The sequence below is a fragment of the Manacus candei genome, unplaced genomic scaffold (genome assembly GCF_025592945.1).
Source record: "Manacus candei isolate 608988 ecotype Guabito, Panama unplaced genomic scaffold, ASM2559294v1 h1tg000028l, whole genome shotgun sequence".
Lineage (NCBI taxonomy): Eukaryota > Metazoa > Chordata > Aves > Passeriformes > Pipridae > Manacus > Manacus candei.
In genome coordinates, this window is record NW_026138076.1 from 33,988,228 (window position 1) to 34,107,388 (window position 119,161).

Below are 119,161 nucleotides of genomic sequence, written 5' to 3' on the forward strand. Positions count from 1 at the left end.
AACCAAAGTCCAGCAGGTAAATCACCGCTCCTGGGGCTGCTGCTGCTGCTCTCTGGTCTCATTCACAGGACCACAATGTGTTCTGCTACTTGAAGTTATCCCCACACCAAACCTGTCACTCCAGCACCTTTCATTTAAACATCAGGTTTTCTTATCACTTTACTTTGTACTAGTCTCTCCTCATTTTTCCTTCCTCAATTCATATTTGTCCTCTGTAGACCCTTTTGCCTCCTGATCTCAGGCTTTTCTCCTGACCTAGCTTTGTTCTGGATAACAACTTCAGAGAAATTTACAGACTGGAATAAGGAAGAGAAATTACAGATGCATTTATGTCCCACCTTATGTAAATGTGGGTGCTAGAGGTACTCTACCTAGCCTTTCAGAAACTATAAAGCAAAATTGCTCCTTACATGGCAGAATTAAATTCTGTAGGAGCTAGCAGGATCACAACCAGTCTGGCAACTGAATTTCTTCTATGCACAAAATGGGTCCCTTCCAATTTGAGATATTCTAGGATTTTATCATTCTGTGATAGAATGGACTCACAATCAGCAATGGCTGTAAGAGTCCTGCTCTTTATTTAACATATTTTCCCCCTCTACCATTCTCCTTCACTAGAGTGAATGGAATCAACTGATTTTTTTAATAGACTTGGATCAATGGTTTTCTTATATCTCTTCAATGTAAAATTCGTCAGGGTGGATCCAACTCTCGCATTCCTTACCTCATTTGACTCGTCTGTCGCCGGTACAGAGAGATTTCTCTGAACAATTTTTCCTGCACTCTGTAGGCCTTGCTTGGCATGATTTTAGAAGTGACAAGTGGTGTATTGTTTATACTTATAGACTGTGTGAAAATATGCAATGTTTATACTTGTTAACTGTGTGTCTAATTATAAGGTTTGAGAACATAATATGTTTATAGTAAGAAAGCCTTGAGAAACTGGAGATAATGAAACACCTGCAGATTTCGGAAAGCCCTTAAAGGCAGATTAATTAGGAAAGGCTTTGCAAGCCAAGAATGATTTCAGGTCGCATGGACAGAACATCAGGTCCAATGAGCTGGAGATATGAGGCGTGCACAGACTGAGCTATCCAATCACCTTGTTGTGAGCATGTACCCTGAGCAAACTAAACTGTATAAAAGTTAACTGATTTAAATAATAAATGGGACATTGCTTTGATCACATTGATCGTTCTGCTATGTCTCTTCCTCCTCATCGATATCTGGTGCCCAAAACACAGGGACTTCATCGAGTTCTGAGGGACGTAAAGGCGAACAGAAAGAAGTGGGAGAAGCAGCCGCTAGAGGTGGCGTGTCTCCCAGAGCTACGAGAAAAAAGCTGCATGCAGTACAAAGAGAAATCTTGCCCTGATCAGGTGAGTCGGCTGAAGAAAGGAGACTGAGGTCTGCTCTTTCAAAAGAAGAGGCAGTGCAGAAGCTCCTTTCTATAATTCTCTCTGAGAGAGATTCTAATTATGACGAAAAAGCCCTTAAAGGGTTACTAATCCCCACAGCTCAAGCTGCCTTTGAAGTATCCATACGGGGTGCTATAAAGGAACAGTTAGGGGAAGAATTCACAAAAAGATATGACGAAGCAGCTCACTATTCTACATTGTGGCAGCTGCTGACTGAAACAGAGCAATTTCTAAGGACTGAGAGGCAAGTTACAGCTTTAGCCTATGCTGCATTAGCGAGCAGCGAAACTGAAAGCAAAGAGAGCGAGTCGTCTTATCAGCTTTTATTCATTATGTCAACGATCGTGCTGCCGGCGAATTCGAAGTGCAGGCTTCTGCCCGACCGTCAGCCAGCGGCCCCAGCAGCGGTTCATCCTTAGCCCCGGAGAATTCCAAAGGGCAGGACGCCAGGGAAGCCACTGCTAGCTGTGCCTCCCCTCGCGGCAAGCTCTACATCGCCCCCCCCCCCCCCCCCCCCCCGCTGCTTAGTCTTGGCTGGGTGTTCTGATTCAGTTTATTTCTAACTAACTTAAGTGCTTCTGCAAAGTAGTGAAGTGGACACCTTGGAAGTGGGGCTTCACTTCAGCCCCATGAGCCTGCCCCATCCCTTTTTTCTCCAGGGACTAGCCAGGTAGCTGCAGTGCCTGAATAAGTGCAGCTTTCACACCGGTTGGCTGAAGAGCGGGAGGACATGGCATCCTAACTGGTCTGGTATGTTGCTCACTGGTGCCTCAGCCCGTAGTTGGTGTTGATGCTGTTTACCTGTTCTCTGTCTGTGCTAACCTAATCAGGTCATATGAGGCTGAAGTTCATGCCTCTTGTCACAAACTGGATGCTGTCCGTGGGATGTGTTCCCTGGTGAGATGGAGCAGTAAATGAGTAGAGTGGGATTTCGATGGGCATGGCCCTCTGACTACCACTGCCATCCTCAACCTTCCATATCCTACAGTTTTTCAGCTGTCTAGAAAAGGCTGTTCTTGGCAGACCTGGACTCACACTGAAGAAGTTTCTAACCCTTTCCTAAATGCTGTAGGTGCTCAATTGTTCACTGGTGGAATCAGCAGCATTAGACACGACCATACTACAGTGGTGATTTGCTTTCAGTCAGCAGGCTGCAGCTGTGCAGAAGTCTTCTGTGGAGAAGTGATGGCTCAAGACGCCCTAAAACCTCATTCTTGCAATAAGTTCAGTATAAAGTTACTGATGAGAACAGTTGAATTAGTTGTAGCACATGGTGCTGGTTCATATTATGGTAAAGTATCCATTTACTCTGCAGGAGGTTTTAAAATAAGGTTTGAGTAAGCCCATATTCTTCTTGTCATAAGTTACTCTGAAAAGCAGAGATGGAGTTCCATGTGACTTCCACATCTAAAGCTGAATAAACTTTGGCCCATCTTTGAAATGTGTAGCTTAATTGTCTCTCTCCAAGAAGGTGGCTGTGTTAGCTGAGACAACAGCATCTACTACTGACAATCCTAAAGCCAAATAATAAAATGTTTGATTCATATTCATTTCCTTTTGCTCCATTTTTACTTCAAGTAGTGTAAGATGTGGGTTTTTTTCTTCTTGTTTGCCTTGTCTGGCTATTTTCAGAAACCTAAAAGGAAGAAAAGGCATTATTTTTAAAAGGGGTGTTCATACTTGATTCAGTAGATATTATTTTTTTCTTCAAAATAATACTTGCTCTAAACTCACACTTTCAGAACCATTGTTTAGCTAATTTGCAGCTTCCACCTTTGGCTTTTGTTCTTCAGCTTATTAAAATGAATAAGACATTGTCCCATGAGCATATGACTTAATTTCTGTGTGTTCTGGAAAGGTGTTCATATCTGGATGTCTTTGTTTACATTCTCACAAAACTGGATGCCATCATCCCATATGTGTTTAATTCAACTCCATTGCCTTGACATGCATATTTGTATAATGTCAGATATGACCCCTAAGCTTTTTGAAGAGCTTAACCTGCCTTGCCTGCAAGCTCTGAATCCTACCTGCTGCTCAGTTTTATCTCTGCTCTTCAATACAAATGAGCACCTGCAGTGTTTTGCGTACCTAATCTTCTGGACAACCTTAAATGTGCAGGTGGAAGAATACAGAAGGGTTGGAGCAGTCACAGCTTCTGTACTATGTAGAGTGAGACTTCAGAGATGTTGTTGGTTTTTTTCCTACCTACTACTGCCATGTGGATCCCAGAGCTGAATCCTTTGTGTTACCAAGCTCTGAACAAGAGACTCATAAAGAGTAACGTGAAAATTGCTATCACACAGTAGGAAAAAATGCTGAATTTTCAATTTCAACAGAATCGCTGTCTGAAAAGAAACATGCATCTACCTTGGTAAGCTTAAAAATTAGCAATGTAGATAAGGAGAAAGTAACCTGGTTTTAAAACTGCTTAAGTTTTAGCTAAAGCTAATATGTATTTTATAATCTGTAGGGCAGAGTGTATAGTTGCCACTAAAATCTATGATGCATAACTGCCCTTAAAGCTTCTTTTCTCTAAAGAGTTAAGTCACTTGAGCTGTGGTTCAAGTATTCTCCTGTTAAACTGAGTCAGGTTTGGTGCAGAAGAATTAATTTTATGTTAAAAGAAAGCTGTTTCTGAAACCCCTCGCTCTCTTACCTAGAGTCAACATCATGCATTGCTTCAGGAAAGCAAGCAGTGCAAGGCTGCTCAGCCCTGGTAGGAGTGAGGAGTGGGAAGCAGGTTGTAGTGCCTGTGAAGTGTCAGTAAACAAGAACCACCTTCCACTACAAGCACCTTGTAGTCAGAAACTGCAGCTCTGGCTACGATCTGCTGAGCATGGCCAATGCTTCGTGTCATTTGCCCAGGTTACAGTCCCCAAGTAAAGACGGCCTGGAGTTGCATGAACAGGCCTTTGTCCACTGCTTCTAACTTTTGTGTGCAAGCTCACCAGCCATGAACACCTCCAAAATGTTCTTTCTCTTCTGCCTCTGGCACAACATTTCACTGGATTCTGCTGAGGTTAGTAAACCACTGGAGGGAGAGTTATTAGTCCATCATGTTCAGTTGGATAAAGTGAGATAAAAAGCTGATAAAGGAATTTTGAATCATATATCCAGAGAAACATAGGATATTTTGAGTTGGAATGGACCTGCATCAAAGTCCAACTCCTGGCCCTGCACAGGACAGCCCCAGAGTCCCACCATGTGCCTGAGAGTGTTCTCCAAATGCTTCTTGAACTCTCTCAGGCTTGGTGCTGTGACCACTTCCCTGGAGACCCTGTTCCAGTGCCCAACCACCCTCTGGGTGAAAAACCTTTTCCTAATATTCATCCTAAACCTCCCCTGACACAGCTTCATGCCATTCCCTCAGGTCCTGTCAGTGCTCACCAGAAAGAAGGGATTTTAATTGCATAAGAAGGAATACAACATGTAGATAAGCATAAAGAAAAGTTCCCTTCATAGGAACCTGCCCTAAAAGGGGAGAGGATGGGTCTAGGGATCAGTTAAGTATCATTTGGAAAGTATTAGCGCAAAGGGTTGAGCCAGTGGGCCTAGGCCAGCAAGTCACTAAGGGGCAGCACTGTAGGTTATCTGCATGTAAGGGTCATTGTACACTTCAAGCTGCAGCCTCACCCTCACTGTTTTTAGGAGTTGGGCAGAGCAAGGCAAATAAAGCAGCTTTTGCAATACAGTTACGTAAGTCGACTCACGCTTCTCTGGCACCGTGTGCAGTCCTTTTTTCCTACAGACCTTGCCACCTACCTCTGTGCAGGCTGCAGACAGGATCCACTGTCCAGTGTTCTCACTTGAAGGCACTCACTCTGGCCGAAGGACATCGTTTCCAGATGGCCTCATCTCCACTCCCTGAAAAAAAAAGTCATGGCTTTGATATGCATATAGCTAAAGAGATGAGGAAAATTTTGAGGGGAACTCAGAAGGATTACAAGGGTGTTGTGAGCTTTTACAGGGAGAAAATTAGAAGGGCTAAAGCCCAAATAGAACTTCATCTGGCCGCTGCCATACACAACAATAAAAAATGTTTCTATAAATACATTAACAGGAGTAGAGCCCCATCATGTGTAACAGTGACTTGGGAAGACAAATGCCATCACTCCAAATGTCCCCACCTTCCTCCTTCTTCCCCCTGTTTATATACTGAACATGATGCCATATGGTCTGGAATATCCCTTTGGTCAGTTTGGGTCACCTGTCCTGGCTGTGTCTCTTCCCAACCTCCAATGCACCTCCAACTTCCTCGCCACCTTGGCAGTATGAAAAACAGAAAAGGCCTTGGCTCTGTGTAAGCCCTGCTCAGCAATAACAAAATCACCTCTATATTATCAACACTGTGTTCAGCACAACTCCAAAACACAGTCCCATACCAGGCACTGGGAAGAAAATTAACCCTACCCCAGCCAAAACAAGCCCAGAGGTTCAACAAGGCCAAGTGCTGGGTCCTGCTCTTTGGTCACAACCACCCCATGCAGCGCTACAGGCTGGGGGCAGAGTGGCTGGAAAGCAGCCTGAAGGAAAGGGACCTGGGGTGCTGTTTGACAACTGGCTGAACATGAGCCAGCAGTGTGCCCAAGTGGGCAAGAAGGCCAATGGCATCCTGGCCTGTATCAGGAACAGTGCCGCCAGCAGGACTGGTCAGATTATATGCAGCATTTTATCTCTTTTTTCTTGTTTCTGAAGGAAAAAGCTTGATTTCAAAATGCTGGGCATAATTTGAAAAGAAGCCCACAGCAAAGGCATGCAGTGCTGACCTCCACCCAATCCCTTGCACCAGCACGTTGTGCCAGGAGAGGCTGTGTGGGCATATGAGCAGTGATGGGGCCTGTGCTTGTGGGTGTTGATGGAACCGATGGGTCAGGCACTGGCAAATTGAGCAGGGTCTTGTGTCTGGTCAGATACATGCATTCTGTCCCAGCTGTTCTTGCTGACTTACCGATTTTTGTTTTCCAATCAGCACAACTGGCACGTTGCCTTTGGACACTATGAAGTGAAAACCATTCCAACAGATTAATCAGTAGCCGGACTGGAAAACTAAGAATTTAGGAGCTGGTACAGCTGCAGCCAGACAGTGAGTGTATGTTTCTTAAGAAGCTTGCACAATCACATGTTTTAATATGTCAGCTGGACTCTTATGAGTGTCACCAAAGTTCATCAGCAAAGCCTTCATGTTCTCACTGTGTCTCTGTCACTGTGAATTCAAGAGCCACTCCTCCCTTTTCTCTTTGCATGTACAGTGCTACTGAGAGTAGTGGGTTTGGAGAGCACTTCCCAGAGAGGTGGAAAGAGGGGAAAAGCTTTCAGCCAGGGCTTTTGCTTTCTTCCTGTGATGCTGAGAGAAACCATAAGAGGGATGCAAGAAAGGGTAGGGAAGTGTGGGACAAAGGAATCAGGAAGACGGAAGCAATGTAGAGAGTGAGGTTTCATCAGATAAGTGGTTTATTTTCATTCTAGCATTTTTCCTGTTTAAGGGGTGGGACTCTGAGCTGGGAGGCTTGGCTAAAAGCTCAGAGCTCCACTTTCAGGAGCACTTTGTAAGACCAGCTTCCAGTGTGTTGGAGAGGACTTGTGGTGCCAGCAACCCGACTGCTTTGAGGCTCAGTGAAGTCTTGGTGGCAAGATTTGAAACAGACACACCAGTCAACATGAGCACAGCAGGAAAAGTAAGCAAAAGTTCGTATTAGAATTGATTCTTTGCTGCAGCTGAGTAATGCATTTTTAAATGCAAATTCTTTCCAGGGACACCGTGAGTCCTGGTGGTACAGCACCAGATGGGAGTTTAGGATGAAGCTGGTACAGGAGAACTGTCTTTATTTGTAGGCCACTGTACTCTCCTAGAAGATGGTTGTTAACTCTTCAAGGCAATAGTTTATTTGAGGCAACATGAGGTAACAGCACCAGAACAAGAATAACTTCCTCTCTGGGTTAGCAAACTATTTTAAATCTTTGATTGGATAGTTTAAAATAGGATAGAATGTAGGAAGTGTTCAGATCAATGTATTTATCTGCTCTATCAGTTTCCATTAGGAGATCCCCCAGTGGTTTAAACTATTTTTATCTTATTTATGATTCATATCAGCTTGTTTTCTAAAACAAGGACCTAGCTAATATGTGTTAAATTTTGGGGTGTAATTGTGCTGACATTAGGACAGTCATTAAATTTGAATATGTATATAACAAGTCTCAAACTTAAGTTAATGAAGACCAAAAGTAAGTTTCATATACAATGCAGTGCTGAGCTGGGACTAAAATGAGTAGGTACATTTTTGCTAGAAAATAAGTGACAAGATATGTAGGTTAATACCAATACCTGTTGCTTCTTGCACTACTGCCGAGGTGCTCACATACACCCAGGGACCTGCAAGAGAGGTTGATGGACAAGGAACCTAGAAATAGAAAACAACTGAAAGGATGTACCTTGCTGTAATGTGCCTCAAGAAAGCACCAGGATCGTTTGCTGTTACTGCTGGCTGTCTTCTCGATTCTAAAACCAACTAAAACAAGAGAAAGGCAAAAAAATAAATGCTCTCTTTAACTCTGAATTACTGCAACTGCAAAATTAATTGTAGCTCACTTGTACATAGATTCACCAAGTTCAGTTCTCTACCCAACCTTGGGCTAAGCATAGTAAGTGAAGTGTTGTAATGTAACTTAAGTGCCTTGATTTCACCATGTTTATCTTGGAATGATGTGGGAGCTACCATGCATTTTATGTAACCAAGCAGCATAATCCTCATGCCCTGTAAAAGGGTGTGTTTCTGCACCTACCCTCCCCCTCTCCCACCACAGTAACTTGCAGGGCTGGTAGAACACACAGAAAAAACCTGACTCCAGCCAGTCCTTGTCTTGACAGATGAAGTGGGTGATAGTGTGCTGGTGGTGCATCTGTGGGATTCTGTCGTAATCCGTAAACGTTCTCAGGGACAAAACCACCAGAACAATACACAGTTAACCAATGTCTTATAGGAGAGATTTGTTTGTTCTCAGCAATCCACAGTTGCTGGCTACCTTTGTTCTAGGAAACACTACATGTTCTTTGCATGTGCAAGTCATAAAATCATCATTGTACTATGTGTGATACAATAGAAATACATAAATCACCTTTTTTTTGTTTTTTGTTTTTTTTCTTTAAATAAGTTTCCTGGAAAATGTGGCCCTTTAGAATGTGATCTTTGGTCTAACTTGTGAATATTTTATTAATCACGCATTTGACACATGAAATGTTACATTTAGTGTTAATGTCTCCTAAGGCAGTTTTTTTCAAAGCATTGGGCCCATCCCACTTTGTGTCTAGCTGCTGATAGTGTGCTACTTTATTTTATATGTGTAGTATTTCCTTGTAATTATTTCCTTTGTTACCAGTTTACAGTTCATGGAGAACTAGACATTATTTCTACTTCTACTTCAAAAGCTTTGATACGAAAAATTTGTTTGTTTGTTTTCCCCTGTGAATTTTGCAGCACACTGGAGATAAGTTGGCCCAGTGATGCAGGATGCTCATGCATGTGCTAAACTTTCTTCATCATGGACTCAATTCCCCTCCATTTCCCGCTCAAGATAATGCCACCCGAACACTTGCAGTCAGTAGACTTAATAGAGTGACTGAGGGTACTGTGGCACTCATAAGGTTGTCATAGAAAGTCATATTCCAGGGCCTGGGATGGGCTGAGACCAACAAGGAAGGACAGGAATAGATATAGGGACAGAGAGGCCATGCTGCTTTTGAATACACTAGGATTGAGACTGCAGGGAGGAAACCTTCTGTTTGAGAGCCTGGGAGAGAACAATGCTCCTCTCTCTTCTGAGTGTATTTTTCTCTCAGTGGCAGATGGTCAGAGGAACCCTAAGAGCTGTCAGTACCTGGACAAAACCTGAAGAACTAATGGACAAACTTTAACCTAACAGACAAGGGAAAAAAACCACTGTTTTGGGTAGTAACCCCATCTGAGCTAAATGTCTCTTCTGAGAAGGAAGGTACCTAAGCATGGATAATATTGTGCTGAAAGTTCTATTCAAGATTACCTCTGCGTGCTGCTGCACCATTTAGCATAGGTGTCCTTTCAGCCATCACCTCATGGCTCAATTTGGGCTCTACTAAAACATTTATAAACCTGTATTAGGCTCCAAATTCCATTTTTAGCAATTTTGTCAGTTCTCAACACAGGCAGTTCTAGGCAACACAGACTTTATCACCACCTCATACATGGCATCATTTAGTGTGCCATCTCCCAGAAGACACAAATATAAACAAATAATCGGCAACATGGCAAAAAAAAAAATCCTCCAAGGAAGTTAGAGAAGGACCAATGAGTATGAACAAGGTATCCAGTTATCCTGGAGACTATTATACATGCTGCCGAAAACTTGATGTGACAGAAATACGAGCAAAGTCAAACACAATCTTGGTGGAGGAAAAACATGGGCTTACACTGTCCTTTGGTGTTGGCTCTTTTGCTATGTATTGTTTGGGGTTTTTCCTGTAGTTTTCCCTCTCTTCTCCACAGATATGAGCAGCAATTTCACATGCAGAAATGTAAGAATCTCTGTGGTGACTTGAAAATGCAAGTGCCATTCCTGTTTTCTTTGTTCTGTTTGCAGGTTATTAAATGCAAAGCAGCAGTAATGTGGGAAGCCAATAAACCATTTAGTATTGAGGAAGTTGAAGTGGCCCCACCAAAAGAACATGAAGTTCGCATAAAGGTACTAAAAATAAAATTTAAAACAACTCTTATGACTTGCATTCAATCTTGCTTTTTATCAGAATTATTTTTATAGATTTTTAAGATCCAGTCAGAAAACATTCTACTAGAGAGCAGTTACTTATCAGTGAGCTCCTACAGAATATGTTTAAAGTCCTAAATTTGATAATGAGTTTCTTAAAAAAAAACGTTTTCATGGTTGGCTTTTTTGTTTACAGCCAGTTGTTTTTCAAATAAGCTGAAAAAATTACAGTACAAGGAAAAAAATCAGAATCTCCTATAGAGTGGAGCAAGAAATTTTCTTTTACTTTGTTTGAATCTGTGCTAGGAAACAGCCCAGTAGGGCTTTCTTTTTTTGCCAAGATACTGATCTCAGTGGAATTCAGCAGCAGTTTTAAGTTTTCATTTTAGAGCAGTTTCAAGTGTTACAGAAGTGAGAAAACCCTCTCCTGGGGTTAACAACTCCATTTGTCAGAATAAAAGTTGTAAATACATACCTGAATGTTTCAAAAGAAATACTGCTGTTTTAACTGCAAGAAAAGGCAAAACATGATATAAAATACTATGTGTAGCCTAAAGTTTTGTATATGTAGCATATACAAATATTTAAAATATATAAATAATAAGTAATAATTATTATGTAATTCTCTATATCATTTTATAATACATAATTTATTATATATTGTCATATAATCTAAATATAATAAATATAAAATATGCACAACATTTCTATGTTTATAAATATGTAGTGGTTAATTTACATAATTTTGTAATATTTTTGTAATATTATAAACTTTTCTTTTTATGTATTTATATATAAACATTAGGAATAATTTAATGTATTCTGTTCTTCCTATATAATTGTATTACTAGAACATTGGTTCTGCCAGATAGTCAATGTGACTACCTATACAGCTCAGTACTGCAGAAAAAACATTCACAAAGGACCCTTGCTCTGTAGATTAAAGACTAATACAAATCATGAAAATTTTGAATCACACAACCAAAACTGTGCTCCCTGTAGATTTATTGTATACATATTGGATTTTGGAGGAAAGCAAATGACTTCTCCAAATGTGAGATATCATTTCACTTCCACATATGATGTGACATAGTTAAATGCTGAAATATTGTTGTCTTTGCTGTAAATCAGATCATGGCCACAGGGATCTGTCGCTCTGATGACCACGTGATAACTGGTGCACTGGTTATGCCTTTTCCAATAATTCTTGGGCATGAAGCAGCTGGTGTTGTGGAGAGTGTTGGGCAGGGAGTGACTTCATTCAAACCAGGTATGGAGCAGCAACTGAACACAAACCCTGTACTGAGTTTCCTGACTCCTCTTTGAGTCAAACATTATTACATTTGTGAGTATTTGTATTGTTGAGGAAAATATTCCAACTTCGATTCTTTTCAAGGATACCTTAGAAGACACTACCTGTGCTTAGGTCTTTCTGAATTCCCAATCTTGATTAATTTTCTGATTTTCTATTCAGTTTCTTTTGGTTTTGGGAAAAACACCTGCAGCTTGCTTTCCACCTACAGAGCACTTTTCCTGTCATGGGACTAAGAAAATAGATTCTTTGCTGTTGGTCATAGGAAATCAGGTATTAGCTGCAGATTCTTTGAACACAGTTTATACAACTAATCTCTCTCAAGAATAAGGCAAAGCAATGCAGTAGACAACATGTCAAAGTACCTTCTTTTAATTCTCCTAACAGCTAAATAATACATTGACTTCAGTAAACCAGAACTTAGGTCTGTGTGTTCAATTGCTTCACTTTAAAAATATCAGGGCACAACTGGAGCACCCATCCTACTGCAGGCTCTGCGTGCGGGCAGCACCAGTGCAGGTGAGCCAGCACTGCTCCCTCAGGGCTGCATTGCTCTGAGGACACTCCTCTGGACCAGCTGCTCCTTTCACTACCTTCTCCTTGAGCAACAATGCGTAGATGGTCAGTGAAAGATGCTGGTTTTCCTCCAGCTGCTGCAAGATGAGATGGGATTTCGGTATGCTTTTATAGGACTGAACAAATTATAACAAGGGGTAAATTATAAAGAGAAAAATATGCAGTGAAAAAAATCTGCATAGAAATGCTCAATTTCGAGGCAGCTTGGTTATGATACCTGAGTAATTCACTTTTAATGCTCCGTACTTCCTGTGTCTTTGTCCATACCGATGAGTAAGAAGTCTGTCCAAAGCAGGCTGGTGTGTATAAGAAAAAATTTTATTACAGATTTTTGCTTTAATGCCGAACAAATACACATATTGCAAATTTCAGTAGTAGCTCTAACTGCTTTTTCTCTTATGTCTGGGTTCATAAATCACTCTGTTGTCTCATTCTTGCTGCCTCATGTTTCCAGGTGAGATGAAGCAGCATGCCTGAACACACATGTGCACCAAATCACATTTCTCAGATGTTGCTTAATTTACACCTTCAAGTTCTAAAAAAGGCTCCATGATGTGCAAAGTTTCTTTAGGAGAATGATTACTAAGCCCATGTCATATTTCTAAGTTAACTGAGGGTTGGGGTAGTGGCAGCATTTCATGTTCTGTAGGCATTTTCCATTTTTAGTGAAAATCAAAAAATTCCCTGGACTTTCAATGTGTCAAGGATTAGCCAAATTTTAAAACTGACAAATCATAAATTGATCTGTATTAGGAAATGCCTGTTTAGAGATTATTAGGGATTTACCATACATCATTGCTGTGGAAATTGCACAGGAGAAAAAAATTGCACTGGGGAGCTATGTTCTACTTTGCTAATCATATAATTGTGCAAGAGAAGTAGAGATGTTGGCTTAGTTTGTCTGTATTACTGCTTCTCTGACAAATATTTTGCCTACCTTTACTCCAACGCAACAGTAATAGGACTGCTAGTAGCAAAGAGGCTCAAGAGGACTGAGAGTTAATGCTTAATTCCTCATTCTTTGTATGCACAGCTTACAGCCCTGTTATCTTGGCACTGCAGTCTAGGTGATGTCAATTTTTATTTCAGTTTCTTTATTTGTGTATTACTATTTTCCTTTTACACAGAAGATGCAATAAACTGCTGAATAAGTAGTTCAGGAATATCAGTAGCAAACATGGGTTTATGACATAGACTCAGTTCTATGGAAAGACACTAGGAATTTTGCATATAAAAATTAGTTGTCATAACTTTGCCCTAATGATGTCCTTTATATAAAACACAGAGAGACGGTTTATCTTCCAAGGGCAGCAGAAATAAAACCATCACTGTACTCCTAATAAACATTTGCCTGGCAATTAAATACACTTGCTTCACGTTTTTACTTGTATGCTTCTCATTTGCCTTTTCTAATCCTCTGTCATTACTGTTTTATTTCTAGGAGACAAGGTTATTCCACTCTTTATTCCACAGTGCGGGGAGTGCAAGAGTTGCTTAGGCACCAAGGGTAACCTGTGCAATAAAAATGAGTGAGTTTTCCTTGGTTACTTACAACCCTAATTTGATTTTTCTTGATACAAAACTGATTACACACAACAGATTTCATTTGCCATTATTTCTGGTCATCTTTCAAACAGCCTTGCTTTGGGTGGTGGATTAATGCCTGATGGCACCACTAGATTCACCTGCAAAGGAAAAGCAATTCACCATTTTCTTGGTACAAGTACCTTCACTGAGTACACAGTAGTGCATGAATCTGCTGTAGCCAAAATCGATTCCGCTGCTCCTCTGGAAAAAGTTTGTCTAATTGGCTGTGGATTTTCAACTGGTTATGGGGCTGCTCTGCAGACTGCCAAGGTAAGTATCGTGGTGGGTGTTTCTGACGTCTCATGGGGTCTGTTCAGGATTGTGTGGCCTGCAAGGGGGTCATCAGCATGGCAGCCGGGAGGTATAGGCTCTGCTTACATCACATCAGGGTGGAAAGAAGACACTAGTTCTTTGCTTACTTCAGATTCTCTTTCTCTAAGGTACTCAGAAGTCTTCAATTCAAAATTCAGTAAAAATACTTATTACCATTTCTTAGGTTTTCCCTCATAGCTTTATCACCCCTATAAAATGTTACAACAGAGCATTTTTGTTTTATTGTAACTGAAGTCTAGGAATTCACAGGTTGTATATGTAACACTCATAATTCATAGCAATACATGAATGGCAGCTGGCACTGACTCCAGTGGAGTGACACTACAGATCTTAACACCACTGGAATATAAAGCATCATTAAAAAAAAAAAAGGGTGCGTCTAAACTTGAAGCTGAGACATATAATGAAAACTTGGTCTCAGAAATGTATTTGAGGGATAATTTCTCTTAGCCACATGTAGGTTTGTAACAGTATAGCTGGCTACTGCACTAGTAGGTATGCATTTGCAAATTCCTCCTCTAATCTCTAGACTAAAAAAATGTCTTAAGTGAAATCATGTTAATAATGAGAAAAAGCATTGTACTTTTCCTAGACTGTAACAGTCTACATGGTTATTACAGGTGGAACCAGGCTCCACCTGTGCTGTCTTTGGCCTTGGAGGAGTTGGCCTCTCCGTTATCATAGGCTGCAAGGTGGCTGGAGCTTCCCGCATCATTGCCGTGGATATCAATAGTGACAAGTTTGCCAAGGCCAAGCAGCTGGGAGCCACCGACTGCGTCAACCCTAAAGATTTCCAGAAGCCCATTCATGAAGTGTTGATGGAAATGACCGGCCAGGGTGTGGATTACTCCTTCGAGGTCATCGGCCGCACGGATACCATGGTAATGCAACCACAGCGTGTGGCCAAATGAGGCACTAGCTTGTTAGCACTCTCTTCACTAACCCACTGAGCACCAAGGATGAGGAGCTGAGAGCCACTGCAAAGCAGCAAGCTAACCTGTCAAGTCTGCCACTGAGATGCAGGGACAGAAGCATGCTCAGAAACTCAGGAAAGGGAACTTCATTGTAGTGCCCTGGCCTAATCAGAGTGGCTAAATTTCGCATAGCCCATTATCTGCTTTCCAACTGTGCCTTATCACTAATGACTGAGACAAAATGGGGAGGGAAGGAGAACAAAGCTAGGAATACCTAACAGCAGATTCAGTGGTGTGAGCAGATACAATGGAAATTTTTTTATGTGGTCCCAGTTACAGAAAACAAATTGCAAGTAGAACCCTGGGAGGAGGAGGAGTTCAAACTTTTGTGCCCCAGTGGCAAATCTTTTAAGACTCTGAGTGTCCCTCTGTTTCAAATACAGACCGCAGCCTTGGCCTGTTGCCAGTATAACTACGGAGTCAGTGTGATTGTGGGAGTGCCCCCTGCAGCACAAAAGATCACTTTTGATCCCATGCTTCTCTTCACTGGTCGCAGCTGGAAAGGCTCTGTCTTTGGAGGTAATGACTTGGAAAGTTGTGGTTTAATTGGCTTGGGAAACTTGTAAATCATCTTGGATGAAATAGGATATGTCAAATTCACTGCTTAAATTTTCTTAAAGAAAGTAATATTGATAGCTATTCTGCTGACAAAGAAGTACATAAGGAATTAATTATGGGAATTGTTAGTTTACACCAAGAGAAGGAGGGAGAAAAACAAAAAGGAGGAAGAAAGGGGAGAGAAGAAGAGAGAGAGAAAGGAGGAGATAAAATGACAGAAAATAGAGAAAAAGAAAGAGGAAGTAAGAAAGAAAATAAGAGGAGGAAATGAGAAAAAAGAAAGGGAGAGAGAAAGGTAGAACAAAGAAAAGGTGGGGAGGGAAGGGAGGAGAAGAGATAAAAATAAAGCAGAGGAAATGAGATAAAGGGAAAGACAGGAGAAGGACAAAGGGAGAAAAAAGAGAAAATGATAAAAAGATAAAGTGGAGGAAGAGAGGAGAGAGGGAGTGGGAGAAAAAGAGCCATAGCAAAAAAAAAAAAAAAAGAGAACAAGAGGGAGAGAAAGAGAGGGAGAGAAAGAGAGACAGTGGGAGAAATCGAGAGTCAGGACCATAAAGGACATCAGAGGTCATACCAGCTGATTTCCACACATGTCAGATCCCAGCTCAGCCCCTGGACAGCTGCTGTCAGTTCCTTCCAGTTCTTTCTCTTTTTGGAGCTCTCCCAGCAGTCTCACATGCAGCAAGTCCTAGTTCACTCAACACAAAGCTGAAGGCCACAGAAAACTTGTTTCCAACAACAGGTTTTCTCACTCACAGCCAGTTCTCTGATGTATTCAACAGGCACCTGAATAAAATAGCAGAGACAAATTAGATGCCTCTGGAAGGGCATCCTACAGTTTGTGGCAGCTTTATCTTTATCTAATAGTGCTTGTAAGAAAAAAGATACACATCCACCACCCACCCCCAATTCTGACCAGACAATCAAGTTTCCACTTAGCAGATTACCAATGGGTGTCAGCATTCTGGCTTTTGTATGAAATGGGATTAAGTTGAAACAGTATTTGATGTGGGGGAAAGTTTGGATTCTGTAAAGATTCAAATATTTACTGGTCTTCTACCAGTAAAGCACTTACTGGGTTTGCCACACGTGGAATAGCTGCACTTCATCCTATGTTTCCTGCTGGCACCCTGTTACAAAGGTAAAGACACGCTGCAATATTTCGTCCTGTTATTCTGTTATAGCAAGTTTATCTAACATTTAAGCTGCTGTGGGTTTTATCTATTTTCACAAGCATTAATGTTGCATTATCCATTGTCTCTGGGTTTTTTTTCAGGCTGGAAGAGTAAAGATTCGGTCCCTAAACTGGTTGCTGACTACATGAATAAAAAATTTGTTCTGGATCCATTAATAACCCACAAACTTCCTTTCACAAAAATCAATGAAGGATTTGATTTGCTGAGGACAGGGAAGAGGTAAACATTGTTTCATTGTAAGTGTGCATGCAGTTCAGCACAGTAAAGATTCTGTATAAATAGCTTAAAGGATCTGTACAGTAGGACAGAGCCTGACTTCATGGCAGAGAATGGGGAAGGCAGCCAACTATGCCCCTTAATCTCTCCCAGTGTGTGCCCATGGGTTGCAGCCATGACAAAAAAGTCAGCAAACCTTCAGCTTTTGAAATGCTGTGGGCCCTGGCCTTCCTTTCAGGGGTGAGAGTGAGAAAAGACAATGCAAATGAGGAAGTCTTTGCCCACTACTCATTGGAAAAGAGCACACAGCCAAGGGAGCATGGGAATGCTAAGCTGCAGAGTGCTAGGGGTTAGCTACATCGCATTCCAAGGAACACTTGAGGATGAGGAGCAGGAACACAGTAAAAGCCTATGTTTACTGTAAGAGCAACTTACCATTCCTCTTGTGAGTTATGTAACAGTCCCAGTGCAATTGGTTCGGAAGTCTCTGGGTACTCTACCTTGAACTTCAGAGCTTTTCAAAAAGGAAAGTATTTGCTGTATATATACATTACAAACTCATAATTTGGCTCTTGTGCATTCCTCAAATATTGTGAAAGTTCAGCTCAGGCTCTGCTTTCATAGGGTATTGAAATTGGAAATATTTTTTGCCAAAGACATTTGAAAAGGTTCATCATGGAAATTCAAAATTGTCCTTGGTAGAAGTAGGAAATACTTTTGTATATCTTAGTGTGCGGGGACTACCCTTTTTTCAAGTTCTAGGTGTTAGTAACTTACACAGTCTGGAGAATTACCTTCATGTTTTCTTTTAATTGTCATTTTCTAGCAGTTATTTTAGGTGTTACTTGCTCTGAATAGAAAAAGCATGTAACAGAAGAATTTAACCCCCTGAGGTTTGTTCTCAGGCTCTAACGATGCAGCACACACTTCATTTTATGATTGTCCTTATTTTAGACGTATTATAAATGTTAGTTTTAGTTTTTAGTGTAACAAATGGGAAATCGGTGAGGACAGAGATGTCATCAGCTTTGCTAGAATACTGATAGTCAACCTGAAGACAGAGGCACATTGCAGCTGATCATTTTTACTGAGTGAAATACTTCAGTGTTTCAGCACAGAATAAGTTGTACCAGTCAGAGGTTACCCTTACAGCCATTTGTCATTGGAAAAATGAATCTAAGCCCCCCCTCCCAAGAAGTTGCCAGGCTATAGTTGGTAATTAAATACCAGGAGCCCTGGGCCTCACCAGTGAAGCCTTTGCAGTTTTATGTGAATTTTGTTCTCTGCAGCTGCAACCAGGTTTGCACATCTGCTCTGTCATTTTGCTGCAAGTTGGGATGGGGGTAGGCAGGGAGGGAATACCCTGGTTGACAGCAGTAGCCTAGATTATCAGAGAAAACAGCAGTGTTCTGCTGATGTTAGCCCAGGGCTTTTCTACAGTCACTAACTTGTCATTTTATATTGCAGTATTCGCAGTGTCCTGACGTTTTAGGATTCTCCAATGTTAAGCAGCAGATGGTTCAGCACCAGTACAAACTTTACCATCCTCCAATACAACTGATATGAAATACAAACCAAGACATTCCTGAAAGGTCTACCACCACCATCCTTGAATAAAAGGATCAGGCTCGAACTCCACACTTCAAGCACAACATTTATAAATGAAATAATGTTTTTCTTTCTACCTCCTTCTCTTCATTCTTGTTTTAAATCTTCTACATTGTGCTGTAATTTTTTAATAGCCAGTTATGAGTTACAGAACTTACTGCTGCCACAGGTGTTATAAAAATTTTGAATTTTTTAAATTACTTATAATATGCAATCTTTTAATAAAATAAAAATTAAGAAAACAGGGCTTCGTAACACTGCAAGCTTAAGAGACTTGTGCATGCAGTTCAGTAAAGTAAAACAGTTAGAACTATGTATCCATCCTGAATGACTTTAGCATTCCAGTGCCTGATAGGCAAGGAAAAGGAAATTATTGCAGAAATTAAAATTTATGTTGACCATGTGTTCGAGTTAATAATTTCAGTAAATGATATTTAAGTAAATCACAGACTTAGGTACTGAAGAATGTCTCACCACTGGATATTTTAGCAAATTAACACTTCCAGACATCTTATGTAAAACTGCTGTGGTGGTGTTCTGTATTGTGGTTTGTCTTTGGTGGGTTTTGTTGTTTTTTTTCCTTTACCTTTGTACCTCTTTCTTGGGGTTGTTTTAGTTGTTGATCAGTATGGTTTTAGATCTTTGGCCAGTTTATACAAGTGCATCTGATGTTTGGGAAACAATGTGAAGAAATATGAACGTGCATCAAATATTGATTTTTGTTTCCATTACATAAAGGGGAGGTTTCTTAACCTCTTAAGTGTGAATACAGAGTAAAGGGGAAAAAGCAGGTGACTGGTAACAGTTTGCAACAACTCAAAACATAAGGCATCTTGCTGCTTTCTTCATTTGCAGTGTGGAAACAGGAATAGAGGCTATTTCTATCTTGGCAAATATGGTCAACATTGACTTTTCTTTTGAAAGGACTAATCAGAGCTTGCAGGCACTCATTCACATGCATGGCAGCTGGATAGGAGAGTCTGTGAAGTAAGGGGGCTCTGCTACTGATGAGTTACTTTTTTGTGTCAGCAGAAAGATTCTTTGAGCTGCCCGGCTGGTTTAATGATTTGAGGACAAGTTTACCAAGAGATTACACTTTAACAGAAGAAGATCCTTAAACATGTGTATAAACTAAATTTACACAATTAAGACCTGAACTTCAGTCTTTAGAGTAGAAGAGGAAAAAAATAGAGCTAGAGAATAAATTACAACGAACCTCATTTCTATGCTCTTCAGGATGATGCAAAGCCCATTTTTGTTGTTATATTCTGCCAAGCATAGTAAACACCTACTGTTAGTATCTTTACTAGGATAGTTGCTAGTGTCCAAAACAATAAACCATTCTCCTAGGGACATTTTATGAGGCAGCCGTCTAGTTCTGTCTCCACATGGAGGAATGAAGTGTCTTCTGATTGGAGAAAAACAAAAAGTTCATAGTTACTTCACTAGAGTATTATACCCTGGAGATCCTCATCAACACTCAGCTGAAGATCAGTTTGTCTGTGTGATTGTACAGCGTGGACAGAAGGTTTCTGGCAGACCTTCCTAATGGCTCTCTGGCTCTGAGGTACTCCAGGTGGGTTCAGGGCAACATACAGCAACTCTGTGTGAGCCTCCATTTAGGAGCTTTCCTGGGAGCAAGTAGAGACCACACTCCCCATCAGAGCACCAGATGTCCACTAGCACATGATGACACTACAAAAAATCCACAAAAGAACATGACAAACTCAGTAATTTCCCAAGAAACAAACTCTCCATCTGACAAAGCACAAATGGTGTTTCCTCAAACCTTAAACTATGCCAGGTGTTTACTGAACATCACTCGGCTTCGCACACAGCTGAGCACTCTCATGTTTCTGCTCTCCCACCACATCCCACCCACCCAGCCACTCCCCCTGGAAACAGCACAGGACAGTTGTGCAACTCCAGCAGCACATGCTGCAGCGTGCAGAGACATGCACTATGCAGCTCTATTTTTACATGTTTGTGAGACCACCCTCCCTGACAGTGCATCACGGCCGAATGATCATTTCCACACAGCATAATCCCCTTCGCTGCTTCCAGGTTATCAGATGGAGAGCACCGATCCCAGTAATAAAAATATCTGTGCTACGCAGATACCTGGGAGACAACAAGCCTGTGTTTTGTTCAAGGGTTGTCACATCTTTGGACAAATGAAAAAAATTTTTCTCTTACAGATACATAAATCATAAGTCATGACAGATTTATTTATTTTTTAATGCAGCAGGCAGACCAGGCTGAATATTGAGCATCTTAAAAACTTCATTCTAAAACTCTTTATTCCTGGGAAATTATACATCACCAGCGTTCATGGTCTGATAGAGGCTACAAAAGGTGTGCAATGTATGAAAACATAGAAATTTAATGGGAAAAACTGGTAGATGTCCCTGTTCACCTGAAATACAGATACAAATGATCCACAAGTGCATGTTGGCTCCAGTGCCAACTGCTCATCTCCAAGACAGGAGCATGGTAGCACCTGGCCATCACCACCTAGAGGTTGGGCTTGACCAGCAGTGCCAAGAGGCAATTCCATGTGGCTTGAACCACTGTCACACCACAGGGCCGCCATGCTCTGTGCAAGAGCTCAGCCAGCTGCTGGGGCACAGTAGTGCTGCTGGGCTGCACCGGTGAAGCTGGAGATGGGTTCAGGGAACTTGAGACTTGGAGGCTCAACCTGCCAACACCAAGTGCCGCAACTGCTGCTGACCTTCCCCCTCGGCCCATGGAGCAGGGCTGGGACACACGGTAGCAAGCACCAACACAAACCTCTGTGTGAAGTACCCTGAACACAGAAATGTGGGACTGACATCTTCCAAAATGCAGAAGCAGTTCCCAAACACACATGCTGCTCCTCTCAGCCTAGGTCTCCAACAAGCTCTTATTCATCCATTCTCCTATAAATCACGTTGTCCAATGCCTCAGCAGAAAACAGCTCTGTGGGAACCCAGAGAGCTTGGGGAGAGTGAGCCCACTAACAGACTGGGTTACACATCAGTGAAGGAAATGTATCCTTGGAAAAAGTCCCTTCCTGAGACACTGTCACCTTACTACTCAGGTGAAAACAGCTGCAATACCACAGATAGTAAAGCTTCAATCCAGAAGGACATGTGTATCTGTACATCACATCATGTTTTCACTACCTTTTCTTTTTTCTTTTTTTTTCTTTGAATTTTTAATCCTTTAGTAAATACCTTGGTGTGAACGTCCACCAGGTCAAATGCTCTGCCTTGGCAACCCAGAGACACTGAGGAAGCCCCAGCAGTGCTACAAATCTCCTCCCTATACACCTGCCAGAAAACAACTGGAGGAAAAAAAATCTTCCTGTGCTCTCCATGCCTTTCAGGCAGGGGAAGCAGGGAAAGGCCTAAGGGCAGAGTCACTGATAAAAGCCACCCTGGAGGACTTCTGACCCCATCCAGCTATCCGGCTCCTCCCCTCAGCACTCCCTGTGCTCCTCAGTGTCCAACATCCAACACAGATTAACCACAGCTCTCTGCTCTCCAGCGACAGTGCCACGCCAGGAGTGCTCCAGTTCCACAACTGGGGGACTTTACAACACAGAGCTTCGGCCAGACAGGCAGCAGCTTCCCTCCACACCAATAAAGCAACGGGAACGCCTCTGCTAAGACCACATGGCCACTTCGGGAAAAGTAAGGACAATGCCTTTTCCATCTTCCTTTCCGAGCTGCCCTGCTCTTGGGGAAATACTCTGCAAATGGCTCAGCCTGTGCACTGCTACTGCATGCCCTCTCTCCTCCCAGCTTACTCCCTTACTCCCCCAGTTCTTCCAAACCCCTTTGAATTCCATGAGCTTCTGCTTTCCTACAACTGCACCTGTCAGTACCTGCACTAGGTAGTGCCTTTCTCCTCTGTCCAGCCCACCAGCTCAGCAATGAGATACTGAATTGTACTGCTCTGAAAAACACCCTCCGGCTCAATCCCACTCTCTGCTCCTGCTTTGGCAGGAAATAGAGCTCTTCCATCTTGCAGCCACTCATCTCCTGCATTCAGCCTTGTCCACGGCGATGTTATTTTCAAGCTTCAAGCTCCATTTTGCTGATGTCAGAGCAGTTTTGGGTTGATCAGTGCAGAATTTTTGTGTGATGTCACACACAAAGCATCGCTTTGGTAAGGCAAGCAATTATCTAATTACCACCCAGACATGGACCGTTTCCTAATCCCTCTTAGTTACCTTCAGCCCACTGAAACTCAAAGTACTGTTCTTTGTGCTGAAGCTGCAGAAGCGCTTGTGTTGCTGTCACATCTGTCTAGTACACCAGAGTCTTTTCCCTTCAGGGATCTTCTCCATGTCGCCTACCAAAAGACAGTTTGGAACTCACTTCATGTTTACATGGCAAATATGAGAGGGGCCAGAGCTATCCTCAGCTTCTCCTTAGCTCAGACCAGTCCAAGGCCAGGCAGATATCAGCACTCAGTGCTGTTGGAAGGGTCCACAGCCTCTCTTGTGCCACAGCAGCTCAGCCCTGCTGCCCTGCTGTCATCCACAGAGCCCTGTCCTGCAGACACAAGGCAGGTGGATTCTATTCAGTTTCCAGGGAAAACACAACCCTTACTCTCTATGGACTGGTCACTTTGTCTTTGCATTTCACTCTTCACACAATGCCAGTGTTTACTGAACATCACTTGGTTTCATGGACAGCTGAGCACTCACGTGTTCCTGCTCTCCCACCACATCCCACTCACCCAGCAAGTCCCCCAGGAAACAGCACAGGACAGTTGTGTAGCTCCATGAGTGCATTGCAGTGTGCAGAGACACGTGTTGGGCAGCTGTAGTTTTGGTGATTGTAGGACAACCATCCCCAGCCGTTTGCCAAAGGTGAACATTCCCATACAGCCTAATCCTGGGTTGCTTCCAGGTTATCAGATGCAGAGCTGCTGTTGCCTGGGCCGTGGGCAAAGAACTCTCTGTTGAGGAGGTGGAGGTTGCGCCTCCAAAGGCAGGTGAAGTCCGGATCAAGGTAAAAAGACATTTCAATAAGTTTTTTCTCCCTTGCAGGAATTGCACTTCTTGTGGCTATAATTTGGATATAACCAAATGATAGCCACAAGACTATAACCCATATAATAAGGCCTGGGGTCTGCCCATAGGCCTTAACTGTCCAGAGGAGTCCTGTGGAAAATCATTCCACAAATTCAGTTAAACAAAGGCTGGGCTATTTCTATAGTTCATCGTCTACTCTTTCCCCTCCAAACAGATTGTGGCCACCGGCATCTGTCACACAGATGAACACGTTTTGAAAGGTTGCTTTCCTAATGTGGAATTCCCAGTTATCCTAGGCCATGAAGGAGCTGGGATTGTGGAAAGTGTTGGAGAAGGAGTGACCTCTGTGAAACCAGGTAATCAATGCACACCCAAACACATGCACACAAGTCAGCCCTCAAAGTGGGTGAGGCTAACAACAGCTCAGAAACTTCTCTCCGTTCCTGAGTCAGTGGCTCAACATCTGAGTGCACACTCATTGCACTGGACTGTCACATACACTTTCCTGGTCTGTTCCTCATGTACATGAGTGGGGCTTGGAGTAATTCATCCTGACAGAGGAAGGGAAGGGTTTGTGGTGGGTTGCTGCAATTGGAAAGCTCAGCAGAGGTGCTCCAGCACCCTCAGGGCCTGCTTAGCAAGAGGTATCAAAAAGGGATCCACTTTGTTGCAGGAGACAAAGTCATTCCCCTTTGCCTCCCTCAGTGTGGGGAATGCAGCTTCTGCCTGAATCCTGAATCCAATTACTGCCTGAAATGCCAGTGAGTTTGCTTCACCATCCCCTACACCTACATGGGGTTGGCTGTCTGACAACAAGTCTGACAACACCATCAGTGCTTTAGTCAATGAAATACAAAAGATTTCTCCTCTCCACAGTCTCTCTGAACCACAAAACCTGCTGCCTGACAAAACCACCCGGTTCACTTGCAAAGGGAAGCAGATCCACCACTACATGTGGGTCAGCACCTTTGCAGAATACACCGTGGTCCCAGAGTACGCCGTTGCCAAGATAGATCCTGCAGCACCTCTGGACAAAGTCTGCTTGCTCGGCTGTGGGTTTTCCACAGGCTATGGGGCTGCCATCAACACTGCCAAGGTTGGTGTTCAGGCGTGTCGAGCACCCCAAGGCTGCCCTCACACCCTCACCAACCCCTCTCCTCCTCCTCCTCCTCCTCCTCACGCTGGAGACTCACAGGGCCCTGTGCTGTGCAGGTAAAGCCAGGCTCCACCTGTGCCGTCTTCGGCCTCGGAGGAGTTGGCCTCTCTGTTGTCATGGGCTGCAAGGCAGCTGGAGCTTCCCGCATCATTGCCGTGGATATCAACAAGGACAAGTTTGCCAAGGCCAAGCAGCTGGGAGCCACCGACTGCATCAACCCTCGAGACTGCCAGAAGCCCATCCAGGAGGTGCTCACTGAGATGACAGGACAGGGTGTGGACTACTCCTTTGAGGCCATTGGCCTCAAAGAAACCATGGTAGGTGGCATTTTGGCACGTGTCTTCCCTCCCAGATCAGTCACAGGTTGCCATCACGGAAAAATTCACACAGGTGGGAAGTTCCTCGCCTGCTGCCTGCACTGCTGGGCACACCTTTGTGAGAGAAAGCTGTGTACAGGACCTAAAAGAGGCCTTGAACTCTCAGTGTCTCCTGCACAAGGGAGGATGTGTTTTCAGATGAGCAGGGAGGGCCAGATGACAGCTCAGAAAGAACACTTTCCTGACCAGCCTGCCAGTGCTTTCTCTAACTCACCTCTCTGTCCCATCAGATTGCTGCCCTGGCCTCCTGTAATATGAGCACTGGCATCTGTGTGATGATTGGGGTACCGGATTCGCCTTCAGGCATTTCCCTTGACCCTATGCTTCTGCTGACTGGGCGTACATGGAAGGGGTCAGCGTTTGGAGGTATGAAAGTTAAGAAAACATTTTAGAAATTTCAGCTTTTCCTTTCATGGCAGTTTACAAATCCTATTAAAAGAGGATTTTCATGAAGAAGTGAACTAAAAAGGAGCACTACATTAAAGAGTAGCACTAAAAATGCTAATAAAAATGCTAATAAATGTGTATAGTTCATACAGTATAACACATACAACTGTCTCTGCTATCCCACCCATTCCAAAGAGGGGAAATTACCACACAAGAGAGTGGCACCAGTACTGGTCCCTCAGTCCTGACCCTCACAGTAACACTCCCTTCCCAAAACTGCATTTCTCCCATCATTCACTGTAGCTGCTTGCTCTTCATTCTAGGCTGGAAGTCAAGAGATTGTATACCCAAACTAGTTTCCAGCTATTTGGAGAAGAAATTCAATTCAGACTTGCTGATCACGCACACGCTGCCCTTTGCTAAAGTGAACGAGGGATTTGAGTTGTTACGGGCAGGAAAAAGGTGAGACCCTGACTAGCAGGAGTGAGGCACAGCAAACAGCACCTGCTCCTAAAAGTCAAACAGCCCAAATGCTCTGGCAGGCAGAGCACACAACACTGTCTTCTCAAAAAGCACCTGAGTCTTTTGAGGAAGCAGGGCCCAGAGCCCAGTGGGGGGACAATCTGCCATAACTCAGAGGGAAGAGCCTACGTTCAGCACAGGGAACCCTGCAGCTCATGGTTCAGCTCAACTGAGATCCTGTGGCCTTATCACCTGAGGGGTTCCCTTCAGCAGAGATTTGAAGGCTCCCCCACTGCTGCACGTCTCATGCAGCTGAGTGAGGAAGAGGCTGGAGGGAAAGAAGGCAGCTGGTCCCCAGGCACACCTGCCGACCCCGCTGCCTGCTCCTGAACCGCAGCACCAGTAAACCCTCCCTTCCCTTCCACTTTTCAGTATTCGCAGTGTCCTGCTCTTCTGAGGGACACAGCCATGGAAAGCTGAGAGGAGGCACCAGCCCAGCAGATGCTCTCCTGGCCCAGCCCCTTCTCAACCAGCCCCTCACCTGGTGGGGCACAAGGAGACGACAATAAGGAATTCGCCTATGCTGATGTTGCTGCTGGTCCTCCTGTGCCCAGACAAGACCCAGAAGCATCCCTCTTCTGACAAAATGCTTTTACCAATAAAAGGTTTCAGTCAAACTCGTCCCACGCAGTGCACTCAATCAACAGAGGTCTCACGGGGCATGAGGAGCTCCTCCTCATCCCGCAGGCCCTTCCACCACACCCCTGGTCTCTGCAGTGAGCAGCTGCCTTTGCCCCTCCACTGCCACTGCCTCCCACCTTCACCCACCTCAGACAGCTCTGTCCCCAGCTCTGGCACACCTCTCTGTCCCCATCTCAGCTGGGTGAATGCTGCAGCCTCAACCAAAGTCCAGCAGGTAAATCACCGCTCCTGCTGCTGCTGCTGCTGCTGCTGCTGCTCTCTGGTCTCACTCACAGGACCACAATGTGTTCTGCTACTTGAAGTGATCCCCACACCAAACCTGTCACTCCAGCACCTTTCATTTAAACATCAGGTTTTCTTATCACTTTACTTTGTACTAGTCTCTCCTCATTTTTCCTTCCTCCATTCATATTTGTCCTCTTTAGACCCTTTTGCCTCCTGATCTCAGGCTTTTCTCCTGACCTAGCTTTGTTCTGGATAACAACTTCAGAAAAATTTACAGACTGGAATAAGGAAGAGAAATTACAGGTGCATTTATGTCCTGCCTTATGTAAATGTGGGTGCTAAAGGTACTCTACCCAGCCTTTCAGAAACTATAAAGCAAAATTCCTCCTTACATGGCAGAATTAAATTCTGTAGGAGCTAGCAGGATCACAACCAGTCTGGCAGCTAAATTTGTTCTGTGCACAAAATGGGTCCCTTCCAATTTGAGATATTCTAGGATTTTATCATTCTGTGATAGAATGGACTCACAATCAGCAATGGCTGTAAGACTCCTGCTCTTTATTTAACATATTTTTCCCCTCCACCTTTCTCCTTCACTAGAGTGAACGGAATCAACTGATTTTTTAATAGACTTTGATCAATAGTTTTCTTATATCTCTTCAATGTAAAATTCGTCAGGGTGGATGCAACTCTCGCATTCCTTACCTCATTTGACTCGTCCCCCTTTTGTTTTGTATCAGGTATACAGTATTTTTGGTTCTAATGGAGATGAAAGCAACAGGGCATGGTAGAGAATAGTGAATTATCAATCCTGCAAACAAATGCAGGATATGATTCAGTTTGTCCTTCATGGTGGCATGTAAAAATGGTACACTGAAGACAAAAATTTAATGCTGAGTCAGTAATAAAGGCAATAATATCTGCCTTTGTCTTTTAACTAAACGTTTCTGGGGACTTGAAACTGCTGCAAGCAGGGGAAAAGGCAAGATTTGTACTTAACCCTCACAAGTGCATTTCAGGGTCTTTTCCACAGAGATTTCTGACAAAGATTCTTCCAATTTTCCACTGCTTTGATACAGACAGTAAACAAACTTAATGCACACAGGGGGCCAGAGCCCTGACTACCAAGATGAAGACAAACACCTTGTGAGGCCTGGGCCTATCTGTACAAACATCTGACCTCCCCGATCAATTCTTAAGACTTGTCTAATACATGAATACATGCAGCAAGTCAGGATAGGAAATACTGTGGAATGGAGATACACAGCATCTACCATTAAAAAGTTAATCATTAAATCCGTGTCTGCTGACATACAAGTTTGATTTGATTTTCCCTCTGTTAATTAGATAAGAAAAAAACAACCTCTCGTCTTAAGTAAGAGGTTGCTGCACAGCAGCAGGATCTCACTAGCAACTCCCTGCCATAATCACACACATGTCAAATCCTTTGCAGAGATGCCAGCCACCCATGGCACTTCACAACTGCAAGCACGGCAGACAGCAGCTCTGTGTTGTCTTCCCATCAATGTCGGGTTTGCAAGTTTGGTGGACTAGAGCATCACACAGATGTTTTAAGGAAAGATAATATTACACCATTGAAAGACCTTTCTACAAGCAGTTTTTAGGTTATAAACTCAACAGCAGATACTAGACATGTTTTAACAGGTGTGAAATGCAGGTAGCACTGTTCACATTTATGTCCTTATGTGTGAGATGAAAACATAGGCCAATGTATGGAATGTTATCTAGGAAGCAGTTGAATGATTTCAGTATCTGTTACAGCTCTTTTAAAATTTGTTGGTTTAAACTTTGAACACTTCCAATCACACAGGATATCAGCCATAGAGCATTTGTCACCTGGAATTGCTTTCCAACTCTGGTGCAATGTAGAAAATGGATTGGCAATCAAAGCCAACCAAACTATGGCCCAAAAGCTGTGTAAAGTGGGCCTGCCTGAACCTCCTAAAGAGTATTTTTAGGTTTTGGCTAACCAGTTAAATTGGTCCACTTTCAGAGTGAAATGAGGATTGCAAAACACATGAAAACACATGAAAGTCCTGGAGAAGAACCATATCTTTGCTCCACCAAATCTGTTGGTTGAACTGATAGGAAAACAGGCATGAAAAAGAGTAGTTTAGATTAGATTTTAGTGAGAAATTCTTTTATTATATTCCAGTGGTCAGACACTGGAACAGGTTGTAGAGAAGTTGTGGATGCCCTGTACCTGGAAGTTTTCAAGGGCAGTTGGATGGAGCTCTGAGCAATCTGGTCTAGTGAAAGGTGTTCCTGCCTGTGGCAAAGAGGTTGAAACTAGCTGATCTTTAAGGTCCCTTCCAATCCAAAGCATTCTGAGATTCTGTGATTCTATGGAGGACATCAGAATCAATTGTAGAGCAGGGTGTCCTAAGCATGACTCTACAGAGTAATGCCTTCCTAATTCATGAATGCTGCATTTTTTTAAGATCACGTCTAATCTTTTTTGCATCCTAACGTCAACAGGAATCTTTTGATTTAAAAAAAAATCAAATCAATATATCTATAATCTTGTTCAACAGCTAAGAGTTAAGTTCCACTCATTACAGCATTCTAAACATTTCCTGATCCAAGAAGGATTTTTATTTCATTAGTGGCAGTCTTCTAGGAAATTGTCCCATTCCCTAGGTGTACAAATGCACCCTTTCAAGGCACAGAGGAGGATTCCTTTCTAACCATGGGGGTTGCATCACCCTCAGGGTGCTCATCTTGGCCAGGTTCTCCAACAAGCTCTTATTGATCTAATCCTCCCTATAAATCACCTTGTCCAGTGCCTCAGCAGAAAACAGCTCTGTGGGAGCCCAGAGAGCCTGGAGTGACGGAACCCACTCACGGACCTGGTTCCATATCAGTGAAACAAATGTGTCCTCGGGAAAAAATCCCTTCCTTACACATTCTCCCCTACTCCTCAGGTGAAAACAGCGGCAACAGCACAGACAGTAGAGTTTCAATCCAGAAGGTCACGTGTATTTGTACGTCACATCATGTTTTCACTACCTTCTGTTTTACCTTTTTTTTTAAATTTTTAATCCTTTAGCAAATACCTTGGTGTGAATGGCCACCAGCTCAAATGCTCTGCCTTGGCAACAAGGGGACTCCGAGGAAGCCCCAGCAGTGCTGCAAATCTCCTCCCTCCACACCTGCCAAAAAACAAATGGAGGGAAAAAAAAAAACCTTCCTGAGCTTCCTGTGCCTTTCAGGCAGGGGGAGTAGGGAATGGCCCGAAGGCAGAGTCACTGATAAAAGCCACCCTGGAGGACTTCTGCCCTCCTCCATCTCCCAGCCACTATCAGACTCCTCCCCTCAGCAGTTTCTGTCCTCGTCCAGCATCCGACACAGATTAACCACAGCTCTCTGCTCTCCAGTGACAGTGCCACGCCAGGAGTGCTCCAGTTCCACAGCTAGGGGACTTTAGAACACAGAGCTTCGGCCAGACAGGCAGCAGCTTCCCTCCACACCAATAAAGCAACGGGAACGCCTCTGCTAAGACCACATGGCCACTTCGGGAAAAGTAAGGACAATGCCTTTTCCATCTTCCTTTCCGAGCTGCCCTGCTCTTGGGGAAATACTCTGCAAATGGCTCAGCCTGTGCACTGCTACTGCATGCCCTCTCTCCTCCCACCTTACTCCCCCAGCTCTTCCAAACCCCTTTGAATTCCATGAGCTTCTGCTTTCCTACAACTGCACCTGTCAGTACCTGCACTAGGTAGTGCCTTTCTCCTCTGTCCCGCCCACCAGCTCAGGAATGAAAATACAGAATTGTACTGCTCTGGAAAAACCCTCCTGCTCAATCCCACTCTGTGCCCTTGCTTTGGCAGGAAATGTAGCTCTTCAGTGGTTCCATCTTGCAGCCACTCATCTCCTGCATTCAGCTTGTCCATGGCAATACCCTTTCAATCTGCAAGCTCCATTTTGCTGATGTCAAACCAGCTTTGGGTTTATCAGTTGAGCAGGGTTTGAGCAACATCACACACAAATCATCCTTTTGGCAAGGGAAAAACGGTCCAGTTGTCAACCAGATGGGGACCGTTCCCTAACCCCTCTCAGTTACCTTCAGCCCAGTGTCTTACAAGGCTGACATCAAAGCTCTTTGTGGCATTGGCACTAGGTAGGGTCCACAGTTGCCATGGGAGCACAATCTGTCCATTAACATATGACAGTGTTAGGAAAAATCCCCTGAAGCCATAAAACCCCAATCATTTTCCAAAGTTATACCTGATACTCTTTGCATGACAAAGCACAAATGGTGTTTCCTCAGACCCTAAACTAGGCCAGTGTTTACTGAGTATCACTTGACTTCAGGGGAAGCTGAGCACTACCAAGTTTGTCCATCTCTGGTTTAGATGCTTGCAGGATAACTGTCCCCAAGCGTGTGCTAAAGGAAAATGTTCCCATGCAGAGTAATCCTCTTGGTTGCTTCAAGGTTATCAGATGCAGAGCTGCTGTTGCCTGGGCTGCAGGACACCCACTCTCCATTGAGGAGGTGGAGGTTGCACCTCCAAAGGCAGGTGAAGTCCGGATCAAGGTAAAAACACATTTCAATTACTTCTTCTTCACCCTTGTGGGAATTGCTCTTCTTGTGGCTATACCTTGGATATAACTCAGAGATCTCTGTCTGCCAGTAGGCTTTAAGTGTCCAGAGCTGCCTTAGCTCAAAGACACCATCTGCCAGGGCCTCTGTTTCAGACTAGTCCTTGCCTAAGCTGTCTCATAGGAATTGGCATCTCCAGCCCGTGCTCTGCTGGACTGACCCCTGTGATCCTCACTGTGGCCTCCTCTCCAGTCCCACCTCCAGCTCAGTCGGGAGGAAAGCCACATGGAGCATTCAGCATGAGGAGAAGGGGAAAGCCCAGCCCAGGCATAGCCTGCTGCCATGGAGTGTCAGCACTGATTGTGGGGGCACCATAGCACCCCTGGGAAAATTACTTCCACAAACTGAGTAAGTCAGAGGCCAGATCACCAACACTTTCCTCTCCAAACAGCTTGTGGCGGCAGGCATCTGTCGCACGGATGAACACCTCTTGCAAGGCTGCTTTCCCAATGCAGAATTCCCAGTTATCCCAGGCCATGAAGGAGCTGGAATCGTGGAAAGCATTGGAGAAGGAGTGACCACTGTGAAACCAGGTAACTGGCACACACAAAAACACATGCCTAGGATTCAGCTCTCCAACAGGTAGCACCCTCAGGGTCTGCCCGCAGAGGGGCACCTAACAAGGGATATGTGTTCTTCCAGGTGACAAAGTCATTCCCGTTTGCGTCCCTCAGTGTGGGGAATGCAGCTTCTGTTTGAATCCCGAATCCAATTATTGCTTGAAATCCCAGTGAGTTTGCTTCACCTTCCCCTACACCTACACCTACTCTCTGACAAGTCTGACACCCCACCATCAGTGCTTTAGTCAATGAAATACAAATGTTTGCACCTCCCTATAGTACCTCTGAACCACAAAACCTGCTGCCTGACAAAACCACCCGGTTCACTTGCAAAGGGAAGCAGATCCACCACTTCCTGTGGGTCAGCACCTTTGCAGAATACACCGTGGTCCCAGAGTACGCCGTTGCCAAGATAGATCCTGCAGCACCTCTGGACAAAGTCTGCTTGCTTGGCTGTGGGTTTTCCACAGGCTATGGGGCTGCCATCAACACTGCCAAGGTTGGTGTTCAGGCGTGTCGAGCACCCCAAGGCTGCCCTCACACCCTCACCAACCCCTCTCCTCCTCCTCCTCCTCCTCCTCACGCTGGAGACTCACAGGGCCCTGTGCTGTGCAGGTAAAGCCAGGCTCCACCTGTGCCATCTTCGGCCTCGGAGGAGTTGGCCTCTCTGTTGTCATGGGCTGCAAGGCAGCTGGAGCTTCCCGCATCATTGCCGTGGATATCAACAAGGACAAGTTTGCCAAGGCCAAGCAGCTGGGAGCCACCGACTGCATCAACCCTCGAGACTGCCAGAAGCCCATCCAGGAGGTGCTCACTGAGATGACAGGACAGGGTGTGGACTACTCCTTTGAGGCCATTGGCCTCAAAGAAACCATGGTAGGTGGCATTTTGGCATGTGTCTTCCCTCTCACATCATTCACAGGCTCCTGGGAAATTTTCCAGGGAAAAATTCACACAGGTGGGAAATTCCTTGCCTGCTGCCTGCACTGCTGGGCACACCTTTGTGAGACAAAGGCAGCCTGTTGGTTTGGGGAGAAAACAATGTATGGCTCTTAAAAGTGGCCATGAACTATCCATGTCTCCTGCACAAGGGAGGATGTGTTTTCAGATGAGCAGGGAGGGCCAGATGACAGCTCAGAAAGAACACTTTCCTGACCAGCCTGCCAGTGCTTTCTCTAACTCACCTCTCTGTCCCACCAGATTGCTGCCCTGGCCTCCTGCAATATGAACACTGGCATCTGTGTGATGATTGGGGAACTGGATGCTGGTTCAGAGATTTCCCTGGATCCTATGCTTCTGCTGACTGGGCGTGCATGGAAGGGGACCCTGGTTGGAGGTATGAAAGTTAAGAAAACATTTTAGAAATTTCAGCTTTTCCTTTCATGGTAGCTTACAAATCCTACTAAAAGAGGATTTTCATGAAGAAGTGAACTAAAGAGGAGCACTGCATTAAAGAGTAGCATTAAAATGCTAACAAAAATGCTAATAAACCTATGTGGTTCATATAATATAAAACATACAACTGTCTCTGCTATCCCACCCATCCCAAAAAGGGAAATTACCACACAAGAAAGTAGCACAAGTACTGGTCCCTCAGTCCTGACCCTCACAGTAACACTCCCTTCCCAAAACTGCATTTCTCCCATCATTCACTGTAGCTGCTTGCTCTTCTTTCTAGGCTGGAAGATGAGAGATTGTATGCCCAAACTAGTTTCCAGCTATTTGGAGAAGAAATTCAATTCAGACTTGCTGATCACGCACACGCTGCCCTTCGCTGAAGTGAACGAGGGATTTGAGTTGTTACGGGCAGGAAAAAGGTGAGACCCTGACTAGCAGGAGCGAGGCACAGCAAACAGCACCTCCTCCTAAAAGTCAAACAGCCCAAATGCTCTGGCAGGCAGAGCACACAACACTGTCTTCTCAAAAAGCACCTGAGTCTTTTGAGGAAGCAGGGCCCAGAGCCCAGTGGGGGGACAATCTGCCATAACTCAGAGGGAAGAGCCCACGTTCAGCACAGGGAACCCTGCAGCTCATGGTTCAGCTCAACTGAGATCCTGTGGCCTTATCACCTGAGGGGTTCCCTTCAGCAGAGATTTGAAGGCTCCCCCACTGCTGCACGTCTCATGCAGCTGAGTGAGGAAGAGGCTGGAGGGAAAGAAGGCAGCTGGTCCCCAGGCACACCTGCCGACCCCGCTGCCTGCTCCTGAACCGCAGCACCAGTAAACCCTCCCTTCCCTTCCACTTTTCAGTATTCGCAGCGTCCTGCTCTTCTGAGGGACACAGCCATGGAAAGCTGAGAGGAGGCACCAGCCCAGCAGATGCTCTCCTGGCCCAGCCCCTTCTCAACCAGCCCCTCACCTGGTGGGGCACAAGGAGACGACAATAAGGAATTCGCCTATGCTGATGTTGCTGCTGGTCCTCCTGTGCCCAGACAAGACCCAGAAGCTGACAAGACCCAGACCTCTTCTGACAAAATGCTTTTACCAATAAAGGGTTTCAGTCAAACTCGTCCCACGCAGTGCACTCAATCAACAGAGGTCCCACGGGGCACGAGAAGCTCCTCCTCATCCCGCAGGCCCTTCCACCACACCCCTGGTCTCTGCAGTGAGCAGCTGCCTTTGCCCCTCCACTGCCACTGCCTCCCACCTTCACCCACCTCAGACAGCTCTGTCCCCAGCTCTGGCACACCTCTCTGTCCCCATCTCAGCTGGGTGAATGCTGCAGCCTCAACCAAAGTCCAGCAGGTAAATCACCGCTCCTGCTGCTGCTGCTGCCGCTCTCTGGTCTCACTCACAGGACCACAATGTGTTCTGCTACTTGAAGTGATCCCCACACCAAACCTGTCACTCCAGCACCTTTCATTTAAACATCAGGTTTTCTTATCACTTTACTTTGTACTAGTCTCTCCTCATTTTTCCTTCCTCCATTCATATTTGTCCTCTTTAGACCCTTTTGCCTCCTGATCTCAGGCTTTTCTCCTGACCTAGCTTTGTTCTGGGTAACAACTTCAGAGAAATTTACAGACTGGAATAAGGAAGAGAAATTACAGGTGCATTTATGTCCTGCCTTATGTAAATGTGGGTGCTAGAGGTACTCTACCTAGCCTTTCAGAAACTATAAAGCAAAATTGCTCCTTACATGGCAGAATTAAATTCTGTAGGAGCTAGCAGGATCACAACCAGTCTGGCAGCTAAATTTGTTCTGTGCACAAAATGGGTCCCTTCCAATTTGAGATATTCTAGGATTTTATCATTCTGTGATAGAATGGACTCACAATCAGCAATGGCTGTAAGAGTCCTGCTCTTTATTTAACATATTTTCCCCTCCACCATTCTCCTTCACTAGAGTGAACGGAATCAACTGATTTTTTAATAGACTTTGATCAATGGTTTTCTTATATCTCTTCAATGTAAAATTCGTCAGGGTGGATGCAACTCTCGCATTCCTTACCTCATTTGACTCGTCCCCTGTTTGTTTTGTATCAGGTATACAGTATTTTTGGTCCTAATGGAGATGAAAGCAACAGGGCATGGTAGAGAATAGTGAATTATCAATCCTGCAAACAAATGCAGGATATGATTCAGTTTGTCCTTCACAGTAGCATGTAAAAATGGTACACTGAAGACAAAAATTTAATGCTGAGTCAGTAATAAAGGCAATAATATCTGCCTTTGTCTTTTAACTAAACGTTACTGGGGACTTGAAACTGCCGCAGGCAGGGGAAAAGGCAAGATTTGTACTTAACCCTCACAAGTGCATTTCAGGGTCTTTTCCACAGAGATTTCTGACAAAGATTCTTCCAATTTTCCACTGCTTTGATACAGACAGTAAACAAACTTAATGCACACAGGGGGCCAGAGCCCTGACTACCAAGATGAAGACAAACACCTTGAGGCCTGGGCCTATCTGTACAAACATCTGACCTCCCCGATCAATTCTTAAGACTTGTCTAATACATGAATACATGCAGCAAGTCAGGATAGGAAATACTGTGGAATGGAGATACACAGCATCTACCATTAAAAAGTTAATCATTAAATCCGTGTCTGCTGACATACAAGTTTGATTTGATTTTCCCTCTGTTAATTAGATAAGAAAAAAACAACCTCTCATCTTAAGTAAGAGGTTGCTGCACAGCAGCAGGATCTCACTAGCAACGCCCTGCCATAATAATACACATGTCAAATCCTTTGCAGAAATGCCAGTCTCCCATGGCACTTCACAACTGCAAGCACGGCAGACAGCAGCTCTGTGTTGTCTTCCCATCAATGTTGGGTTTGCAAGTTTGGTGGACTAGAGCATCACACAGATGTTTTAAGGGAAGATAATATTACACCTTTGAAAGACCTTTCTACAAGCAGTTTTTAGGTTATAAACTCGACAGCAGATACTAGACATGTCTTAACAGGTGTGAAATGCAGGTAGCACTGTTCACATTTATGTCCTTATGTGTGAGATGAAAACATAGGCCAATGTATGGAATGTTATCTAGGAAGCAGTTGAATGATTTCAGTATCTGTTACAGCTCTTTTAAAATTTGTTGGTTTAAACTTTGAACACTTCCAATCACACAGGATATCAGCCATAGAGCATTTGTCACCTGGAATTGCTTTCCAACTCTGGTGCAATGTAGAAAATGGATTGGCAATCAAAGCCAACCAAACTATGGCCCAAAAGCTGTGTAAAGTGGGCCTGCCTGAACCTCCTAAAGAGTATTTTTAGGTTTTGGCTAACCAGTTAAATTGGTCCACTTTCAGAGTGAAATGAGGATTGCAAAACACATGAAAACACATGAAAGTCCTGGAGAAGAACCATATCTTTGCTCCACCAAATCTGTTGGTTGAACTGATAGGAAAACAGGCATGAAAAAGAGTAGTTTAGATTAGATTTTAGTGAGAAATTCTTTTATTATATTCCAGTGGTCAGACACTGGAACAGGTTGTAGAGAAGTTGTGGATGCCCTGTACCTGGAAGTGTTCAAGGGCAGTTGGATGGAGCTCTGAGCAATCTGGTCTAGTGAAAGGTGTTCCTGCCTGTGGCAAAGAGGTTGAAACTAGCTGATCTTTAAGGTCCCTTCCAATCCAAAGCATTCTGAGATTCTGTGATTCTATGGAGGACATCAGAATCAATTGTAGAGCAGGGTGTCCTAAGCATGACTCTACAGAGTAATGCCTTCCTAATTCATGAATGCTGCATTTTTTTAAGATCATGTCTAATCTTTTTTGCATCCTAACATCAACAGGAATCTTTTGATTTAAAAAAAAATAAAATCAATATATCTATAATCTTGTTCAACAGCTAAGAGTTAAGTTCCACTCATTACAGCATTCTAAACATTTCCTGATCCAAGAAGGATTTTTATTTCATTAGTGGTAGTCTTCTAGGAAATTGTCCCATTCCCTAGGTGTACAAATGCACCCTTTCAAGGCACAGAGGAGGATTCCTTTCTAACCATGGGGGTTATGTCACCCTCAGGGTGCTCATCTTGGCCAGGTTCTCCAACAAGCTCTTATTGATCCAATCCTCCCTATGAATCACCTTGTCCAGTGCCTCAGCAGAAAACAGCTCTGTGGGAGCCCAGAGAGCCTGGAGTGACGGAACCCACTCACGGACCTGGTTCCATATCAGTGAAACAAATGTGTCCTTGGGAAAAAATCCCTTCCTTACACATTCTCCCCTACTACTCCGGTGAAAACAGTGGCAACAGCACAGACAGTAGAGTTTCAATCCAGAGCTTCAATCCAGAAGGTCACGTGTATTTGTACGTCACATCATGTTTTCACTACCTTTTGTTTCACCTTTTTTTTAAATTTTTAATCCTTTAGCAAATACCTTGGTGTGAATGGCCACCAGCTCAAATGCTCTGCCTTGGCAACAAGGGGACTCCCAGGAAGCCCCAGCAGTGCTGCAAATCTCCTCCCTCCACACCTGCCAAAAAACAATTGCAGGGAATAAAAAATCTTCCTGTGCTCTTCATGCTTTTCAGGCAGGGGGAGTAGGGAATGGCCCAAGGGCAGAGTCACTGATAAAATCCACCCTGGAGGACTTCTGACCCCATCCAGCTATCCGGCTCCTCCCCTCATCACTCCCTGTGCTCCTCAGTGTCCAGCATCCGACACAGATTAACCACAGCTCTCTGCTCTCCAGCGACAGTGCCACGCCAGGAGTGCTCCAGTTCCACAACTGGGGGACTTTACAACACAGAGCTTCGGCCAGACAGGCAGCAGCTTCCCTCCACACCAATAAAGCAACGGGAACGCCTCTGCTAAGACCACATGGCCACTTCGGGAAAAGTAAGGACAATGCCTTTTCCATCTTCCTTTCCGAGCTGCCCTGCTCTTGGGGAAATACTCTGCAAATGGCTCAGCCTGTGCACTGCTACTGCATGCCCTCTCTCCTCCCACCTTACTCCCCCAGCTCTTCCAAACCCCTTTGAATTCCATGAGCTTCTGCTTTCCTACAACTGCACCTGTCAGTACCTGCACTAGGTAGTGCCTTTCTCCTCTGTCCAGCCCACCAGCTCAGCAATGAGATACTGAATTGTACTGCTCTGAAAAACACCCTCCTGCTCAATCCCACTCTCTGCTCCTGCTTTGGCAGGAAATAGAGCTCTTCCATCTTGCAGCCACTCATCTCCTGCATTCAGCCTTGTCCACGGCGATACATTTTTCAAGCTTCAAGCTCCATTTTGCTGATGTCAGAGCAGTTTTGGGTTGATTGGGGTAGGATTTGTGTGATGTCACACACAAAGCATCGCTTTGGTAAGGCAAGCAATTATCCAATTGCCAGCCAGACATGGACCGTTTCCCAATCCCTCTTAGTTACCTTCAGCCCACTGAAACTCAAAGTACTGTTCTTCGTGCTTAAGCTGCAGAAGCGCCTGTGTTGCTGTCACATCTGTCTAGTACACCAGAGTCTTTTCCCTTCAGGGATCTTCTCCATGTCGCCTACCAAAAGCCAGTTTGGAACTCACTTGTGTTCATGGCAAACATGAGAGGGGCCAGAGCTATCCTCAGCTTCTCCTTAGCTCAGACCAGTCCAAGGCCAGGCAGATATCAGCACTCAGTGCTGTTGGAAGGGCCCACAGCCTCTCTTGTGCCACAGCAGCTCAGCCCTGCTGCCCTGCTGTCATCCACAGAGCCCTGTCCTGCAGACACAAGGCAGGTGGATTCTTTTCAGTTTCCAGGGAAAACACAACCCTTACTCTCTATGGACTGGTCACTTTGTCTTTGCATTTCACTCTTCACACAATGCCAGTGTTTACTGAACATCACTTGGTTTCATGGACAGCTGAGCACTCACGTGTTCCTGCTCTCCCACCACATCCCACTCACCCAGCAAGTCCCCCAGGAAACAGCACAGGACAGTTGTGTAGCTCCATGAGTGCATTGCAGTGTGCAGAGACACGTCTTGGGCAGCTGTAGTTTTGGTGATTGTAGGACAACCATCCCCAGCCGTTTGCCAAAGGTGAACATTCCCATACAGCCTAATCCTGGGTTGCTTCCAGGTTATCAGATGCAGAGCTGCTGTTGCCTGGGCCGTGGGCAAAGAACTCTCTGTCGAGGAGGTGGAGGTTGCGCCTCCAAAGGCAGGTGAAGTCCGGATCAAGGTAAAAAGACATTTCAATAATTTTTTTCGTCCTTGCAGGAATTGCACTTCTTGTGGCTATAATTTGGATATAACCAAATGATAGCCACAAGACTATAACCCATGTAATAAGGCCTGGGGTCTGCCCATAGGCCTTAACTGTCCAGAAAAGTCCTGTGGAAAATCATTCCACAAATTCAGTTAAACAAAGGCTGGGTTATTTCTAAAGTTCATCGTCTACTCTTTCCCCTCAAAACAGATTGTGGCCACCGGCATCTGTCACACAGATGAACACGTTTTGAAAGGTTGCATTCCTACTGTGGAATTCCCAGTTATCCTAGGCCATGAAGGAGCTGGGATTGTGGAAAGTGTTGGAGAAGGAGTGACCTCTGTGAAACCAGGTAATCAATGCACACCCAAACACATGCACACAAGTCAGCCCTCAAAGTGGGTGAGGCTAACAACAGCTCAGAAACTTCTCTCCGTTCCTGAGTCAGTGGCTCAACATCTGAGTGCACACTCATTGCACTGGACTGTCACATACACTTTCCTGGTCTGTTCCTCATGTACATGAGTGGGGCTTGGAGTAATTCATCCTGACAGAGGAAGGGAAGGGTTTGTGGTGGGTTGCTGCAATTGGAAAGCTCAGCAGAGGTGCTCCAGCACCCTCAGGGCCTGCTTAGCAAGAGGTATCAAAAAGGGATCCACTTTGTTGCAGGAGACAAAGTCATTCCCCTTTGCGTCCCTCAGTGTGGGGAATGCAGCTTCTGCCTGAATCCTGAATCCAATCACTGCCTGAAATCCCAGTGAGTTTGCTTCACATTCCCCTACACCTACATGGGTGACAACAAGTCTGACACCCCCCCATCAGTGCTTTAGTCAATGAAATACAAATGATTTCTCCTCTCCTCAGTCTCTCTGAACCACAAAACCTGATGCCTGACAAAACCACCCGGTTCACTTGCAAAGGGAAGCAGATCCACCACTACATGTGGGTCAGCACCTTTGCAGAATACACCGTGGTCCCAGAGTACGCCGTTGCCAAGATAGATCCTGCAGCACCTCTGGACAAAGTCTGCTTGCTCGGCTGTGGGTTTTCCACAGGCTATGGGGCTGCCATCAACACTGCCAAGGTTGGTGTTCAGGCGTGTCGAGCACCCCAAGGCTGCCCTCACACCCTCACCAACCCCTCTCCTCCTCCTCCTCCTCCTCCTCACGCTGGAGACTCACAGGGCCCTGTGCTGTGCAGGTAAAGCCAGGCTCCACCTGTGCCATCTTCGGCCTCGGAGGAGTTGGCCTCTCTGTTGTCATGGGCTGCAAGGCAGCTGGAGCTTCCCGCATCATTGCCGTGGATATCAACAAGGACAAGTTTGCCAAGGCCAAGCAGCTGGGAGCCACCGACTGCATCAACCCTCGAGACTGCCAGAAGCCCATCCAGGAGGTGCTCACTGAGATGACAGGACAGGGTGTGGACTACTCCTTTGAGGCCATTGGCCTCCAAGAAACCATGGTAGGTGGCATTTTGGCACGTGTCTTCCCTCCCAGATCAGTCACAGGCTGCCATCACGGAAAAATTCACACAGGTGGGAAATTCCTTGCCTGCTGCCTGCACTGCTGGGCACACCTTTGTGAGAGAAAGCTGTGTACAGGTCCTAAAAGAGGCCTTGAACTCTCAGTGTCTCCTGCACAAGGGAGGATGTGTTTTCAGATGAGCAGATGACAGCTCAGAAAGAACACTTTCCTGACCAACTCGACAGTGCTTTCTCTAACTCATGTCCCTGTCCCATCAGATTGCTGCCCTGGCCTCCTGCAATATGAGCACTGGCATCTGTGTGATGATTGGGGTACCGGATATGGCTTCAGAGATTTCCCTTGATCCTATGCTTCTGCTGACTGGGCGTACATGCAAGGGGTCACTGCTTGGAGGTATGAAAGTTAAGAAAACATTTTAGAAATTTCAGCTTTTCCTTTCATGGTAGCTTACAAATCCTACTAAAAGAGGATTTTCATGAAGAAGTGAACTTAAGAGGAGCACTGCATTAAAGAGTAGCACTAAAAATGCTAATAAAAATGCTAATAAACGTGTATAGTTCATACAGTATAACACATAAAACTGTCTCTGCTATCCCACCCATTCCAAAGAGGGGAAATTACCACACAAGAGAGTGGCACCAGTACTGGTCCCTCAGTCCTGACCCTCACAGTGACACTCCCTTCCCAAAACTGCATTTCTCTCATCATTCACTGTAGCTGCTTGCTCTTCTTTCTAGGCTGGAAGACGAGAGATTGTATGCCCAAACTAGTTTCCAGCTATTTGGAGAAGAAATTCAATTCAGACTTGCTGATCACGCACACGCTGCCCTTCGCTGAAGTGAACAAGGGATTTGAGTTGTTACGGGCAGGAAAAAGGTGAGACCCTGACTCGCAGGAGTGAGGCACAGCAAACAGCACCTGCTCCTAAAAGTCAAACAGCCCAAATGCTCTGGCAGGCAGAGCACACAACACTGTCTTCTCAAAAAGCACCTGAGTCTTTTGAGGAAGCAGGGCCCAGAGCCCAGTGGGGGGACAATCTGCCATAACTCAGAGGGAAGAGCCTACGTTCAGCACAGGGAACCCTGCAGCTCATGGTTCAGCTCAACTGAGATCCTGTGGCCTTATCACCTGAGGGGTTCCCTTCAGCAGAGATTTGAAGGCTCCCCCACTGCTGCACGTCTCATGCAGCTGAGTGAGGAAGAGGCTGGAGGGAAAGAAGGCAGCTGGTCCCCAGGCACACCTGCCGACCCCGCTGCCTGCTCCTGAACCGCAGCACCAGTAAACCCTCCCTTCCCTTCCACTTTTCAGTATTCGCAGCGTCCTGCTCTTCTGAGGGACACAGCCATGGAAAGCTGAGAGGAGGCACCAGCCCAGCAGATGCTCTCCTGGCCCAGCCCCTTCTCAACCAGCCCCTCACCGAGTGGGGCACAAGGAGATGAGAATAAGGAACTCGCTTATGCTGGTGTTGCTGCTGGTCCTCCTGTGCCCAGGCAAGACCCAGAAGCTGACAAGACCCAGACCTCTTCTGACAAAATGCTTTTACCAATAAAGGGTTTCAGTCAAACTCGTCCCACGCAGTGCACTCAATCAACAGAGGTCCCACGGGGCACGAGGAGCTCCTCCTCATCCCGCAGGCCCTTCCACCACACCCCTGGTCTCAGCAGTGAGCAGCTGCCTTTGCCCCTCCACTGCCACTGCCTCCCACCTTCACCCACCTCAGACAGCTCTGTCCCCAGCTCTGGCACCTCTCTGTCCCCATCTCAGCTGGGTGAATGCTGCAGCCTCAACCAAAGTCCAGCAGGTAAATCACCGCTCCTGCTGCTGCTGCTGCTGCTGCTGCCACTCTCTGGTCTCGCTCACAGGACCCCAGTGTGTTCTGCTACTTGAAGTGATCCCCACACCAAACCTGTCACTCCAGTACCTTTCAGGCTTTTCTAATAGGAGAGATACTCCAGGCCACTAATCATCTTTATGGCCCTTTGCTGGACAAATGTTCTTGTCATACTCTCCTTTAATATGACTTTATCTCTGTGAGGGGCAGTTTAGCAAAAAGCAAGGGAAGAAAACTTTCCCAAATTTCTCTTCCGCATGAGGTCAGTTTCTATGGGGATTCCAAAAAAGCTACAGAGCCAACCAATTAAACTAACACTTTCAAGGCCTGCCAAAGGAGAGCAGTGCCACTAAGCTGATAAACAGCCCACAGCGATAGGATTGCCCAAAGCCCTAATGGAACAGGAACATCTAAAGACTATAAGTGAATACTACATATATCCAGGTTCCTTATCACCGCTGGTTTGTGTTTGTGGGTTGGGCTTTTTTCTTTTCTCTAAAACAAACTTTCACATGGTTGATATTCTTTGTTGCAGCAATCAAACTGTCCTTGTTTTTTAAGGATTGATCTCAATTTTTGAAGATTCTCACTTGAACTTAAACCTTATTTTTGGCTGGTCTTACTATTTAACAAAATTATTTAATATTTAATAAATTTGTATTAAGAATGAATGTGTATTTAACAAAGTGCAGCTCACACAAATATGGGATGGTTAGCATTGAAAAGAAATAAGGGACAGTAACTAGCACTATACTATTTGAAGCATATTATATAAAGCAGGAGATAACTTTCTTATTATTGTTTAACTCTTATACATGCATAAACAGATGTGGTTTCATTTTGGAAAATGCTGTTGTACTTTTAATATATTTCCAGGACCAACTTCTATAGAATATTACAGTACAACTATGCAAAATCTTCCCCAGAGAACAAGATTATCACTCCAAGCCGGTCATTCTGCCAAATGGACCCTTCTTTCGGTGCTGAATATTGGACCCATAAAACTATAATGCCTTTTGACCTCTTTTAGGCAACTCCTATCCCAGCCCATAGCCCTTTGAACTTTTGGAAACCCCTCAGCACAATCAGCAATTACACAGCATATCATAAACGCACAAACAAGCGTTCAAAGGTTAACAAATCCCATGCTGTCTGCCAAATTATAATAACTGCACATATCGCTTTGCCATTACATAAGCTACCCATAATTCTCTTAACTACTTTTTAAACATAAAACTATAAGACTGCAGGTAAGGAGATAACACCAAAATAAATCAATCAATGTTAATTAATTGAGTTCTAGTACTTACCTACTGAGAAAACACTACAAGAAGTTTCTTCCAATAAGCAATGTTTCCCTAACACTGCACGTGCATCTTCAGAGTCTTAATTTTATGAGTGACAAAGTCTCGAAAAAAGTAATCAATTAGCCGAGTGTTTGTGTAATAAATATAAACACATATAAATAGATCTGTGCAGCATCGGCACCAAAACCAAAAATCCTTTTTTGAAAAAAATGCTAAAACTAGATGATACAAAATTCGATCGCTATAAAATAACTCTGCCTTACGACAACTGTAACTTGCACTTTTATCACTTACTTTGCACTGTTGCTACATGAGCTCTGTCGCTATAGCAGGGCCACCTGGTGGCCACCTGTCCCGGCTGTCTGGCTATGCTGTCCCACCGGCTTCTGAACATGCTGGAAGACCTGGATTTCTGCACGGCTGAAGCCCCCTCCTGTAGCACACGCCCGTGGCCGAGGTTTATCCAGCTTCCAGCCCCGCACGCCGCCCTGCCACCCTCATTCCTAAGCTCTGCTCCCAGCTGCCACACAACGGGTGCCACAAGGAAGCTGTTCAGCTGCCCTTGCCTCGAGCCAGCAGATGTGTTACTGCATAACCCTTTCCCCCTTTTTATCTTTCAAATTTTCCTTGCATTAGTATAATACTAACATATGAGAATCAGCATATATTAGATCACCTTTTTTTGAGTTTTATTTGATTTTCAATGAGAATATTTAATCACAAAACCCCTCAAATTACTTATGTCCGTATCTAAAATATTAAAAATCTTTCAGTATCCCAGCTTCATGTGTTTACTGCAAAACTGTCATGGTCATTTTCACACTTATTTTGAATTCGTCTAATTAATATAGGCCTTTGTTTTGAAATGTTATTTTACTCTATTATACAGAATGATACTAGGGTTAATTAGCGACATTATTCCTAAAGTTTTTCCCTTGGAACCAATCATTTCTTGAATTACCAGATAATATTTTAAATTTATATTTGTGTTTACAAAACCAGAGTATTTTAATTACCTAAGAATTATCCAAGAAAATATCAACCAACTTTGAGCATTTTTGGACTTAGTCTCCCACTGCATCAAGGGAGGTTTAGGTTGGACTTTGGGATCAATTTCTTTACAGAAATGGTGATTAAACATTTAAATGGCTGCCCAGGGAGGCAGTGGAGTCACCAGCCCTGGAGGTGTTTAAGAAAAGATTGGACATGGCATGTAGTGCCAGGGTCTAGTTGACAGGGTGGTGTTTAGTCATAGGTTGGTCTCAACGATCTCAGAGGTCTTTTCCAATCTAATTTATTCTGTAATTCTAAATTAAAATAATTTTGATTTTTTAAATGTTTCCTTTTTTCAACCAGCTATATTTATACTTTACAAAAATAAATTTATGCTGACTTGAAGAATGAAAAGAATTTCTAATTATTTTTTTTATGCTATGCAAGTATTATCCTCTGATACTTCACAGGAAAATCTAGGAAACGTAAATCAGAATTCAAAATGCTGGTTTTGAGAAACAGACAACATCCACCAAGCAAGAACATGATTGCCAGGACTCTCTCCTACATGTGGTCTCACAGTGCTTCTAAGCCCTCCTTTTTCCTCAATTCAAATTGATATTCCAAATTAGCACCTAACATCTGCTAGAACAACACCAAAACCAACCCAGTGTAAAATCCAGAGCAGCACTGGGAGCCCTCACCTACCGAACTTATGTACATAAACCTGAAACACACATGACAAAGCATAAATAGTTCAGTCAAGAGCACAGAATGGTAACTTGATTTAAGTGAATGGTGCTGAGAACAGAAAGAAACTTGCAAAACCACTTCCTGTGTCCAGGGGCTTCCAGTAGTACACAGCAACACTGGAGGCAGCATTACAAAACTGCAAAGGAAAGAAAAATGAAAAGCAACCCCTTTAATTGCTGAAATTGGACAGTGAGCATTAAGGAGTTATGATTTATGTATCTGTCCCTATGCCTACCAAAATCAGTGCCTGCAATTTCCAGAATGTCAAAGATACTAACAAAAGCAGAGCACCTGCAGAGTTCAGCTAAATGTAAAATGCTTGGAGACTTTTTGGAAGCACTGTCAAACCAGGTGTGGCCAAGAGCACAAAATTCACAGGAGAGGTTGGCAGAACTGTATTTAACCAAGGACATGGACAAGGCCTGCTATGATTTCAGCAACAAGGATTTGGTGGTAGCTCATGAACACAAACTAAAGAAGCCACTGGAAGCCTTAAGAAGGCCATTGGACAGATAGCCTGATCACACATCCTTTCATTCCTTCTCAACATCTTTCACCGTATGCGAAACCTATATAATACTCTCATTGCCCAAATTACATTCCACCTAAGTGTCAGCTTTCCTGAGCCTACAGATTTAGTTTGTAATTTTAGTTATGTTATTAAACATTATGTTATTTTTATGTTATTTATTAAATGCTATAGTTATGTCATGTTATTAAAGTTTAATTTCTCCCAAGCTGTTGCTATTGCCTAACTGTGGTATTTGCTAAGCTTTGTTAGTGTGTCACTGGAAAATAAAAATTCCATTTCTTACTGAGGGGTACTTAGTTACACTTTGCAATTCCTCAAGCACCAGCACCTCTCATGTAAAATCCCAAGAGCCCATTGCAGAACCATTCCCCTGATCTTACACGGCCATGTCTGCAGGCCTCACAAGAAGCCTTTCCTACCGTACCAGGAGAAAGAAGGTTCTTCAGAAAATTAAACAACAGCGTGAGGAGTTTACCAATCCCATCTTGTATAAATAGCCCCTTTGCTTCAAAGGTTGGTGGATGCAATATCAAGAGGCCCAGCCAAAACTTCCATCTCACTGCAGATCCCTTAGCCTGGCCTGGAAAGGGGCTGTCTTCACACAGTTGGAAACACACTGCTGCCCAGTAAAGCCTCCACCTCTGCAGTTTAGCCAGCTGAGAATAGATTTAGGTGCAAAGGACCTGCACTGGAGATATAGTCAGCTCCCACCTGTGTCCAGGTGAGATACAGGAGGTACCAAGCATCTCCAGAGTGGGACTGTCCCGCAGAGGCAAGGCAGGCACATGCACGCAGGGCTGAGTTCCTCAGGGAATGGTGCAGGAGGGGTCCATGACCTTCCGTTACTCGGGAAGAATCTGGGCAACCTGGTGCCGGCAGGATCTGCAGACAAGGCTCATTAGCCAGGACAACGGGCCTCTTCCCTCACAGGCAGAACAACATGCCCGTGAGACTGAAGGGACCAGGATGTGAGACGCTGGTGCAGCCGCCAGAAGCCACAAAAGCAGCCACATCGCAATGCAACACTGCGGCCACCGTCAGGAAACACACGGATCATCCCGGGGTCTGCGGGAAGAAAAGCACTGCAACGGGAATGTGACCGGCCGCGGGCGCTCCAGCCCTGCGAGGGACGGAGGGAGGAAAAGGAAAAGGAAAAGGAAAAGGAAAAGGAAAAGGAAAAGGAAAAGGAAAAGGAAAAGGAAAAGGAAAAGGAAAAGGAAAAGGAAAAGGAAGTGAAGGAAGGAAAGAAGCGAACTGAGGGAGGGAGGGGCCAGTTCCTTCGACCGCCCCAGGGGGAGAGGCGGGAGAGAGGGAGGCGGGCTCCCTTTCCCCTTCCGGCGGGAGGCCGAGCCGTGCGCGATGGCGAGCGGGGTAAGGAGGCTTGCGCGGGTCTGCGTTCCGTGGTGGGAATGTCGCCCGGGGTCCCGCGGGGGTTCCCGCGCAGGGCAGGATGAGGCGGGCGAGCCCTGCCCTGCCCTCCCTGCCGGTGCCCGGCCGTGCCGGGGGGCTGCCCTCGGCCGGGGGTGCGGGCCCTGCCCGCCCTGCCCGCTCTGCCCGCCCTGGCGCTGCCGCCAGCGGGAGCCGGGACACGGGAGGTGTCCCAGTGTCTCCGCGCTCCCGCCCCCGCCTGTTTTGTGGATGTGAGGGTCGCGGCGATGGAAGGACAAGCAGAAGACCTTGAGCTTGGCGTGGTTTCTTGTGGGCTTTGGGCAGATGTGACCGACTTGTGTCGGAGGAGGGGGTGCTTGCTCAGAAAGCCATTGCCTGGCAGGTTCGCTGCATTGCTCTGCGAACAGCGCGGTAGTCCAGACCTACTGCTAATCCTGCGCCTAATTCCTGCAGCTGCCCTGGGCCCGAGCGGGATGGGTGACCTCGCTTGGCCGGACGCTCCCGGTGGTTTCGGAGCAGATAGGGCAGCTCGGTTTCGTCTGAGAGAGCTGATCCTGTGTGTAGCTACAGGCAACTCAAGAGCTGTGCTCCTGGACTAGTGTGTTAATAGAGAAGATGAAGAACTGCTAAAAGTTGGTGCTTTGGGGTTTTTTTCCAGTCGTTGGCTTCGAGATTTTCAGCAAAGCAAAAGCAGAGAGATTCGAATAATGAGGGGGCAGAAGATGGGGCTTTCCTGATATCCACTCTGAATAGTCCAGGGGCCTTTGTGGCTGTGTGAACTGACTGCAGTTTCAAAACCCAGCTTCTTTAAAAGTTTCTGAACCAGAAGTTACTGTTTGAAAATGTGCTTCCAGATGTGTACTCTTGGGTTTAGGAGGATCAGAATTTATCCCGTAAGGAGACTGTTTTTCCTTCCCTCTTTAATTTCGCGTTTAACTAAGCTTGTGGAAATAACAGTTTTAGGAATGCGCAGTCTCCTGTGCAAGAACAAGTGATGACTTAACGAGGGAAAGATGAGGGATAGATTGAAAACCAGTAAATGATTTACCGAATGATGGCTCCTCTTGCACTTTGTGCTTTGAATTTAGATTTTCTGGCAAAATCTTTGGTAGATTTAGAGATTATGACCGATTGCTCACATTACTTTGGCACAATCTGTGCATTTTTGTAATATTTACCCTGGTAATAAAAAGCAGGAGAAGGAGATTTCATGTTTCTAGGTTAAGGGTGTTTGTGTCTAATCTAGATCCTGCTGGCTGTAGGAATGGATACCTGTTTTCTGTTACAAAGCTTTTAGGGCCTGCAGTATTTATTTTACCAAGTTTAAGCCAAGTAAACATCTGCAATTCTGCTGTTACAGGTACACTGAGGATTTTAACTGGTTCTGGCAAAGTCTCATATTGTTTGTTGTACGACAAAAGTACAACAGAAAGTCATAGACTAGCCATTATTTTCTCCTGATCACAGGTGCTGAATCAGACCTGCCAAGTGCAACAGGTGGTCTTGGCACTGTTATTTCTTCCAGACAGTGAAATTTCAAAAAGGCTGGGTGACTGTATATTTGGTCTTGGGAATTTGCATTAATCTCCTTTCAGTGATTCCATGGGAACACCACAGCTATTTTGAATGCACAAAATGTCATTTTCTTCTATTGGTTTATAGAGCATGTTATGAAACACTTCATATTTCCAAGAGCAATGGCCTAGACCTTGTTTAACTGGAAGAAAATCAGTGCAAGTCTCTGCTGTAACTGAATTATTCCAAAATACGTGCACACCATTCTGGAGTAGATTGCATTCCAAAGCAGTCTAGTCTGTGACAGCATTCCTCATCAGGTTTTGTGTAGATAAGGTCTTGAATTTGATGTCACAACTCATCTGTGTGTCATTTAAGAAGCTATTCAATACCGTATTTGCTGAAAGATGTTCCTGTCAGAAAGCACAATTCAGAGTATTTGATACACTGCCCACTTCATCCTGAAGGACAGACCCGGAGTCATCTTTGTAAAACTGACCTCTAAGGGGACTCCAGATGCTTATCCTTTTAGCACCTGAATCTGTAATGCCTGCTGATTTTCTCAGTCAGTTGTGCATATGTACCTGTCAACAGGGTTTACAAATCCAGAAGCTCTGCTCTTTCATCCAGGCTCTGCACCATTGGGCTTCAGAAGCTTCCTGAGGTGTTTGGTATGGTTGCAGAGCAGGATTTGTCACAGCAAGTGCCAAGAGCAGCAGATGAAGACTTGCTAACAGTAAATCCATGCAGAGTTGTTGGTGCACAGTAACTCGCTCACAGGAGCCTTATAGCAAAGTTTCTCTGGTCCCTATGGATTATTGCAGGGCTCTGCTGCATGCACACACATCTCCTTGCCAAAATCCTACTTGAAAACCATAAGAAATTCACTCTTGATGTGTGTGTTGGACCATTATGTGTCTTCCAGTTTCCTTTATGAACTTTCTTAACTTCGAACACTCTGTGCTTAAGGAATATACATGAAATGAATGCCAGTCTCTTACTTTAAATCAACGTTTTTATTATGCATTATTACATTTATTATGCATTATATATTTATTATGCATAATCTTTGCATTCCTACTGCTCACTTCACTGCAGTATTTGAGCGTCTCCTAAGCACTCCCGGGCTTATTATATTTTTTGCTCAGTAAGAGAATGACATCCAAATTTCAGATCTTGGTTTGCTCATTATTATTTAGCTTCCTGAAAGCAAATGTGGGGCAATTAAACCATTGTGTTGAAATTATGAATTTCAGATCTGGGACTCTTTCCAAAAGTCAGTAGTGTCTCTCTCATTTTCTCACTTGGCTGAACAAGAATTATTTTAAATGAACCATACAACAGATGTCCTATTTTCTGTTGTTGTTTTTGTCTTTTAGGTTATTAAATGCAAGGCTGCTGTTGCCTGGGGGGCAGGTAAACCTCTCTCTATCGAGGAGGTGGAGGTTGCTCCACCAAAAGCTCATGAAGTTCGTATCAAGGTAATTAAATCATTTGTTATCTATATGTATTGTATTTTGGGAGACTAAGTATTAAAGCTGAACAATTTGTTTGCCAACAGAAGAAATGTTGGATAGCATTAGTTCATTAGTATCTCAGCTGGCCTTACAAATAACAAAATTATAGTATTTAGATCTTCTGTTTGTGAAAAACACTTTTAATTTCTGCTGGTCTCACTTCACAGTCTGGTCTAAAGATAATGGCTAACCTTGGGGATCAGTCCCAGTTGTTACAGACCAAGCTCCCTCAAACATCTGAACTGGGAACATCTTTGATCTTGTTTGAAGGGCGGCAGCTTGTGAGTTGTTACAGCTGTGTAACGTGCTGGATTTTACTTCAGTCAGGCCATAAGTTATGGCTGCTGAGCTGTGATTAGTCTCTTGGATTCCCAATACCCAAGTCTATGATTTCATCAGGATTTTCCAGTAGCCTATATCTGCCAAAAAGTATACATTAAGAGGAAACTTATTTCTGTGGAAAGGGTCTATGCATGGTCCTTAAGACCATGGATTTATTTATTTTATTTAAAGTGGATTAATGCAGTACTGAGAGTTCTGTGTGGTCTCCCTGGTAATCTTACCTTTAAGAGACTAACTTAATTCAAATCTGAGATGCTAACCTACTTTGAGATGACATGGAGTACTGAGTTAAGGAACCACTTGTCATCTTTTGACCCCTTTCAATGTCAGACTTTAATTGATGGAAATTATAAAAATGTACTCTCATGTCTTCTTAAAAGTAAGAAAAAGTGCCTTGCCAAGAGTTGAAGCTATGTTGGCCATATTACCAGTGCTGCCAGAACTGGTAAATTTGACTTGGCTGTTGTTCTGAATTTCTGACCAAGTGGAATTACTTAGATCTGTGCTACTGTTCTGTTCTTCAAGATTATAAATTTCTTCACAGATAGTTGCCACTGCTGTCTGTCACACTGATGCCTATACTCTGAGTGGTGCTGATCCTGAAGGATGTTTCCCTGTCATCTTGGGACATGAAGGAGCAGGAATTGTAGAGAGTGTTGGAGAAGGAGTAATAAAAGTAAAGAAGGGTAAGAAAATATCTTACAAGTTTTCTGCCTTTCTTAAAAGTTACTTTATTTCAAGGCCAACTGTCAAATTGGGCCACTGAAATGCTGTCTTGCAGGAGTTAATGTTTTATTCTGCAGTGTATGCCTGTGTGGATTCCTTTGTCTGTGAGATACAACACTAATCTATTCAATGTGCTCTTGGTTTAATGCTTGAAAGAGCCCAGCATATCAATTTCTTGCTCAAAATCATATCAATATGTAGTTAGAAGGCTGTTGTTTTTTTTTTTTCAAATGATAGTTCTTACCTGTTGGTTTAATAAAAGGCTTAAAGTGTTTATTCATGTTTTTCACGTTGATTTGGGGTTGTTTTGATTTATTGTAACACTTCTATTTGTTCTGGAATGATGAATTTCTGATAGGCTGTCTGCTCAGACATGATTGAAGTGGTTTATCTAACAGTCTATAAATGATATCATTGTGTACTATAAACAGTTTTTAATACACAAAGGTTTTAAGTGAATAGAAAGTCACATAAAAACATAATGACCATCAAGTAACTTCATTTTTTTCAGAATGCCTTACTTGACTCAATAACTACTCACATGATATTTTTTATCAGGGGACACTGTCATCCCTCTATATATCCCCCAGTGTGGAGAGTGCAAGTTCTGTAAAAATCCTAAAACAAACCTGTGCCAGAAGATAAGGTCTGTATGGCTTTTTTTATTTTTTTGACACACAATTTGTTCAATGTATACTTGTTTTAGTTATTGATAGTAATTGACAGGAGTTTTCTTTGAAGAATAATTCTGTTGATGCATCATTTAATGACTTGGAAAGTACGTCTTTTTGGAGTCAGTTATGCACTATTTTCATTCTTCCTTAATTTTTTTTTCTTTTCTTCCCCTTACATAAATCTGTTTCTCTGTTTTCATGTATGTGAAGGTGCAAACCGCTAGCTTTTGTCCACAGTTTTGAAAACATAACTGCTGTGACTCCATATTTAATCCATATTTAAGGGAAGCTCTTCAGGGAATTTAGCTCTTGGTAGTGAACACCAAAGCTTTCAAGCGGTACAAAATTATATAGACAATGCTTTTAACACTTGCTTCCCAGATAGTTTTCCAGCTCTTATTCTGAAGAAAAAGTCTCACAAACCCAAACAAAGGCCCTAGTGACATCACTGACAGGTGCTACTCAAGGGGAGGGTACTGAAGTAGGGGAAGATGGCAGTGTGGTACTGTGGCACAAGCAGTTAGCATTGGTAGCTAACAAGGTCAGCACTTTAGTAAACTCCATTTCTTCCACTGCTTCCATGGAGGAATTAACAACATGAAGTTTTAGGAGTTTAGCATCTAATTTCTGTGAACTCCTAGGTTTATTGAAATGGTTAAAATATAAAGGTGCAAGTATGCATCTGCCTCTCTGCTGCTTAGTGGATACTGTCTGGTGAGAGTATTTACTGCTTAAAACTCTGACTGCACTTTGCTGTCTTTGCCTTAAGAATTACTCAAGGGAAAGGAGTCATGCCTGATGGCACCAGCAGATTCACCTGCAAAGGAAAGCAGATTTACCACTTCATGGGGACCAGCACCTTCTCGGAGTATACTGTGGTGGCTGATATCTCAGTAGCCAAGATAGATGCTGCAGCACCTCTGGATAAAGTGTGCCTGCTGGGTTGTGGCATCTCCACTGGCTACGGGGCTGCTGTTAACACTGCTAAGGTAAAGGCTGTGGTTGTTGTTACATAGCTTAGGGACTAGATTAGGACTGTAAACATCAGGTACCAAATCTATGTTTCTTCTTCCTCTTCAACTGATGAAGTTGAGCTAAGAATTTTTAACTTCTCCATAGAGGCCAGCTCAGGTTAAAAGATCCTTGATGCCCTTTTGACGAAATACAGGTAGAGAATTTTGCATCCCTTTTGACACCATGTATATATAAATTACTTTTCCAATTCATCTTCCTCTTGCTGCAAGTCATTATGCTAGTTTGAAGGTCAGGGTGAGACAAAGCTGGTAGGTGAGTGTACTTGAGTCTAGGGCAGGTTACGGGAGCCAAGTCTTTGAGGACAAAGAAAAGCTTAGTACCTAAAGAGCTTTTTGGATGTAATTTCTATATAGTTTTCCTTATCTAAGTGGTAAAGTCTCATAGCCATATATATTTGCTTCCATTTTTTTCTTTATCACAGGCTTCTTAACCTGTCTTTCCCACTCATGTGGAAGGATGGATTTTTTTTCTGCTGCTCATGACTCTGTTCTTATTCTAGGTGGAGCCTGGCTCTACATGCGCTGTCTTTGGTTTAGGAGGAGTTGGGCTGGCAGTTATTATGGGCTGTAAAATAGCAGGAGCATCCCGGATCATTGGCATCGACATTAACAAGGATAAGTACGCCAAAGCCAAGGAGTTTGGAGCTACTGAGTGCATCAGCCCTCAGGACTCCAAGAAGCCCATACAGGAGGTGCTGGTTGAGATGACTGATGGTGGTGTGGACTATTCGTTTGAGTGCATCGGCAACGTTGGAGTCATGGTGAGTGCTGCCTGACAGGAGTGCCTAGAGGGAGGGACTAGGCAGCTGGCACTGGGCTGCTCAGCTAAATAGCAAAATGAGCTGCTTTCTTCTTACAGATAACATGCCATACACATTACATTTTTTTTAAGTAGTAATGATAACTGCTGTGACTAAAAAGGACAACTTATGTTCAATCCTAATTATGTAATGAAAGCAGCTGCTACTTCTTGGGTTGAAAATGGCATAACTTACAAACTTTTTTCCTTAATGGGACTTCTTTGAAATTCTGAATTTTTGTATGTTGACAGTTGAAAAATTAACAAAACTCACATAAAATATATTGTACAATGAACAGTAAAATCTCAGGGACCGCTCAGTATTTCTGTCATTCCTCAAGGATTTAATTTCACCTTTGGAAATGCAGAAGTATTACTGAATGTAAGGCTGTGTTTTCAGGAATTGCAACAGCATTTCCAACTGCAGTAACGTGGTCTGTGATTACAGTTCATCCCAACTCTCAGTGGGAGTTCAGAGTGACTTCTTTGGAAGCCAGATGGGATATAAAAAGTGCAAAGCATACCTTTAACAGTATAAGGAATCTGAACCAATGGAAAATTTAATGTAATTTTCAGTGTATTTATTGTTCCTTAAATACTGGTGTGATTAATTAACTGGCGGAAGGGAAGCGCAACCTGTCAAGGCAGCACAGACATTAGCAATAAATGCTCTGCTTTGTCCTGTCTCCTCTTGAAGAGGGCTGCCTTGGAAGCCTGCCACAAAGGCTGGGGAGTCAGTGTGATTGTTGGAGTAGCTGCTGCTGGCCAGGAGATCTCCACACGGCCATTCCAGCTGGTAACTGGGCGGACATGGAAAGGGACCGCGTTTGGAGGTAACTCTCTTTTGGTGTGGGGATAAAAATAATCTTCTATGGGTTAAAGCTGGGAAGAACACACCACCTCATTTTTGCTTGTGCAAGAAATGTACTACTGACAGGCTATTCATAAATGATGTATTGACTTCTGAGATAAAGACTTTTAAAATCTGTTATTCCTACAGACAGGGCACAAATTAACACATTGATGATATCTCACATATTCTAAAGAGAGAATATATCTATATGCTATTCAGTATTAAAGGAGGGGTATACAGAGACTGCTTTATCACCAAGTGAAGATTTGGTTCAGTTTAGTCCAGTGAAAGGACCTAGTCTTTGAGGAGATGGCAACTTGCATCAGTATGTCTGTGTTGCTTAACCACTAAGCAAATTGTGGGGATAACATGAGAATGTGCTATAAAGATCTTTAAAATAAAAAGCAAGAAGTGCTTGATACATATTTTCTGCTATCAACCCAAAACCACATTGAGATTTTTACAGCTGCTGCTAACTTGGGGATTCAGTAATTGCTGAAGTTCATGAAAGTATTCAAATTTGGAATTATTACACTGGTCTTTGTTCAAGTAATACAAAACTTGAGTTATAAAGATACAGGGGGGCTGATAGAGATGCCAAGTGTATGCTTTCCTAAGTGAGGGCTGCTGTTCTGTTGAATGCTGAAATAGCTGGTGAAAGATCTGTGCACTTGTATATGGCTAAGGTATGCTTTTGCCAGACCTCTTGCATTCCTGGGGCAGGACAGACTAACATGTCACTCATCTGTGTTTCTTTTTATACTGATCACACAAATGCCTGTGTAAGGGCTGTATTTTTAATTTTCTGAGATGGATGGAAAGGGGAAAAAACAAGGCATGCTTGCTTTCTTTCAGGCTGGAAGAGCGTAGACAATGTGCCAAAACTGGTGACTGACTACATGTCCAAAAAGATCAAGGTTGATGAGTTTGTGACACACACCCTGCCTTTTGACAAAATTAACGAGGCTTTTGAGCTGATGCATTCAGGAAAGAGGTAATGTTCCTAATATTGAAAGGTGTAGAAGACATTTCTTGATGAGACACTGTCAAAATACAGGTTCCCTGCCCACTGTCATGTTTTAAACAGCGAGGCTAAAGTGAGGCATACGCCATGCACATTCATTCTCAGATAAGGACACTTTCTCTGAGCTTCCAGGCACGTGGCAAACACAGACAGAGAGCAGAAAGCAAGCAACAGTGTATAAGGGAAATACACACCTGTGTAAAGCTGATAAAGGGGACAAGTCAGTCTCACGCTTTCAACATCCCTAGAACATTCTCCCTCATGAAAAGAAATGTAAAGAGAGTAAAGGAGGCTTCACATTAATACATTTTTATTAGTCATTAAGCTATTAGTCTATTTTAATTAAGTAGCAGATTTCAGTATATTTTTCAAATTACTTAGGGTAGATTACCAGCACAGTCAGTCACTTGAAATGATCTTTTAATATGCTACATTGTAAATTTTTTTTCCTCTAGTCTGAACTGGGGTAGAAGGTTAATATGATAGGTTTGTACTTCACATACAGGAGTTCCTGCCTTTATTAAGATAAATGGCAATTTGGACTGTTCATACTGCAGACCTAGGCCATAGCTGTATAAACCTTCCTAGTGAGGCCCAACTCCATTACATATTGGAGTGACCTTATTGCTGGTTAAAAAACCTGCTGGACGTGTGATGAGTCTTGCTGCACTTAAAGCAGTGTATGGTGCAAGTACTGATCAACTGCAAAAGCAGTGCAAAGTAGGGTATTCTGATCAGAGGGTATGTTTGCACTAATGCAGGCAACTACGTTTATCCATATTTAGGTTCATCTGCAGATGGATAAATAGTTTATGAGCATTATCTCCAGAAACCAACATGGTCTTTGTACTTGATCTCAATCTATATTTATGTATTGTGTATCACTCTCTCAAAAATAGTAATTTTATCTGCTTAATTTCATGATTCCTATTTTTGGTAAATCAGTTAACATAACTGCATTTGTTACAATTGCAAATGCTGCCTTTACACAAATTTCACAAGCAGTCGCTCCCCTTTCCCTACTACAAACTTCTGTGACATTGCAGTGCTTTATTCTTCCATGAGCATGTCCTAGGAAATTAATAATGAAAGTTATTTAACATTTTCCAAGGAGCCAAGAGAGAATGCTTGTACATATTACTGTTCCTGATCAGTCTTCTTGGCTAGCTACTGAAAACTGACCCGTAGTTTGAAAAAGCATCCATTTTGATAACAAGCATTACAGACCCATTTTTAACCAGGATTTTTAATAAATATTATAAGCATAAGCATAACTTCATTCTTACAAAAGACAGAAGTTAAAATGTGTCAGCAATGAAGGGGAGGGCAGAGATAGGGAGAAAATGGACTTATTGGTAACTTTTTTCTTTTTCTTTTCCATTTCAAGCATTCGAACTGTCTTAAAACTTTAGAGCCAAACATGGATGTAGTTGGCCAGCACCATGGTAACTGCCTTTTTAAAATGGAATTTTTGATAGAGGAGGAATCAAGCAAATGAAAATTCACTGGGACTAGGAAGACTACGTATTTTAGGGTGAGCATTCTGAGTATTAAATAATAAATAATTGTTAACCACTGAATAGCATTACAGAATCAGTCTTGGCTGTGGAACTTCTATTTCTGTACTCCTTCAAATTCAATAGTGGCTAACTCAATCTACTTAATAAAAGCTTATTTCTAAACACAGTGTTGGAATTATTGAGCATTAACAGTATGACTATGATTGTTGTGTCTTACTTGTTTTCCTCTAGTGATTTTACAGTGTATGTACATGACAGAGGAAGAGCATTCTTCATAGTCAACAGCAAATGATGTGGGATTCACTGCACAAGGCAGTTTGCTGAGCACAGCTGGGGTGAGAAGCAGCATTGTTTTGCTGCACCTGTGCTGAAAGTGGCCAGAACTTCAGCAGTTCTCAAGCTTCTGAGGCTATTCTAGGACTGCAATAGATTGCAGCATCCAGCTCAACCTTGAAGCCAACCGTAGAGCAGAGTGTGGTTGGATGTGTGACTTCAGTGTCCAGGTGTACCCATGTTCACTTGGGAGGTCCATATTTTGCCTTATTTCCCATTTGTCTCATTGGCAAGCCTCTTGTAAAGATCATAGCATAGACTACTCTAGTCACTTGCTCTAGTAGTGTCCTCCAAGACTGCAGTAGGGCAGTTTTGCCATTTCCTTAAAGTTACTGGCAAATGATGCAAACATTGCAGCCAACACTGCAAAAACAAACAGTGTGGAATTGTCACCTCCAGTGAGAAACAGGATCCATGCCACTGAAGCAGGAAATATTACTGTTAGAGCAAGAGTCTGCTCTTAATGGGTGCAGGGGAACAACAGTATAGAACATTGTGTGATGAAGGCTTCAGGGTTTTGTGGGATTTTTTTGTTTGTTGGACGGTAGGAGTTAAGGCTCAATTTTGGAGTTGCAGGTTTTCTTAACTCTAGTTGAAGTGATCTGACTGGATAAATTTCTTTGTATTGAAATGTGGAAGCAGTGCCTTATAGCCAGAAAAACATAGAGGAACAGCAGAAAACAGATTGCAAAGCAGAGGCAGAAAGACCAGCCAGTTAAAGAAAAGTCAGATACATAAAACCTCAGTGTTTTTCAGTGAACCGAGGACACTGATTAAGAGAGAAGTTTCATGTTTTAAGAAGCCTGGTGAGAACAACTGCTACACAGAATGCTGAATGCAAACCATAATCTTATTAGAAGAAATTCCTCTCACCACTTACAACTACAAGACACTGCTCTACAACAGGGAAAATTACATCTTTTCCATCTGTCATTAAAAAGATATCCCTAGAGCATTCTGAAAATAGTTGAGGTAGCTGCATTTCTAACTTCATTTCAGACTGCAAAGAACAAATGTGAATGTCATAAGAATTCAATTTTGAACATCAGGAAGAAATAAAAAGTGGATTTGTACCAGGAAAGTGAGCCCTCCAACACAGCAGTGAACTGATTCTCAGTACCTTGTAGCTCTAGAAAGGCTGGCTGAACATCAGAAAATTCAGTAGGCTACTTGCTGTTAAGCTGTTCCTGCAGGAGTACTCTATAAATACAAGATGGGATCAATACAATATTAGCCCAACATCTTGGCAAACTACTGCCCGCTAGATCTAACAGATTTAAAATACTTATACTGGAACAGTTGTTCCTCTATGCTGCACAGACTAGATCAAGGCCACACAACCATGTCTGCATTACATTATTACTTCAGAGAATCTGCATCTCAGAGTGTTTGTGGTGATGGTAAGTGAACAACAAAGACATTTAGTAATACCAGAGCACTTGGGTCAAAGACGTGCAGCTTCTTCCCAGCTTGAAGAACTGATGTCCTGTCCACGGTGTAGCTGAGCTTCCAGACTACTCTGTCCTGCAAAGCACTGGATTGAATGGAGCATGTTTGAAATAGTTTTTCTGAAGTTGTTGATCAAACAAAAGGACTCAAACACAAGAGCTCATATTGCATGTTTGATGGTCAAGGTACTGTAATGAACTGCACCATCTAGACAATGGTAAGAACTTTGGTGGACAAAAATTTTCCACCAAATGACTGTATGTGAAACGTGCATGTACTCTGCTGGCTGTCACGTAAAATACGCAGTTTTTCCCCTCTCCTCATGCTGTTACTTTTATTCAACACTGTCAAATCTTCTGTCCTTAAATATTCATGTCAAATTGCAGAAACAGCATGAAGAATTTCCACAGTCTCTTACATGATAGCAAAGGGAAAATATTTTAAGAGATTGAACTAATTGTAGGATCATGTTTCTGGCAAAATTGTATATAATTTCTAAAAATGGCATTAGAAACCAGATTTAAGTTGGGGTTTGTATTTAAGTGGATAGCAACTTACATAAGAATCAAAAATATTTAATTTCCCCAGTCCAGTCAGCACAAGTCTAATATGTCATGTTCAAGCAAAGACACAGATGGGTGAAAAATAGCTTTTCACAATGTTTTTATTTAGTAAGTTTTGTTCTGTGATGTGCCATCTCCTGTTGAAAGAACTGGTATAGATGCTAACTAAGCTTTCCACTCTTTTAAAAATACTGTAGTAGTATGGAATCAGTATAAGCAGTTATCATGCTGTGATTTCCATTTATAGGCAGAAATGCATAGCATCATAGATTGCCTGTATTAAAAATGTGCAGAGCTAAATTTGGTTGTATTGGTGCAACAACAAAGAGGTATTCAAGTGGCACATGTGTGGGTTTAAGGGTGAGTTTTAAATGGTTGCATGCACCTGCCAGTGCAGCTTGCACTACTGCAAGCAAACCTGGATATAACTGAGAATTCTGTGTCTGGTTTTGGATTACCAAGAGAAAAGAAAAAAAAAGAAAAGAAAAAAAAAAAGGTTCTTTCTGTTAAAAGCAGCTGCAACTTTTATTTTATAGACCAAAAATGAAGCCCCCCCCCATCATACACACACACATAGAAAAGGCAAGACCGTTGTAGCCATTCAAGTGAATGATATGGTGGGCAAACCTCCAGGACAGTCATCTCCCCAGTACATCTCATTCAACACAGGTAATTCCACTCAAGTACTACAGTCTGTTTTGTTAAAAATCTATACACACACACGCATATGCACACACACACGCTCTATATGCATCATTTCAGGTCACTTTACTGCATAATTAAAAATAATAATAAAGGTAATGAAAAGACCGCAATGATACTCTTACAGCAACAGAGGTCTGAGGCACTCAGGGCAGAGAAGACATTTTCTGGCAAATTTGGGAGTACACGAGTCCCGTTCTGTGAAGCACTAATTAACCCCTTTTCCCTAATTACCTAAATTCTGCAGTGCCACGGGGAGCCAAGGGTATGCAGTACTTCATGTTCTTGGGTCTGTGGCAACAAATCCACAGTACCCCTTGTAAAAGGTGTATTTTGTGCCCCATGATTGTATGATTTAATGTCTGCATTGGTTTATTTCTTGCATTACAGTGGTGTAAGACTAAGTCTGCAATGGGGTCTGAAAAATTTTTAATTACAATTCAGAAGAAAAAACAAATCCCCTCAGCAGAGAAACTAAAGATTATGGAAGGGAAATGAGCATGGGGAAAAAAAGGGTGGAGAGAAGAGAGGTCTAATCAATCCACTCTCCTTAACATAACAGTTTCCAGCTCATCATGACCCATTAAAAAAAATAAAGGGGTATATATACTAACACTGCCCACTCTATACCCAGTTTGAGGAAAAAAGATCAGTTTTCATAGCTGCCCCCCTAAGACTTTCCAAAAGCATGAAACTCACTCAACTGAGGGGGGGGAAATGACCCGTTTAAAAATTACCAAAAGAAAACAAATACAGCATTGAACACATTTCATTTTCACACACTCAGACTGGTTTTGAGATATATACTCATTTCACTGTAAGTCTTGCAAATCCACTCCCCCACAGCTACTGTGGATGTACCTTTAAAAAACGCCCCACAGCTAACACACGTAGGGATCCCATGAATCATGGGATCTTTTTGGTTCTTGTTTCATTCCTTTACCTAGGCAAGTCTGATACATCAGCTTCACCAAGCTTTTGGAGCGGGAGGCTGCCTGTAAGTACCGCTTCGCCAAGAAGCAGCTTATTCCAGGGAGCTGCATATAGAACAGAATTTATTAATTTTCTCTGTAGGAAGCCCATACTATCCAATCTCCATCAAGAGAAACAAGTCCTGCCATTAACACAGTGTGTCACCTACAGCTGGAATCACCACAGAAGCCATCAGCAGAGAGATGGGGACAGAAGTAAGGTAGCCTGCTCTCAGAAGTGTGTGTCTTTCTCCCTTCTGCCCCCTTCTCAACTGATAAACAAACAAGGCCCAGCCTATTAGAACAGTATCTGCAGAAGCAGGAGCAAGTCTTTGGAACTAGAAATGCTTAAAATCTCAGGTGCCACTCATATGCCAAGAGCAACAGGGCACACTGAAGTGGTGAAAAAAACCTGGATCCCAAAATATCAAGTCCCAGTGGGAAAGGTTACCCACACTTTTCTAGCTAATATCATGGCAGCAACAGAAGCAATTGTGGGTCTAATTGGAAGAAAGGTGCTAAAGAGATAATTAAAGAAAAAACAAAAATATAAGTGTGAATGTTGTAGGTAGGAGGAAAGAAGAAGATTCTTTCCATTCTTCTCTGCTTTTCCAGACATTGGGTCAGGTTCTTCAAGATATTCCTCTTATCTACAATCACTGAGAACAAAGTAAAGGATGAAATCTTTCTATTCTGTACTCTTAAAAAAATGCATAGTACAGAGACAATAAAAAGTATGCATCGTTCCGATCTCCCTGCTCAGCCTGGGGTCTCACTGGGACATGAAATGGGGACGAATGCTATCCAGCCGCCGGGTCAGGATCTCACAGCCTGTGTCGGTGACCAGGAGTGTGTGTTCAAACTGGGCCGATCGCTTTCCGTCTCTCGTCACCGCAGTCCAACCATCAGGCCATGTCTCATCTTGCCAACCACCTAAAAACAGAAATGGTGACTTTCTGCCAGTCTTCAAGTAACAGGTAACAGTTCCCCAAAGAGAACTGGAAAAATCTGCCAACTATACAGAACAGAACCAGCATCCTATTCCATCACTACTGAAGAGTAAGCAAGAGTAACCATTTTATTGCTAAATTGCTCACCTTCACAGATCATTGGTTCAATTGTAAATACATGACCTGGCTTCATGACTCCAACTGCCTTATTTTCTGCAATAAAATAAACACAAGTTAGAAAAAGGGATACCATCTTAGTAAATGAATGAATCCTTGTCCTAGAATAATACTGTAGAGTCAGAAAAGCCCTTCCAAGATGACCTGTTCACTTGTCCATTTTTACTTCTACATTAAAATTTCCTTTAATTCTTTCCTTTTCCACCCATCCTCCTAAAATATTTACTCAAGGAGCTTAAAATTAATTGCTGTCTTTCTCTCCAACAACAAGAATTTCAACTCTAGCTCTATAAAAACACTGAACAAATGTAATACAGGAATTTCTGCACACTTCTATAATGAAAAGCATTACTTAAAAAAACCAATAAAAAGAAGCACTTAAGATACCTAGAGAAGGCTTGAAACCTCCTTATTTGTTTCCACCAAGCCATTAGCTCCAATATGGTCAAAATATGACAGCAGTTAAGTAATCCCATGACTCCATTTATGCCCCCCTCATTACTCTGGGTAATGGGGTCATAATAGTGTCAGGGTGACAATGCTGTGTTCTTTAGCTAACATAAAATAGCAAAGAATTTCAAGGCACCCAAGACAAGAAGACAGGAGCTTTTTGATGTTATATGCACCAAAAATATTTACGTGGAGGCACATGAACTGAAGCACAGCATGACTCTAGGAGTGTAGTTTGACTGAAGAAAGGATTCAGCCCTTTTCCACTGCCCTGTTTCACCTAGAATGGCAGTGCAGCTTAGATGTGACTCAGCCTGAGGGCTGCAGGACTGCACAGGAACCGTCAGCTCCAAGCTACTTTGCTGCTGTAGACAATTTGCATCAATTTTTACACACAGATTCCTCATCCCCCTAACTCTTAATTGTGTAAATTTATTAAACTGCCTCAACCACGTAGACCCTTTAAAAATCTCAGACATCAAGCTGCCACAACAGCAACCAGAATATTTTTCTTTTACTTAAATGGTCTTGTCTCTGTCTCAATCATCATCTGGTATTTCTTGTCTCAACACTTACATTTAAGTTCCTGGTCTTCTGCATCTGAATAAATTTTGTCCTTTATTCCCTGTAGTTTTTATGGTTTTATTAAATAATTTAAAGGCTTATAAAATGAGCTTTTCGCTTTTCAAACTCCTTTCACAGTAAGCCAGAAATAAGCAGCAGCATTCTTTTTATCTCATTTTCTCATGAGCCTTTAAGTCCCTCAGATCTTTCCACTTTGTTTTTGTTGTGAATCTGTATTTAAAAATACCAGAAAAAAAAAATCCTACACCTTTCTTTTTAGTAACAGGCATATTTGCTCAATGAAGAGGAAAAAAAAAGTTCAAAGTTCTAAATAGCCAGGAAAGAGAGGAATTTTATTTTTCTCAGACTGAATTTTAATTGGTATAAAATGCTCTCCATCTCTGAAGAATCCAGATTTTCTTCATTCTACACAACAAAAAGTACACAACAGGAATCTTGATACCCTTTTACCCCACAATTAACAGATTTTTTCAGATGTTCTCTGAAAAAATAACTTAGGGAAATGATGACTTGAAAAGTCAGGAATCAGTAGTCTATAACCATAATGTGTTAAAGCTCATTAGGAGATGAGAAGATGGAGGCACCTGTCAGGTCTGAGGAAATAAGTGACCTGTCGAGGAAGCTTTACAGCTCAAGTGAGTGTGAACTGTTCATCACAGCTTCATGATATTTACTCTATCCTTAGTTATCCACTGGCATTTAAGTTTCCCTCCTTTGCCTCTGTGGATGCTGTTCTTAGTCCTGCTGGAAAAACTGTTACGGGGCCATGGGTATTTCCAGAAACCAGCACTGCTGGCATCATTCCTCCTCTGCCAAACAATATTAAGTTGTTTCCAGGAGTACCAGATCACAACACTCAAATGAGGAAACATAAAGAAACAGGATCTGGATTCAGACACAACACCCATCTATACTATCCAAAATGCCTTTTATTTACATCTGTAAATGGCAGTAAGTTTTTGCTTGGCCTTTCTAAGGAGAGAAACATTTGCCTGTTCATGTCACACACGAATGTCTAAGGGAATTGAGTTAAGAATTCAGGCAAAAACTTTGAGCACTTAACCAGTACAGATGAGAGCTGACACTTACCTCTGGTGTAGGTATAGACTGTTTTATTATATAATATATTCACCTTACTTAGGTTCATAGAGGATGTTATTGTACAGAGTTAAAAAACAAAGAACTCCCAAGGGCCAAAATGCTAACTTGATCATTGTCAGGCAACATGCTACTTTAACAGAATATAACCAAGAAATAAATCGAGTGCATTCACTGCAAACCCCCTCTTGTCTACAGGACAGCACAAAGGGAATGAATACTCACTGGCATAATGTGGCACGTTAGGGGCCGTATGGAAAAGTTTATGGATTCCATGCCCACAGTAGCTCCGAACCACTGAAAATCCATTTGCTTGAGCATGTTTCTGAATGATGTTTCCCAGTTCTCTGTACCGAACACCAGGTTTTACTGCAAAATTAAGGAGATATAGATGGAAATTTAAAGAGCTTCCCTTCAACATAACTAATCATCAAACACCATCTCTGTAGCACTCATGGCTTGTATGTCCTTCTGTTCTAATATGTAACTTCCTATGATCACTTAATCCACTAAGTACATAAATGAGTGCAATAACATGAGAGAGGGAGGAAATGGTCTCATATAAAAGAAAAAAACAAGAGAGAAAGAAGAAAACTCCTCTTCCACAAGAACACTATTTTTTTCCTTTCATGGATGCAAATGCTTACATTCAAAGGGTATCAAATTAACAACAACTTTTAAAGTACTTGTTAAGCTCTCACACCCTGAGCTGCAGTGCTTCTTGCAATGAATGTATGAACTATATTTTAATACACACTTACCCCTCTACTACTATGTGGAAAATGTACACAAAGGACTAAGAATGTATTAAAAAAAAAAAAAAGAAAAATGGGTATCTCTACTCTTAAGACAAGATTCTCAATGACAACGCTACAGCAAATAAGTGTGTTCGTATTCAGGGCTAACTTTTTTGACAAGCCCTTTGAGAAGCCTTAAAGAGTGTGAAATACCTGAAAATGGTGTGAGAAATTCACTTTGAGCACTTGGACAAAGGAGTAATAATACCATAAAAGCAACAATGTTTCATCCATCAGCTAATGAAGATTCATACCAAATGCAACCTTGAGCCACTAAAAATAAAAAAATCATGTAAATGCTTTTTCAAGAGCATTTGCAACTCCCTGAGTATATGCTGTTCCTTCAGGAGCCAGATGTCATGTGGTTGTGTGAAGCCACCTTAATCAGGGTTCACATAAAGCTAAAACTTTACATTAAGAAACCATTTAGTTCAGTTCTCTGCTAATGTAAGCAACTACAACTGAAATCTCCATGTTAAATTTACAGAAAATAACAAGAAAATCAGATTACTGAAGTGTGCATGCTTTTCCCAAAATTAAAAAAGTCTGGGGAAGAGATTAATCTGTTGGTTTTGTACCATCTCCCTTGGGCCTGACAGCACAAGCAACTCATTTCAATGCAGCAAGGAGCCCTCTGCTTCTCTCTCATTCAGCTCTCCTAGTTAGAGCTCTGCTGGTCCAATGCCAAGAAATTAAGATGATTTAAAGAGGGGAGAGGTGACCCTTTTTAACAGCTGAGACACTCGCTGCCAGAATCCCTACTCGCAGGCAATGTCTAAAATCCATTAAAACCTGTTACAGCATCTAAAAAGATGGTAAAGAAAACTTACAGTGAGAATTTAAATCTCATTATAATGAACACAAAGGGGAATTTCTGTCATAGTTTATACATCAAAGCCAGGAAATAAAAAGATAAGAGACAACACATGTAACATTTGCTATAAAAATAAAAATAAAAGTACAGGAGCAAAGATAAACATTGTTCTGGTTTAGCTCTGAAAAACAAAGCAGTCATTTCAGAACAATAATCCCACATAAACGGACAATCTACATTCTTCACAGCTCAACTCTGCAGTATTTTTGTTTGGATCATACAACGGATACACAAGACATCATTCCTATGGCTTTCTGTCTTTTCAGCTTGGCTGGCCATCTCCAAATTATTAACCAAATTTATATTCACTATAACTTTTTTTCATTTACTTTTGATTAAATGCAAGTTTAAAGCCTTCCTATACAACACCTTAAACTTCAGTCTCTAGAGGCCTTAAAGGGAGTAAATTATATTGGGAATTTTAAGAAGCTACAGGGTATAAAAGATACAGATGATACAAGTATTTCCAGGGACTTTGGAGATTTTTGTTTTTATTTTCAGAAGTTGAACATGACTGAGTTATCTCATTGTATGTCTCAATACAGCTGTCCTGAGTTATAACTAAGCAATATAGTTGAAGTTCTGTGTGTACAGATATGGATCTGTCTTCTCTGGCACATTCCCACAGCTGAAAATCAAGAGTTCTAACTTGCTTTATGAAATAACCATCATGTTTGGCTGGGGTAAAGAGATATGTTTAAGTGTTCAAAAGGTGTTTTACCTTACTGGTTGACTGTGCAACACCATACAAATTATAAAAGTAAGGTCTTCCAAAACACACTTTTGCTTGTCATATTCTCTAACCTGCTCACATCAAGGATGTATTATTCATCTAACTAACAGTCAAAAAAGGCTGTTTCCATGTAAATATAATCATCTGTGGGTCAGGTCAGCATTGAGTACATTTTTCTCATCAATTCACATTCCAAACAGGAGTTGCAACTGCTGCCCACAGAACTGTGTCATCTGAAGGATCACTGTATTATACAATATCTGCTGGTGACAACACACCAGTGCTTCTGCGTCTGGCAAGAGAAGTCACTCTGGGCAGTGGCAAATATGAGCAATCACATTTGAGAACCAAAACCTTAATGCTTTGGGCTCTGGTCAGAGGGTTTACCTGCATCGATAGCTTGCATTAGGCACTCGTAAGTTGTCTGGACAAGTCTCCTTGCACCCTCGTCAACTTCTCCAACATAAAACGTCTCGTTCAGATCTCCGTGGTAGCCATTGCGATAGACAGTAATATCCACTGCAAAGAACACAAGACATGTTGGACTATCAGCACCCTATTCCTCACTTCTTGATTTGTGAAGGGACAAACACAAACACATGAAAATGGGGTATTCTAATTGTGAAGTCAAGATTACTTCACAGGTGTAAACTCTTCCAGCAGAATCAATCTGTCATGCTTATCTTGTAGATTCTATGGAATTAATTAATAAGATAGTGTTTCACTGGTCAAACATCTGATGTAATAAAAATGACTAAACCCCCTTATAGAAGGTGTTCTCTAAGGCTGAGGTACAGCCTTGGCAAGCAAATAGCAGAGACATAAGGCACTGTGTAGATGAAGCCAATCAAGTTGATTAGAGGGATGAATGAACCTCTCCTATGAGGAAAGGCTGAGAGAATTTGGATTGTTCAGTCTGGAAAAGAGGTTTCGGGGTGACCTAATTGCAACCTTCCAGTACTTGAAGGGAGGCAATAACAAAGATGGAGAGGGACTTTTTACAAGAGCATGTAGGGACAGGACAAGGGGGAATGGTTTCAAAATGAAATGAGTAGGTTTAGATTAGGTATTAGGAAGAAATTCTTCACTGTGAGAGCAGTGAGGCACTGGAACACATTGCCCAGAGAAGGTGTGGATGCCCCATCCCTGCAGGTGTTCAAGGCCAGGTTGGATGGAGCTTTGAGCAACCTGGTCTAGTGGACAGTGTCCCTGCCCACAGCACGAGGCTTGGAACTAGATGGTCTTTAAGGTCACTTCCCACACAAACCATTCTATGGTTCTATGAACTGAGCCTCTTAGTTTGGACTCCAGCAACGCCAGAAAAGCTGGCAACAGTAGAGAGCTGTGCAAAAGCATGTCATCTTTGAAATTAAAGAAAGATAAAAGGAGCTTGGCACACATTGTTACATGTACACTACAGCTCAGAGCCATCAGCCAGACCAAACCTCCCCTAGAAAGGGGCAGCAATCATGAGACTTTTCCTGAAAAGGCTGGTACCCACAGCACTGAGATGTAGACTTAGTAGCTATTATTACATGCTAATATATATCAAATATCTGATCATCTAAAATGATTCCAACCTGCTTCTAGAGGTAGGCCAAAGCCTGGGACCTGCTAGATATTTATTTATGGATAAGAGAAAAACAAACCAATGCAATAAAAAAAGGTGCAAGTGTTTGTACGAAACAATTATCATTAATTTTTGCTGCCAAACCAGGATGAAAATGAAAACAAAAAATGGTTAAGTAATTTATAGAAGTATCCCTCACCACCTAAGAAGGTGTAAGTACCTTAAGTACCATGAGCAAAAAGCAACTGGTACTGTTAGGATGCTCAAAAAAAAGGATATGTTTTTCAATACACACCTATACCATGCCTCACCATTAGGATCCTTTACAGTCATCATAATCATCATGTCCATAGCAAAACCATAAGGATCTAGAGCCATCTAATTAAGAATTCACATAGAACTAATCCAGCTGAATAATTCAGTACACATTTTATTCACTATATATATATATATAGTCTGGAACAACTGGGCAGAAGAATTATGAAGCCCTAAAGGTGGATCAAACTTTGCAAGTTATTTAATTAAATAAACTCACAAATTAAATTGGTAAATAAGAAAAAAAAGGTTCTCTTAAGAAGCTATTTCAATTACGTTGCCTGCGAGTGAAAACTCACCTCACTGCATGGTTTTAACTGAACAGAAGGTAGAAATGTTAAAGGTCAATTTTCACAGCACTTACCATTAACAATATCTCCTTCCTGCAACGGCCTCCTGTCGGGAATTCCATGACAGATCACTTCATTCACTGACGTACAACACGACTTAGGGAAATTATAATAATTCAGAGGGGAAGGATAGCAATTCCTTGCAATACAAGCCTAAATAGAGAAAATACAATTTACACTTTACATTAGTAAGTTCTGTACAAAGAAAAAAGGTAGAAAAACCATAAAAAACAGCTTTACAGTAAGAATGATAGGCTGAAAAGCAGTGACTCTTGAAAATAAGACTCTTCAAGCATTTCTTGGTATTACAGTATTTTGTTATGTTTTGCATTTCTTACCAGGACGAAAGTAAAACTACTTCAATTTTGTTTCTGCTCATTTTTATGTTCAACTACAGATGCTGAAATATTCAGGTTTAAAACAATGCACGGCAATATTTATTCAGTTAAAAAACCAGTCATTTTCAATTACTGTTTTTAAGCACCTGGTCTAAAACTCTTAAGTATTTTTGCAAGACACACAAGCAAAGTAACATTTAGCACCACTCTTTCACCCCTAGCTTTAAAACCTTAAGCTGCTTCCCTGGCACTCTAATAACACTTTTGGTATTTTTGCAAAATGGACACATTTTATATATACTTACATATACATACATACATACATACACTTTGTGACGTACTGAGCAAAATACTGGAAAAAAATATCGTGTTAACTTTTTTTTTTAATTTAAAAAAATAATACTGTTTTAAAACTGCAAAGTATCAATTCAGGATATCAGTCAGTATCAACAATCTGCCACACAAAAGTTTCCAGAAACTGCTGAGGAGGGGTAACATCATTTTAACTACTAGTTCTTCATATCAGACATTATGGCTAAGCAAATAATTTGGTTTTTAATGCAGTTCAACAGAAATCTCCAGCCTAATGAAACCAGAGTAAGTTCCTTACAATCTTGGCTCAAGAGCTGCAAATGCAGATAAAAAGAACCACAAAGCTCTCTAACAAACTTAACCCTGACAGAATCGTTGCCTTCCCCACAGTGGACAGAAGCATCCTCAATTATCGGACTACTTGATTCATAGAAAAGACAGCAAAGAAAAAGAAATCACACAATTCAAATATCTATGAACAGTTAAGCCAGGAAGATTCTTGGACATGTATTTCAAACACTTCACTGGACTGTGGCTTTAATTTGTCTGACTGTACCAAAAATCTTGTTTCAATTCTCTCTGAGGCACCTCAGTTTTGATTCCAATCATAAATAACTAAACCTTCTCCTCTGTACATTTTAGCCAACAACAGAGAGCACAGGAAATCCATGGTTTACAAATTATATATAATGATATCTGTGGAGCAAAAAGGGTTTAGAAGAAAGAAAATTATGATGCTAACTGAGAAAGCAGGTGAAGAAACTTAGAAGAAACCTGAAGCCAGAAATCATGGAAGCTGCTGATACAGAGAGAGGCCCACGAGTTCCTAACTCATTTTGAATCTACCATTGTGCTGGAGCACACTTCTACCATCTGCACTACCCACTAGCTTCAAACTGGGAAACAGTTCAAAATAAAGAAAAGGAATTCATGCAACAAAGAAAACCACACGACAATCATTCAAGAACAGAGACAGCAGAAAGCACTTGGAAACACCAGAAGAAAAATAAAATAATCTTACTAAATGGACAGCATGATCAATTTCTTCAGTAGTTACTCCTGGTTTCACCATCATGGCAGCAACATCCAATACTTCTCTAGCAAGCTGCAAATTAAACAATTTAAAATAGAGTTAAAATTGATCTATTGGCCTACTTTTAATTATTTAAAATAGGCCAGGACTACTCTCCAGAAGATTAGCAACTCATTTTGACAGCTACACTGAGATTGCTAGGAAAGCTGTGTGTAGTTGGGCTCTAGAAAGACTTTGAGACGTCTCCAGGTTATATTACTAAACCACGTCTGTGAGATTTGAAAATACCCCATTTAAGACTTTGGCCACAATTTCCTTGAATACCATAATCTTAAATCAGACTACCTAAATATATTTCAAAATTTGACTTCATGCACAAGGAAGTGATTACAACTGAACAGCTCTTTTTCAAAAATTGTTAGGGACTGGGCTTTGTTTTGCTGTTGTTTTTTAGTTTTTACACAGTACTCCAAGAGAGGAAAAAGTTCTGTTCTCATTTATGCACTATCAAACATATTCTTAACAGCAACGATGTCTCAGCCACAGATTGTCTCACTAGTAATAACAAAGCCAGGAAACAGATAAAAGTCATCTTTCTGCTTGTAAAACAGCATACTGTGAATAAGGAGCCGCAAGGAGAGAAAAAGCAAGAAAACATCAAGTTTCCTGAACTATTTTTCAGTGCTCTACAGTGGTTTGAAAGCTGGTACTCTCAAACGTGCTGTCACAAACTGGTAAAATCACTACAGATTTTTAGAGAACAAAGGCACTTTGAAACGAAAATCAAAACCCCCTTACCCTACACACTACTCGCATCCCTTCTATATCCTCAGATGACAGTATTTTTATTTGAGAGGTTCCTTTTAAAGCCTGTTCTGATTCAGACATTCCTGAAAAGGGGGAGGGGGGAGGAAAAAAAAAAAAAAAGAAAGAAAAAACCCACGTTATACACAGAGGAGTGATTAATCACTAAGTACGTCCAATCAAGCAACTTCCTTAGTGTGCCAATGGCAATGAAGTACAGACTTTCTCACCACAGACTAAAGTAACAAGCCTACCAAACAATAGCATTATCATCATTATTCAGATTAATTTGAATTCATAAACCTTCCACAATATTGTAATGCCCACATGTGCTCAGAAGGCCCATTCACTTACTGCATAAACACAATCTTAAAAATCAGATTTACACGGAAATTATTTTATTCATAGAAAATTATTTTTAGCTGCTTTTAGAAAATAAATAGTAATAAATAATATTCTGAAAGAGCCATAAAAGATTATATGAGCTTGTGAATATATCTGGTTATACTACTGCACTAATCATCTGATAAAAACATGTAAATTCTTCCTAGCAAATTCCGTGCAAGCTCAGCTTTATAGATGAACGACACCCTAAAATACAGTATTTTGTGTTGTTTAAATACTTACATTCTGTAAAGAATAACTAAAGAACAGCATAAGATTAAAAAATAATGCTAACATACTTTATAGCTGCTCTTTGGGGAAATACAAAGTACAAATACCGATATCAAAAGGGGAAAATATCAAAACAAACCAATAAGCAAGTAATGCATTCCCTCTGTGTCCAAAAATAGCTGGAACTCATACATGAGTTTTCTTCTGGGGGTTGCTTACTGCAGGTTTTTCTTTTGTTATTTCATAACACATTTTCTACAGTTACACTGATGCCACTGAGAATGGCTTAGAATTCACCTGTGACAGTCAACTAATTGTTATTTGTTATGAAGTCAACAACAGGACTGGGACTTGTATGTTTAGGGTTTTTTAAATTCCCTGAACACCTCTCAAAGATAACACAAACTCTGGACTTCCAAAAAATACTTGTAACCATTATTTTTGAAAAATCAGTAAGTTAACAAGAGGAAGAAGTAAAGTGAGAAAAACAGATAGAAGAGGTTCCCTTCTCCAGTATCTCCTTCGTGCTTTATAGGCTTTTTTGATTAAAAGGAAAATAGAAGAAGAGAAAGCAAACTCCATAATTGTGATTTGTTTCAAGTTACCTAGTGGATGATCAGCATAGTCTGGTCTCTGAATATAACTTGGCACAGGTCTTGTTGGCGTCTAAATAAATCACAGGCAAAGCTGGTTAGGTTGCAAGAACACTTACTATAGTCACAAAAACTCATGCAGCAAAATTAAATACAGTAAAATATGGCTAAGTCCACTTAGAAAAGGTTGTGAAGTATGCAAACACTGCAGAACAGTTCAAATTTTTATTTCTCAAACACTCTCCTGTTACTCTTTGTTGCCTTCATATTATACAACTTCTAGTATCCAACTCCACGCCTTTGTAAAAATCAAACTTTTATGTTTAAACTAAATTGGTTTTATAACATATTATCCCTGTTACACTGCAGTGTTTTTTCTGCTACTTTCCAGAGTACAAGTGCACTGGTTCCAAATACATCCTTCCTCTCTCTAGCAAGATTGCTATTTCTAATCATTGCTGTATTCATTAGCACTAGTTTCGTTTGCATCAGTCCTGCAGCAGTCAGAAGACAAAAAAGCCAATGTTCAGCAATAACATCAGTATTACTTGACCGGTGAAATATCCAAAACACCCTTTTCTCCAACAACACTAACAAACTCACGTGGGCTCAGGCTCTGTTAATCTGTTCTCTGATAAGCCTGTAACAGATGGAGAAGACTATAGAGGGGATGCCACTGAGGCAGCATTTCCAGCACAGGCCAATTAGAAAAGACAAATGTAAGCAAAACACCACTACTCCTGTAAAAAAGCTTCGGCTTATTCCATATACAAACTTGTACCAATTCAAAAACACACCTATACTGAGGTCATCATCTTCTAAACCCACCTTTCATAGACAAAGATCTTACTGACCTCTTGTTATTCTTCAACATTCTAGTGCTGGAGATTACTATAACCTCTGTTCCTTCAAAAGAGCTGTTCACCAGTTCAGTCACCAGGTTATTTCAAACCACTAATGTAAAATAATATAAAGCCATTTATTTAAACTTTAAATTAATTCACCTGAGTTTTTCTGAAAATAGACTGCTTCATAATTGGCGAGGACACTAAACAGCTAGGAGACATCATCTGAACTAGCAGTAGCTTTCTTGCAAAATAAATGCCAAAAGATGCAGCTAAAAGGTATGAGCTTAAGCCTGTTACTGATGCGTGTTACCTCACTTCTTTAATTTGAAATATACCAAGAGACAGAACAAGTTAAATCAAAATGAACCACAGTAAGGACAGTCATATATGTCCCTGCCATCAGGTTCAGAGTGCTTAAGAAGCTTGCCTCTCTCAGCTAAAATGTGGGAGGTAATCAGGTCAGGAGTGGTCCATTAGTTGCTACAGAATCATAGAATCAACTGGGTTGGAAAAGACCTCTGAGATCATCAAGTCCAACCCTTGATCCAACACTGCCGTGGTTACTAGACCATGGCACTGAGTGCCACATCCAGTCTCATCTTAAAAACCTCCAGGGACGGAGAATCCACCACTTCCATGGACAGTCCATTCCAATGTCTGATTACTCTTTCTGTAAAGAATTTTTTCCTAATATCTAACCTAAACCTGCCCTGGCAGAGCTTAAGACCATGCCCTCTTGTCTTACTGATAGCTGCCTGGGAGAAGAGACCAACCCTCACCTGGCTACAACCTCCTTTCAGGTAGTTGTAGAGAGTGATGAGGTCTCCCCCCAGCCTCCTCTTTTCCAGGCTAAAAAACCCCAGCTCCCTCAGCCTCTCCTCACAGGACTTCTGTTCTGTGTAGCAATGTAGCAGTTCTATGTAGGAATGTAGCAGTGCTGGAGTAAGGAGTGGCACCTAATGCTTACCAGTGGATAGTGTGGCCTGAGTTTACCAGTATATCGATACCCAGACCAGGGATTTGTGTTAATGTCACCCTCCAGGGTCCATGAAGACACTTCACGCTTGGCTTTTTCATCTTCTGAAAATACAAGAAAAAGTGGGAAAAAAATTGCAGCAGCAAGATGAGTCCTACTTAAGAATAAGAACTGTGGGGTCTAGAAAATGACTTAGAGGTATGTAAGTCTAGATCTGACTCGTTCTGGCATTTTAGACATTGATACATGAAAGCGTAACTAGCAGTTATCATTTTGTATTGCCCTTATGTTCTTCGCATTTGAAATTCACAATTTTCCAACTCAATCACAAACTGGGGAACGTCAGGACTTAATGCACAAATGAAGTGTAGCAATTAAGTTGTTCTTCATTTGTAGTTTTATAATCTAGTGCTTGTTTTCATTCCTGGGAAAAAGCATATTTCTACAGAGACACTCACTATCCCTTCAATTAACACTCTTGCACATCCTTTTCTGTGATCTCTCTTGGCATCCAGTGACAGAAATGACCTGAGGTGGGAAAGAGACCACCCAGCTGTCAGATTCAATACATGGAGCCTGCTACCTCTCCAGATCTGATGAAGGGAGTGCAGGTGCTGCCACTTCTGCATTTCTGGACAAGCACTGTGCACACCTTATAAGATGGTCCCAAACTGCTGGAGGTTCCCAGCTCTCTTGACCTTGTGAAATTCATGCCTGATGTGGTCCAGTGACTGACTTCATTCACAAATAACACAGTCCTAAGAGGGCAGATTGAAGATGTTTATTTAAAGGCAAGTAGATTGCAAGCATTACCAAAAGGAGAAATATTGACTCAGAAAGAGGAGGTAAGGGTTAAGAAAGAGCATGGTAGTATTAATCTTTAACTCGTAACATGATAACTTGTTTGTTTTCTCTTTTTATATCTCACCAGGATGAAGAGATGGCAAAAGGTCTGCCATACCAAGCCCTAACGTGAATTCCTCAGTCTCTGTGGCTTACATCTGAGCCATCTGCTCACATGATATTCAGTTTAGATGAACCACTGAGAAATAATAATTTAAAAATCCAAACTTTTTCATATCCATGCAGATGCAAAGTAATAGGATACAAAATGCAAGTGTGAACTATGAGATCCCTACACTGGGAAGGCAGAACAAAGGAATACATTTGTAATTGTCTGTACTACTCAAACCTATCATTCGATATTTATTATGGAAAAAGGAGCTTTACTGGGTTTTAGAAAAGGAGGTAAATTATTCGAGGATTTGAATTTCTGACGTCCTACCACCCTTTAAAGCAGGGCTTAATGAAGACAGGCAGGGTGATGGGGGAGAGGAGGCAAGGGGGGCAGAACTGAGGACTGCTCTCTTTTTGGTTTTAAACTCATGGGGTATTTTCACTACTCAGGTAAGGCAGAATCTACCAGTCTACTCGTATTTGTGTGCCAGAGCTACCGGCTGTAACTAAGGCATACAGATACTCTTATTACCTTTAAACACAGGAAAATCCTAGTTATGACACATCCTCCTATCAATGGCTGCACCATGCACACAAGCATTTTCCCTTTTTTTTCCAAAGGGGTACACTCCAAATTGTACAGAGCAGCTGCACTCTGACTTGCTTGAAACACACCAAGTGTCTGATCACAAAGACTTCGCACAGACGTTTCCCACTTTATTGTCTTTTACTGCAATAGACGCCAAAATGCTATGAAGGAACAAGTCTGAAATAATGATTTATTATTCTCCTTGCCCTTTATTTCAGCATCCTTCTTTCTCTGTTCATACACCTGCCAATGTAGCTCAAGCAATAATTCATACAAATAGAAAAGTGTACAGAAAGAGAGACTTCTGTGCACTTCTGTCTCTGAAATTTTACACAACACTTTAGATTACTGCAAACTGGTCAAAACTTCAGCCATGCAGAACCCAGTGCCCCATACCTTGGAAAAAACCCAACACCATTCTTAGACAGAGAAGCACAGAACAGCTGAGGTTGGAAGGGACTTCTGGAGGTCATCTGGTCCAGTCCCCTGCTCAAGCAGGGCCACCCAGAGCTCACTGCACAGGACAAAACCAACTCAAAACAATATTAAAGCGGATTAAAAAAAGAGTGAACTTACTTGCTTTCTTGTGTAATAACTTGTGAGTGGCCCAGCTTCCCTTAAAGCACTCCTAGAATTGCAAACAAAATATATAAATACGTGTTTTAAGTAGCATTAACGTGGTCATCCTCACAAAATAGAGAAGCAACTGTATTTTAAAAGAAAACTAGAAGAGTGTTTTTATTAACCCTTGTAGCAACATGCATGAAACTGCTAGTCTTAACAATAGAAAATACTACATTCAAAAGTTTATTAACCAGAATAGGCAGAAAGAGCAGCCAAACACGTGGTAGTGAAATACATTGACCTAATCTTATATACTAAATACTGTCCCTTTATCATTTTAATGAGTAACTAAGCACCATGGTTGCTCTGGGTTGGCTGAAGCACAGAGTCTATCTCTGTACATGATCTTACAGCATTGCAGCAGGCAGGATGGTCCTCCCTTGGCTCCTACAACCAGCCATCCCCTCCTGCTAACTGCATCCCTTCTGCCTCCTTCTCCAGCACAGGAAAGCAACAGAGATCAATCAGCACAATCACAGGGGAACTAATGAAGTAGATTGAAGGGTGGGAAATAAAGGTTGCTGAACAAAAATAGGAAATGGAAAGAAAAAAAAAAGAGAAATGTGAAATGGAAATCAAGAAAAGAGTGACTGTGGAGGAGTCTGGCTTTTTCTCTTTTTTCCAAGCAATAAAAGAGCAGTGTCACAGACAATGAATCAGCAACGGGGCAGATGGAAATGGCTGGCAGCTGGAGAAGAATAAAGAAAGACTAAGAGGAAGGAAAGACATGAAAAAAGAGAGAGATTTAAGCAGAAAAGCTGCAGAAGGCAGCATTAAAGGTGATCCTTTAAGGTGCTAATTAGTAAATTACTCGAGTTTGTAGCAGAAATTCTAATTGAATGGCTACATGCACTCAAAACAACCATTAGGAAACAGCTAATTCCAATAATTTACAATAAAGAGGCAGGAAGCAAACTGTTTTCCTTTATAAGGAAAGACAATACTAATGCTGAATCATCATTGTAGAACTACCATCCAGAGCCAACAACTGATTCAACCTAATGTATACAACACTCAAGCAGTCCAAGACAACAAATCTGTAAACTAAACCCAGTGTATAACATTCTACCCCTGCTTCACAGTTGCTACTGAGTGGTCTTAGCTGTCTGCTCCTGTCGAGCCATCTTCTCCCCTTTTCCTCTTTAGTTCTCGCAACCAGTAGTTACCAAAATGCCTCCACAAAAACACAGTAAAGTGGTGCACAAGTACACCCACGTCCAAAAAGACCCTGCTGTGTGCTGTTTCCCTCATTACCAAAACCAGTTGCTTGCTGTCTTCTGCTTCCTACGCCACATACCAGGAGTCACCACACTCTCTGGACCAGCACAAAACGTGCTGTGGTGCTACGAAATGGTCTGTCTGTGCAACAAGATGCTCTGAAACCAACACTTTGGATGACCAGAGAGAATGTCACTTTGAATGAGCAGCAGAAGGTTTTCCTGTACAACCCACTGCATACAGACCTTTGCAATGCACTAATTTCTGTTTTCTGTTGGAGAGCTGGGAGAAAAGGAGCAGGTTTTAACTGAGGCCTATTTAAAAAAAAGAAATTAAAAAGCTAAAAACGCTATTTTCAAGGACACCGGAAGCACCAGTATGGTTTTAATCCCCTTTCAAACATGAGGTCTCTGTTCTGAAGCAGAAGGATTACAAAACTAAGGACTTAGAGCAGCTACCAGGTATGCAAACCTAGAATCCACTTATTTGAATATAAAAGAGCATTTGGTGAATGAAGATGTACATAAGCTGTGGTAATTCCTGGCTGTAGTTCATTCTCTCCTTCCCTATGGAATTTTGGGATATACTCTCCAATGTTGTTCCTTTGTCCTATACCAACAGTCTTTTCCTCTTTGATGGCCTATAGCCAGAAAACACCAGGCAAACACGGCACCACTGACAGTACCATAACCTGACAACAGGCTCCGTTTTGGCTTTTTATCCCCTGCAGCTGCAAACAGCCTAAGAGGATCCTGCATAAGGCTGCCGTAAGCCTGAATTTTCCCAAACACGTTTCCCAGATTCTACTTGCCCTCTATTTCTAGAGGAGCGGCAGCTCCGTCAGAACTCCTAGAGCACAGCTCCACAGGAGCTGCTGTACAGTGGGACGTCCCAGACACAGGGAGATGTGGACATCCATCAACTGCAACAAGCCCAGCGAAGCAGTAAGTCTGAAGCATTTTTGTGAGCACAGCCTATTACATGTGCAGTGTACAATTAACGAGTGTACAATTAACGAGTATCTCTGCCTTGGTCTGACACCTTTGGAAGTCGCTCAAAGGATATGCTGAACATCCACCTACAACCCATCTATTTTGTGTAAGATCAGTCATACGCTTCCTGTAAGCACCGGACTTGCCGGGTACACACAAATTATTTATATTCAACAGCTTACTGCACAAGCACCACGTTGCACATGACTGCAGAGCTCTGCCTTGGCAATTCCAGATAAAACTATGGCAGCTGTCATCTCACGGGTTGGAGAATCACAGCCCTGGCAACAAAGCACTACCAAGGTACCACTGCACATTGCAAGCACCCTCACCTTCTATACCTCAGACTTCCTGACAAGCTATGGAAGAAAGCTGCTCTTTCTCTCCACCTGGGCCACCTTCTGAAAATTTTTTTGAAAAAATGATGCTTTTCACGGAGCCTTCTCCTGAGACATCTACTTCAATCTTCCTATTACCATTCCTGTCTCCTAACGATTCTTCCATGTTCCTATGCCCCTATACAGGTCAGGATAGAAAATTTTCAATGACTAAATAAAACAAACCTAGAAAAAAAATATCCAGGGTGATTTTTAATATTAAAATTAAGAAAATGAAGATTTTTTTTTTCCTGATATGGTGAAAAAAGGAACATGTAAGACGGCATGGCTATATTTTAAAATATTAAATAGCTTCATGGGGGAAGTACGCAGGAATAATATGAATTTGGCTTCAAGTTTCTTGGAAGACTTTCTGGATTTAATTTCAAAAACTACATTATCCATCAGTATGCCTGATATTAATACCCCCACCCTTCTTACCTGAAGCATTTTTCTTTTTATGGAATGTGGCTTTTATATAGCGAACAGGACAGACTTGGAAACACTGGAGAGGACTGTACAAGAAGAGAGGCTAAATGTACGACAAAAATGAAGGTAGAGGGGTAATCCTTGATTTGTTTAGAGCAATCCTGAGTACAACTATTCTATTAGTAAGAAACCTTTAACAACATTTCTGGCTTCAAGCCGTTCTTAAGTCAATCCCACCAGTTCTGTGTTTACAAACAAGCTCAACACAGCGTTCATCAGAACCTGTGCATATATGAAAAGGTAACCAAAGGCACAACCAGTATTACCATCTGGAAAGATTCCTGCTGGATCAACTTGTGCAAGCCATGTTATTGCTGTAAATGATTTTTACCTTAAGGACTCAGCCCAAAATCTATTTACTGGTTGAAATATTGACAGAATCATTCAGCATAGCAGAATTTGTTTTACAGTACAGTGCATTTTCATTATTAACACAATGATCACTACTAAATAACTTAAGCTTTCTTTTTTCTTTAAATCAGCCATTGAAAGAACAAAACAAAACCCTTTAAAAGAGTTACTGAACTAATTAGGAAAAAAAATTCCGTGCTATGTTTATCGTCATCCTTACAGTAATAACAGAGAGTTTCTTATTCTTTCAGTTCATGTATCCATGCAACCTGATTAAGAGGTGAAAAAGTACAGCCAACTGCAAATTCCAGAGGAGAAAAGGATGCTAAATCAACCAAGATTAGGAGACTACTACACTGCAAACCTCTGTATAGCACAGACATAACCAAACTATATTTAAATAAGCCACCAGAGAAGTTGTGGACACCCCATTCCTGGAAGTGTTCAAGGCCAGGCTGGACGGAGCTCTGAGCACCCTGAGGGTGTCCCTGCCCATGGCAGGGGAGTTGGAACTAGGTGATCTTTAAGGTCCCTTCCAAACCAGTCCATTCTATGATACCCAAGCACAGGAAGCTATGAAGGCACCACAGCACAGAATTCAAGGCATACTCATAAATGGTGTTTCTGAACTGCCTTTGCATGGGAGTAGTTCATTTAAAGTTAGCTCTGGAAACCCTCTATCAGCACTTTCCAGCCTTAAGGCTGGCACTCCTCTTCAGGCTCCCCTTCCCCTTTGGATATGGTTTCTTTACGCAACCCGGCATTCGACACTGTCAATACACCTATTAGCAGGTATACAAAAACCACCCCACTGTACAGTTAGAGAGAACTTGTGTCCAACTGTCACAAAATTACTGCCTCCATCCTCTGTGCTCATCATTTTAGAGCCACTGTGATGAATTTCCAAAAATACCTATTTTATAGCAAAAAAAATAAAAAAAAAAACAAACGAAAGAAAAGACAGTTGGAACCAAGACTGTGGGGACAGACTGTCTGTCTCTTTGCATGCCATTACACCCTGAATTGTAATAGACAAACATCTAGGAAACAGTGCCAAGCAGTACACTGTATTTAAAAATATTTTGAGCAATCATTTTAATTGAATTTACACATGTCCTTTAGAATGTAAAATTGTCTTGGGCTTAATCTGACATCATGCCGTTTTGCTTAATGAGAATTTCTAACCAAATACCTTGAAGGTATGCAAAACAGAAGACAAAAAACCCCCACTTAAGTACAGCATTTATCTGAAGAAAAATGTAAGGCTACCAGTGATAGATAGATAGATAGATATAAAAAACACACAATACAAATTAACTGTACATTTTATCCATAAATACAAATATGTCGAGGAATGCAATAGGTAATGCATCTGATGTTAAAATAAAACAGTTGCTTCTTTTCAGCATGCTGAAATCCTTCTAGGGCGGTACAAGCCCGCAGAAACAGCCTCTGGCCTGAAAACTCTGTACAAAATTCCCAAACTAGCCTAAGCAGCATACATGAATAGTCAGTTTTCCAGAAAAGTCAAATATGTGTTTTCAGATTCAAGTCCAATGGAAGCAGTTATACGCAGCATGTTGGTATCAGATCAGCTTTCTCCTTCATCTAAAGCCTGATCTTAATCTGAGACTCCTAGATCCCACACAACTGAGCCCTTCCTTTGAGGAAGGGACTGCATTTTGCAGCTCTTCAGATTTACAAAGATATACAAGTGATTTTTGGGAGTAGTGAAGGAACAACAGAACAAAGAAATACAAACTGGACTATCTTTTCAGTATATTCAACACTAGCTCAGAAACCCTGCCTACAGGAGTCTGAAGTTTTACTCTCAGAAGGTTATGAGGGCTCAGGTTTTGTGCCTCAACAATAATCAGGCATTTAGCTCAGACACAGGTATTCATGGTGGTTTATAGGCAATTAAAAATGTCAACTTCCTGATGAAGGAAATCTGTCAAAAGATTTTCTAGAAGATAGTATCTGCTGAGTGCCATTTATACCTGAAGTAATCCCTATGTGTTGCAGTTGGATATGAGCAGCAGGTTTTAGCCTGTTTTCTGCACATCAAAGAACAGTGAACCAAGAATGAAATATGGCACTTATATGACAGAGGACAAAAAATAGTTCCATCCAGGTCCACTGCTCCCCACCTCCCACCCCCAACACACTGATGGTGAAAGGAAACAGCAAAGTGGGAGATGGGACAACACCAGTCTTCTCTTCAGGACCACAATTTTTCACAAATTACTGTGACCTTGAGTCACACGAGCATCCAGTCCACACCACAGAAAACCTACTGCTTTGTTCAAGACACTTACACAGATATAAGTAGTATGAGAGAGGAAGTTTTCAGGAAAGCAACACAAAATCTTTAACAAGAGATCCATTTACCATTAAAAGGTTTGCATAAAAATGGTAACTGGAGATCTCAAGAACAGTCACTACTTTCCCCTTCTTTATCATTAAGCCTCTTCTGGAGGAGACATGGAAGAAATGTAAATTGTCCATTTAAATACAAACTGTTTATGTATACTACATACAATTTACACACAAGTGACTGTGTCTATAAGGTAGATTTCACAATAGCAAATTCATCTTAGCAAGAGAAACAATATGCCTGAGACGCGATGCTGCACATCTGTGTTATTTCCACATTCAGAAGCTAGCCTGAATTACTCTATCTAAGATGATGAACACATACAACATTGCAGTAGCTCTCTAAAAGAAAGCAAGACAGTGAAAGAAGGTAGCCAGTAGTGATTTACTAGCCTAAAATATTATTAAGGGTTAACAGCAGACAGAATCCCAAAGCAGAACAGTCCCTCATGTTATATCTTGAAGCAAAAGAAAAAAAAATTATGCCAAGGTTCAACACATCACCTCAGAGCTCCTCCACTGCTAAATGCCATCCCTACCCTGTCTCCACTACCAGTTCAAAACCTCTCTGTTAGGCCAGAACCTGGCTGCCTTGGCCCCCTTTCCATGTATGAGCACAAGCACAACTATTATTCAACAGCTGTGCTCAGTTTCCGAGGTACCCCATAGCCAGACAAGAAACAGTGTTGGCTCAAAGAAATCTCAGAGAATGCTGAAGTACTTCAGCATGAGCATTTTCAGGGCACATTAGTGAGGCATATGTTTTGATGCAGAGAGGTGGGAAAAAATAAATTACCAGAATAATAGCCTTTCTCAAGGAAAGGAGAAACACAAATGATAAATCCACTGGGGAAATCATTGTCTTGATGCAATCTACTTGAAAAGTTCAATTCTTTATGTGCAATAATGAAAAATAATGCTTAATCAATCTCCACACTTCACTGAGATTCTCAGTCCTATACTTCCTGCATTTTCTTAGCAAACTTATATGTTACTAACTTATAATCCACATTGCTTCATGTTCGTTACCTTTCTACATCAGTACACACTTTCCTACTGTTTATTCTTAGCACTGGAGAATAAAAACTCCTACAAATTTGGGCTTAGCTCTGACTGGAGTTTTGGCTGTATGAAAAAGTCCTTGTAGGCTTCCAAGTAGTTAATTAATAGAGCCTGTGTCCATACAGATGCTTTTACCCCTCAAGGAGACACCGGTAGCTTCTTGCTCCCACCCCGCCCTCAGCCCAGAATAAGTGCCTGCACACCCAACTAACACCACTGCATTCCATAAGGACGGGTTGACTTTACAGCTGGGCCAAACTGGGCCACAACACTCTTCAGCAGCATGTTCCCCAACTGTTTTATGACCCTGCAGTGCACAGCTTTGGAGAGCTAAACCAGCAAAAGAATTAATGCAAGTGCTTGTCCTTCATTAAAAGAAAACCCTGAAAACCCCAGAGGTGGTTCAGCTTAAGAGAAATAGTAGAAGTGTGCATCGTTGGGTGCTACATAACAGCATGTGCTGTGAGGTGGAATAATATCCTAGGTCTGTCCACTCATTAACTTATCTAACAGTTATTTATGCGTGTAAGACCACAGTGGAAAGAAAACCACCAAAGAGAGAACTTAGGAAAAGTTTCACAGATGATAACCAGTCCACTGCTGTCAGTTGAAACTTGCTGGAAGTTCAGAGAAAATTTCCTGGCTTTTAATCTCCTTCACCTGTCATGTGCTTATCTGAGCAGGCAGCCAGGTCGTCAGCAGCACCTCACCTACCCCTCCTGCCTGTGCTCGCCAGACACCAGTGGAGGACTGTCCAAGGCTCCTCCATGGCACACACACCAGATGATAGATGAGGAGAGCTGGAACCTCGGGGCAGTCCCGTACTGGGCCCCACAGAAGGTACTAAGGAGGTGCTGAGGGTACTTGCTATGGAACATGGGCACTGCATGACGCTTCTTTCCTGTCTTTAAACAGGCTGCTGTTAATTTCCTTCTCTCTTCGGTAACACATCGCCCCAAAACCTTCAAAGTACCTTCCATGTGCTTACCTACTTTACTGATCGAGGCACAATTAGGAGGAATAACACACCCAAGGTCACTCAGAAGTGGGATTCCCAGTTCAATATTTTAGTTTCTAGGCAGGACAGCTTTATAATCATGTAGTCAGTTATCCAGCAGCCTATTTTAACAAGCCAATAAATATTTCAGGTAATTCCCCTTTTAGCTTACAACAGTAGCAGATATTTCAAAAGAATTAAACCCTAATATATAGATAACAAAAATCTCTGCATCCTATATGACATTAGCTGATTTGGGGACGGGAAAGAAGGAAGTAAAGATGTAACTAGAGCTCTTCATATTGCCCTGTTTGGTCTGTTAAAAAATAGTTTTGTCATCACCAACTAATATTTGTATATGCTGAAGATGCATTATGATGAGTTTTATATGAGACATGTCAAAACGGGTAGTAAAATGTAGAGCAAATCCTCCGAGCCAACTACAAGCTCTACATGGGAACTAGAGATATAGAATCGTCAGAAAAATTTTGAGTTGCAGTCGATGTAACTTGGCATTGATTTCCAGCATATGGCAGAGAGACTTATGGGGAAAGTACCAGAAACTGTGCAGTGGGTGTGTCACATGCACGTGGGAAGTTTTCCCCTAGTTCTATGCAAACTATAACTATCAGTTTACACCCTAACTCAAAAGAAAACCCTGCCAAATAAATAAGTAAATCTAGCTGATGTGACTGTATGATTTTCTTATGTTAATCTACAAAACTTCAATGATTTTACCCTGGGTTATAATTGTGACAAGGAAGGTCAGCTGTAATCTCTGAATTAAACATGTGTCCTCCCTGATTTTGACAGAAATTACACATACATAAAGTTCAAAGGATTGGATCATGTATCTTACTGTGCATTGCAAAGTTAATAAAAAAACCCGAAAATACCACCCACAAACCAAAAACCCCACTCAACAGTCATAAGACAGTTCTTTCTATTTAAGGACCACACTCCATTACCACTGTGGTAATAGGTGAGGATGGCCGAGGCCTACAAAATACATTTAATTCTCTAATTTACACGGAGGAGCTGATGGCTGTATGACAAGTGGCCTAACCTGAACCTCCTTGTTAGGCACCTTTAAAGTAAAACATCAAAAGATACATATTAAAAAAAAAAAAAAAAAAAAAAAAGAGGAAAGAAAACGGAATTAAAGAAAAAAAGGAAGAGTATAAAATAATTTTCAAAAAACCCTCATAATTTAAAGAAAATCTGTTTTCGGAGCAACAAGTCTCCCAGTGTCTGTATCAAAACCGAGCAACTCCAGAGCCAGAGCTGCTGCAGACACAGACGCGCACCCGCTGGAATTTGATGAGCACGTCTCATTTTGTCCCACTAAGCCATTATTTTTAAGGGGGGCACAGGGACCACAGACACCTCCAGGCAGAGGAACCCACGTGCCCCCTCTCACGAACGCCTCGGCTGCTCTTTAGCCCGCTCAAGTCCCGCATCGCCCGCGGCCACGAGGTGCGACGGGGCTCCCGCCCCGCCCGGGGCCGCCGGCCCGGCACCCCCGGCACCAACAACCGGGGAACCGAGGGGGAACTTCGTGCGGCGTCCCTGCCCGGACCCTCCTGCCCGGCGCTGGCCGGGCCCGGGCGGGCAGGGAGGCAGAGCCGGGCACGCCGGGCCGGGCCCGGGCGGCCGGGAGCCGGCGCGGGGAGCTGGATCCTGCGCCCCGCCGCACGCCCGGAGCGCGGCAGCGCGGCGCTGGGGCCGGGGGAACCTCACCTGGGAGCAGAAGTAGGAGCCCTGGATGCCCAGCTTGAGGCAGGTGGGGCACTGGAGCTTGGCCTCGCTGCTGCAGCCGGCGGTCTCGCACACTCTGCGGGTCTCCACCGCCGCCGCCATGCTGCCGGGCGGCCACGGGGGAGGAGCCGCCGCCCGGAGCTGCCGCCGGCTGGGGCGGGCGGGAGAGCAGCGAGGGAGGGCAGGGAGGAGGCCGTGAGGACTCAGAGCCCGGCCAACCTGAGCTTTGGACGCTCCCGGTCGTGGGGCATCCACAGCTTCTCTGCGCCAGCACCTCACCACCCCTCGCAGTGAAGAGGGTGTTTAGAGGATGTTTAGTGTGTGGAGAAGAAAAGACTGAGAGCGGATCTCATTAATGCGTGTAAGTATCTCAAAGGTGGGGGTGCCAAGAGGATGGCGCCAGACTCTTTTCGGTGGTGCCCTACGACACGACGAGGAGCGGTGGCTGTAAACTAAAACACAAGAAGTTCCACCTCAACACGAGGAAGAACTTCTTTCCATTGAGGGTGGCAGAGCACTGGAACAGGCTGCCCAGGGAGGCTGTGGAGTCTCCCTCTCTGCAGACATTCAAAACCCACCTGGATGAGTTCCCTTGTCACCTGCTCTAGGTAACCCTGCCGTGGCAGGGGTTTGGACTAGAGGATCTCCAGAGGTCCCTCCTAACCCTAAGAATTCTCTGATTCTGTGAAAAACTTGTGGTTTTCATCAGTGAGGTTATACCAGAAGTTTTTCAAGCATATCTTCTTTATTATGGAGTGTTGGTATGTAGGGCTGTCTCTATGGTTTATAACAATTCTTCCACTCTATTTTTAGCCCAGGTAAAACCATCACAAATTCAACATTCAATGAGGCAGTAACTAAAATTAGAAAAATAAGCTGCAGAGTCATAGTGGCATTGTCACAGGAAGGACACTGATTTTCTTCCTGGAAAGAGAAAGATTAGATACCAGTGATCTGTCATAGAACTAAGTCTGATTAATACACACATTACATTTCTCCTATTTACATGGGTTGGTTGTGAAAAAAGATACTACCTGTGCCTGTGAAGCTGACTGTGCTTATGTTCTCTGAGGATTGTTGTCAAACTTAGTGTCAATATAGAAAAGACCTTTAATATCATCAAGCCCAACTGTAAATGTAGCACCACCATCAAATTCACCACTAAACCATGTCCTCAAGTGCCATATCCACTTGTTTTTTAAACACTTCCAGGGATGGTGACTCCACCACTTCCCTAGGCACTGTTTCAATGCTTTACAACCCTTTTCATGAAGAAATTTTTCCTGCTTCAATGCCATTGACTTCAATGAAACTACTCCAATCCTTTTTCTGATCTTAATACGCAAAATATTCTCTTGATTTCTTGGAATCCAGATAAATCCCCAGAAAGTGCGTTTCAAAGTCCAAACTATAATCTCAGTATTTCCTGCAATTGTTTTATTCCCTGTGGTCTTCTGGCCCAATCTTTAACAAATAATAAAAAAAGCTCTTTATCTCCTAGGCTTAGATGTTAAGTGAAAAATTCTACTTTTCCAGAACAGAAAAGTCTACGTCTTATTCTTTTGTCAGAATAAATGTATTCATATAAATATACTTGATACCTTATGACAGTGTTAATTGGCAAAAAGTGGCTAAGTAGCCCTGCTGACTACAGGACCACAGGAAGAGATAAAGGATCTGACCCTGTTTTGCTGTGTGATAAGCGCTTTCACTAGCACGGTCAAATAACCGAAGGAATTTGATGCCATGCTATTACTGAACCGTAGTTGCTCCTTGTGTTTCTGACATTTCTCACCTTCATTTCTCTAGTATTGATAATACTTGTGTCAGACTACCATTTGTAGAAGGAGTGAATTAGGAAATGTTTCTAGGATGCTTGAAAAATGTAAAGATTACAACTATTATTTTCTTCACCGAGTGAAAATAGCTACGTACTGAGTCATGCAGCTCATGCCATGAGAGCATTTATGTCCAAATTCTGAAGACACGCAACCAGCTGCCAACCAACATCATCAAATATCTTTAAAGGGCACATTATTAAGTTCTTAGTTTAATCTTCTTAAAGCACAATGTTACTGAACTGGCAGAATCACTGTTAAATGACCCATGTTGCTAGCAGGTATTTTACTGTGAAAAATCAGTGCTCCTTTTCCAAGTAACCAACAAACAAAGCTATCAAGCAATGCAGGACAGGTACCTTTGTGCACTTTAGTTGCCTCTGTGCCATTTGAAGAACCCTAAGGAGTTGCAGACATTGTTTACCTGGTTAAGCAGGGTTTGCAAGTACTTGGTGACACTGACATGGTATAAAAACCCTGAAGCATACTGGTTGATCTAGTTCAATGTCTTCTGCTTAAATGTCATCACTTGCGTCTCGATGAGATTTCAGTATAACCAATATTAATAATTTAGGATACTTTACTAAATTTTATGAGCATCTAATTCACATTTAAATTCATATCTGAGTATAACCTCACAATATATTCCTATTTTTGTCTTTCAGTATCCTTGCTTGGACAATGTCAGTAGATGTTTGTGCTCATTTTGCAGTGGTCGACAATGATGCAGGTTAGGAAAAAAGAGGACTCCTGCTCTAACTAGTAGATGAGGTTCCTCCTGTTACTCGGTTTCATTTATTTGTTCTATTTCTGCAAATTCAAAGCAAGCTGTTTTCCCACTTCCTTAGAAAAGCCGAGGATGCCTATATTAATGAAACAGTTTAAAAATATATGTAATTTAAAGAACTGTGAGCACCCTAATTGAGGGATTAGCAAACTTGCATGCTTGTTCTCCTCAGTCTTTGGAAAGAACACAGAGTGCAATTGCTGGTCAACCTAGAATAACAAACTCTGGCAGATTTGACCTAAGATTTGTTGTTGAGATCGTTTTTAAACGGCCCTGTATCATCATTCCCATTGTAAAAATTATGTGGTTTCTATGCTGTTTCAGTGCTTTTGTTTTCCAATTTGGCCTTGATTTTCTGATTTACTAAGTGAACCGACTAATACCTCCTGGAGGTCCATCCACTGACACTTCCCATTATCTGGTGGCACACTCATTCTCACTGGGGAAGTTCACTGATCTTTGCTGTGACCTTCCCTGAGTAGAGCTCTTTTTTCTCTGTCAGGCTTTTCATGTCACTTTCTAGCTGCCTGTCCCTCTGTGTCACAGACAAACGCACAGAGAGGCACATGAGTCAGAAATTTTATAGCCCATTCATGATCCTTGATTTATGTCCATGCTGTCCTCCCAACTTCTCCAAAGTGATGCAAGGCTGGGAGTGCGTAAGGCAAGCAAACAAGGGCAGAAGGAGAGGTCAGCAATGTCTCATGGGTCAGATGGCTGCTGCAAAAAAGCCAGAGCAGCTGGCAGCTGAGACAGCTGCTGCTTAGGAAGAAAATGGCCACTGAATTTGACATTACTTAATTAAGAGAGTGCCTTAGCTCAGGTTCCCCCCTTTGCTTCTCTACAGTGCAGTAGTGGGGGCTGGGCAATCCCACTTTCCCAATGAAACTCCTGGGTATCATAGCTGTCTTCTGTTCAGGCTCATTGAAGACACAATTAAATGCCTCTTTGTTCATCGATAGCTGAAACAATGCAAAAATACCACCCAGGAGCCAGATCACATGCAAATGTGCACTGATGTGGCTTGGCACTTACTGAGATTCTCATACCAAATGCAACAGTTACTAGGTTGTGTATGTCTGTATGGATGGGCATGTAAAAAAAGAGAAACTGCAAAACCATCACAAACGCAAAGACAAATGTCTCAAAGATGGCCACATAAATATATGTAGCATGATCTTAAAAAGTAAGACAGCCCCGTAGGAAACATTACCCAGAGCAAAAGACAAACCTGAGGTCAAGGCAAAACAGTCTTACTATGACCAGAGGGGGGAAAAAAAATTCTTTGTAAACATCCTTGTAAATGAACAGAGTTGGATTGAAGAAATACCTGTCTCCATTTTTCCTCTTTAAGGATTTCAGGTTAATTTTAAGCCCCTGCATCATTCTTTTTCCTTTCAATTGGTGCAGATGCAAACTAAACTACTGAAAGGCCCACTCTAGCCACAGTCCAGTCTGTAGCAGGCTTACTTAAAGCTAATTCCAAGCATGCTTTAGCTGTGGTGAAAAGGAAGATCCTGCACATTCTTTTGTTTTGTTTTGATTGTTCAAGTGGCACTGCCTCTTGCAGCATCTGTATTAATATAGCATATCAAAATTACCGCTGTGATTTAAGAATGGTTCTCTCTGCATTCAAGAACACTATTCTGCTATCCAAGAATCTTGGCATTTTCTAATATATGCATATGAAACCGGTTGTTTTATAATGTGACAAGATCCAAGGAAAACAAGCCACATCTTTTTAAACAAAATGGTGTTTTATAAAAAGCTTTCCTATTTAACCAATAAGTTGCAAGCTTTAAAGAGAGAAACTCCACTGCTTGTAATAGTTGAAAGAATCCATGAATGTGTCTTGAAGTGGTGAAAAATTTTATTCTTTACTATGGAAACACAATAAAAGTCATAGAGTGAAGTTACTTTAGCAGCATTTCTTTACTTCAGCCCCTTCTTTTTTTCCACTATAACTTCAAGGGGTGAGATTTTCTGGTTGTATTGATGATACCTCTTTGCCTTCTATCATAAATTTCATTTTAGTTTGAAGACGATATCACTTGCAAGGCAGCCACATCACTTCTGAGCATCTTCTTTATTATGTGTGTTAGTGACTTGAAGAAAAGATTATGGTAGCTCATAATCCTCTCATTGCTACTATAAGTTGTTGGATAACTTCCGATGTCATCTTTAGAGGCTTTGTGCCTCCATAACTCAAGAAATCAAAGACAAACATACCAAATCACAACACATACTTACTTCCTATTTGCATGGCAATAAGGTGGGCCATGTTCTGAACTCAGTGGTACTATATTCATCTATCTAATTAAACATTGTTAATAAGCATAGCTGTCTGGTAAGGGACTTCATGCTGTTAGCCCTGTGTTGCATAAGAAACATGAAATAGCCAAATGCTATATGACATTCATTGATTTGGTTGTTATCACTCATTTATAGTTCTTCTCAGTAAAATGACTTTCACAGCTATAAAATTTAGGTCTGTGCACTTGGTTCATTGAGAATATAAATAGAAAGTTAAACACAGAAGAAGCTGAAGAAAAAATTATCAGGGAGGAAGACGATTCTGGGTGGATTATCTTTATTTATGTTAAGACACTTAAAGACAGGATTAAAACAGGCAGTCAAAGAATGTGCACGGCTGCCAAACAAGTAAAATGGAATATCAGATCCATCTGGCATTCCCCATTCTGGGAAATAAATAGGAAGACCTATTAATTACTCTATTCACATTAAAAAGCCTATAAAGAATTAGCAGAAACCAAATTGTATAAAATGGGTTAAATGGACAGTATGTCACTGGACAAAAAACAAAGCTGCTGCATGTCTTGGTGTACTTTCTGAATGTACAAATGTAATAGATTATGTTCTTATTTTGCTGTCATAACATGATTTAACATTATCCAGTTTAGGGAGAAATATTTTCTTTCTCAATTTCTGTTTTATTGCTGGGATAAAGATATGTCCTAGTTCTTTTACTTTGAAAACTGTTATGGTATTTATTATTATAAAAGGTTAAGAACTTAAATATATTTTTGTTGTGTTTTTCTTTAGAGATGTGAGGTGGCAGATGAAATATCACTTTATTGAACCCTCTGCCTTTGTCAAACAAAAATCAAATCATAACACTGAACTGAATTCCGTGGCTGGGATTACCTGGTTTAACAGGCTGCCCAGGGGAGTGGTGGAATCACCAGAAAACATGTGGATGTGGTGCTTATGGATATGGTTTAGGAGTGGGCTTGGTGGTGCTGTGTTAACTGTTGGACTCGATCCTAGAGTTCTTTTCCAACATAAACCATTATGTGATTTTACCTCTGCCGACATACGGCTTCCCACGGAGTTGGGGAAGTGAGGGGAAGAGATGGGAAGGCTGCATCAATGGGCTGAGATCAATGGAATGCAGTCCAACAAGGCCAAGTGCTGGGTGCTGCTCTTGGGTCACAACCACCCTCTGCAGCGCTGCAGGCTGGGGGCAGAGTGCCTGGAAAGCAACCCAGTGGAAAAGGACCTGGGGCTGCTGGTCAACAGCAGCTGAGCATGAGCCAGCAGTGTGCCCAGGTGGCCGAGAAGGCGAATGGCATCCTGGCTTGGATCAGGAATAAGTGTGGCCAGCAGGACCTCTGTACTCAGCACTGGTGAGGCCGCACCTCAAGTCCTGTGTCCAGTTCTGGACCTCTCACTACAAGAAGGACATTGAGGTGCTGGAGCCACTCCAGAGAAGGGCAATGAAGCTGGTGAAGGGTTTGGAGGGTAAGTCCTATGAGGAGTGGCTGTGGGAGCTGGGGTTGTTTAGCCTGGAGGCTCAGAGCAGGCCTTGTTGCTCTCTACAACAACTTGAAAAGAGACTGTAGCCAGATGGGGATCAGTCTCTTCTTCCAGGCAATAAGAGACAGGACAAGAGAACATTGCCTCAAGCTACACCAGGGGTGGTTCTAGTTGGAGATCAGGAGGAATTTCTTCACAGAAAGGGTGATTAGACATTGGAATGGGCTACCCAGGGAGGTGGTGGAGTCATCGTCCTGGAGGTGTTTTAAGAAAAGACTGGATGTGGCACTTGGTGCCATGGTCTAGGTGACAGGGTGGTGTTTAGTCATAGGTTGAACTTGATGATCTCAGAAGTCTTTTCCAACCTAATTGATTCTGTGATTCTGGGAAGTGCCTCTCACTTTTCCCTTATCCTACAAACTTCTCTTTCTCCATGTGTGGAAGGCATCCCACCTCCTGGCTTCATTCATTGCTGTCCCGTACTTCCCTGCCAGAAGCGTGAGCGCGCTCAGACACGGGCAATCTCGCTCCTTGGATGCGATGGCATTCCCGACACCAAAATGCAGGTACCTCCTGTCCATCAGGTTCGGGAAGAAGCGGAATTTCATGTTTGCTGCCTTTTTCTGCCTGGTGAGCCAAGGTCACCGGCCGTGTCCCCGGAGTGACAAGTCAATTAAGTGTGGAATCGGCAAAAGATCAAATTCAATGAAACAAACAAAGCGCGTGACCCGAAACACCGTGCCCGTCTGCGGAGAGTGAAAGTTCTACTATGCCGGTAGCTTTTCCCTGGGGAGCACCGGGCAGCTAAAACCACTTCTCACGAGCCACCCCCTCCTGCATGGCCAATCCCAACGTGCCCGTTCCCGGTGTGGCCGGGGGACCAGGGGATGTGAATCCCGGCGACTCCCGAGCGCCCCGGCGGCTCCGGCGCTTCCCGAGGGCGGGCGGTGCCACCACTGCCGCCAGGGGGCGCCACCCCTCGGCCGCCCGCCCCTTCCTGCCCGGGCGGGAGCGGGAGGGCTTCCCGGCGTCCCCCGCGCCAGAGGACTACACCTCCCGGCGGGCACCGCGCCACAAACGGCCGCCGGCTCCACGTGACCTCCGGGTGGCCAATCGTGTGTGGTCCGCGGCCTTTACCCGCCCCCGCCCCGCCTCGCGGCGCGTCGGCGATCCGAGCGCTGTAAGATGGCGGCGGTGGAGCCGGTGAGTGCCGCGCTCCCTTCTCCCGCCCGCCTCATCCTCGCCTTTCTCCCGCGGCATCCTCCTCTTTCTTCTTCTCCTTCTCTTCCTCCTCCTCCTCCTCTCATTCTCGAGCCGCCGGCCGCGGCGGGCGCCTGGCGGAGCGGGCGGGTGGCCGGGGAGGCCGGCGAGGAGCGCACGCTCGCCGGGGCTCGGCGGGGGAGGGGGCCGCGGGGCCGGGGCCGTGGCTGTGCCGGCACCGCCGCCCTGGTGCGGGGGGCGCGGGCGCGGCTCCGGGAGGGCCCGGCGGGAGCGGGTTTGGCGGCCCGGCGGCGCCCATTGTGTGTCGGCCCGGCGGCCGCCCGGCCCGGCCGGCGCATGTGGCGCGGTGGGGGTGGCCATGTTGGTTCCCGCCGCCGCGGCCGTCCGGGAACCGCGGGGCGGCTCCTGCCAGAGCGGGAAGGGCCGGGTGCGCCGCACTCACAGGGCCCGAGGGGCCCCACGGGGAGGGGGCGAGCGGTCGGTGTGTCCCAGAGGCGCTTCTGGGGCAGCCGGAGCGACAGCGTGGCTGCTGAGACTGGGTAGACGGAATTACCCTTTACAGGCTGTGTCATCGTTCTGGATAAAAGTTATAATTTTATTCAAGTTTTTATATATATATATCTCCACCTTTCATGATAATTAAGTAATTCTTTCTTTTTCCAGGTGTTAAATTATGGTCATGGTACTATGCTCCGTCTTATAAATGTTGCCCCCAGCCTGCGCTTCCATAATGAGCTGAAGCATCTGGAAGTGATCCAAGTGCAGTTGTTATTCTAATCCCACATGATTGTGTATCATGAGGAGTAGACAGCAGAAAGCTGGGTGTTAGTGTTTCAAGAAAACACAGCTAGGGAAGGCTGGTCTCTTGCTGCTGCACTTACCAGCTGTGGTTAAATAGCCAGTCTGCTCTTTGGAGATGCTTTGTAACATTTAGGCAAAAACTACTTCAGTTTGAAAATCACTGGGTTTAAATAAAGATTAACCTTACCTTTCTGTGTAAGGGACATTGGTCCTTCTCCTAATGGTTTTCATCAGTGAACAAAAGAAAAAATTTCTACCCACAAGGAAGAGATTTAGGTTAGTCAGCATTTATAAATTCCTTGGCAACAGTTCTGAACAGGAAGAATGTCAGTTATTAATACAGGAAGACAGACCACCAGCAGCACCCTTCCCATGTTCTCCAGCCACAGTGTTACACTTGTTTTGCCATCCAAAGGCCAGTCTTTCTGAGCTGTAGCCCATGTATCTGAAGACGAGAGCTTACTGTCAGTGCAGTGCTCTGTTATGGCTGTGGAACTTGGCAGGAATTGTGATAAATAATTTTTAATATTCATAGCCTCTAAAAATTGAAATTACTCTGAAGGCCAGGCTGTGTGAGGCTGTCTGCACCATGCTGCTGGCACAAGCCTGTCTTTGCAGCGTTTTCTCCACTGTTTATACATCAGTGTTAAGCTGGACATGGAGGTAGATCAGGGCCCTAATTTAGCCAAAAGCAAACAATTGATCTTGCCACACTATTTCCTAGCAGGATTGATTTGCCAGATCCAGCTCACCACGAGCAGTCATGCTAAGCCAGTAGAAGTCGAAGATGCGGCAACACAACTGTTCAAGTAATGCAGTTGTTCGGTGTTCTGCTGTAGCTGAAGTATGTTTGACTTGGGGAGTCAGATATTGGCTGTGCTTGCTTACTTTCAAATTGAAGTAAATAATAAAGTTTTTGTTTGTCCTCTTAGGTGGCTCACTTCTCCTGCCTAAGCTTAAGGTTAGACGTGTGTAGTGACCGAGGTCAGAAGATGCGCAATGTCACGGAAATGCTGTTGCTTTCCACTCGAACAATTAAATTGCGTGTGTGGTTAGGATTACCTCTTGATCATAGGGAAGCCTTTCTGTTCCTGACCTTCAAAATCTGGACATGAGTTTCTAGAAATGTCATCTGTGATGCTTCCCTGGTGTGAAAATGTGTTTTTTGGGAAATGCAAAATATGACTGAGCGTGGGTTTGTTTGGTTTGGTTTTTTTTTAAAGTAGGCTCCTACTAAAATCATTGCTTCTTACTTCCATGCTTTCAGATTAAGAAGCTTGAAAAATGCTTCAAACTCTTCACAAATATAAAAACTTAAATTTAAAGTTGTGTAGAGAGTCCCATGGAAGCTGCTAAGAAAAAGATGATTATTCTAAGTAAATGCAGACCTACTGCACAGGGGTTTACTTCTCCACTGCAGGGAAGACTTAACCCTTTGCAACACTGACAGGTTAAAACTCATTTTTTTTCTCATGTGAACCAGATTTTTTTCTCTTAAGAATATTCTAGGTTAATTTGTGGGAATATGCAGGAGTGTGTCCTGTTCAAGTGTTCTCACTGTAGCCTTTGAGGATTAAATGTGATCAGATAACACTGTGTAAAAGTCAACAAAGTCAACAACAAAACCAGTAGTAATGCTTTAGTAAATAGTAGTTTGCCAAAGGTGACTTTAAATTGTAACTGCCTGTAACTTTTCAGTGCATATGAATCTGATCCCTCATCATTCAAATTGGAAATGGGTGTCATGGTTCTTTTATTATATTTTTGTGTAATGGCAGTTATTGTTGTAAGTGCAATTCTTAGGAATTTAACTCTGCACTTGAGGATACAAGGGTGAAATTTCAATTACCTAGAATTTGAAAAAATGCTTGTTTAAGCAGCTAATTATCAGTAGGTGGGACTCAAAACTTATTTTAAATGAAACTATTATCTTAAGGGCTTACATAGTGGTGTAAGGCCTTGAAATTCTGGAAAGTTCAAAATAGCTCCTAAAATTCAAGGTAGGCTGAAAGGTATTTCTTTTGTGTTATTTGCGGACAGATAGCATGTAAGATGAGTGTTCAGCTTCAGACTTACTCTTTTGCTGGGTGTTTCTGCTGTAATAGTTGATGACCTGCTGCGGTTGAAGTCAGTGCAGCATTGAGCTGCAGGATTGTGAACACAGTTGCTTGCTCATTGCATTTTCTGAAAAGATACAGGACAGATATGTCTGTCATGCTGTTTAATAATTGAGAATATCTGTTACAAGTTCTTGTAAATTTCTGTCTGAATACAAAGCTTCCTCTAAGAGGAGGAGTATGTCGGACAACTTAAATCTTTTGAGATAAATATTTTTTAAAAGCAATTTTGAAAAATTACATTTCACACAGCATATAAAATACCAAGCTTATTTCAAGGTAATGCATAAAAATAGCATATGAGACTGAGCTGTGTTTCATTTACCAGTACTGCCTGCAGGTGTGGAGATACATGGGAAACTTTGAGAAAATGTGCTCTGTAAAGTAAAGGTTAGTTTGAATTTTGAGGGGACAGAGGGGAGAATCAAATAAGGGATTTGGTAGAGAGCCGGCATTGAGGAAGAAAAGTGCACACTTTAAAAGTGAATTAATGCGACTTTCTCCTTAAATTTTTCTTTCACTTTTGAAATATTCTAAAGTCAAGGCTAAACCTGAGTTTAGAAACTGTTTTTAGCTTACAACAGTCCTCATTTCTTGAAGTTCGAAAGCCTCTTGCTCTATAAAATGTTCACGTTATGAAGGTAGCAAGTGTGTGATCTACAGATTTAAGGGTACTGTGTAATATAAATGTCTTGTTAGCTACCTGAAAGTGGCAACTTGATTCTGTATAGTGGATGCAAGGCAGAAAAATTTTAACTTTTTAAAAGTCTTTTTTTTTCCCTAAATGCACAGAGCAGTTGTTTAAATGAATGATCTTTTAAACAGTAGTCTGTCTGTCTCGAGCTCAGTGCTGTTTATCAAAGTAGCTTGTGTGTATTGCATCCTTTACAAGCATCAGGCATACCAGTAGTGTGTCCAGCACTTTGTGTTTGAAGACTGACCTCTTGACCATTGACATTATATGTTGTTTTAAGTTCTTTTCTGAAGATTGAATGTGTTCTAATTTTTCATCTGATAGAGAATTCTATGCTTAGTTGTACCAGTGACTCAGTATACTCATGGAAATTTGGAGTGGTGGTTTTGTGTAGAGGTGTGTGGGGAGATCAGAGGTTTTTTGTCCTTTGAGTCATCTGAACTGTTCTCCTCAGTGTTTTGGGAAGTTTTTGTTTCCTTGTTAGAGTGCCTTAGAACTAACAAAATGTTAGATGTGGAAAGTCATCCCATGGATAGATTTTTATGTTCTAGTAGCAAAGGCAGCAGCAGAGTGCTGACTGGTGTGAGGGGTGTTAGCACAAGGGCAACTTGCTTGGGCAGCTACAGAATCACAAAGATATTGAAGTGTTTTGATGTTCCTTGTAACTTGTTTGATAATGCTAGTTGGAAGGTTGTGAGTTAAATGGATACATTCAAGTGTATGTAACCCATTTTTCAGAAGTCAAAAGGGCTATAAATATCCTTTGCATCTTTTAAAGCTGAGGTGATGATTAGTATAAAACCTCTGACTTTTTCTCTTAAGCCTTTTGTTCCTGTCCTCGTGTACACGTGTTGCACTTCAGTTGTAATTTGAGAGGATGTCACTCAGTTAAAATCAGGTTCTAACATTTGTGTTCTTCCTAAAAATCTGTGGTGTTCTAAATGATGCTATATGCAGTTAGGATAGTCGCTCTGTATTAGGCCTTGTTATGTCACATCTAGGAATCTTTTCTCTGTCCTGGTGTCTGGAAGTCTACTTCACACTGTTAAATTGGTAACAGGTGCCTGTTAGTACCACTTTTCCAGTTGCTCTTACACTACCTGTGGTGTTTACCGCTGTATGCTCATTCCTCAGAGTTGCATATCAGATTGTCGCTTGGCTTGTTTTCTTACAGAACACAATACTTGCTTCTTGGGTGGGCTTTAATCCTTTTTGTTCTGTCCAGAATATTTTTAAATAAATAGCTCTTGATTTTGGGTCTTGCGAATTGTTATCCCGACTGTAGCATAGCAGCAGTCATGTGCAAGAAGCAGAAGAACCAGGAGACAGTCAACATGTTTTTCCCTATATATCAGATAACTGGCACATACAGGTTTCTCATTCTGCTGTAAACCCTAAATGAGAAGGTGAAAACTCTGGAATGTGACTTATTTTGGTTTAGTGCAAGAAACCTTTGGAAGCCTTTTCCACTAATTAATTCTCTTAGCCTTCACCAAAAGTGCATAATAGTGCTGAGTTACATCCTTTTAGGCAATAAATGTTGCACTCCCTCAACTGGTCTTGCCGAACAACTTCCGTAGACAATTAATGACACAAACGTGGTCTGGGCAGCATCTGAAAAACCCTTGGTAAAACCCAGTCAAGCTTGTTGTTCTCTTCAATAGACAAACCTGATGAGGCAGTTTTTACTGTAAATGCTATTTGTTTCCTGTCCTGGTGACACGCACACCTTCCTTTGATATGTTGGTCATTATGTGCTGTGGAGAAAGAGTAAATAGCACCAATTAAATCTGTAAGTGTCAAAATCCAAGTAATGTGCAGATACAGTCATTAAATGCTGAGTAGGCAGATGTTTCGTGGACTTTTGCAAGCTGATTCCTACATCAAAAACCATGTGGGTAGTGAATAAATGTCACTTTTAATTATGTGCTGTCCTGTGTATGAGAAGTGGGATTGGCCATATGAAGCTTTCCTGTTTATCTGGTAATACTACTTTATTTTATGACATACATTTTAAAAGCAGCAAACCAAATGGTTACTTAGTTTAGTTCTAGATGTGAAGTCGATTTTAGGTTAAAGAATGCATTAGTTGTGAGCAATAGTCAAGTATTAAGAAGGATTTTAGATTTAGTAGACCAGAAACTACTGGTGGAGTCAATCTGACTTCAGGTTAATAGTGTTGCAATATTAAGGTTTCAAGGTGTGAATTGGTAAAATGTGGACAGTGTAACATTAATTCATGTAGTATTTATAGAATAGAATTCTAGATAATTTCCTGTAGAATTTCTTGGATACCAGGGGTGGGCTTTGAATGACAATTAGTAAACTTACATACTTCCTATTTGACTAATAATGAAAAGTGCTTTCATATACAAACACTTCAGTTTCATAGTCAGAAGAGTGAGATAAATGTAAGATGAAAAAATAGGAGCTGATAACAATTAACCAGCCAAAAATTAAAATGTTTCTTTTTGTTTTCCTTGATGGCTGTGGGAAATATAAGGAAGTGAAAACCACCTGCTTTAGGCTTCTGTCTGAGACCAGCCACAAAACTGTTTTGTGATGAAAAGCTCTACTTCCAACTTCATACCTGGCACATAGAGCTGTACCTATCCTTGATGGGGCAGCCTGGTGTTTAAAAAAAATAGTTTATTCTGGCTGGGTTAGTTTTTGAGGGGAGTGGCACAGTCCTGAGTCAAGGTCATAGTTAGCTAGACCTTGGAGGTAAGCTGTCACGTTCTGTTTTTGGACAGGAGCTTGAAATAATGGTTAGTCCGAGTTTCATTAATGCTTTGTAGCTTTCTAAAGGGACTTGTTATTGTTGTGGCTTAACTAAAATGTGCTGAGTCAGATATCTTTCATTTGTAATTGTGCAGAGGGGGACTGTTGGTGTACTAGGCAGGTATGGAGGCTCATTGGTTTGTTTGTTTTGGTGGTTTTCTTTTTTTTAACTGGACGTGCTACCTTAATCCGTTTGGATATTGTCTTGTATTGGAAGTTATGAAACAGCATAGCTCATGTCCTCAATGGCTTTGTATTGATTGTTTCAGTTTATAGTTATGACACTTCTGGAAGAGTGACAGGTAGACTTTGGTGTTAGTTCTTTGTATATTGAAAGCTAGTTGCTGAGCAAACGTGAATGAGATTCTCAACTGAAATTATTTTTGGAAGATAGACTCACTCTTGCTGAATGCAGACTATTTGTAAAAATTTTAGTATAATAGCACTTGTAAATGAGTTGTAAATATTAGATATCACAACTGCAGAGTATTGTGAATGAAAGCAAACTTTAGCACAAAACCTAGTGCTATTCCAAAATATCAACAAGATTTTTCTTGTATGGTCACTGTATTTGCACATGTAATTTTTCTACATCTTCTAGTTAGAAGTCCTTAAAGGGGCAACAAATTTTAGTTGTCTGTACTTGGCTTTTTGTAATTCAACATAGATGATAAATTGAATGAGGAAATATTGCAGTGCCTCCTTGATGTATTCTACAGCTGGTTGTGTGTAGTTGAAGATGTATGTTTGATACCATCAAGTTAAACATGAATGGGGGTAACACTAGAAATTTTATTCTAGGTAGAATTTGAAGAACATAGTAAGTTTTTTGAAGATCTGTTTAGCTTTTTATAGTATTACACTGGAGGAGATATGACAGATTGTTCAATACTGTTTTTCCATGGGTTTGTTAGTGATGATCCCTTTGGATAATCTTCAGAAAGCATTTAGTTTTATTAGGAGGCAGGAATTTGCCCCTTGTACTGTATAAATCAAAGCACTGGCCTAGTGCTCCTGTTAGGCCTTCACACTTCAGTCTCTTTGCTGTGGACAGGGGTGCATGTGAAAGTATTTGAAATGTAATGTAAACTAGCTTTTGAACTGAGGTGTTTTTCTAGGTGAGCTGTTAAACTAAAGCATACTTGATTATTTTCAACCATAAAGGAGTAGCTTCTCTGATGTAAAACGTATCGTGGTTAATAATGCTAAATATATTGATAATGAAAAGAAAATCCCTGTTAAGCCAGATCTTTAAGTGTTATCAGAAGAGCTTGCCAACTGGGTCTGTGAAGATTGAACAGTGTTATCACTTCCAATCCATTCCACTTTTTTCAGCAGTTTTGGTGTGATGATAAACTGAGTTGTGTGGAAGCCTGGAGTAAACTGTTCCATTAATTAAATGACTTACCATTACTTAATCCACCCCATGTTAATTTGTTCTCTTAAGACCACAGAGTTTAAATTACTTCTTAAATACTACTTTTGCATTGCCGCATTTAGAAATGTCTGGAGTCTTTGAGTCTGTAGTTAGCTTTTGTTTGTATTACTGAAGTGATTTTTCTTTCATGGGGACAGCTGTATAGGCATTTTTGTGTTAGCTGTAGGGAATGAGCTATAGTCATCATTCCATGTTTCTGTGATTTTTCTAGCATGGACTGCCAGATTAGGGAGAGACGGTGGTAACTGGCAGGGACACTTGGCCTCACAATAAACCTTTGTATTCCCTGATTTGAAGGAATGGCATTAGAATTTCAAACCTGACACAGTGGCTTCTTGAACTGAATGATGAGCCTGAGAGAGTTTGCATGCAAAGAGAATATATTTTACTATTTTGTGTTTAAGAATCTTAAACATTTCTATCACTATTTCTAGACAGTTGAAAAAATAACACTTGGAATCAGTCTAATCTGTACTAAATCAGTAATTACATTTATTTCAGTTTGAAATTTGAGAACATATGCATGTTTAAATTCTGCTGTTTGGTTGGTGATGATGTTGCAAATACAAAGATAACTACTAACTGGCTTGGCTTCTATCTACTTGCAGTAGTGGATTTCAGACCTCAGAAAAGCAGGTCGCTCTTCTACTTGTCTTAGATTTTTCTAAATAACAGGGACTGTACACCTGTTTCCAATAATGCTTTGTCAGAAACTAATTAAAAATAATTTTCCTTCTGAAATTATTACTCTCTAAATTTATTTTAGATGTGCATATTCCAGATAACATAGTATATTGTATATTTCTGAAGTAACTCTCAAAACTGTTTCAAAATGACACCAGTATGTAAAGTGAACCATTCTGAAAACAAATGACATAGGAAGCAAATCACCGAACAGCAAAATGTGAATTCCTGCAGTTAGTATTTATTGTAGGGCCTATTCAGATGTTGAAGAATAAAGGGATACAAATTGTGCTTCCATGATGTGATTTAGGCCCTCTAATCAGAATTAATTGTAGGAACTCTTGGCTTCAGCCTTCTTAAAGTTACTTCAAAGAACAAAATCACCTCAATAAAAATTGAGAAGGAATGTATTAATAACTCCTTTCTTCAAACAGGAAACCACTCCCAACCCCCCTCAACCTGCAGAAGAGGAGAAAACCGAGCCAGCACCTAGTCAGGAGGTTGCCAGCCCTGAACAGTATATTAAACATCCACTACAAAACAGGTAAATAGTACAGAAGCATGATTGTAGTTTTGCTAAAGACAGAAAAATGCCTGTGGCTTTGCAGTTCTTGTTTACCTTGCATTTTCTAGCAGTATTTTGACAGTTCTTGAGGAGTTTTTTTGAGGATTTTTGCAATGGGGTTGCAGATTAAATAGAATCTGATCCAACTGTTAATATTCAGAGTCTTTTCAGATAGTGCAGTTACAGAAGGTGAAAGTCTTTGCAAATTTTAAATATGCAGCCAGGTACTTGGAAAGAGCATGGCTTTGCTTTTAGTTGGAGATGAGCAGAGCTTTTGTTGCTTTTGTCTGGTGTGTTTTAATAGGCTGACACTGAGCTGAAGGTGCTGTCCAGCAGAACTGGAAAGCCTTGCCTTATACTTGGGTAAATTAAGGTGCCAGTGGTAAAAACTTGTAGTTAAAATTATACTTAAACTTAGTGAAAAATCCAAGCCTTCCTACAGCTTCAAAGAGACCAGCTAGGAAGTAATTTTCTCCAAATCAGCTGAAGAGTTAATGTGGGATGTTCAGTACTTTGTGTTAGTAGGTAGGCACTGCTCCAAAGTGAACCTTTTGCCAAGTGACACCTTACTCTTTTCCTGAGTTTTGAGTAAGTGTGGAAAACCATGCTACCCTGTAGTGCTATGCTGCATCCCATTTTCCTTGTTGTCTTTCAGCTTCCATCCTTCCACTATTTCCTCAAAACGCCTTGAATAAATTGGTGCTGACACTCCTTTACAAGTGGTAGTGAGGCTATTACTGGAAAGGAGTAAACTTGTAAAACAAGATTTGGAACATCAGGAAGGGTCAGTTGATTGATCAATAGATTCATATCTGGTAACTTAAAGTTCTTTTCTGTGAGAAGATAAATCTACTCTAGTGCAAACCTGAGTGATTTCAACACTACTGAAACGATTGGAGTGAAAAATAAACCTGTTAATTAAATGCCTCATTGGGTATTCTGTTCCAGCTTTTTAAATGTTGCATTTTAGATCCAGAAAGAGAATCTTTATGTGAAAGGTTTGATTTATAATGTGTTGAGATTTGTATTCAGTAGAGATGATTTTTTTCATTTAGTCTTGTCTTTATTTCTGCCGATTTTAGAACTTGAAACAATGAACTTGTGGGAGTTTAAGAATGTTGCTATTAGTAAGCTTAAGGCAGCTTCCCTTTTAAAATGTATGCTTTCTTTTATGTGCATGTATAGCTTTGGAGTGATATAACTAGCTTATGTAACCTCTACAAGGAAATTACTGGACAGGGAGCTGTGCTGCTGGTTTTATTAGTTGTTGGTTTAGACCATAATCAGTTATTTGTGGTAGGGGACTGCAGTTTAGTAGTGACTGCAAGGAGAAATGGCACATATGAAGTGTAGAGTCTTAGTAAAGTTCCAAAAATATTTAAAATGTTTACCTAAAGGGATTGATCAAATCTGCCATGATTCTTGTAATGGGAACACAAATATCGTTATCTGTGAAGTATTTGAGAACAGAATATATCATGTAGCTTATTGATGAAAACTGACCTCTGTGCTGATTAATATCTTAAGGTTTGCAATTACTTTGGATATAACAATACTAATTATTATATTTTTTTATGCACTTTATTTTCCTTTAGATGGGCACTCTGGTTTTTTAAAAATGACAAGAGCAAAACTTGGCAAGCAAATCTTCGTCTTATCTCAAAGTTTGATACTGTTGAAGACTTTTGGGCGTAAGTAAAAATTTTTCAATCTGCATGGTAATTCTGGGATTTGTTGGCAAAGCTTATGTCAAAGTCAAAAAACCTGTTAAGTACTCCATTAACCCCAAGTTTTTTGGGTGTAATCTGAAATATTTGCAAAATTGAAGGTGAAGTCTATGCCTTGTGGTAGAATGTCACCTTTGAAGAGAACGTCAATGGAAAAGTTGTTCACAGTTCAAATGCACGTTGTCTTGCTGTAACACTGCAACACTGCTTATATTCATATGTACATGACACATGTAGAAAATCTTATTTGTGCAGTAGCTATCTCATAGAAGCATGGACTTGTAAATTCTGATTGTCACTTCCTTGCCCCTACATTTTCCCTCTTGACTAAATTCTTGGGCTGCTGTCTCGCTGCACATGTTCAAGGGTACCTGAATCTTGAGCAGAGTACTTGAGATTCATGCAGATTAATGGCACCCCTAAAAGAAGTGTGTTAGAGGTTACAGAAGAAATTACCTTCATTCTAATTTGAAGGTCTGTGAAAGAATTTAGGCTTCCAAAGCTTTTGAAGGTAGACCCGTACTTTCCGAACAGTGGCTTCAGTCAGATTTGGGTGGTTGGCTTGAAAGATTTTGCCTGCCATAATGATGAAAATGTAGAGAAAATGCAAGTGGCATGAAATTGAGGGTGAAAAAAAGCACTGTTGCTTTCTTAGTGTTTTATGCTACATTGAGTGGTAGGGTTTTTAAAGTTTTTGTTGCATACTTTTTTTGAATGTGATCAGCAAGGAAGAGACATGGTGCCTTAGCAGAATAAGATGACTAATTAGCACAAATAGAGAGGAAAAATGCTTTTACATTTTCAGGAACTTCATCAGTGCAGTTGTCACAGGGAGGGGAATGAGATTCTGGGCTCGTAACCAGCTTTCCCATTCCTACTCTGGGAGTGATTAATAGTTGAGTGAACCGTAGTTTGCAGACTTGTGGTATGTGATGTGAGCTTTAAACAAATTTCGCTGCCCTATTAAAGTTGTTTAAGGGTAAATTTTTGAACTCCTATAACCAAGATTGTTTGGGTAATGAAAAGAAGTGCTTAATGGAGATGTCTGCAGTGAGGGTATAAAATCAGTCAGAAGCAACTGAGAAGTTAAACCTCCTTTATGGTTGGAGTGAGGAATAGGTGTGTTCTTCTGGGAAGAAAATGTTATGGTCAAGATACACATTTACCAGCTTGCTTCTTTTAAGTTTAATGGCATTGTAAATTCCTGTACCTGATTTCTCATTGTTAGGACATCACACTAATTAATTTTCTTTTTGATGCTGAACTGTGCCTAATGTTAGTCTTGGGCTGCAGGTTGCTGTAAGATGTGCAGGCAGAAGGGAACAAAAGTAATCTCTCTCCTTGCTAGAGGAGGAGACAGTATGTACTCCTTTGAATGTTTTTCTCTGAATTGCACAGTTGTAAATTTAATTCTGAATATAAATTTTGTTTTGTTGTCAATCATCTGTTCTTGCCTTTTGAGTCCTTAATTCAAACTATCAGGCCTAGAACATTTAAACCTAGAGTACTGTATTAAATTCCTAAATCTTCATTCACAAAGCCTAGCCATGATGATGACTGTATTAAATACAAAGTCGATTACTTCTCTTTAAAAACTTTCTCTGCAGTGAGATTAGCTTTAGAAATATGAACAATTATTCCATGTATGTATATGTCCAGAATACACATATACACATGTATGCAGGACTTGTTGCCATGGAAACTCAGTGAGTTACATTCCTAATAACTTTGTTAGAGTTAGGTTTAGAAGAGGCATTGGTATAGGAACCCTACAAGTGTTCATTAACTGACTTCCATTCTGCTGCTTTAAGACCAGAGCATCTTTAAAGCAAGTGCTTTTATACTGTTGAAAAGTACTTAAGAAGTAGGATTGCTTTTGAAATAACTTAATTACTCTTTAATTTTTGGGTCTTGTTTGGTCATATGTCTTAGATTCTTTAAGAATTTTGTACTGTAAAATGATGCTTAGTTTTTAATCCCACTTTTTTCCCTCCAATAGTTTATACAACCATATCCAGCTCTCTAGTAATTTAATGCCTGGCTGTGACTACTCGCTCTTTAAGGTATGCTTGCTAACCTTTTTTTTTTTTTTTCAGTTATGGATGTTTATGGATGATTTCCTGACAAAGCAAGATACTGTCCAGATATTTTACTTAAGACATTTAGGAACATGGTTGGGAGTATTCTAAAGGTGTTAAATTTTTTTAGAAAGTCCCAATTATGTGCTGTCTGAAAATCAGGCTGTCACTAACTTCTGAAAATGCAAGTACTTGCTTTAACACTCAGACAGTACATTTTAATCTGTTACTGTTTGTCTCCGTTCTACATTTGAGATTTGTGCAAATAATTGTGTAAATTTTTATAATATGAAAGGTTTTCCAGCTCTGTCACTTGATGTGAAATGAGTTAAAATGTCTGTGGGAGGCAGCAATGTTTTCCAGTATTCTTTACGGATTCTACTAGCCAAGTGGACAACGCTCCTATTAATTTTCATGCTGCCAATTAAATGATGTATTACTTGTGTATGAAATAGAAAATTGTGCTCAACACGGACACATAAAGCATGCTGAGGAAGTGCCCAGACTGGTGAATAGAAAATGCTTATGGGAAAGGGCACATGAAATCATGCCTCAGCTGGAGTGGAGATCTGAATTGGAGCTCTAAATTAAATCCTTACCTCTTAGAAGTGCTTCTAACATACAGCTTCCTTTCTGGATTCAAATATCTAAATAGTCCCTGAAGTACTGGTGCCTGGTTCCTCCTTTGCTCATAAAGCCCAGCAATGGGCTGGGACTCCTCAGCAAACTGTACATTATTTGTAAACCCCAGCAGCTTTAGATAGTGAAGAGGTGCTGCTGATTGGGTTTGGGAAGGTAATGATATTCTAAGTGACTGAAATTCCTTACTAGAATTTTTAGAAGCTGTAGGCCCTTCAGAGGGTAGGATATCTATGGATCATACTTGTATTTTTCACATGAATCTTAAATTTATGTTTTAAGTACATGTATCTATCCTGTGTTTGCTTATCATCAAGCAGTAAAAACTTAAATATATAACTGAAACAGGTATAACTTGGCAACTGTTGCAGGCTCATGAGCCATCTCTTACTGTTGTCCTTCAGCTGTGACCTCCTAAGAGTGGCTCTTAAAGGTGATGAAGTAGTTTAAGATCTGCAGCTGCCAGTGAGGGTGTTATATTTAAAGTGAGCTGGCACCACTCCACATCCTGCACGTTTAACACTTTTTGTTTTCAGCCTAAGTTCTGTAGTGCAGTTCTCTTAATGGACAGTTCTTAACCAAATTCCTTTGTCTAGACAATTACTTAGTTTTTGAATGACCTTCTGAAGTGCAACATAGCTGGTGGATCAGCACATCCAGTCATTTAATTCAGTGCAGGGCCATTGGTAAAATGTGAATCAGAACTTACTTTGAAATGCTGTGTTGATTTTTTTCTTTTTTTTTTTTTTGTCCTGACAATGAAACCCCTTTTTCTCACCTTGTGTGTGAAGAAAGTCAGTGAGGTAGACTGCCAAAGGTGTCTGTTTCAGTGAAATAGTCTGTATGCATAAGTGAAGCGCTTGGCTGACATTGCACTGAGTCCAAAGCATAAAATAAGGACTCCAGATAAAATTAGCAGCTACATTCTAGTTTCATGCAGGGCAAAGTGGGTGGTTGACTTTACCTGTTGCCTCAGGTTTTTTTAATGTAATATGTAGCTAAGACTTGCCTGGGCTGTGAGTCTTCTGTAGAAATAAAGATTAATTAGAGAAAGTGTACTTGTTGAGCTGTTTTGGAACTTTGGTATTGTTGTGAGACAGTGTTTAATGATCTTAATCTATACATTTTTTTTCTTAACTTAGTATTTCAGCTGTCATTGGCCTTTTGGTTATTCTATAGGAAAAATACAGACTGAGTCTAATGTAACTTCTGGCCATTTTTTGCAGGATGGGATTGAACCCATGTGGGAAGATGAAAAAAACAAGCGAGGAGGACGATGGCTAATTACACTAAACAAACAGCAGAGACGAAGTGACCTTGATCGCTTCTGGCTAGAGACAGTAAGCACTATGGCCTGACTAGTTGCAGCTGAGGAGTCTTGTGTTTGCATTAAAATATTTTTAACTGGTTTGATCTTTGTGTGCCACACTAATCTTCTAAACTTCTTGTCAGCAGTGTCCTGTAAGTTTTGATTGACAGGCTGTATTTGAAACATGATTTTTCAATAGTGATCCTTAATGTAGTTGTATTCTGTTCAATACTTCATTGTAACAGGCAGAGAGATCTCTGCAGGGCAGATTAATCTTTTCCTGTGGAATGTACAGAGCAGCTGTTGAGCTACTGTGAAAATACTACGTTGTTCTGAGTGTAACTTGCAGATTCAACTGCTGGAATATAAAAATTTGCTTTACAAATACTTCTGGAAATATGAATAGTTCTCAGGTTTTGGCCTTGCTGAAACAAGGGACTTTGATTTATTTTTTTTCTTCCTGTTTTTATCTTAACACCAGGGCAGGCAAGTAATAGCATGTTCATCCTGTATGTACCCTATAAATACGTTTTCTATTGCTATTCTCTCTTAGGAATAGATTTAACTGAATGGTAAATATATTTCTAGAGATTATGTGGGTTGCATTAAATGTGTTGTAGAAAAGGATATGACTGTATTGTTTAGGAACTGACTCAGAAGAGCCTAAAACAGTCTAGTGTGATCTAGGTTTAGAATCATGGATTGTAGACAGGACAACAAAAGCAGTCTTAGCAAATCTCTGATCTTTTTTCCTTGCTTGTGTGAGAGGCAAGAAGTATTGTGTCCCTTCAAAAGGGAGAAATGGCTTTCAGAATGAAAGCAGAGGTATCAAAACCACCTGAACTTTCAGGATCTTTGTAGTCACTGTAGTTGTGATTTGCAGAGAGGATTGGGAGCATTACGCTACTAGGCTGAGTGACTGCACATGAGTAAATTAACATCTTACAGTGTGCATTTGGCCTACACACGTGTATGAGTCCTGATTCCTGCCAGCCATTACATGTGGCTTGGAAACATGCAGGTAGTCTGTGTAGACTTAGGGTTAGAGGGCTCTGATTTTTGTTTAGCAGCAAGCAATGGCACAGAGCCTGAATACCCAGGTGACTGATATGTGCTCTAAAGCAACCGTGTCACTTTTAATTCCAGTAATTATATGTAACCAATTTTCTCCAATAAAAACCAAAGCCTTTATAACTCTCATTTGGAACAAATTTTTTTTTGTAATACAATGATCTTAACTGTAAATTAAACTTGAGTTGAGAAGACTTTTTTCCCCTGTTGTGCAACATTCATGAAGAGTGTACCTGACTAGTGTTTATTGAGCATAGTAGTCATCTTTGCTTATGTGTGTACTAAGGCTGTTGATCAATATTTTGCATGTTTGTGTGTGGTTTAATCTTAGCCATTTATGGCTTGCATTACTCATCGAGTGTGTGCAGCCTGCGGTTGGGTGTAACATTTAAAGCACAAGTAGTTATACCTGATTTATTCATTAGCACACTTTGTCCTTTTTGTATTTCCTCAATGAGGCCAACCCTTGTAGGTCTCATGGGTACTGGAAGACCTGCTTTGTTTGAAAAGTTGCAAATGTGTTGAATTTCCAAATGTTATAAGTGATTCTGGAAAACTGATGTAATAGCACTGTATTTAATGTACTGTGCAAGTGAATTAAACAAGTGTTCATTTGGAGATTAGTACTTCAGTGTGTAGAAGGATTTTTAATTCAGCATAGACTAGATGAATCTGTCTCAAAGACAAGAAACTATAAGTTTTGATTATCTGTATTGCTTGTTTTATAGGTTGCAAGTTGAAGATTTTAAATATCACTTTGACAATTACCATATTGCGTGGGGATGTGACCCCCCTCAGTATGATGTTCCTGAAGTAAAATACCTCTGCCAGTTCCAAGCTTCACCATTAGAAGCCTGTTGGGAAGAATCTTGTGTTACTTGTACACTTGTATTGGTGCACTTGCATTGCACACTGTTCAGGAGCACTGATGCCCACTGTAGAGTTTATGGAAACACTGAAGCTTCCTGGCTGTGTTGCTGGAAGTAGCACTTCATTGAATAGTGCTTCTCATCTGACTGCAGTGTGATTTACCTCTGCATTGATAGACTTCAGCATTGAAGTTAAACCTTACATGGCTGATATTATGCAAATAGTTCTTCACAGGTACTTCCTAGGTAATGGATGGAAACAAAATTTCAGATTTGTCTACCTATGTTAAATGTACTGTAGAAAGAATATATTCCTTTAATTCTTACCTTGTTTTGGATTGGGAGTATGAGGAGGGAGGCAGCACTGTGTAAATGATCAGTTGTGTCAGAACTCGTAGCTAGTGGGACAGGAGGAGGAATGGAAAATTCAGAATCAGTGGAAGATGTCCTACTACACCTGAGTTGATGTTCACTTGTAACATTTGGAACTTCAAGAAGATACTGCAATAAACAGAAAATGATTGCTATACGGCAAGTGACTGTAGGCAGTAAAGTGTAGCATTCCTCAGTTCTTGTTGTGTACACTGAGTGTTTGCCTGTGGAGCAGGATTCTGACTCTGAACTACTGCTTTGTTTTCTAGCTGCTGTGCCTTATTGGGGAGTCGTTTGATGACTACAGTGATGATGTATGCGGTGCTGTTGTTAATGTTAGAACTAAGGGTGATAAAATAGCAATATGGACAACTGAATGTGAAAACAGGGATGCAGTTACACATATAGGGTAAGTAATGTGATTGGTGTCTTGAATATATGAAGTGTAACCATTCATTTAAAGCCAGCTAACTTAATAGAGAATGCACTTCAGGAGAATGTAGCCTGTGCAGAACTGTATCCCAAGTTTGAGTAGTTCTGTGCCAAATCTGTGGTATGGTGTAGTTTTTTATATGGGCATGTGCTAGTAACTACTTTGTACTGCTGCACTGCCTTCATTGTAGATTAGAAATAATGAACAATTCAACACAAATCTTGGCAGAAGTTCTCATTTGTTGCACTTAATGCCTGTAGATAATGTGGGTTCTGTTGCAGTGTGCCAGTTTGTAAAGGTGGGAAGTAAGTAACAGTAGAGCAAGGTAAGTTGTGTTGATCATCAGCTGTCATTGCCATGACTCAGGACAGGAGTGGCCCTTAGTGTCTTGTACCTCACTCACTCTATGCTAAGGAACAGTGTGTGTGTCTAAGGGAGGTACTGCTGCTTCCTTCTCTTAAGACATAAGGTCCAAGCTGATTTTTCTTAAAGCTGCTGTTGATTTCTTAAAGCTTCTGTTGAGTAGCTGATCATGGCCAGTACCATGGGGGGGCTGCTTTCTATCAGTAGTTAAAGCAAAGACAGCCACTCTCTGCAATGGAGTTGTGATTGTTGATTAAAACTGACTGTTCCAGGGAATTGCTGTTTTGTTTGACTCAGGTGACTTTATCATCTCAGTTCTGGAATCCTGGACCATGGCTTATGCATGGCTATTTTGATTCTGTATGTGGGAATACAGCTTGCTGATAATAATGATACTTATATGAGTGCAGTAGAATCCTTGCATTCTACATTTACGTAAGCCTGTTAATTTTTTGCAAGGCCTTATCCTATTACATATGGTAAGTCATTTTACAAAACTGTAAGGGGGTTTTAGATGCAATAAGCTAGAAAAATCATATTTCAAGTCCTTTATTCACGTCTGAGAAACTGTTTCTAAGCAGGCAACTCTTTTTGCTGGTGTCAGCATATGTTAAAAGCAGGTGTCCTGATACTGATTCCTTCCTACGGACTTTGCTTAAACTGTTGTTCTGTTGTTTTGTTTTGTTTGTTTGTTTTTTTTCCTCCAGGAGGGTATACAAGGAAAGATTAGGACTTCCTCCAAAGATAGTGATTGGTTATCAGTCCCATGCAGACACAGCTACTAAGAGCGGCTCCACCACTAAAAATAGGTTTGTTGTTTAAGACGACACCTTCTGAGTATTCTTTCATAGGAGACTGCGTCAAGCAATCGAGATTGGGAGCTGAACCAAAGCCTCTTCAAAAGCAGAGTGGACTACATTTAAATTTGATTTCCATCTAAATGTTGCTAAGATTTGTGAGAAGTCTCATTCGCCTTTGTCTTGTACTTCTGTGTTCAATTCTTCTATTTTGGCTGAAGTAACCATTACCAATCAGAATTTTAGTACACTTCACCCCCCAAATCCATAAATGTGTTTCTGACCCACTCTGTATTAGCTTGGTAGAAACATTACTATTACAAAAAAATTGTTTATCCACAGTATTCAGAAAAGAAGTTGCATTTCTGTACCTGCAGGAAATTACTCTGTTCTACATTTGCATTGTATGCAGTAACATTTTACTGGTTTGGAAAAGAGTATGGTGCATACAGTTTTCTAGCAATTTTTTTATACAGCATCATCTTTGCTGTAACCTATGCTGATGGCTGCTAGATTAATTTATTTGTTTTCCCTATTTGATAACATTAGTGATATTTTGATTTCAGTTGTTTTTGCTCATGTAACACTTGGTGAAGAATCTGGGAATATGACAAAGGTGGAATAAACATTAATTTTGTGCATTCTTTGGTAATTTTTTGGTTTTTTTGTAACATCAAAGCTTTGCTATGAACTTATGCATTTCAGTCAAATCAGTGATCTGTTTGTGTGATTTCCTAAACATTAATGTGGATTTTTTTTTTATGTAACACCGTAATTTACATTCCTTACTAGAAATAGTATGTCTGTTTTTGTATCTTATGCTGTATTTTAACACTTTGTATTACTTAGGTTATTTTGCTTTGGTTAAAATGGCTCAAGTAGAAAAGCGGTCCCATTCATATTAAGACAGTGTACAAAACTGTAAATAAAATGTGTACAGTGAATTGTCTTTTAGACAACTAGATTTGTCCTTTTATTTCTCCATCTATACAGCAAGTATTTGTACCTCTTGTGACAAGGCAGTCTCTACTGTGGCTTCTTTTGTAGTAGTGTCTTCCAAGAAAGGTAAAGTCTGGAGCTATAGTCTGTTGAAACTTTTAATAAATCTATTAGATAGCACTCTATATCAAAGTGAAATTATATTGATGTGGCTACTGTTTTTTCTTAGTGGTTGGTCTAATTGATAACGGTTTGCATTGTTTCTCTTTTGGCTTTGTTTTGTGCCAACCAGGAGTTTCAAGGGTACATAGAAAGCTGTTTAGTTTCAGATAGGAGCTACACTGAAAGTGCTTTAGTGAGTGATTCTGCTCTGAGCATGTAATTCGTATACAAAGTACAAGTAAAGTGCACTAAAGACATGGCTACAAAGCGAAAGTATGCGAGGGCCTAGATAGTGTTGCTAACCGAAGTTTCATTTCCCCATTTGAAAGTTGCTGTGGGAGCTGTAAGTTTGCTTGACTTGCAGGATGGGGGGAAATTGAGGGTCACTGAGTTAACTTGTTTTGAGCAAAAGATGAGATACTTTTTCTTTCCACTCATTTAAAGCAGAGTATGCAGGAAAGTCAGTGCTTTATTGCTTTTCATATTTTCTTACTTTGTGAGTAAAGGTCTTGCCAGGGCTATGTAGCCTTTCTTCAGTGAAATGTTAAGGCAGGTGCTTATTGGGGTTTTGATCTTTGATAACTCCTTAAAGGAAGTTTAGTTACTGTGGCAGTAAAGCTTCAGTTGAATCTGCCCGATTAAGGCACTGAAGTATCTGTTGTGTGCTAAAATAGACTTGAACACTTTTTTTGCGTGTTTTATCAGAAACGTGTGTCATAAAGAGCATATCAGACTATACCAAAAAGGTCTAGATCATTAATTACAGTAATGTCTGGATCATTATTATGGCTGTTTAATAGGAACACTTAGAGTAGGTATCTATATCTAATGGTACTATGCCTTCAGTATTGGTCATTAACCAGGATAGGTGTTGGATGTGGAGAGAGCTATTAAGGCAGGTTTTTGTGGATTCTGGTGAAACTGGTTGCCTGTCCCGATTCTGCAGGTGTGCAAAGCAAGTCAGGTTAGTTTAATAAGACCACAGATAATAGAATAGAGCAACTCCTGCCTGTTTTCCAGCTTACAGCTTCAGCTACTCATCAGTAATGCTTGCATGCATGGGAATGTGAAGACGAATTTGCTTCCTGAGTGGTGACATTAGGTTGTCTTTGTGTGTGTAATTTGGGAGCACTGTGACCAGGCTCACTTAGAAAGAAGTGTCATTCAGAAACGTTAATAGTGCTGCCATTTTGTAAAGAGTGCTGAGATTAACTGGAATGCTGTTATGAGAAGTACATAGTATTGGTTTTGTTTCATTTCACTGCAAGTCTGAGCAGAATATTGTTTAGGGCAGCAGCATTTTGTTCATCTAGAGAAGTGATTGATTTCTTTTGGTATGGTCTCAGGTTTTTGAGCCTGAACCTCTTTAAGCAGCCAACTGACTTGCACTGTAATATGAAACTGCAGGTAGGTTGATTTGAGGCTCTTTGCTGCTCCTGTAACAATTGTGATATTTCTAGAAGACTTGAGAGAAAATTAGCTGGCATAGTTGCTTTATCAAATATATAACCTATGCCTCTAATTCACTGTTAGAAGAAGTAAATAACCATGAACCTGGTTTTCTCCAGCTTGCAAATCACTTTGTGCTGCATTCTAATGTTCTTCTGATTATAATGGTGTAGTTTGTATTTGTGCTACAGGAGAAAACTGAAAGCTTTCCATTCTGTGTATCAATAAAACAGCCACAGGCTCAAGAGAGGGAAAAAGCAGTAAATGTTTAAGTATCTAATGTTGGTGCAAAATATTCAGTGTTGTTAAACTCTGAAGGGTTAGTAGCCATTGTCAGCGTGTGGTTTTAGTAAGCATGGGAAGACTAAAGAGTCCAAAGCATCTTCATTCAGAAGCGGTTTTCTGTGATACAAAACCAACAGAGCAAGGAAAGCAGAAACTTGCTGCGTTTGAAGAGGTGTAAGAATGTGCCGAAATACAGCCTGGGAAGATGGGTAACAGATGAGGAGTATGTGTGAATTGTCAGCTTCTGGGTGTACTGGAAGTCTTGGGCTGTGCAATGCTTTTCATTGTCACTTTCTGTTTGTCTTGCTTGTCGCTGTTTTGTGTTTCAGGCTGTCTCTAGCTCAGGAAACTTAATTTTAATGTTAGCCAAATTCTGGAAACTTGGAACAGTAGCTTTTAGCCAAGCTTGGACTGAGCTCAAAACTTCCATCCTACCTAATGGAATCTTTTCCTACTGAAATGCTTGGAAAAAAATGTTCTGGACTCCATGGGGCCCTTACTAAAAGAAAAAATAAATTTGTTGCATTTCAGTCTGTAAAAGTCACATATGTCTTCCCTTCGATATATGACCTTCCCTGTTTCCGAGAGGCTTTATTTTTGAGTCTAGGCCTGATGGTTTTAAAACTAGATTTTAAGAACATCCTCCACTGAAGTACTCAATCAAATAGTTGAGCTTGATAGTTAAACCCATAAAGCTTTCAGACTGGCACTTCACTTTTATATGACTTTTGCCCTCTTAAGAACAGTCAATGGTTTCTACAAAATTTTTTTGTAACTAGGTTTTGGTTAGGTCTTACAATAAACTTTTTTTTAATGCAGAATTTGTGCCTTTCCACATTGGGCAAGAAACAGACAAATGAAAATGACATGACCAGTAAGGAAATAGTTATACCTGGTTCACTTTGAGACATTTCATACCTGTCTATCCAAATTAGAGAGAAGTGCAGAGCATATTAACAAGCAGCGTGGAACCAGACCTATTGAATGCACCTGCTGAACCTCTCCATCACTTCCAAGCTCCAGAGGCTGTTAAATCTTGAAGGTTTGCCATTTTGATCTCTGTGGGGCACCCATTTACTTTAGCTGCTAGAACAGATTTTCTGCCTTTTAGCCCTTAGTTTTGTATTCCACCAGAATTTGTTTTCAGGCATCTGGCTCTGGCACTGCAGCAAAGCCCTTAATAAGCACTTAAATTCCTTTCCCTGTGATAAAAACCATGGTCACTCCTGCTCTTGCCTGTTGGCTGCCTGGCACTTTCCCAAAAGACTATGGGATTCCCTTCTAGCCTTTCTATTTTGAAATAAAGCAGGTTCTGATGTCCAGAGATAAATGTGAACTGTGGCTGTGCACATGATGACTGTTATGTTTCCCAGTATTAACTTGTTCTGTGTGATGCCTTAAATGTAAAAACATCCTAGCTGAAGTCTGTCTGTTGGTATCAGTTTGCCTGCTAACCAAACATAACTCAGTTTTATTTTTTTGTTACTCCCCGCTAGTATTGAGTGTGTGACAAGCTTAGCTGAGAATTTGTGGGGTTTATGGCTGCCCCTTCTTTTCTTATCTCCATTTTTCTAAATCCTGATACTTTTCAAGCCTTATTAAAACATGTTTAATAAAGGGAAAAATTACACTGAGTCTAGTCACTGCTTTTTTAGTCACTGTGATACCATGGAGAATTCCAGGTGTTGCTAAACCCAGATAAAGACTGTGTGACTTCTTTGGCATAATAATCTGCTTATGGGATTTCATTTTTTTATCTCTAGCCATGTAAGTATGATAATAGTGAAAATGATACTTGAAAGTGTGTGTGTGAATATATCATATATAAAGCAAAAATGACTCATCTATTTTTTCAAAGTAGAAAACTGGTTTTTTTATTTCTAAAAGGTTTCTTTGACTTTCTGTAATGAATTATTGGATTTTGCTTACAATAGGTAGTTTAGATAATCTTTTTTCCTATGTTGTGCCTATTAATGTTATCAAAGAGTTGGAGCCAACCTCATAGGTAAGGTTTGGCATTCTTTGAAGTAAAGCTAGTTTTTGAGCCTTATATTCCTCCGTATGTACAGGGTAGTTTATCCTAGTGCATCTCACCCTGAGCCGTACAAATACACAGAAAATATGATGGGAAATTGGAAGGTACTACTTTATTTCTGTAGCTTGAATGAAAATAAAGTTTCTGAGGAACTAATGTCTCAGCTTCTTGACTCTGTCTGGGATGTAGAGAAACACAGATCAAAGATGAATGAGTGTGGGGCTACTTGGAAATGTGTGTTCACTCTACAGTTTGGAGCTTTTGCGTAGCTGGGGCTCCTTCAGCTCACCCACAGATGAGCCTTGTTCTGAACAGAACTGGAGTGACATGATTGCAAAAACACTACTGACTGCTCTCTCCTTGTTTGCCATAGTTTGTCCAGTAGGAAGGAGTAGTCTAAATGTGTTGGTGTAGTGGCACTAGCTAGCCGGAAACTGCAGGTGAACTCCTAATAGGAGCTCCTGTTGTGCCACCATGGTGATGTTTAACGACTGAAGATAGTGTCTTGAACTTGGAGGGGTTTTGGTCTGTTTGTGCTGTCCATTGTGGCAAAAAAGAAAAAAGAACTTGTCTCTGTAGGTGTGTCATTGCATAGCTGTGCACTTAATGCTTGAGATTTTTTATTTTATTTTTTTTTTTTTGATTCAAGAATAGATGTTTGACTGCCGTAAACTGATTTCACTACTTGGCCTCAGTTCATCTCTCGTGTTTGAAGTGAGAGTGCCTCCTGTGTAGTGACAAA

General features: G+C 41.7%; 6 protein-coding genes and 1 long non-coding RNA gene across 13 annotated transcripts; 5 read left to right on the forward strand and 2 right to left on the reverse strand.

Annotated features, from left to right (window-relative positions):
- Positions 1 to 2,808: 2,808 nt before the first annotated feature.
- LOC127472114 (uncharacterized) lies at positions 2,809 to 16,787 on the reverse strand. The gene is made up of 4 exons (XR_007904873.1): positions 16,069 to 16,787; positions 7,851 to 7,927; positions 5,184 to 5,285; positions 2,809 to 3,054 (listed from the first exon to the last, which is right to left on the reverse strand). It is a non-coding gene; the product is annotated as an uncharacterized LOC127472114 (long non-coding RNA).
- LOC127472102 (alcohol dehydrogenase 1) lies at positions 6,949 to 18,915 on the forward strand. The gene is made up of 9 exons (XM_051789791.1): positions 6,949 to 7,096; positions 10,032 to 10,133; positions 11,286 to 11,424; positions 13,484 to 13,571; positions 13,680 to 13,899; positions 14,583 to 14,843; positions 15,320 to 15,455; positions 16,771 to 16,909; positions 18,374 to 18,915. Exons 1-9 carry the CDS (start codon positions 7,079 to 7,081, stop codon positions 18,396 to 18,398), a joined length of 1,128 nt encoding a protein of 375 aa, XP_051645751.1. The 5' UTR covers positions 6,949 to 7,078; the 3' UTR covers positions 18,399 to 18,915.
- A 3,005-nt stretch (positions 18,916 to 21,920) lies between these two features.
- Positions 21,921 to 34,538, forward strand: LOC127472098 (alcohol dehydrogenase 1-like). 5 transcript variants are annotated; one of them, XM_051789785.1, is made up of 10 exons: positions 21,921 to 22,188; positions 23,416 to 23,475; positions 31,366 to 31,407; positions 31,865 to 32,006; positions 32,116 to 32,203; positions 32,313 to 32,532; positions 32,649 to 32,909; positions 33,234 to 33,369; positions 33,712 to 33,850; positions 34,283 to 34,538. In XM_051789785.1, exons 1-10 carry the CDS (start codon positions 22,171 to 22,173, stop codon positions 34,305 to 34,307), a joined length of 1,131 nt encoding a protein of 376 aa, XP_051645745.1. In that variant the 5' UTR covers positions 21,921 to 22,170; the 3' UTR covers positions 34,308 to 34,538. The 5 variants fall into 5 exon arrangements, with proteins under 5 accessions (XP_051645745.1, XP_051645744.1, XP_051645747.1 ...); XM_051789784.1 differs by lacking the exons at positions 31,366 to 31,407; positions 31,865 to 32,006; positions 32,116 to 32,203; ... (3 more) ...; positions 33,712 to 33,850; positions 34,283 to 34,538 and adding exons at positions 23,755 to 23,896; positions 24,214 to 24,301; positions 24,417 to 24,636; ... (2 more) ...; positions 25,784 to 25,922; positions 26,355 to 26,602 and having other exon boundaries at positions 23,416 to 23,517; XM_051789783.1 differs by lacking the exons at positions 21,921 to 22,188; positions 23,416 to 23,475 and adding an exon at positions 30,164 to 30,393 and having other exon boundaries at positions 31,306 to 31,407; positions 32,271 to 32,532.
- Positions 34,539 to 38,093: 3,555 nt separating this feature from the next.
- On the forward strand, positions 38,094 to 42,717 carry LOC127472100 (alcohol dehydrogenase 1-like). The gene is made up of 9 exons (XM_051789789.1): positions 38,094 to 38,326; positions 39,541 to 39,642; positions 39,880 to 40,021; positions 40,339 to 40,426; positions 40,534 to 40,753; positions 40,870 to 41,130; positions 41,411 to 41,546; positions 41,891 to 42,029; positions 42,462 to 42,717. Exons 1-9 carry the CDS (start codon positions 38,309 to 38,311, stop codon positions 42,484 to 42,486), a joined length of 1,131 nt encoding a protein of 376 aa, XP_051645749.1. The 5' UTR covers positions 38,094 to 38,308; the 3' UTR covers positions 42,487 to 42,717.
- Positions 42,718 to 47,829: 5,112 nt separating this feature from the next.
- LOC127472104 (alcohol dehydrogenase class-3) lies at positions 47,830 to 58,124 on the forward strand. Its single transcript, XM_051789792.1, has 9 exons — positions 47,830 to 47,940; positions 50,853 to 50,954; positions 51,877 to 52,018; positions 52,617 to 52,704; positions 53,502 to 53,721; positions 54,267 to 54,527; positions 55,263 to 55,398; positions 56,274 to 56,412; positions 57,830 to 58,124. Exons 1-9 carry the CDS (start codon positions 47,929 to 47,931, stop codon positions 57,852 to 57,854), a joined length of 1,125 nt encoding a protein of 374 aa, XP_051645752.1. The 5' UTR covers positions 47,830 to 47,928; the 3' UTR covers positions 57,855 to 58,124.
- A 2,630-nt stretch (positions 58,125 to 60,754) lies between these two features.
- Positions 60,755 to 87,323, reverse strand: METAP1 (methionyl aminopeptidase 1). Its single transcript, XM_051789788.1, has 11 exons — positions 87,171 to 87,323; positions 77,521 to 77,572; positions 75,390 to 75,502; positions 73,587 to 73,647; positions 72,361 to 72,452; positions 71,551 to 71,634; positions 69,894 to 70,032; positions 68,032 to 68,163; positions 65,466 to 65,609; positions 63,078 to 63,143; positions 60,755 to 62,913 (listed from the first exon to the last, which is right to left on the reverse strand). Exons 1-11 carry the CDS (start codon positions 87,288 to 87,290, stop codon positions 62,753 to 62,755), a joined length of 1,164 nt encoding a protein of 387 aa, XP_051645748.1. The 5' UTR covers positions 87,291 to 87,323; the 3' UTR covers positions 60,755 to 62,752.
- A 205-nt stretch (positions 87,324 to 87,528) lies between these two features.
- EIF4E (eukaryotic translation initiation factor 4E) lies at positions 87,529 to 118,575 on the forward strand. 3 transcript variants are annotated; one of them, XM_051789802.1, is made up of 7 exons: positions 87,529 to 87,549; positions 103,761 to 103,870; positions 105,487 to 105,582; positions 107,618 to 107,681; positions 109,562 to 109,675; positions 112,226 to 112,365; positions 113,460 to 118,575. In XM_051789802.1, the coding sequence occupies exons 1-7, from the start codon at positions 87,544 to 87,546 to the stop codon at positions 113,572 to 113,574; spliced, it is 645 nt and encodes a 214-aa protein (XP_051645762.1). In that variant the 5' UTR covers positions 87,529 to 87,543; the 3' UTR covers positions 113,575 to 118,575. The 3 variants fall into 3 exon arrangements, with proteins under 3 accessions (XP_051645762.1, XP_051645761.1, XP_051645760.1); XM_051789801.1 differs by lacking the exon at positions 87,529 to 87,549 and adding an exon at positions 94,719 to 94,793; XM_051789800.1 differs by lacking the exon at positions 87,529 to 87,549 and adding an exon at positions 96,385 to 96,456.
- The last annotated feature ends 586 nt before the right edge of the window (positions 118,576 to 119,161 follow it).

Coding starts and splice junctions, on each gene's coding strand:
- LOC127472102 (XM_051789791.1), top strand. Junction 14,844..15,319: donor TCGGCCGCACGGATACCATG/GTAATGCAACCA, acceptor TTTCAAATACAG/ACCGCAGCCTTGGCCTGTTG. Junction 15,456..16,770: donor GAAAGGCTCTGTCTTTGGAG/GTAATGACTTGG, acceptor GTTTTTTTTCAG/GCTGGAAGAGTAAAGATTCG.
- LOC127472098 (XM_051789783.1), top strand. Junction 32,910..33,233: donor TTGGCCTCAAAGAAACCATG/GTAGGTGGCATT, acceptor CTGTCCCACCAG/ATTGCTGCCCTGGCCTCCTG. Junction 33,370..33,711: donor GAAGGGGACCCTGGTTGGAG/GTATGAAAGTTA, acceptor TCTTCTTTCTAG/GCTGGAAGATGAGAGATTGT.
- LOC127472100 (XM_051789789.1), top strand. Junction 40,022..40,338: donor AGTGACCTCTGTGAAACCAG/GTAATCAATGCA, acceptor ACTTTGTTGCAG/GAGACAAAGTCATTCCCCTT. Junction 40,754..40,869: donor CTGCCATCAACACTGCCAAG/GTTGGTGTTCAG, acceptor TGTGCTGTGCAG/GTAAAGCCAGGCTCCACCTG.
- LOC127472104 (XM_051789792.1), top strand. Junction 52,705..53,501: donor AACCTGTGCCAGAAGATAAG/GTCTGTATGGCT, acceptor CTTTGCCTTAAG/AATTACTCAAGGGAAAGGAG. Junction 53,722..54,266: donor CTGCTGTTAACACTGCTAAG/GTAAAGGCTGTG, acceptor TTCTTATTCTAG/GTGGAGCCTGGCTCTACATG.
- METAP1 (XM_051789788.1), bottom strand. CDS start 87,290: ATGGCGGCGGCGGTGGAGACCCGCAGAGTGTGCGAGACCGCCGGCTGC. Junction 70,033..71,550: donor TTGATCATGCTGTCCATTTA/GTAAGATTATTT, acceptor TTCTCTATTTAG/GCTTGTATTGCAAGGAATTG. Junction 65,610..68,031: donor AATGCAAGCTATCGATGCAG/GTAAACCCTCTG, acceptor TTAATTTTGCAG/TAAAACCTGGTGTTCGGTAC.
- EIF4E (XM_051789800.1), top strand. CDS start 96,400: ATGCGGCAACACAACTGTTCAAGTAATGCAGTTGTTCGGTGTTCTGCT. Junction 96,457..103,760: donor GGTGTTCTGCTGTAGCTGAA/GTATGTTTGACT, acceptor TTCTTCAAACAG/GAAACCACTCCCAACCCCCC. Junction 105,583..107,617: donor ACTGTTGAAGACTTTTGGGC/GTAAGTAAAAAT, acceptor TCCCTCCAATAG/TTTATACAACCATATCCAGC.